Source organism: Diabrotica virgifera, chromosome 3, assembly GCF_917563875.1.
Source record: "Diabrotica virgifera virgifera chromosome 3, PGI_DIABVI_V3a".
NCBI classification, from domain to species: domain Eukaryota; kingdom Metazoa; phylum Arthropoda; class Insecta; order Coleoptera; family Chrysomelidae; genus Diabrotica; species Diabrotica virgifera.
The window spans coordinates 52,682,303-52,826,481 of NC_065445.1; the positions used below are offsets into that span (position 1 = coordinate 52,682,303).

The 144,179-nt window shown below is 32.4% G+C and overlaps 2 protein-coding genes across 6 annotated transcripts; one reads left to right on the plus strand and one right to left on the minus strand.

Moving 5' to 3' along the window:
- Nucleotides 1-4,173: 4,173 nt before the first annotated feature.
- Nucleotides 4,174-35,731, plus strand: LOC114349223 (uncharacterized). 3 transcript variants are annotated; one of them, XM_050646453.1, is made up of 4 exons: nucleotides 4,174-4,420; nucleotides 16,807-16,953; nucleotides 26,924-27,053; nucleotides 33,207-35,731. In XM_050646453.1, exons 1-4 carry the CDS (start codon nucleotides 4,349-4,351, stop codon nucleotides 33,323-33,325), a joined length of 468 nt encoding a protein of 155 aa, XP_050502410.1. In that variant the 5' UTR covers nucleotides 4,174-4,348; the 3' UTR covers nucleotides 33,326-35,731. The 3 variants fall into 3 exon arrangements, with proteins under 3 accessions (XP_050502410.1, XP_028155396.2, XP_050502411.1); XM_028299595.2 differs by lacking the exon at nucleotides 4,174-4,420 and adding an exon at nucleotides 10,479-10,659; XM_050646454.1 differs by lacking the exon at nucleotides 4,174-4,420 and adding an exon at nucleotides 15,495-15,633.
- Nucleotides 35,732-40,077: 4,346 nt separating this feature from the next.
- Nucleotides 40,078-106,128, minus strand: LOC114349200 (uncharacterized). 3 transcript variants are annotated; one of them, XM_050646456.1, is made up of 5 exons: nucleotides 106,006-106,128; nucleotides 55,745-55,966; nucleotides 47,155-47,307; nucleotides 43,097-43,235; nucleotides 40,078-40,215 (listed from the first exon to the last, which is right to left on the minus strand). In XM_050646456.1, exons 2-5 carry the CDS (start codon nucleotides 55,814-55,816, stop codon nucleotides 40,082-40,084), a joined length of 498 nt encoding a protein of 165 aa, XP_050502413.1. In that variant the 5' UTR covers nucleotides 55,817-55,966; nucleotides 106,006-106,128; the 3' UTR covers nucleotides 40,078-40,081. The 3 variants fall into 3 exon arrangements, with proteins under 3 accessions (XP_050502413.1, XP_028155385.2, XP_050502412.1); XM_028299584.2 differs by lacking the exon at nucleotides 106,006-106,128 and adding an exon at nucleotides 72,392-72,642; XM_050646455.1 differs by lacking the exons at nucleotides 55,745-55,966; nucleotides 106,006-106,128 and adding an exon at nucleotides 53,668-53,784.
- Between the last annotated feature and the right edge of the window lie 38,051 nt (nucleotides 106,129-144,179).

Consider the following 144,179-nt stretch of genomic DNA (forward strand, 5'->3'; position numbering starts at 1 on the left):
TAAATGTGACAGTATATGACTTAAACTTTATTTTTATTGCTACTTTATTGACGTTTATTAAATCTACTTTCATGGTGACTTCCTCGTAATATAGGTTTGAATTTATTAAAATTGCTGAGCCACCGCCAACAGTTACTGAAAAGCGGTCGTCTCTGACAATATTGTACCCGTGAAAGTTATAATACTTTTCTGGTTTAAATCTAGTTTCTGACAATAATGCGATATCAACTTTCTGGTCTTCTAATAGGTGGATAAGGTTTTCTCTATTAGAGTTAGCCGATCTACAATTCCATTGACAAATTACCAATCTATTCATTATTATATAAGAGAGAACTTAAAACTGATTGAATTGAATTTACTAGAACTGATTTTTCTGGAATTTCAAAATTTTTGTGATTTATATTAGAGATAATACTTGTAACTATATTTGATATTAATTCTGTTAATTCTTTTGATGGTTCATGTATTTTATATCCTTGTTCTGGATTAAATGTAGATTGATACGAAGAAGAGGTGATAATACCACCAGGTCTGTTGGACATGGGGTTTAACTTTATTATTTTTTGATGTTCCATTGTTACTTGGTCTGGTGAGGAAGAGATAGGTCGTTTGTATTTTGGTGGTTTTATTATTGTATATCTATTTGAAACTGAAGGTAGAGCGAACTGATTGGAAGATGTTTGAGACGTGGACAATTGAGTAAAGGAATATGAAGAGGATGGTGCATTCATATTTGGAGTTTGATGAGAATTTATTGAGGAATTATTGGCTGCTATAGATGCATAAGTTATCTTAGGAAAGAGTTTAATTGTTTCCTTAAAAGATAAGCTGTTTTCAGACATATAATGTTTTATTTTCTTTTGGCGATCAAATTCTGGGCATATCTCCCATTCATTAGTGAAGTGTTCACCTTCACAGGATAGACATTTTTTGTTAAACGATGATAAAGGACAAGAATCGGAAACGTGAGATTCATGACACTTAAAACAGCGAGGATTACTTTTACACTGCTTACTCATGTGCCCATACCTATAGCAGTGGTAACAGATAATTACCTTTTGCTGGTATTTTTCAACAGTGTGTAAGACATGATTAATTACTACATACTTTGGTATATTCTGGCATTTAAAAGACACAATAACTGATTTTGTTGGATTAAATATTACTTTGTCATCTGCTACTATTTTTCTTGTTATTCGTTTCACATACTCAACCGAGAATTTGCAATGGTGATCAAATTCCTTTATTATATTTTTAAGATATTCTTCCGATATATCTGAATCTATATCCCTTACTACACCTAGTTTAAACAATTGAAATTTTGGAATGTATGCGGTCAGATTTTTTTGAATAAGGAATTTGGAAGTAACTAAAGCATTTGCGCTACTATAATTTTTAAATGAGACCCTAACTCGGTTGCGTCCGATTGAGTCAATTTTTTTTATATAATTGTCAATTTCTGGATGTAACGTAAATAGGATCTCGCCTATTTTAACAGCGTTTAATTTTCCTGTAAAATTTAAACTGGAGTTTTCAATGAAAATGTAAAAAGGTCCTAAATCAATTTTTTCGTATAAATAAACAGGCCTGTTTTTTTTCTGGTTGATCTGAGTTTACTAAAGTATTTTGTTTTTCATTAATATTGTTAAGATTAATACTACTACTTATCTTATTTTGAGGCTGGTTGGGTAGAAATCCATTTAAATCTTGTAAATCACAGCTACTATCCATCGAATTCTCAATATCAGGCGGTTCGCCTCCACTAGATGACTCCATAGAGGAGTTTTCAAGTAACGTTTAACTTATGAACACTTTCAAAATGTAAACTAAATAAGGAAAAGTTTAACAAAACTAAACAAACTAAATTAGAACGGTATAAATCAAATAATCCGCCAAAAATTAATATTTTTCGGAGAGATTTCCAAATTTAAATTAACTTTGACAATTATTTTGACGTATCTGAACCCAATAGAATAAATTAAAAAATAGAAATTCACCACTAATTTAAAAAAGTTTGACTTTTTGGTTTTAGGACCTAATCTTCACAACCCAATAGGTCCCCATAACGCTCGAGTAACTGCAATTTTAGCATCTTTGCCTCCCCTACTATTATTGCTGAAATAATTTTAGAAATGTTCTAAAGTGCCCGATAAATATGAAAATAAACAGAAGTGTATTAAAATAATTCGCTAATATGTATAACGTTTATTTTTAATTTTAACTAAATATATTTCTGGACAAACAAGCCCAGGCACTTTTGTATTTGTAACTTTTTGAATGAGAAAGTGCATTAGAAAATATCATATACTTTTTCTCTGAGGCTTCTTTCAGTGCGTCATAGTTTTCGATATCTTTCTGACGCATTAAGTTGAAAGTGACAGAAAAAAAGGGAGTCAACTGGAACTCGTCAACTGTCATCAAAACACGCCTAACTTCATGCGCCACTTTTATACGAGAATTATAAAAAACAAGCTGAAAATGCGAGCATTATCATAACGAAAACTTTGTTTACTTAAAAATCCACAAGGAAAAAGTTTTCCTGTAGTTGGCTGTATACCATGTGATACAAAAAACAATAAATCCTGTATAAAAGGTATATTTAAAATACCCTCAAAAGGGCCACATCAAATTCACATAACTAGTTTTCGACTGGTTTGCCAGTCATCATCAGTGCTTACCTAAAATGAATATAACCTGATAAAAAAAGGCAAAGATGTTGAACCCTAGTCAAAATTTCAACATCTTTGCCTTTTTTATCAGGTTATATTCATTTTAGGTAAGCACTTATGATGACTGGTAAACCAGTCGAAAACTAGTTATGTGAATTTGATGTGGCCCTTTTGAGGGTTTTTTAAATATACCTTTTATACAGGATTTATTGTTTTTTGTTTATTTACTTATTTCAATTCATAATATGGAATATTTGCTATTATGAAAGGTTGTTCAGAATTAAATATTATGTTTTAATGTGCAATTATATCATTCTAATTTAAATGTTGTGAATTATAAAGGTACTTTACTCTTGATCGAAATTCATTTTTTTTATAAACCTCGTATAAAATTAATAAAATTTGATATAATATGATGGTTGCATTGTTGCATAATAAATCTTAGACCATGAAGAGCTTTTTATGAAGAATAACTTTTCTTCGTCAAATTAAAAATAAAAGAGTTATAATTAAAAATGTCGTTGGTATCCATCATTTGAGAAAAATCTTCAAATATTTTTTTCCATTAGAAGGATGTAATTGTACATATAAGACCATAATTTTTTATTCCAAACAACATTTCATATATTCGGTACGCTAAACTCAGACACAACTGTCTGAGTTACTAATTACTAATAATAATTTTTAAAGTTAATAAATTATTGCTTTCAAAATATACTCAAATTGTATTTTTGAACATCTTATTTATTTTATATAATAATTAAATTCACCATCAAATGTCATTGATATTTTATTAATGCTTAATTTAAAATTTAGTTTGACATTCACGAAATGTCAAACTCAAATGTAAAAAACCTATGCTTTGTGTCGGCGGAAAATAAAAGGATTGTGACGTCACATTTTAGACTTTGAGCTCCATTACCTCGAAGACGGTTAGAGATATCGAAATGCCGTTTTCAGATTTGGATTCAGACGACAAAACTACATAAGAATCCATCGATAAATCTACTCTAGGTATTGCAGGAGCGGCGACGCAATAACACACAGACTTTGCGAATTTATAAACGAAAAGTTTTCGTTGAAACTATGCATTGAAATCCAGATCCCGTAATTTTTGGAGCTGTATAAAGTGACTACAAAACATACATTTTTTTTTGTTGAAGTTATACTTCTTTACGATCGAAAGTAAAAATTTTATCACATGCCGGGCGCATGCGCACACAGACAGTATGTATTTCGTTGCTAATCTTTCAAGATATGTATGTATCAGCGCTGGCGCTGTCAGCGCAAATAAGTCATATTATATTATACAGGGTGTCCCGGAAAATAGTGCGTTCCTTAAAGGTATAGGTAGAAGGCACCATGTAGAACAAAAAACTCTTATAACATTTTTTTCTAAATTCAACCGTTTGACCACAAAACTATAAAACATTTTGGAACGCAAATTCAAATCTGGCAACTCTGTGAAGTACAAAAATCTAAACGTAAATAGTCCCATGTTTAGTAAACATATAATTTGGAAGAATCCTGTTTAGTGTCAACGCCGAAAATGTTTTTGAATCGTGTGTTCATGAGTAATATTATGATATTATGTTGTTTATTTATGGCAGATCAATAAATGGAGAGGCATAATACCTACTAAAATTCTTTCAAAATGTTTTGCTGGAATTTCTCGTCGTATGAGTGCATTGAATTCATGTGTTCGCAAAAGTGGTGGTTCATTTAAAACATGTGTTTTCATCTTAAAATATGTAAGTATAATTCGTTTAAAATTATGCCATATTTCAACTACATTTTAAAAAAATTATAGTAAACAAAAATAGTAAGTATTAGGTTGGATTATTTTAAATACTGTAAGACGCAAACGAGTTCTTATTCACCAGTGCGTAACATGTTGCCAGATTATTTAATTTTCTGAAGATTAAAATTCAGGTATATGGAAACCAATGTAAAGTTTATTTTGGAAACGGTTAACTTTAGAAAAAAATGGTATTGGACTTTTTTGTTCTAAATTGTGTATTCTATCCATACCTTAAAGGAACGCACTATTTTCCGGGACACCCTGTACATATTAGTGTTCTTAGTAAATGTATTATTTATTATAATTTTTGTGTCTTTGGATTTGTCTTCCTCGAGAATAAGATATTTTATAATAATAGTAAGTATATTTAAAGAATTTTTTGTATACTTCACTTGGTCAGTATGTATGAGAAATCTTGTAACCTGTCAAAGCAAAAGGGATATAGAGATCAAGAGGTCCCGGGTTCAAATCCCGGACTATTCACATTCTTTTTTTTTTATATTTTTGGTATCGTTTTAATAAAAAATTTTTAAAAGTGGTAGGTAAAGAAAGTTAGTTTAATATTTAAATAAAATACAAATAACCTGTTAAGTATATTAATTTCGTTGAAATCATAATAACAGAAGTATAACTTCTTACGTGCGTACAAAGTACACACACATTATTTTTTTTGTAATTAAACCTTCAATTTACGGTGCACTTCTCGTAGACTCTACCAATAAGGTAAAGTCGTTGATGAGTTGCAGCGCGCCAAATAAAAGGTACGTCCGTGTTTATACCATAGACAGAGCCGGATTTAAGGCAGTGGGGGCCCCTGGGCAGAATTGGTGTGGGGGCCCCTGGGCAGAATTAGTGTGGGGCCCTACCTCCTACCATTAAACAAATTGTTGTTATGACTATGGTGGTTAAAGTCAGGGTACTTTTCGAGATTTTTTAACTGAAAATTCCTTGATTATGTCGGGCATGTCTAGTTGCTTTAACTCATTGTGTTCAATGCTCATTATAAAGAGATGGTTCAAACGCTCTTGGCCTATCATAGACCGAAGTCGATTTTTAATTAACTTTAATTTTTAGAATGATCTCTCTCCACTGCAGTTAGTTATCATCAGAACTATTATTCACATTTTTCTCTTTTAACCGTCGCGTCGGTACATTTGAAGTTTTGATGAGCCGATTTTCTCTTTAAATGAATTCAAAAGTTCTACAAATTGTACTAGTTCGACACCTAGTTTTTTATCTAACTCATTGCTATAATTGTCGGTAAGCTTCAGTGAGTGAGCTTCAATTTCACTGGGAGTTAAATTTTCCAAATAATGCAAAAATCCAAAATTGGAATGAATGGATTCATATGCCGAAAGCCTATGACTTGAAGAGGAAATGAAGTGATCTAGAATAGCTATAACGTTTTGAGTCCTAAATTTCTCTGAAGTTGTCATTTCAGTCTCTGAAATATTCCTTAAAAGAATATAAATTTTTTAATTGATTTAAGTGCCGCCACTCCTGAATTAAGGTCAATATTTGGATCTTGAAAAATAGGACTTGTGCTGTTTGTCCACTCTAAGATTTCATTCCAAAATATTGCAAATATCCCAGTTTTCAGTAAACACACTCGATTATACAAACCATTTGTATCGCTACGAGTTTAAATTTGTTGCCCATCGTCTTTTGAAATTTTGGATAATACTCCTTTAATCTGATTATAACCTTTAAGTAGTTCCTTTGCGGCATCACTTCTAGACGACCATCTAGTAGTATTTACTCTTTTTTAGGAACAATAATATGTCTGCCATGGTCGGCGTTGCTCCCGCTTAAAGACGTTTTTAAACATTCGATTGACAAGTTGTATCTACATGTAGAAGAAGTGAAAAATACATAAATAAATAAATTTAGAAAAATACAATAAATTTAAAGAGTGGGCGACATATGGAATCTACAACGCCAAGATATTGTGTTATCTAAATTTTAACTCAACACCATTGTATTTTGCACTCATAACTGACGCATTGTCGTAGGACTCTCCCCTGCAGCTTTTTAAATCGATATCATCTTCTTGAAAGAATGTCTTAAATATATCTTCTGCTTTATGACCGTAATTTGCCAAAAATACATTTTTAATAGGAGAGAAACCTTCCATATAACGAAATATTACAGTTAATTGATTGACAAAAATTATTCTATGTGAATAATGTGCTGATTTTTTTAAGTTTGGGGCTTTGTGGGGGCCCCCAAAATGTGGGGGCTCCGGGCAGCTGCCCAGCCTGCCCCCCTTAAATCCGGCCCTGACCATAGATATAATATCCTGTAGATTAGGCAAGGTATGGGTCGCTCTGTGGATCAAGGTGTAACGTCAATATTAAGGATTGAGCAGTTTAGCCATCTTTGTCTGTCACATGCTCGGGATCGCTTGGTTAAAAGAGATAGATAGACCACCGATCGACTGTTTCCGCGTTACGCTTTTTTGCTCAGTATGCCTTGTTTACGGTTAATATGTCTATGGTTTATACTCATTTATAACATTTATTCTAGTTGTTGATAGATAGCGCTATAATAAAAAATGATTTACGTATTATCTATAACCTCCGACGCCCCTAAGGGGTATAAGGAGTTTCGAGAAAGAATTATTATCTATATCTACGACTATAAAAAACACGATTGATTTGTTTTTATACCAAATTGCAAATAAAAGGGTTATACTGCAATACTATTTTCATATTTGGCTGATTACAATTCTGACAACTGTCAGATTTAACTAAAATGTCATGCAATGATTTTCTGCATCCTTAAAACCATATATGACGTTAAAATTAATGACAAACACTGAAAGACTAAGAAGAACTATAGATTTTAGTCGTATAGATATGTAATAAGTAAATAATTTTTTCCGATCATAGCGCCATCTATTAACAAGTAAATTAAATGTTATAAATGTATATAATCACGTATAGTCCTTTTCATGATCATTTTTCAGTGCGTAACAAATGATAGGAAAAAGGGCAAGTCCGTGATAATACACATTTATGACATTTATTCTAACATGACATTTTAGTTAAATCTGACAGTTGTCACATTTTATTTGCAATTTGGAGTAAAAACAAATCAAATGTGTTTCTTGCATTTATAAAATGGTATTTTCTTTGATTTGTATAGTCTTATAAATTATACAGATTATATTTGTAATATTATTATCTAATTAAAAAAAATTATTTTTTTATTATGGCGTCATCTATCGACAACTAGAATAACTAGAATAAATGTTATAAAAATGTCACCGACGAAATGTAATCACCGACGTGCCTTTTTTTCTGTCACATACAATTTAATGCGTTAGAAAGAAATCGAAAAACTGTGACGCACTGAAAGATGATCATGAGAAATACTGTACCTTTTTTCTGTTACTTGTGACGCACTGAAAAATGCCTCTGAGAAGCACCATACCAGCACAACGTATACTTTGGGCAGAAACTGAAATCAGATTATAATTACAGTCGAATATGCTTATTGGAATAGCCTTCGTGCCAAGCAAAAATATTCTTATAACCGAGATATTCTACTAACCGATCATTGGTAGCCAGTAGAAACGTTTCGGGACCTCAAAATTTTATTTCTTAAACCGGGATATTCCTATAGCCGGTATTCTAATTAGCGGGTTCGACTGTATTATCCTTCAGTCAAATTTCGTGATTTTCGCTTCCAATGATAAAAACGCTGGAAGAGATGGACAAACCAATAAACATTGAATAACTTGAGCAATGCAAATTTGAGCCAACGTACACAACCAGCTGTAGACTGTTGTTCCCACCACAAAATATTGCAAGCAAAATTCCGCATAAAGCTGCACACTAAGACAATTTAACAAATAACAGACAAAATTGGATCCAAACACCTACCTACCTGCCAGTGACTATTTGAGACTCTGATAAAATATACGAATATACAAACAAGTGGATCACTGAAGGGATTCTTAACCGTGTACAAGAATGACGAAAACTTAGAAGCGGCATGTCAGATAAAATTCAATACAAGAAATAGAGATGCACCATAAATTCAACTTTAAAACACTTGTTCAGAAGGGATAAAATAATTATGTTGAAAAAATATGTGTACAACTAAAAGGACATGCTGACTTGCTGACCGCCAAGAATCTAGAGAACTTTTCTCAAAGGACAAAAAATATCTAGCAAGAAAATTCAAATCGCAAATACAAATCATCAAAGATAATAGTGGAAATACTATACAAATCCAAAAGGTACTGTAGCGGTGTGGAAACAATATTGCGAAATACTATTCTTCAACGACCCAGACAATAATACGGAGAAAATAATTTATGAAAAATAACCAGAAATACCGAAATCAGAAATTGACGTGGCGATATAAAAGCTAAAATTCAGAGAAGCAGAAGGTGAAGATGAAATAACAGCTGGGACATTCAAGGATAAGGGAGAGGTGGGGACTGAAGCAATGCTTAAAATCTGCAATGAAATCCGGAACAACGTGGCAAAATGATTGGGAAAAGCTCACTTTTATTCTCATATGTCATATTATTCAGCCTTACACCTAAAGGTAGAAAAGCTTAGGACGAAGTAAGTAAGTATGTCATATTATAACAAAGCGTATTAGCCCCAGGTATGGGGAACAAGCAAAGCAGTAAGGAGGAGTAACTCTTGGAGGAAGAAAAACCAAATACCTACGATTTGTTGATGTCATAGATATATTGGCATCTTCATTAGAAGAACTGGAACAAATATTAAATAAGTTAGACTCAGTAAGTAGAGAATATGGTGTGAAAATAAATATACAAAAACCAACTTATGTAGGTACTGATCATCGATAGAAACAGAAACAGAAAAAATACAGATAATAAACATGGCAGGGTACGAAGTCATCATAACCAATGGCGTTACAACTCTTCATGAGTCTTTGCAGCGTTTACTATTGCCTTTCATCTTTGTCGGTCCTGTGCCACTAATTCCCTTTGTGTCACTCCCATTTTCTCCAGATCTTCTTTGAATGCATCTTTCCACCTTTTTCATGGCCGTCCTATAGACCTTCTTCCATCTGGCCTTTCCCAGAACACATTGTTTATAAGGCGTTACTGCGTATCACATGCCGTACGAAGGTACGGGGTACAAAGTGGTAAGACAATTCAATTACTTAGACTCCGTCACTAAAAGAGCAGAGTGTGAAAATTAAGTACGTAAAACATAAAAATATGTCTTGTTCCAGCATTAATATTAATTGCTATCGCTACCTACGCTTCAGAAACATGGACCATCACAAAAGCCGATTCGAAGCGTAGATATAATGGCATTTGACATGTGGGTATATCTTAAAATGTTGCGCATTTCATTGACCACCGCCCATCACACAAATAATTAAATACTAGAATTTAATATAAAAACTAGAGTCACCACAATTATCGAACAAAATATATTAAGACATTTTGGACATATAACTAGAAGAAGAGAAAAAATTGAACGAATGATAGTTGAAGGCAACGCAGCAAGAAAAATATGCAGAGGAAGAGATCCAGCACGATGGTCGGGACAAATAAATGATATGACTGGTTATTCATTCTCCGAAGCAAAACAACACGTACAGGAGAGAAATAATTGGGCAGAGATAGTAAAAAGAAGGACATAACGCCACTACACGGAAGGAGAACATATAGAGGAGAAGGAGGAGGAGGAGGAGGAGGAGGACAAATGAAGAAAGATGAGATAGAAAAAAGAATAACAATATAGTATTTCTATATATAATACCTATATATCTTGGATATAGTCAGCATAGTAAGGAAGTTCCTGGAGAATAATTATTGTTTTATTTTTAATCTGTGATTGTCCCTTTTGAAAACACTAGAAATAGATAACTTAAAAAAATATATTTACTATACACAAAAATTGAAAACAAAATACAGTGCAAAAATGCTACATTCGGAATTGCATTCAAAATTAGATAGAAATAATAAGTCCGACTCTGCCTACCCAATCCACCACTTTTCTTTCTGTGGACATCCGTCCCATCTCTACATTTAAAACGATGCGATTTTTTCAGTCTGTTTTGTTGTTTTGTTTACATTATAAAATTGTGGTGCCTTCATTAGGTTTTGAAGTGAATAAAAACAGTTTCATGAAAATCCAAATGAATGTGACTTTACGTCAAGTTTGTGTTATTATTGGTGTTCTTCATCTGGTAAAACTTTTTTTTATTTACTTGTTAAAAATTTAAAAATCATAATAGCATAACCTCAATACCTTCAATTCAGTAGAGGTGGGAATAGCGGAAAGTTAAAGCGGATATTTTTCGAATTTAATAGTTATTCACAATATTTTTCGTAAACATATCAATTATTATAATAAATGCGGACTGTATTAAAGTTATATGATTAAGTTTTTTAATCGCAGAGCAGCCACACTTGCAAATTATGTTATCTAAAATGGCTTTTTTCATAAATTTGAATAATACATAATTAATTCATAATTTCAGTGATAAGTAAACTGTTTGTATAATAAAGGTGCTGCTAAACGAGCTATAGGTAGGGGAGACTGGGTAACAGTGAGAAACTTTTTTTTTCATTTAACCATAAGTCCACTACTGTGACATGTATAAACAAAATTTCTTCAGGATTGTATTCTCACATGTGTTCATTACAAAAGAAAAAGTCAAATTTGAAAATAGTTCGGTTTGTTTAGTTTGTATTCGACACATAAGGTCAAGTTGTCATTTGTCTCAGTGTTACCCATGCATGGGTAACAGTGAGACAGTATAATATTTATAGGAAAGAAAACATAAAAAAACATTTAAATTATAAAATATTTATTTACATGAAAAATAAAACAAATAAAAAAACAAATTCAAGTTACAAAGTACTTATTTATTAAAAAAAATAGGGATTGGAAATAACGCAAATTTATTAAATTGAAATTTGTCTCTAATGAAAAAAAAATTTGCCGTTTAGTATGACGTTAACAAACTGGTCTTGGCAATATCATCTTAATGCCTTTTACTACAAATTTTAGAAGAAAAAAATAAAAAATGTAATTTTTTATAACATCTGCGTAACAGTGAGACATGTCTCAATGTACCCCGTCTCACTGTTACCCATTTGCCATAAAATTTAAAAAATATTATTTTTGGTATTATAAAACTTAGTTTGCATTGCTAAACTGTGGCATCATGTTTACTAATCTACACACAATGTCATAGTAATACTAGAAAAATCTTAATAATTAACATGCTTTTATAAAAAATTCTCAAAATCCCTGTATTATTTTACTTAGTGCCCACCAAACAAACTTTATCACGATAAATCCTAAACTGAAACTGCACGGCCGCCGAACATATTAGTAATCAGTAACCAGTAAATACAGCAGGCATGTATAAGTAATAATATCTCCACGTGGCGAAAAGGAGGGAAAATATTTCAAGTGTCTCACTGTTACCCATGTCTTACTGTTACCCAGTCTCCCCTATCTTTACTGTAGTAGTGTAGTATGGTATATTGTGGTATGTGTCATCATACATCAAAGCTCAAAGAGATTTTGAGAGACATGAGAAATGTAAACTTAAGAGATGATAATATGAGAAACGAAGATTTAAGAAGAAAAACCAAACTAAAAGATATTATTGAAGCTATCGCAAAATCTAAATGGAAATGGCAGGATATTTGGCAACAGAAAGCGAAGAGATGTGGGCAAAGAGAGTAATACAATGGCGACCAAGAGCACATAAACGAGGCATAGGAAGACCGCAAAAAGAATGGATAGACGACATTAAAGAAAAGGCAGGAAGAAACTCGCACCAGATACCACAAGACGGGCCAATATGGAAAACACAAGGGGAGGCCTATGTCCAGGATTGGACCTAAAAGAGAAGTTACATTCTGCAATGAATGACGACCATTTAATTGAGTGTGTGAGGAAGTACCCAGCTATTTATGATATTCATTTTTTCCTTCTATCATCTTCAACCAAAGCTACTAATCCGGTCAACTTAGACATCAAAATAGTTGGCAAATAACAAAAATTGGCGGAAAGCCAAATTTTGGTGGAGAGCTAGGGTTTACCATAACAAATAAAGTTTTAAAAATCCCCATCGATCCCGCAACAAAAGTTATTCGGGGTCAAAGGTCAAAATTTGAGATTTTTTTGGATTCTTCTCGAAAACGGTGTTTTATCAAAAAAAACCTCAAACCAAAGTTGTAGATCTTAACATTCTCTACAAAAATAATCCTATCGATTTTTTCCCAAGAGTTACCATTCCTGAGATATCGGGATTTTAAAAGTTACATTATAGATGATGTGCACATATAAGCCACGTATACAGGGTGGTGAATCGTAAAACGGGCCATAGGAAACTCAATGTAAAATTCTTAACTGTTGAATTCCTACTTCCCTAATTATTTTACATCAAAAGTCATGAGAACTTATTTGTAGAGGATTGAAATATGTATTAAAAACAAAAGTTACAATTGTTCTACGATTTAAACACATTCCAAAATTTTGAAAAATATAATGTATTTACCGCAGTAGGTATGTGTGGGCATGTTAGGCCACACGTTACTATTTAACTGACAGTGTGTGCACACTATTGACTGAAGAAAATATCTTTATTATTAATACATTCTTCTTAACTGAGGGTATCTTATCAACTTTATTGTGTTTTTAACAATAAAGGATAAAAGAAATAAAAAATTGACAGTTCAAATTGTTAATACAATAACTTCATTGTCACCAAATGCAACCTTATACACATTATTGCACTGTGTGTGGCCTAACTTTGGCGTATTACTCTGAAAATTGTATTATATTTTTACAAAATAATAATTATTGTTCGTAGAACAATTTTAACAGTTGTTTTCAATACAGATATCAATCCTCTGCAAATAGTTTCTTATGACTTTTGATGTAAAATAAATAGGGAAGCAGGAATTCAACAGTTTAGAATTTTACATTGAGTTTCCTATGGCCCGTTTTCCAATTCACCACCCGGTATACATATATCAGGCACTTAAGACAAGTATAAATGCCTATTTGTTTCTCTTTTATATAATATATTATATAGTATTCTGAAAATATTTTTTCAAAAGATAATCAGTCCCAAACTGAATTTCCTCTATCCACGTGGCCTTGAAAACATTTGGCTATACCATTGTTTAAAAAAGAACATATTGTCTATTCTAAACAATGGCTACAGTATTGTCCATAGGTCTTTTTCATATACCTGTTTCTTTTAGTGCTAAAGGTTCAGTTCAAGTGAATATAAGTACTTATTACAAGCCTCTACTTTTGAACATCCAGCAAGAGGAAGAGGAAGAAGAATAAATCGAAGAAGACTTGACTGTTGAAGTAGACTTTCAAAAATATGAATCTGATTAAAATATCTAAAGAAATCAAAATAATAGTTAACCCAATAACACTAGTCAACAAATAAACACAAAAAAAAGTTGCGACTGATGTTAAAATAGCTGTATCGGGGAGTTTAAAGCGTCCTGAATGCAAATTCAAACACCAAAATGTTCCACCACGTATATATTTTGAGTTATCTTCTTCTTAAAGTGCCGCGCATTTCTGGTACCGCACAGACCGTACATTGTTTGGTCAGGTGAAATGTTAGATTTGGAGTTATAGAAGGCATCAATATGGCTGTTTGTTATAAAAATTCTTATATACTATATACACATAATGGTAGGGGAGTCCAATCGGGGATTTTGGCAGTTACTTGAGCGCGTCAGATTATCATATGGGGAGAAACCTGGTACCCTGCAGATGTACCTCTACCATATATTGGCTCTTAACACAGGGGAGTTTGTTAAGGGGGGCCCGAAAAAAAAATCCATCCTTAAAAAAACTCGAAATTGTCAGATTAAGATAAGGTAAGTTAAGTACATGCAAAAGAGTGTATATTTCAAAAATCTGACGATTTGAGCCGGGCGTAAGGAAATGGGAAAGTCCCAAAGTCTCACAAGAAAAAAGCGAATATTTCGCGAAATGAATGACAGATCGAAAAACTAAAAAATATGTGCTGAATATTTTTTAAAAATCTATCGAATGATACCAAACACGACTTCCCACGGAGAGGGGTGGGGGTAAATTTAATATTTAAATACGAATCCCGCGATATTTCGCGAAATGAACATCAGATCGAAAAACTGTAAAATGCACTTATTTAATATTTTTGAAAAATATATCGAATGGCACCAAACACGAACCCCCACGGAGGTGGGGTGGGGGGTTACTTTAAAATCTTAAAAAGGAGCCACCATTATTGCATATCTGGATTCCTTACGAAAAAATAAATAACTTTTATTCGAAACATTTTTTCGAATTATGCATAGATGGCGTTATAATCGGAAAAAACGATTGTTGGAAATGGAAAATTAAATTAAAAAATGGCAAGCGCCCACTAAAATGGAAAATTTTACTTAACTTTTTTTGGTTTTAGGACCTACTCTTCACAACCCAATAGGTCCCCATAACGCTCGAGTGACTGTACATTTAGCATACTTTGCTTCCCTACAATAAGTTCAGAACTAGAAACAAAAGCTATATTAAGTCTGCTGTACTCAATTTTGTGCATATCCCAATTTTACCATAACACTATTTGGATTAACACAAATACACATTTTATCCTGCATAGTAAAAAACAACAAGTATAGCTCCTGGTTACGGTTCTTAAATATTATAAGTTGTCCTGGCTAGTAAATTCCATTAAAAAAACCAATTATTGTAATCTGGAACCTACGGGTTAAGCATGTCTTTTGAACAAGTGAAGGTCTCGAACTAAATCATGTAATTCGGCTTGTTGGATGCAATAAGGTGCTTTTTCGTCGCTATCGGGAAAATAATAATCATTCTTTTCTGATAGGTACATCATCAGGTTCACTTTTGTCAACATACATTTCCAAATTTAAATACTAACTTTATATTCATTAAATCGGTTATACTTATTTTTAGATCGAACACTGATGATGATTTTTTATAAAAATCGAAAACGTTTTGTTGTGATGTAGCCCTTTTAAGGGACTTTTAATAAAAAAAATTTTATACCTTTTACAAAGGATTTCCAAATCTTTCTCCCAATTTGTGCGAAGTCCTGGAATTGATGCTTGCTCTTCCTTGAAAACGCAGACACTTTTGTCATGCAGGAGTAACAGTCGTTAAAATGGTAACTATATAAGTTTAAATGGTTAGGTTTACTGATTAAGGACTACCTTTGGTTGATTCTTTACTTAACTGTTAATGTGTTATTCGTGCTAAGTGTTGCCAAATTATGCATAATTTTTAGAAAAAACGTTAATTTGATAAGATCACGCATATGACTGTGTATAAACCTGATATATTACAAATGAGTGTTTTAAAAAAATTAGTAAAATACTTATAACTTAAAAATCATAACTCATTTTTTTGAACAAATCATAACTCAAAAGTCTTACGTGTTAAAAAACTTTTTACCATCATAATCATATTCAGAGAGCAAAACTTAACAAAAAACAGCATTTTGCATTCGAGTCGCAAATTGGTTGTAAACTAGTGTAATCAATAGCAATATCAATAATCAATATCAATTATAAGGTAATATCTAGAACTTGACCGGTATTGTTTCCTTAAATTATCCTAAAATTGTCAAAACAGTTAGTGGAGTAGGCATACAGGAGAAACCACGATAGAAAAAGCACCGAGTACACTTACTACCTCAGAGGTGGTGTGAAAACGTGTGCGTATCATGTATAATGTGACTCTTAGAATCGCGATATCTCAGTAATGGCAACTCTTAGGAAAAAATCGGAAGGACTATTTTTGTAGAGAATTTTAAGATCTACAACTTTGGTTTGAAGTTTTTTTTTTGATAAAACTTACCGTTTTCGAGAAAAATTCAAAAAATCTCAAATTTTGACCTTTGACCCCGAATAACTTTTGTTGCACACATGGGATCGATGGGGACTTTTAAAACTTTATTTGTTTTGGTAAACCCTAGCTCTCCACCAAAATTTGGCATTCCGGCAATGTTTATTATTTCAAATGTCTATATAGACCGGGATACTACAGCTATCGCTAGCAAATCCATGTTTGTAAAATTTATTTTTAACCCACTCAAAACACTCGCAAATAAAACCCGTTCACAAGCCGGCAGCGACCCGTCGTAGCATAAATCAAAACCTCGTGCGGAGGCCGGTTGTTCCACGGTCCGTATCGTACACGTCCCGTCCTATAATAAATCCGCCTTAATACTGACTGTTAGTGCAGGCTCGAAAGTCTTTTACCTACACACGCTGAGTATGAGTGTGAACAGCTGTGTGTAGCTTTTTTAGATCCATCAATAATCCAAAGTTTTTTACAGATTATAATAGGTTTAAGACTATACGAGAGAGTATGGGAATTCATTACATTAGAAGAACCATTGCTTATTGAAGATCATACTGGCATACTGACGTCATATGGAATCCAAATATTTATAGCATGTCTCTTAATTTATGGATCTGTTGTCGTAAGTAGTTACTAGTTCTTATATTTAATTTAATTTTATATTATTTACACTTTATCTAATAAGTGTTAATGCAAGGCGACGAATTATTAGGACTCACAAAAAATTATTAGAACAATCAAAGAACAGTATTATACTCTAAGTGACCAACAACGAGAGTGGAGCAGCAGGCCTACGTCTCTCCGATGAGACTCCAATAAGAGTCGAAAATCGTCGATTCAGAGTGCTGGACTCCGCTCCGTATTCTAAGTGAAAAATAAGATTGTTTTGCCTTCGCATTGCAGCTGAATAAAAATGGAATTTTTATTTTATTTTTATATTGGTCGTTACTTCTTGGAGTAACTAGGTCCATTTTCTGTTTTAATTTACCAGCTGAACAGAAGGGGTCGTGAATTGTAAGTTTTTGAATTTCCTCTTGTCTTCTTCGCTTCAGCATCCATCTGGCTTGCAAATTTTAGAAGCCATGCAGGTGTTACCAAGGAAATGGACCAATAAGTTTTCAATTTAAAAATCTTTTAGTAATATTTTAATATTTTTAAATATTATTAATGTTGTAACGATTAATTCTTTCAATGGACAACAGACTCAGTAAAACACAGGTTAAAAATAAAGTAAATATATTTAAGATTATGTCGATCGGATAGCTCAGTGCGACTAGCGGCTGACCCGCACTTCACTTCGCTGTGAGGTACGAGAGTTCAAGCCCAAGCCAGGCCATCGGAAAAACAAAAAGGCTAACGCGTCAGTATAAAATTCTAAATATGAATCTGGCGCTTAGACTGGAATATGCGGGCATCTGATCGACCTATGAGGGAGCAGTACGGCAAGGGATAAGGGCTTGCGGCTCGGTGATACTCCCCCATAGATCCCTACCGAAGGGCGTTGACGCCTAAGAACGGTGTATATACATATATTTAAGATTATTATATACAGTTTAAAACAAATAAAATAAAATACAATTCCATCTTCTGCAAAGGAAAAACAATATTAAACTTTATTACAGTCATCCGATCATAATAGCAACATTAAAATAATATGAAACAATATATTCAATAACGATCTCGCTACGTTAAATTAACGCGGCCTGGAGACCCCGCATTGCACTGCAATGCAGTGACTCGTTCGTCGCTACTACCGCCTACTGCGATAACGACCATGGCAAGACTCCACGTCACTACTGTGGCGTCCGCCTAGGCATAGTTCCACCTCAATATACGGAGCATCTTTGCCAAGCCAGCTAATGCTAGTTCAATACGCTAGCAGCTGCAGCTGTCGAGCTATGGCTATCAATACGCTAGCCACGACTGATTTTCTCATTCTCCTGGCTCGCCTTAAATATGCTCTCGCTGTCACTACTCCTTCGATTTCCCCCAGCGGTGCTATGCGCCATCACGGATGCTCCTCCGGTCGTCTCTGGTAGATCAGCTCATCGCTTTCCGTTGGCATCATATCGTTACAATGTTGCTATTAGAATTGAAAACTTCAACTTTCATTTGCCAGATGGCGCTAGTCACATAATCCATTCACGTCAGTTGCGGTGTGAAGGATGAACTCTCGTTGTTGGTCACTTAGAGTATGGAGCAGCAGGCCTACGTCTCTCCGATGAGACTCTAATAAGAGTCGAAAATCGTCGATTCAGAGTGCTGGACTGCGCTCCGTATTCTAAGTGAAAAATAAGATTGTTTTGCCTTCTCATTGCAACTGAATAAAAATGTAATTTTTATTTTATTTTTATATTGGTCTTTACTTCTTTGAGTAACTAGGTCCATTTCCTGTTGAATTTACCAGCTGAACAGACGGGGTCGTGAATTGCAAGTTTTTAAATTCCCTCTTGTCTTCTTCGCTTCAGCATACATCTGGCTTGCAAATTTTAGAAGCCATGGAGGTGTTACCAAGGAAATGGACCAATAAGTTTTTAATTTAAAAATCTTTTAGTAACATTTTAATATTTTTAAATATTATTAATGTTGCTATTAGAATTGAGAACTTCAACTTTAAAATATTATTTTATATTCCACCGGATTAAAACCTATTGGGACCATCTTTTTGGTTACACCTCCGAGGCCTTTAAAAATGCAAGCCATAAAGGATGCTGGGACTAGAGATGAGGGATTTTTAAAATTTGCAAATCACGTCCCATTTGTACATCGCGGAAAGTTCCAACGAAAGATAGGTCCCTCCGTACTCAGTAGGAGTAAAACTAATACAAATGAAAATGAATAACCATTTTCATTTCGTTGTAAATCGAAACCTAAAGCCGTATTATACTTTAGTTCAATCAGAGACGCCGCAATCACCCCTACCGATTTCGACTTATTAGTCTCCCGTCAGCGAGTGCATATACAGCGTTCTCTGACTGATCTAAAAATAATCCCCGGGCTCCAGTCTCGGATTACAACAAACGAAATGGCAGGATGCCATAGCGACATCGCTAGATAAAATCTTAGTTTTAATCTAGTAGCACATAAAATAAAATTTAACATATTATTTTATATTCCACCAGATTAAAACATATTGGGACCATCTTTCTGGTTATACGTCCGAGGCTTCTAAAAATGCAAGCCATAACGGATGCTAAGGCTAGAGAAAATGAGGGATTTCTAAAATTTGCAAAATTTGGATCAGTCAGAAAACGCTTCATATGCACTCCCTGACCAGATACTAATAAGTCTCAAAACCGGTAGGGGTGCTTCCGGTCTCTCTGATTGAACTAAAGTATAATACGGCTTTAGGTTTCGTTTTGTAACGAAATGAAAATGGTTATTCATTTTTATTTTTATTTCAAATATTTGTTCAAATGTCTCCTATACTATTTACACTTGATAAAGTTTCGATACAGACACAATCATTCCCAATATTGGTCTAAAATTAGAAATAGTTATCTATTTATAGCCAGTATATATTTTTATTGTAATATTCATTTTTGGCAATATGTTCGCTGAATTATATTAATCACAAAGGTAGGCAATATCCTTAATATTGTTATCACTCCCAAGGTTTTAAGTTATCTGGCTTCACAGATGAACTCAATAATCCATAAAGTAAACGTTTCTGAGAACAGACATGCTTATTGATTAGTTTTCACGTGGGGTGTCAATCAGTAAATATTAAAAACGTTATCTAAATCCCTACAAGGCAACACAATAATGGTTTACATAAATTAGGTACAGTTTCGTATTGAATTATTACGTGAATAGGAAATTGTATAAATGTGAAAATCGGTACTTCACATTGTTTTAAGCAATATAATGCGCAAAAAATATACAAACGAGAAGAGAGAAGAAATGAGAGAAAAATAAGATTGACGATAAAGGAGATTAAAGAACAATGGTTAAGGGATCAATGTATTGGAATATAAAAATGATAAAAAATATGATCTTCTTTACAGACCACACTTCACCGGCGTATACCAACGCAGGCCTTGCCACATTCCTGTATATCTTTTATTTCAGCCCTTCCCTGATTTTTCGATCATACACTACCCCGCTCATTTCAACATCATCATCATCATCATTTGGCTCTACAACTCTGTGTGAGTCTTGGACGCGTTTACTATTTACCTCCATTGTTGTCGGTCCTGAGCAGCTATTTCCCATTGCTGTACTCCAATTTTGCGTAGATCACTGGCCACTGCGTCCTTCCATCTCTTTCTTGGGCGACCAACTGACCTTTTGCCATCGGGCCTTTCCCAGAATGTGGCGTTCAGAAGTCTTTCCTCACTAGATCTTAGCACGTGACCTGCCCATTGTATTCGGTTTGCTTTAATGTAGCGTACTATGTTTTCATCTCCATATATTGTCTGGAGTTCATCCTTGTGTCTTCCCCTCCATTCTCCTGTTGTCTCTTCTCTCCAAGGCCCATAGATAGTCCGCAGTATCTTTCTTTCACATACCAGTAATTTTGTCGTTTCCCGCTGGTTCAGAGTCTTTGTTTCGCTTCCATACGTTATTGTGGGACGAATTATTGTCTTATATACTCTTATTTTTGCTGGTCTTGAGAGTATTTTTGATTTAAGTAGGGCCATTAATGAGTAATATGTGGGTTTCCTGCAATGATCCTGGCTGCCACGTCCTTTTCGTATTTATTTTCAGATGTTATGACCGCTCCCTGGTTTCGCTTCAAAGTTGTATTTATTAATTGTTACGTTTTGTCTAACCCTTCGTCTTAGGTTCTTCGTAACCACCATGTACTTGGTCTTGTCCTCGTTGACCTTAAGACCAACCTCCTTGTCTCCGTTCTCGAATACGGTGAAAACTTTTTTTGCATATCTGGTGGATTGTGCAATTGTGTCCACGTCATCCGCAAAGGCCAATAGTATTTTTGATCCTTGGGCGGCAAATCCGTTTGTTAGTTGTGGCTGAGCTTTCCTTACTGCATGTTCCAGTGCGAAGTTAAACAGCAGGGTAACGAGAGGATCTCCTTGTCTAAGCTCGGTGTCAATGAGGAATTCCTCCGACTTGGTGCTGCCAATTCTGATTCGTGCAGAAGCGTTCTCCGTGCTCACATGTGCTAATCGTACCAGCTTTCCAGGTACTCCCATTTCTACCATAGTCTCCCAAAATGCTTCTCTGCTAACAGACTCGTAAGCTTGTTTAAAGTCCACGAAAATTTGGTTGAATTCCCAGTTTTTTCCAACACCTGGCGTAAGACGAAGATCTGGTCTATGGTTGACCTTCCCGGTCTGAATCCGCTTTGTTGTCGCCTATTATTTCCTCTGCGTATGGAGTTAGACTTCTAATGGTAGGGGAGGAAGGTATGCTAAATGTGCAGCCACTCGAGCGCTTTGGGGACCTATTGGGTTGCGAAGAGTAGGTCCTAAAACCAAAAAAAGTTAAGTAAAGTTTTCCATTTTAGTGGGCGCTTGCCATTTTTTTATTTAATTTTCCATTTCCAACATTCGTTTTTTCCAATTATAACGCCATCTATCCATAATTCAAAAAATGTTTCGAATAAAAGTTACTTATTTTTACGTAAGGAATCCAAATCTGTAATAAAAAATGAGGGCTCCTATTTAAGATTTTAAAGTAACCCCCCACCCCACCTCCGTGGGGGGTCGTGTTTGGTGCCATTCGATAGATTTTTCAAAAATATTAAATAAGTGTATTTTACAGTTTTTCGATCTGATGTTCATTTCGCGAAATATCGCGGGATTCGTATTTAAAATATTTAATTTACCCCCCACCCCTCTCCTTGGGAAGTCGTGTTTGGTATCATTCGATAGATTTTTAAAAAATATTGAGCATATATTTTTTAGTTTTTCGATCTGTCATTCATTTCGCGAAATATTCGCTTTTTTTTTCGTGAAACTTTGGGACTCACCCATTTCCTTACGCCCGGTTCAAATAGTCAGATTTTTGAAATATACACTCTTTTGCATGCACTTAACTTACCTTATCTTAATCTGACAAGTTCGAGTTTTTTTAACGATAGATTTTTTTTTCGGACCCCCCTTAACGAACTCCCCTGTGTTAAGAGCCAATATATGGTAGAGGTACATCTGCAGGGTACCAGGTTTCTCCCCATATGCTAATCTGACGCGCTCGAGTAACTGCAAAAATCCCCGCTTGGGCTCCCCTACCATAAACAGTATTATGGATATAATTTTGTATGTTGTATTGATTAACGATATTCCTCTATAGTTCCGACATATTTGTTTGTCTCCCTTCTTGTGAATAGGTATTATATGGCTTTCATGCCAGTGTTTCGGTATTTCTTCTCTTTCCCAGAGTTCTCTTATAAGATGATAATCTCAAGATGTAGTTTTTTCCCCCTTTTTTAGTAGTTCCGCCTGTATGCCGTCTGGGCCTGGATCTTTATAGTTTTTTAGGGACGAAATTGCGGACTTTACTTCAGCTAGTGTGAGCCGGTGAGGCCTGGTATTTCAGGTTCGGCTAAATGGTACTGTCTTTGTTGCCCTGTCGTTGTGGGGTTTTCTGTATTTAAGAGTTGCTCAAAATACTTTCTCCATTGGCGGCTTATCTCTTCGTCGCCTGTGAGCAATTGTCCTGCATCGTCTTTTATAAATCTTGGACTGTTGGTCGTGTTGCTCGTCATTGTTTTTAGGTCCCTATAAAACTGTCTAGACTGACCGGTTCTATGTTTCTTCTGCTGTATTCGTGCTTCTAGGTACTGTTTCTTTTTTTTTTTTCTTAAAAGTCTTCTCGTTTGAGTCCTTACTCTGTTGTAGTCTTCCCTGTTCTCTTCTGTAGATCGTGTTAGTAACTCCAGCCTCTTGATTGCTTTCTGCTGCAAGCCTTGTTCGCACTCCTGGTCAAACCACTGGTTTTTCTTCTTGTAATTATTTTCTTTCCCTATAGTTTCAGCTGCGGCGCTTTCTATGGCGTTTGCTATATTTTGCCATTTCTGGTCTATGGTCAATTCTGGTGTTGATGTTTCTTCTTCTTTAAGTGTCTGCAATTTATATTGACGTTCATTATCAGGTAGTTCGAGCCTTGAAATGTCCATATATTATGTTTCCTTGTTGGCGTTGCTTTGTATGTCCCGTGTTTAGCCTTGTCTCATTTTTATTCTGACCAGGAAGTGGTCAGAGTCACTTTCTGCTCCCCTCTTATGTTCAAATTCTTTAGACTATTTGAAGAAGATTTTACTTCTTTTGTGACCCATGTTTTTTTGTTTTGGTAAAGTTTGGTTGTTTTCATAGGACAACCGGACGACTAATATTGAAATAGAACTGTAATTTATCATGAAAGGCATTATATTTACTCTCAATATCAGTTGCATGATAACCATCTTGCCATGTCTCTTTACTTAAGAGATTGTTGAATGTAGTTATAGCGCCCTCATGTGTTACTCTGAAAGTATTTTGCACTGATGTCATAGTTAGTTCAATAAATTTTAACCTCAAAAGAAATATATCGTGATCCGATTTAGTATTTACATTTACAGTACCTATACAATCATCACAATTTATATATACCTGATCAAAGATATTTCTGCATGTAGAAGTCGACCTTGTAGGTGTTCCTGTTCCTGGGAGACAATCCATAATATGCTAGGAGACCAGTAAATTTGTGTGAATTGCTAAACCCCGGCGCAAATTGAACCTAAGCGAGTCACAACCTGCGCCGGCGGGACGGGTGACCCGTGCAGTTATTTTTCTAGCGCACCGCATATTGATCACAACAAGGCCCAACCGTTGGCATTCTCTGCAACGAATAGAGGGACGGGCAAAATCAGTGCGGACGTGTAACGGTTACTTTTGATACCGGGCCTCAGTGGTAAAACGGTGGTAGATACTGAGTACAAATACTGATTGCAAAATACTGATGGATCTGTATCTGATGTGTTTCATAGATTATAACAAGGCCTTTGATAAAGTGCGGCATGATCATCTAATCAGACTCCTGGCAGAAAAGAATTTAGATAAACGAGATATCCGACTAATAGCAAATATGTACTATAGTCAGAAAGCAGTAGTGAGAGTAGAGAATAATACCACTGAAGAAATTGAAATAAAGCGAGGTGTGAGACAAGGGTGTATACTGTCACCAACCCTGTTTAATCTCTATTCCGAAGACGTAATAAATAGAACACTCTCTGAGCAATCCATAGGTATTAAAATAAATGGTGTTAGATTAAACAATCTGAGATTTGCCGACGATACCGTTCTGATCGCAGAAACACTTGAAGAGCTACAGACATTGGTGAATAAGATAGCAGACTGCAGCGAAGAATATGGACTATCTTTGAACATAAAAAAACTAAATTTATGGTAATATCGAAATCAACACGAAATATATCCATTGTATATGATACCAGCCACAAGGATTACATGAGGACGAAACTTAAAGACGAAGTATGGGATAAAATCGGAAATGAACTTAATACGAATGGTTAGTACAATTTACTGTGATAAATAAATATTAGTACAATATAATCAAAACCCAACACCGATTTGTCATTAAAATTCTAATAACTTTATTAGGTACCTACTCGTAGACAAAATAAATGGCGATAACAGATATGCCTTTACAATAACACATTATTAGAAAAAAAACGTTACTTAAAACGAATAGGCCCGGATCCCGCGTAACAAAAAAGGTTGATTAATAGCAAGCTGAAAATTTGTTAATAGCGTAACGGTATCTAGTCGGACAAACTTTAATGTATGGGAACACTGGAACAGGGGTAGTTTTAATTGTGGAACAGGTTAAAGATTTTGAATGTCAGACTACAAAAACTTCCCATGTATTTTATCGGACAGAACTTCCAATTGATTTCTTACCCTTTCATTAAACTCTCATGCTAAAATTAGACTGCTATTTATCACCTGTCATAATTCCTGTCATTTGACATGTTCTCTGGTCGGATTTATAAAAAGGCCCAGTTGGTGATAAATACCAGTCTGATTTTTGCATGAGAGTTTAATGAAAGGGTAACAAATCAATTGGAAGTTCTGTCCGACAAAATACATGGGACGTTTTCGTAGTATGACGTTCCAAATTTTTAACCTGTTCCACAATTAAAACTTCTCCTGTTTCAGTGTTCTCGTACATCAAAGTTTGTCTGACGAGACACCGTTAAGCTATTAACAAATTTTCAGCTTGCTATTAATCAACTTTTTGTTGGTACGCGGGATCCAGGCCTACAAATACAATGTCACAAATGATGGCGTAATCCCTTTTCTGTAGGTATAAGAATTTTGTAAATATCATTCATTTCTTAAATCTACACAACATTATCATTAAAAATGATTCATTATTAAAAACCGTTAAGCATATCTGTGAATATCGCATTACCCTCAAATAAAATGTGTCATCATACCGGGCTTGTTCATGCTTAAAAATAAAATATGTAGACGAGATATAAATATATGTAATAGGTAAGCAGTTTTTGCAACGACAATCCAATCACAATCAGTGTTGTTTATAATAATAGTAATTCCGAACGAGTTCTATTAGCTTTTTACGTCCATCTCGAAAACAAAACCACAACTGAGAATTGAGTCACGCGTCCCACGACACCAGAAAATTGTGTTCCGATGACAAACGTTTGCATGCTAGACCTGGCACTGTATTCACTGATATTAGGATGCGCAGAACTCTCTACGCAACTCGCCGGTGCCAGGTTGTGTTCGCTTAGGATCAATTTGCGCCGGGGCTTAGTGTCATGTGTTACATGTCCAGAAGACATTTCGAATAATATTTGTATACTGGGTAGCGAAAACGTAATATTTGTATACACGGTAATTTGTGGAAAACCGTATAAGGGTATATAAAACTGTGTAAGGGTCGTAAAAATCTTTCGTTTTTCTGGGAATCTAATGAATTTTCTTATTTCAAATGGAACGCCATGTACATTTTTTGCGTTTTGAAGTCCTTAAAAAATACTGATTATTTTTCATGTTATATTCCATATACATATCTAAATGCCATAATTTCGGAGTTATTTTTTCTGCCCGGGTAGACATTATTTTAGGTTGTTTGGATCATTGGGAACAAAATAGGTCTCTTGTAATTTTCCTCTATAGTTAATCGTTTCCGAGTTATAAACAATTTAAAACGGAAAAAAATCGAAAAATTACGATTTTTAGATTAAAATAATTTTTGAAATTACGAAGTACCTAAATTCAAGCTAAAACCTTCTATCAGCTCCCTATAGGAATTTTTGGTACGTTTTATTATAAAATATTATTTTTTTTATTGTTAATGTAGCGTATATGAGAGGACGAGAGATAGGGCTACATGCTACATTAACAATTAAAAACAATGTTTCAAAATAATACATTACTTCAAAACGCAAAAAATATAGAGGGTGTTCTATTTGAAATAAGAAAGTTTATTAGATTTCCAGAAAAACGGAATATTTGACAACAGTGTAATTGCCACTATAATATTGGCCGCATTAGAAGACCCTTACACACCAAAATCTATAAAAATCGTTCTAGCGGTTTCCGCAAAATTACCGTGTTTCCATACTTTCTCGCTACCCTGAATAACTGAGTTTTTTTTAGGAAAGCCTCAATTTTACGTTGCCTTGGTTATTACTTACAGCCCCAGCATTTCTTCTAGGAAGTCTATATGCGATAGTTGCTATTTATAAGGAAGAGTCCGTGCAAATATTTTTTAATTTCTTTGCTGTGTGTAAGTATCTAATTTAGAAAGTTTTAAGTTTGTAGATCAATACAGTTCCAATTTAATTAGGAAAATACATATCGTTAAAGTATTAACACCTTCGTAGTCAAAAGGGAAATGTGTAATGTACTTGGGTTTGTTAATCATTTGCGTAAATTGTGAAAAAGAATTTTGAAATTGATGTTAATTAATTCTACTGTTAGGTTTTTCATTACAAAAAGACAACATTTACTTTTAATCACCACGATGCCCATTACTAGAGACCATATCGCCGGTCCGAAATAAGAATGACGTAACTGCAAATGTTGTCAATTCCTGTTTATTACGTAATTAACTTCTAAGATACTATATATACGTAATTAACTTCTAAAATACTTTACATATTTCATTCATAATTTCATACTATTAAATTTACTGTATCCTAACTCCAATCCATTATTTTAACAATTTTCATTTACATTTAAATAAAAATAATTTTCCCTTTTACATATACAACCACCAATACAATATAGATATAAATAATTTTGCCAACCTGTTAATTCCTTTGTATAATAATATTCCAATTTAAAATTTATTCTTTCTCCTCTCTCACCATCATCTGTTTTTATCTTTTTGTTTATCATTATGAATAGCAGCTCATACTTCCTTTTTAATCAATTTGATCAGTTTAATTTTATAGTATACAGTCAAATTAAAATAATTTTATATTCAAAAATTTTGCAAAACACAATTTTCTTTTCAAAAAACAATAGATTTAAATGTTAGACATTTTCAGATATTAAAATCTTCATCCTATTATCAATGTTTTGGATCATGACCTTTTGTTAAAACCTTTGAAAATCGACTATCTTTTTCTCTACTGTCAATGTCACTCCAAACAGTTCCTTACAAACTTTTGACACTTGGTAGTCAACGTTGGCCTAAGATGGTTGTTTAGGTTTCCTGGTAGGGTTTCACCATGTTCCCGGAGGTTATATCTTTTAACATCGGCGTTTAGACTATGACATAATGTAGATTGAATTATAAATTCAACCATTGTTTGGTTCTGGGGCTATTTAGCAAGTATTCGAGTAAGTAATCATAACCACATTTTTTAACTTTCAAAATTTCAACCATCTTTCAATTTTAATAGTGGGATTACTTATTCTATTTTAGATTCACTGATGATGGACTGATAGGTCCGAAAACGTTCTGAATTGGACACATTTTATTCAATCCATTGGGATTTTTAAAATTAAAAAAAAAATTAATAAAAAATATACCAATTACATAGAAGTGGTTTTTACTTCATGTTCGAGTTTTTTAACTATATGGTATACAGCCAACCTAGGGAACTTCCCTTTTTAGTTTCTAAAATACTGTTTACAGATGATACAAAAGCGACAGAACAGTAACCATGTGCTGAGCCACCACAGGGTAGTTGCGTCGTTATTGAAATACCACCAATTTTAGATCTTGTTTCAGATGAAGAATGAAGCAAGTGCAAATACGGTTGAAAATGGGGGACTAAATTAAGATAATGGAGTTGGGACCAATAGGGATGAAAATAAGAACCATCGCTGTAAGAATAAACGGTATAACAAATATTTAAAAACAGTTTTTTTTTGTACAGAAAAATTTTCAGATCAAGAATGACGCAACTGTAGATATGGATGAAAATGGGGGGATTAAATTAAGATAATGAAATTCGAACCAATGGGGTGAAACTAAAAGCCATCATTGTAAGAATAAACGCCATGCCGATGCTCCGGACGGTTACTCTTCACTCTTAATTTAATCACTATTTTAAATATTTAAACATTTTTAGATGAAGAATGATGCAACTGTAAAAAGGCTTGAAATGTAGGGATTAAATTAAGATAATGAAATTCGAACCATTAGGGATAATAATTACACTTTTATAAAAAAGAACCTTTTATAATAAAACGTTTTCATTAGTTATAGGACCCAATATAAAATTATAAACTATTTTGTTGTTTCAATTTCTGCCATGAAAGAATTTTGTAATCGACTATTTTAGAGGCATATTTTAGCGGATTTAAACTCATATAAACCAAAGAAAAAAATATTTAAAATGGTATATATGCAACGTAAAAGTAAATAATTGGTAATTGTATACAATTACCGGTATTTGTATACAATTACCAGAGCCAACGGTAAATGTAGGTAAATGTAGGTAAGTGTATTTCCAATTATCTACTTTTACCGGTAATTGTATACAATTACCAAGGACCAGTGGTAAAAGCAAGTAAAATGATGAATAAAAACAATCAATTCCAAGAGCTATTCAAGAAGTTTGATTTTTATTGAACTTAATTAAAAACCAGAGACATTTTGTTTAACCTGAATTGAGCTATTTTGCCTGAATGAATACTACTACTTTACTTACTTACTATTTATTGTGACATGGCAAACTCTCATGGAACTTGGAATTAAGCAACTTTCCAGTTTTTCTAACACACTCGCGCAATGAAAAATGTTTAGTTTTGAAACTATGTCTAAAGAAATGAATGATTCTTTGCAGATGGTAAATTGATTACTGCTATGCAACTGTAGCAGTCGCCCTTCTTTAGTACCCAATTCATATAATTCATTTTAAATACTCATAAAAACATCCAAAAGTTTTTGATGTTTTAAGCATTTTCTTCTCTTGCTATTCAAGTCCATTTAATTGCAACAGAATCTCGCCTCTCTGAAATTTGATTAGAAAATACTTCTTCTAGAATCGCCTTAGATTCATTCACTGATGGTTGCTCAGGTTTTTCTAGTTCTTGTGCTATTAGAAGCTCATTTGGTTCATCCACTTCTGCTTCTTCACGTTCTTCAAAATCAGGACCTGACTGGGTTTCTTCTACTTGTTCTTCTATTTACAAATTTTCTTCAGTCGAAATATTTTCTAAAGGATCTTCTGGCAGTGATGAAGTTGTGAAACTAATTTTGGCCGGTAACACAAACATAGCTTCATGCCGACTGCACTTGATGCCATAAGGGTAAGCTCGGTTCTTGGTGAATTGTACAGATCGAAGACCCTCTGACAACTTGTTTTTCTTTGAATGCTTTCCAACTCGGAACTTAGTATATTTTCAATATCTTTATTCGCAACAGATCCTTGTGACTGACTGTTTCTTGGCTTACCGTGCACTATCTTTAAATCTTTTCACGTGGAGCACAGTTCTTCTATAATTATGTTGGAGAATTCTCGTCCATTGTTGCTTTGAAGAATGCTAGGAGCTTCAAAGGCACAAAATATTTCAAGAAGAACTAACGCAACTTCTTCTGCACGTTTAGTTTTCAACGGTCGTAATTGTACAAATGTTGTTAAGTGATCTTGGTAGACAAAAATGAACTTGAATTAATTATCTGCTTGTACTTGCATAGATATCTATCAAATCTATTTGACCTCTACTATTCATTTTTTTTGACAGTATAGGTTTCACTACTAAACCTTTTTTGGGGCATTTAGATTTTTTCTGGTAAGTTTCACACGGATCCAAATAGATCTTTATGATTTCTACAGTTATGTATTATGGCATTCAGCTTGCGTGTCAATAGTTATAATTTGAATTTTTTACTTTTACCAAGATTCTCTGGGAAATTTATACAATTACCGGTAAAAGTAGAAAATAAAGGTTTTTAAAGAATATTTCCTACATTTACCGTCGACTCTGGTAATTGTATAAAATTACCGGTAATTGTGTACAATTACCAGGTTATCTACTTTTACCGTAACATATATAATGTTTATATATAATAATTAACTTATAAAATATGTTCAAAACTTTAAGTATAAATATGTATGTATTAACTTTTAATTATTTATTTAAAAATTTAAAAAAGATACGCAACAGCCGGGTTTTGAACTCGGGACCTCTCGATCTGCAGTCTAATGCTCTACCACTAAGCCACCATCAATTTGTAATTATCGATTTGTTGACGTACTTTAAAATGGAATCTAACTGTCATTGCATTAGTCACATTTTTAAAATAGTTTGAAATTAAAAAAATCGATTTATCCATAATGAAAAACTGGAACGAACATGTAAACAGAATGGAACCATATAGATTAGCCTGTTAACATCTGTAAAATCAACAAGCCGTATAGCAGAAGACCCGTTGGAAGGCCGCCGAAAAGGTGGAAAGACAATGTACAATCAACAACTGAAACAGAATAAGAGGTAGACAAACAGGAGTAATCCATATCATAGCAGTTAAATATTGCATTGTTAGCAAGTTCTCAGCTATTTTAGGTACCTAGGTAGCCTAGAACTCGGTTTAAAATGGATTACAAAATTTGATGAGACAGTGACAAAGACGAAGCCAAGTATATAAAAACGTTTTAAAAATAAAAGCCATCATTGTAACAATAAATGCCATACCAATTCTGCTGGACGATTACTCCCCATTTAATCCCTATTTTAAATATTTAAAAATCGTTTTTTTGCTCTCCTGGGAAATTTGGCTTTTTGCAGTTACGTCATTCTTATTACGGACCGGCGATATGAGCAGAAAACATAACAAATATGTGCATATACAGTGATGAGCGCGCTAATAACCGGCAGAATAACGCAAAAGATAATACATGCATTGTGAAGTAAAAGGAGAAAAAACTAGAAGATGTGGAAAGTATCGATATAAACGTATAAATTAACATTACATTACTTAGTTTCCCACCATTAGACGTGTCGGAGGATTATGACAACTGTCACTGTGACAGGAGAATTTTATAAACATACTCCACCTCTACTAGTTTCATTTCGTTTTATGTCACAATGTATTATGCTTTCCATCTTTTGCGTTATTTTTCCGGTTATTAGCGTGATCATCATTGTATAGGTGTGTACAAAATTGGCGCAAATACAGTGATGATCGCGCGAAATAACGCTAAAGATGGTAAACAATATATTGTGAAGTAAAAAGAGATGAAATTAGTAGAGGTGGAAATTATCGATATAAACGTATAAATTAACATTACGTTACAGTTTCCCACTTTTAGACATATCGAAGAAGTATGAAAACTGTCACTGTGACAGAACTTTATAAAATACTCCTGTCACAGACATGTTGGGATGTTTCTTATTATACCCTTGCTTATACTTACATGTGTATATGATTTGATACTTAATATAATATACATATATTTTTCTACGACCCTTTAATAATCTGTTCATTATTCACTATTTTTGAATAGATAATAACATCCAGTACTTTACCTGTGAGTAATAGTTCATTACTCACGGGCTGAAGTTACTCACGGGTCATTACTCACGGGTTGAAGTTAGATTCAAGTGGTGCATGGCACTTTTAATATACTTATTATTAGCAAATAAAATTACTTAAACTTGTTTATTTAATAAAATATTCATTGTAATTTATATTAACAATTAAATACGAAAAATGTTTAAAGGATTGTTAACTGTAACAATGGGTTAGCATATTTAAAATTGACATTTTAAGATTGACGTTATTAAAAGGTAAACATAAAAAAGGTACTAATTCCGTAAAAGGGTTTACGGATATGAAATGTATATCAATGAATTCTGTTTTACTTACTGTTTATTGTACAATAGATTTTTATTGGGAGCAAACGTTCTTTTTCATGTACATAATAGAATTAAAATACATGTCTTATTTTTAACACGTTGAACGCCGCAATGTATATAATATTACGGCTCTCTGGGCCCGCTGGGCCGACTTAGCCGTGATCCATACAGTATAGCGTGGTATAGCAGTCACTGCGAAGCAAGTGCGATTCGCGCGGCCCTGTAAGTAAAATAAGCGTGAATCGTATATGATTCGCGCGGCGTTCAACGTGTTTAAAAGCCACCGCCATTATATACCATAACACTTATGACAGACAACTGTTTCATAACTAGAAGGATAATTCTAACAGTGTTGCCATAGTTATATAAAATATGTTTTCTTATGAAAAATAAAATTTTCGATTTTAAGTAATGTTAGTAGTTGATAATTATATTTTTCTACTAATCCAAATAAAAAAGGTCGTAGAAAAAGTATAGTATTTTACTTGCATGTAATGGCTATTACTCACCTTGATGAAGTTTGCGACACGAGCCGTAGGCGAGTGTCGTAATTAATCATTACATGCTCGTTGAATACTATTATGTAGTTTGTTATTAATAATTAATAATGTATATTTTTTAGGTTCAATATGGCTGATGTGGTTGGCTGTACTCCAATATAACATAAAACATAATGAGTTTGTAAGAAGTATGTTGAAGCTACAGGGATATGTGAGACTGAAAAACGAAATCTTGTCTTGAGTAAATTTGATATTGTAATGCTGTTTTTGTGCAGTAAATAATAATGTGTTTAATGAGTCATCTAGAAGAGCGAATCACTTAACATAAATACGATTTTTATTTGGGAAATTAAAACAAAACACAACCATTATTTCCAAAATAGAACTCAAATTACAAATATCATAATCAATGCTGCTGTAATTTATTATATGGAATGATTACAAAAAGATTTTGGCAATTCTAATTTTTAACTTGTCATTTGAGGCGCTCAGAGCAACACTGACCTAAGCCACAAATTAAGCATTTTTAGATTAATATATCAATAAAGGCAGCAACATTAAATCTTCGGATTAACAAGGATCTACACAATCTATCTCTACATTTGGCTAAAAGGCGCTACATAATTTGTAGCGCCATCATATAAGCATAATGTAAATACGAATGCAAAGATTGCATTTATCTCAAAACCTCGTTTTTGGAGTTAGGCCACTGTTGCTGTGAGCGCCTCATTTTATCTTTCACCTTATTCTATGGTGCAAAAATTTTTTCCTACTATTCGCACCAATCTTTTGATGTTTGAATATTTTCTACAAAACCAAAATTTAAATAAAATTGACAGATTTGGATGCTTTCGCACCTTATGCACTTCCATTGTTATTTCTGTTATCTCTATAAATGTACTTATTTACTATCTTTGAAACATCAAATGTTGAAACATTTGTCTCCGTTCACTCCTCTATTTCTATTAATCTGGAGCCATTTGTATACACCTCTTACCCACGCAGTTATTTAAGTCATGGCTCTATCTTATCATGGTCTCCCTATTTTGTCTAATAATATAAGTTATTTGGTCTTCATTGCCTTTCTTAGGTCTTTTTCATACGAATTCTCCATTTTTTTATTCTTATAGGAATATTTTTGCTACCTTTTTTAAGCATTCATTTATAGATGTGCAATGAAAAAAAATTACATAGTCTGTTCTTAGAATTCTTCTTGATTATAAATTCTGACATGCCATTTTTGACGTTTAGTTTTCACCTGGTCACTGATTGACACCCATGTAGATTGGTATCTTCGTTTGTTCGCGAGTGACACGGATTTGGAGTCTCCTCTTTGCTTGGCGGGACAGTATATTTATGTAAAGAGTTATGAGTTGTTTCTCTAGCAGTTCAGCATGTTATAGCGGGACTATTCTAGTTTCTCTACCACTTCTTTTCGTAGTGATGGCCATGTCGTCGGAATATAGCAAATAATGTTGTGTATACTTGTGTTAGTTGGTCGTTTGTGTACATATTAAAGAGGAAGGGGGCCAAGATACTTTAATGCCAGGCTGTTATTTTGTCTTCATCGCTCATTTTTTCATCCATAGAATCGCCTGTTTTGTAGCAAGGACTGATTTTTTAGGACAATTTTTACTAAGTAATAATCTTTGCGCTATATAGAGTTTTGTTAAAAGACTTTTGTGGTTCATTGTATCGTATGCGAATCTCAAGTCGACCTTTATTGGTTTATTCGGATAATGCTTTTCATGGCATATTTAAATGCTTGGTTACATAAAAATGGATAACAGTGGATTTCCTTGTATCAGTTGAGTTTACGCAGAAAGTTTTTGATACTGTCCCTAGTATTCTAACTTGGGCATAGACACATTCTCTTTACCGTCAGTTTCTTTTTTTTTATTGGCTTTAGGATTAGACCATGCGGCCAGAAACAAAGTAAATAGTACATACATAAATATAATATATCTTATCTAAACTATCTAATTACTAATCTAAGTTAAGGTTATCTAAGTCTGACCGACCTTTTTGTTAAGAATAGATATAATAAACATTATATTTTCAAAGCGAATTTTTGCTAAATTAATCTTAATAAAAATTTTGGGATAAGGACAACGGTCACACTTTTCTCATTCAAGGGTTTTTCTTTTTTCTTAATAAATATTGATACCCCCCACCCCACACGGTAAGGCAGGCATGTAGGTAATCAAAAGGAAAGACATTTAAGGTTACAAGCCTAATCTAGTCATTTTATAACTTAATTTTACAGTCATATAGGAAAAACAAAATAAAATCAAAAATACGTTTATCACTCAGTGCCAAAAGATACATAACATTATAGGGACCGTAAACGTTTAAACTTCTTAAATTTTTTGTAAGAATGTCCGACTGATGTGTGTACTTCTTACAATTAAAAAATATATGATCCAAGTCCGCCGTTTCATTGCAAATATCACAGAGATTGTTATTAGTTATTTTTATTTTGTATAAATGTGGCGGATAGCAACCATGTCCAAATTTCATCCCAGATATGGTTGTTATGGAACTTCTCGGATAATCGTAATTTTTAAACCAGTAATTTTTTCGAATATCGGGTTCTAGCAATGTATATCTTGTGGCTTTTGTCAAAATAAAATGTTTATATTGTTTAGACCATTTTTTATATAAATTATCCTTAGCAATATTTATTCTCTCATCTAATGTTAATATAAGGGTGTAACATCTTCTCCCAACTGTATGCTTTCTTTAGCCGCTTTATCAACTTGTTCATTGAATGTGATACCTGAGTGTGCTTTCACCCACACAAAAATAAATTTTCTAGTTTTTTGCATTTGAGAGAGCAAAGTTTTTATTTTGGCTATGTAAGGATGACTATATGCGGAGTTGATTTGTAAATTTGTTTGTAAACTATTTAAAACCGAAAGTGAATCAGAAAAAATTATGGAGTATGAAATGTTATTTTCCATTATAAATTCTATAGCTTTCAAAATAGCAAACGCTTCTGCTGTAAAAATGCATTTAAATCTGCGTTGTACTTGCAGTGGGACAATAAACGCCGCACCTGTGCCATAAGGATCTTTTGATGCATCTGTGTAAATAGCAGTATATATTTGATATTTGTTTAACAGCTGATTGATTATTTCATTATTAAGATATCTTAATTCAGAATATCTAGGTATAATTATCTGAATGTTCAACAATAAAATATCTAAGTTGACCTTAACTGTTGTAGGGGAGAAGTCTATTGAGTTTCTAAATCCTTCACATAAAGGAGGTGAGTTTCTATTAGACCAGTATGATCCTGTAAGGTCCTGAATATTTAGGGTGGAGATCTTTTGAGTAAGTGATGAATTTTTGACTTTGCACTTGATTATCATTTTTTCTGCCAATAATTGCCTTCTCAGCTCTAATGGAGGTTCCACAGTTTCTACTCTTAACGGTTCAATTGGAGTTGATTTCATTGCACCAATGCAGAGTCGCAAAGCTTTGTTTTGTAAAATATCTAATTTTTTTAATAAGTTATTATTAGCACTGCCATATAAGAAGCTGCCATAATCTATAATGGACCTTATATATGATTTATAAAAAGTCAAGGCTGTTTGGGGCTCCGCCACCCACCATGTCCTCATAATACATTTCAAGAAGTTTAATCCCTTACTACATTTTTGTAAAATTTCTTCAATGTGTGCTCTAAAGGTTAATTTTTTATCTAGAGTGATTCCGAGATATTTTATTTGGTTGGTCAAAGAAAAATTAATATCATTCAGCTGTATGGTCGTACAATTTGGAATATTGTGTCGGGTAAAAATGACCACTTTTGATTTATGCGGAGATAAATCAAAACCTAGATTACTTATATTCTGGATGAAAGGTGTAACTGCTGTATTCAAACTTTGTAAACTTTTATCATAACTTCTTGCATGTGTGTAAAAGACGAAATCATCAGCGTACTGAATTATATTTGCATTAGGTGAAATATTGTGCATAGGTGTATATATTGAAAAGTAATGGTGATAAAACCGATCCTTGAGGTAAACCCTTTGTTACCAAACGATATTCAGAAATGATGCCGTTATCTTTTCTGATCGCTACTGATCTATTTATGTAGAGTTTAAGTATGGTGTCTGCTACTTCTTCTGGAATTTGTAAGTTAATCATTTTATTTCGTAGTATAGTCCAGTCTACACTATCATAAGCTCCTTTTATATCAAGAAATAATGAAGCTTGGTAGTCATTTCGAGAAAGACACAGCCGTATATCTGTAACCAGTTGACCAACAGCATCACCAGTGCCATAATTTATTTTAAAACCGTACTGACTTTGAGGAAAAGCATTTGTGTTCTTGAACCACCATTCCAATATGTTTTTGACAATCCTTTCAAACATTTTTAATATACATGGTAGCAAAGAAATGGGTCTGTATGATTCGCTTTCATCTGGGTTTTTATCGGGTTTCAGAATAGGCACAACAATAACTTTTTTCCACTCTTCGATACATTCACCGCGTATCCAAATGTCGTTCATTATTTGGGTTAAAAATATTTTAGCATTCATTGGTAAATGATAAAGCATAGGATATCGAATTTGATCATATCCAGGAGAGGTATTTTTTCTATTATCTAATGCAAAGTCAATTTCATTTAAACCTATAGGCTCCAAAAATATACGATGATTTTTCTTGTTTTGTTCTCGCTTGGTCATTAAATGGTTTATATTGTTATACACCATTGGCGGAGCTATTATATCGAAAAAATGATCTTGATAGAGTTACCAAATTTCTTAGTGGTTTTAGTATGTCTTTGCATTTTTTTTTGCTTGGGTCCAGAGCTCCGTAACTGGAGTATTTTTGTTTAAATTCGCACACCACATACGCCAGTTATATTTAGCTTTTTCTTTGAGATACTTCTTAACTCTAGCTATATAACTTCTTTGCACATTATGTAATTTTCTAGAGTGCTATTTATTTTATAAAAATGCAGTTTGTGTTTTCTCTCTTTTATAGCTGCCTCACATTCGTTGTCCCACGAAGGTGGTAAAACTTTTGTGAATTTATTTCTAGGAGCCTTGTTTATAGGTATTGCTGTTGAGGCCGCAGCGTTAATTCCTTCTATTAAAAAATCGTATTTAGATTGCGTTGTATTATCTTCAGGATGGTTTTCGGTAAAAAATGTACACGCTGTATCTTCGTATATATCCCAGTTTGCCTTGCGTAGATTCCATTTAGTCAGTTTCTTAGGTACACCCATATCAACCACTGCGTTTCATAGTTAATTAGGTCATAAGCATAATACTACAAAGCTTATTTTGGCTTATTATTATTTACTTGTTTAGGTCTGAAGTGACACTGGTAGTCATTCACTATTTCTTCGGTGTAGGATAGTAATAATTTCGTCAATACCGATGCCAATACATACTTTATACTTAGGATCGATTAGTAAAATTTCTTCTTACTGTTAGTTCTTAAACGAGTAGGTACATCTTTATTTTTTTATTTTTTGTTCTAAGGCGTTTACTATTATTTGATAAATTTGATGTTCATGACATCTTTTTTTTAATTAGTTATGAGTCAACATTGTCCAAACCCGGGAATGTGTCGATTATATTTGCCGATAATTTTTATTGTATTTCTAATTTCTTCTAGGCTTGTTGAAGTTATTTTTATTTTATTATTATAGTAACTTTCGACTATGTACTTAATTTCGGCGGTGAGCAATTCTGCATTTTATTAGTTTATAACTCTATTAAAGTTGGGTCTTCTTAGATACGAGCCTCTCTTTTGTTGTCGTACTTCCCTTTAAAATGTTTTATTTTCATTTTCTCTTTTTTCCTTAGTGTTTGTCTAACAGCGGCTCCCTCCCTGGTTATGTTAAGTGGTCACTATTTTGCGCTAATAATTGGGTTGATATGTGCCAATTGATTCTTCTTTTATTTACAACAATATACCTTTTTACTGCTTTAATTAATTAAACAGCTAAGTCAGCTAACTTTATCTACTACATAAACAGCCCTTATTTATGTTTGGAACGAAATATAATTACCACATTTTCAAAGAAAAAACTTAACGGCCACACTGCTTAAACGTAATGGTAGGGGAGTCCAAGCGGGGATTTTTGCGGTTACTCGAGCGCGTCAGATTATGGCATGGGGAGAAATCTTGTACCCTGTAAATGTACCCCTACCATATATTAGATCTTAGTACAGGGGATTTCGTTAAGCATAAGGGGGGCCCGAAAAAAAATTCTATCATTAGAAATAGTCCAAATCGTCAGATTAAGATAAGGTAAGTTAAATACATGCAAAAAAAGTGTATATTTCAAAAATCTGACGGTTTGAGACGGGTGTAAGGAAATGGGTGAGTCACAAAGTTTCACAAGAAAAAAGCAAATATTTCGAGAAATAAAGTCAGATCGAAAAACTAAAAAATACGTCTTCTATATTTTTTTTAAAATCTATCGAATGGTACTAAACACTAACCCCACGGAGAGGGGTGGGGGTAAATTTAAAATTTTTAATAAGAACCACGCGATATTTCGCGAAATAAACATCAGATGGAAAAACTGCGAAATATACGTATTCAATATTTTTGAAAAATCGATCGAATGATACCAAACACGCCCCCCCCCCCCCCAAAGATGGGGAGGGGGTTACTTTAAAATATTAAGTAGGAGCCCCCATTTTTTATTGCAGATTTGGATTCCTTGCATAAAAATAAGTAACTTTTATTCGAAACATTTTTTCAAATTATGGATAGATAAAGTTATAATCGGAAAAAAACGATTGTTGTAAATCGAAAATTAAATTAAAAAATGGAAAGTTCCCACTTAAGTGGAAAACTTTACTTAACTTTTTTTGGTTTTAGGACCTAATCTTCACAGCCCAATAGGTCCCCATAACGCTCGAATAACTGCACATTTAGCATACTTTCCTCCCCTACTATAATTATATCTGTGATACAAATACCAATTTTGTTTTGTAGGTTTTATCATAATAAATAACTAAATCAACGATCGTCTTTTATTAGTTTATAACGAACATTAGCAAAAATATCGTATATTCTCTCAACTTTCTCCGCCTTTCTAAAATCTCCATTTCTATAAATAAGAAATATTATGCACCAAAACAGCCAGCAAATACCTGAAACAAGAATAACGTCATTATTAATGAACAATTACTTAAAAAAAGATAAACAAATATGTAAAAGGAATAATCCATGCCATCCGACACGACTGAACTCCTCGAACATCCCTGTTGCTACACACGTTCTGACCATTACTACTGTTAGTCTGTCAGGCTGTCGGAATGGCACGGTTGTACAACCAAATCGGTCTGCCCGACCGTCGCGTCGGGTACAAAAAGCACACATACACACACACACCAACCGTCGGGCCCAATGTTCTCGGACACGACAGTTGGTGGTTTAGTTGGGACGTGTATAGGCCTACGTGTAACAGCGCTGCAGACCTTATCGGCCTACGGCTTCTAAATGCTGGATAATATTTCTCCATTCTTTTTGGTCCTCTGCACTCTCTTCAGTTCTTCACTCCGATTTCTTCTAAATCCCTCTCTGCAGCCTCTAACCATCTCTTTCTTGGGCGTCCTCGTCTCCTTTTTCTAAATTATCTGTCATTAAATATTCGTTTGACGTTTCTACTTTCTGGCATTCGAGTAATACGTCCCAGCCATCTAGCTCTTTGGGATTGTATTTTTGATCTCCCATATATCTTCATTACTTCTTCATTTGTTCGTCCCCTCCAGATTTTTTCCGCTATCTGTATACCTCCAAAAATCTTTCTCATGACCTTTTCCCATATCTGTATCTTTTTCTCCTCTTGTTGATTCATTGCCCACGTTTCGCTCGCACACAACACTGTGGGTCGTATTATCCTTTAATATATTCTGATTTTCGCATTTCTTAATACATTTTTTTCTTTTAATGTCGCTTTTAAGGAACCCACCTCTCGACTTCCCTTCAATAATTTTTTATCTATGTTTGTTCTTCTCTACCCGTTTCCCGTACTAGTTACAGTCACTACCAGGAGTCCCAGGTATTCGAATTCTAATACTTCCTTAAATTTATATTCATCGTCTTCTCCTTTCATTTTTATATAGGTATCTTCTTTCTTCATATCTCTTTTCATTACCATGTATTGAGTTTTTCCTTGGTTGATTCTTAATCCATACCTTTTTGCTTCCGCTTCGAACTTTCGGAAGATTTTTTGGAGGTGTTCCTTTGTTCTTGTTAGAGGATGACTAGATGATCAGGATAAGCTATAAAAATGCTGCCTGTTATTAAAGATAGTATCGCTTGTACTAATGTTAATCCTTCTTACTATGTGTTCTAGTACCAAGTCAAACAAATCTGTGGATAGAGGGTCACCCTGTTTCAGTCCTTTATTCACTGTGAATTGTTTTGAAAAATTTCCTTCGATTGTTATCCTGTTTTTTGTATTGTTGAGCGTCATTCTCACTAATTTAATCAGCTTTGTTTAACACTAGAAAGCCGGAGGGGCCAATTTGGCTCCTGTTGCGATTTAAAGTTATTGTAGTTTTTTTATTTGAGGCAATAATATTTTCATATTTTATGACTTTTAATATTTTGATACAAAGCCTTATTTAAAACAAAAAATATTGTTTACTAATAAATTTATTTAACGGTTAATTTAACAAATCTACCGTAGAAGTCTAAAGAGGCCAAATTGGCCCCGTGTAAGTTATTATCGTTTTCTGGTAAGTTCGACGATCCTTTCTTTCAAATTCCTGTCGAATGGGTAAAATTATATTTATGTATGTTTATTGTAAATGGTTACCCTTATACTGGTACTGATCATCTACGTAATAAAGATACAATTGTTGGCGAACACAAGTGAACACAAAGATGCAATTGTTGGTGTAGAGGACAAAATGACGCGTCTTTATAACTTTATACTACAAAAGCAACTTCAAGACGATGGCCTATGTACGTGTTTTATCATACTCTTGACTTGGAAGCAATAAATGCATGGATTATTTATAAAGAAATAACTGGAAGTAGACTCAGTTTCCGTAAGTTTATTCTTCGGCTGTGTGAAGAAATATGGGCCCCATACCTTGTCTCCCGAAATCTGGAACTACGTCTAGCAACACCAGGTACACCAACAACTATCACTGTTACTATCCAAAAACGAAAAAAATATCAGTTGAAAATATTTTGTAAAGGAAGTCATACTTCAAATCATTACCACGGTTGTAACAAGGCAATGTGTGGCAAATATCAAAAACTGCAAATTGTATGGTGTTCCGAATGTTTTTGATGGGCAGCGAATGTGTTAAACAATAAAAGTAAAAAAATAAAATTAGATTCTACCGTCTAGAGTTGATTTAATTTCTGTAAACTGAGTTTTAATTGATTAAAGAACGTGGGGCCAAAATGATCCCTTCCGGCTTTCTAGGTAGGTATGCTAAGCCAGACATTAAGTAGGTATGCTAAGCCAGACATTTGGAACTACACATGTTGTCCATTGATTTTAAAACTAAGGGCCGGTTGTTCGAACGCTAATCATCAATGATTATTATCAAATAATTAATTACTGTCAATGTCAATTGTTAAAACATAATTAATTACAATTCTGAGACTATAATCAATTAATATAACAATAATTATTAACATAATTAATAATAAATCTCATAATTGTAATTAATTATGTTTTCAGCAACCCAAACAAAGTTGACATTGACAGTTTTGGTGACAGTAATTAAATATTTAATAATGATCATTGTTGATTATTAAATATTTAATTTAGTTTTAAAATCAATGGACAACATGTGTAGTTCCAAATTTTGTTAGTAGCTGTTGTTCTGTATTAGTCTTAATAAACATATTTGATCTGTTGTTGATCTTCCTGGTCTAAAACCTCTTTGGTATTCTCCAATGATCTTGTTTACCTCCTTTTGCAATCACGAAAAATGGTCGCCATTAAAATTACGTACATATTATTGCAAGGGGAAAAAGCGGAAAATAAAAATAATTTTTACTCACCAACATAAATAAAATTCAATATGAGATCATCAACTAAATACCATCTCATATGCTTGATTCCTTTTATAACCATAAATGTCATGTAAATGAAGGGTAAAAACGTAATAAATAACCATGGCAACAAAAATATAACTGCGTTCTGAAAAATAAAAAAATTATATTGTTATATTGAAGCTAACTTTATATTGTTCAATATTGTTATGTATACGGAATCCTCATTATGAATCCAGAATGATCCAGAATAACGTTCAAACGTGCTTCCTAGTGGCGGGAAACAGGCAACAATACATTGGTTTATAGGACAGCCCTTACGGTAGAGGTCCTAACCTATACAGAGACTAGGAAGAAAGACTAGAAATAGGTATTACACGGTATTGTACCCTCGGAGATCCGTGGAAAAAATTTACACCCAAAATAACAAAATTCAGTTTGGCAACACTGTGCGAATGTTGATAGTAACATATCCTTTTTAAGATAAGCACAACTGTAATTTAGTCCAAACAAATTAATATATTTTTTTGCCAACAAAAATGAGATTTTTCAACCAAATAATGTTTCAAATATGATGTGCAAAATAATTTTTAACTGGGTTCTGCTAATGGGCTTGCTTTTTTTGTCATTAAAGTAAAAAAAACTAAATTTTATTCATTAAATCAATGTTGTCCGGTTATCGTCTTAATTATTTTAACTGTACTAATATCCGTTGAGTAATTCTGAATGATGAATAGGTCGTTAAAACATTTTATCTATAGCGGCTTCTGGAATATCTTAAAAATATCGAATTTCATTGATAAAATGCGCATATTCCACCGATCTTCGCTTCGACAATACACATATTTCTGTCGTCTCTTTCTATTATGACGGATATAATGCTGATGTCATCGATATAGAGCCATGTTAGATTAGCTCTTCCTATATTCAACTGCCTTATCACATATTCGAGATACATATTGAGTAGTGTCGGTGCCAGCCTGTCTGCTTGCTATAATCAGTTGACTATTCAAAAGTTATCAGTGAGCTCATTTTGTATTCTGAGAGTTGCTGTTGACGAGTCCTTTGGAGAATGTTAAATCTATGCAACATTTGATGGGCCCGGATAGCTCAGGAGTAGTGTTGCCCAAAATCGGTCTTGGTCTTGCAGTCTTGGTCTTGTTCTTGCATTTTCGCAAGACCAAGACCAAGACCGCCTAACTTTACCAAGACCAAGAGCAAAACTGACCCTGCAAGATTTGAGCAAGAACAAGACTAGAAGTATCTACACTGCGAGACTATTGCGTCTTGCAGTTAGTACCGAGTGTCATTTAGGTAGTATAATATTTCGGGTATATGCTTAGATGCATAGAGACTCTATGAGACGCAAAAAAGATCTAACAAAAATTTGTAAAATTGGACTTATGCGCATTACGAACAATACCCTAAGCATGCATAGCGAATCAAAATATCTATTAAAATAACATTTGCCACATTTGATACGTACTCAGAGGTCATAAGTACCTACAATATAAAAATAAAACATTTTGAACATTCATTTTAGCAGACGATTTCTTTGCTCTGAAATTAATTGTCCAGATTTTGATAATAGCCGCCACAATATTTTAAAAATATGTAATCTTGTTTAGCTGATAAAAAATATAATACAATTATATAAAAATTTTAACGGCCTAAGTTATTAGACTAAACCTTGTTTGTGCTGAGTGTGCGATATCAGTTAAACAAACCGAAAATTGCTGAAAATGCGCGGCTATTTTCGACTAACAACTATCAAACAACAGTCTACTTCTATAATATTTGAACATAATGAACAATAAGTTTCTTTCTTTGATATGCCATTCTTTCGGCGTTTATGACACCGACACATGTCGCGTTGTTAATCGCGAGGCAGATTATGTTACCTTTTCAGTTTTCGGTATGCTTATCTTTGATAAAGAAATTTGAACTCATCATTCTTTTTAATCACGTAGCAGACTACAAACAAAAAATTAACAGTTTAAATTTCATTGACACTTGAATGATACAAGATGAAATCTCCATTTTCATGCTTTTTTAAATTACTTTAATAATTATAGTATTAATGTTATTCAAAAGTAACGAGACAAATAATTAACAGATAATTCCGGCTACCCTATAAACAAGATACCGAAATATTTAAAGTAACGAAGTAACGGTAGGGTATTGGACTATTGGACTAGGGAAAGTAACAATATCCTTTAGGTTACGTTCACTACGGAGACCATCGCATGGTATCCTAGGCTAGAGCATAGTATCCTGCTCTTCAAATTCGTGAATTCTGGCATTCAAAATAATGCATTTAATTTACATAGCGATCTATAATATAGTTTCGATCGCCAGGTAAAATAAATGCATTATTTTATATGCGAGAATTCACGAATATGAAGAGTAGGATACTATGCTCTAGGCTAGGATTCCATGCGATGGTCTCCGTAGTGAACGTAACCTTGGGTATTGGAAAATTTGGATAATAACGAGTATAAAGAATAATTGTGTTATGTACTTTGTGTTAATTCTTGGTCAAAAAATTGATATAAAGATAAAGTAACAATAACATCAAAGCCATTGCGTACTGTTCTGTAATTTAATTTGTATTGTATTTGATTTTTTATTTAAATAAATGGTAAATTATACAACTCTCTTATTCCACTTCATATAAGGTGGGGGTCGATCAATCCCTTTCTAGACAGATAATGAATGGTCTTTGAAATACAGTCAACTTTGTCATTAATTTGGTTTTTTGTATTTTAACCATGTTTTATTAGCACATGTACTAAGCTTATTAAATGCAAACGTTTATTAGAACAGACTGACTCCCGTAGGCCATGGATAGCTCAGTTAGTTAAAGCATAGGCACGGATCGCTTAGATCGTGGGTTCACACCTTACCCAATGTCAGTTTAGACATTTATTAATTTTATTGGTCATTACTATCGCTATGTTAATTCAAGATTTAAATGTACAGATTTTAAAGGAGCCGGTGGGGGATGGCGTCTATGCGTAGTGTTATAGTCGGTGTAAAGAGAGGACGTATTCGAAATAATAAAATAACAAATAATATAACATTTGTTATTTCATGATTTCGAATACTTTCTCTGTCTTACACCGACTATAATACTGCGAATAGACTACATCCCCCATCGGCACTTTTAGAATCTGTGAAATGTACGTTATTTTAAGATCTAAAGTAACGCTTAATAAATAAATAGCAAAAGGCTAATGGGTAACTGCGAGACTTGTAAGACTCTTGCTGCAAGACCAAGAGTGCAAGACCAAGACCAAGACCAGGTGTATTGGCGCAAGACCAAGACCAGGTGTATTGGCGCAAGACCAAGACTGTCTAAGTCTCGTCTTGGTCTTGCATTTGGGCAACACTACTCAGGAGGTAGCATGCCCGACTTCAACGCAGGTAGGCCGAGGTTCGAAACCCAGCGCCGGCGAGAACATCTACACATTTTTAAATGTATATAGACCCCAGGTCGACTCCGCCTGAATAAAATGAGTACAATCGGAAAAATGAAAGAATACCCATAAACGAACATATAAAACACGCAGTATTTTCCTGTCACCCTGTCACAAAGAAAATTGTCCAGTGCAAGTACATGTAACAATAATTATTACATGTACACGCGCTGGCCATTTTTTTGTGTGACACGATGACAGGAAAATACAGCGTGTTTTATATGTTCGTTCATGGGTATTCTTTCATTTTTCCGACTGTACCTTGGGTAAAACCAGGAGTAATAATAGGCGGTTGAAGCGTAGCACTAGCCCTGTTACCTTCCTTGTATACCGTAGGCCCTAGATATAGCAGACTACCCTGCTACAATCCCAAAGCCTTGTTAGCGGCATAAAACGGTAGACTATTATTATTAATATTTGATGTAAATTGTGTCTATTGGTCAGTTGTAGGTGTTCCTTGTTGAAGAAGGATTACCGGGTATTAAACAGATTGATTTACTAAAAACATAAACTATTTAACAAACGATTTTTTTTCATTAAAAATGACCATTGACCACACTTCTATTATACTTATAAACTTTTGCTTACCTTACAGATAGAGTAGAATAGAAAAGCTATAATTATTATGTGTAGTCCATATAAAACAAGGCCTTCAATGTTTTCCCTGAATTGTAAATCATCGTTGTTTTCATAATAAAGTGATTCACTCACAATAGTGTTTATACCAAAATAAAGAAGTATCTAAAATATAATTTATCATAATTAATAATCTAATGTCGATATCATACAATCATCAATAATTCTTATGCATATACTGTTCTTATACACAGAGAGATCGTTAGTTGATGTTTTATAAAAATGAATCGTATTTGGTCATATATGTCCATTTGGAGTATTTTTGAGACAAGTCAGCTTTTGTGTGGGTTTTTGACTGTGTTGTCCAGTTATTTATGTTGTCTTTTCAATATTCGTGGAAGTAAGTAGGTATTGATGAGAAACATAGAAGCAGACATTTATTCTTTCTTCTTTTAGTTACGCTTGCTTCCAGTGCCAATCGTTGTCATAGTTGATTTAATAATATAACTATAACGGTGTGTCTGCTTCATGAAATGTATCCACTAGGTATGTCTGAAATTCTAGACTGTTCTCAGATATCGACATACCTTGCGACAAATATGACACTTTTCTTTGTTTAATATAGGTGTAACAAAAATACAGGACATGAATTAAATCACATATTCTGGTACCAAAAATAGTTCGAATGAACCTAACTTACCTTAGTACAAATGTGCACATAAAAAAAGTTACAGCCCTTTGAAGTTACAAACTGAAAATCGATTTTTTCCGATATATCGGAAACGTTTAGAGATTTCTTATTGAAAATGAACATATGGCATTATTATGGCAGCAACATCTTAAAGAAAAATTATAGTGAAATTTGTGCATCCCATAAAAATTTTATTGGGGTTTTGTTCCCTTAAACCCCCCCCCCTAAACTTTTGTGTACGTTCCAAATAAATTATGATTGTGGTACCATTAGTTAAACTCAATGTTTTTAAAACTTTTTTGTCTCCTAGTATTTTTTCGATAAGGCAGTTTTTATCGAGTTGCGGCTTCTTTTTTAATTTGTTTATATAAAAATTGTATAGGGGTTCTGTTCCTTTAAGCCCCCCAAATGTTTGTGTACGTTCCAATTAAACCATTACTGCGGTACCATTAGTTAAACATAGTGTTTTTAAATTTTTCTGGCTCTTAGTATTTTTTCTATAAGGTACCTTTTATCGAGATCTTGCTTCTTTTTTAATATGGTTCAAAATATACCTAAAAAGGTAATTATAAATAAATTTTCATATTATTACTAAGTCTCCATATGTATATAATATATATGGGCTATTCCACGAATATACGACTATCTTGGATTATCGCGACAACGCATATTTTAGTGTGCAACATAAGAAGTACGAAAGTAAATGGCTCTAATAATTGTTCCAATAAACAACAATGTATTTTGCAATTTACTTTCGTTCTTCATAATTTGCACAGTAAAAATATTCGTTGTCGAGATAATCCACAACAGACGTATGTTCGTGGAATAGGGTATAATAATCGTAATACTTAACCATATACAAATACGTGGTGGATTTAACAGTTAATACAAAATATCTCGATAAAAACTGACTTTTCGAAAAAGTATTAAGAGGCAAAAAAGCTTTACAATTGTTGTGTTTAACTAATAATACCACAATAATAATTTAATTGGAACGTACACAAAAGTTTGGGGGGGGGGGGTTTAAAGGAACAAAACACCTATAAAATTTTTATGGGGTGTCCAAATTTCACTATAATTTTTTTTACGATGTTTCTGTCATAAAAATACCGTATGTCCATTTTCAATAAAAAAAACTCGTAATAGTTTTCGATATATTGGAAATAATCGATGTTCATTTTGTAATTTCAAAGGGCTGTAACTTTTTTTATGTGCACATTTGTATTAAGGTAAGTTAGGTTCAATCGAACTGTTTTTGGTTCCAGAATATGTGATTAAATTTGTGACCTGTATTTTTGTTACACCCTGTATTTTGTATATTAGGGTCAATTAGGGCTACAGGACTTGCAGGCCTACGATTTGGATCAAATTTGAGATGGTATGTATTTAAGGGCCATTTCCATTACTTCGTCATTTTTTTTTGTTGTTCTTCTCTATCTTGCGTCGTATTTGATATCTTCACATATTCTGCATAGTATTTTCCTCTAACATATTTGATTTTCGTTGATTTTTGCTTAAGACATCTTTAGATTTTATTGTTGTTTAACGCTCCTGAACTTCTACTTATTTTATTGATTCTGCTCTGGATTTCTCTCTCTTCATCATTTTGCTTAAGCAAAGTGCACTAAAATTCATAAGAGTTCTCGTTAGAAGAGTCACTTTTATTAAAATTTCATTCCTTCTTAGAAGCATATATATATATATATATATATATATTTTCGTTGAATTCTAGACATCTTTGAAAACTTCTTATAGTATATAAATTACGAGCTCAATGCTTTTACCCCATCCTAAAAGAAGTGCTGTACCTATATCATATACGATATACGCGATGCGTATGCCCTGCTATGCTATTTGTATACATACACATAATTTATATATGTACAAAATTTATTTCAGCGAAGTGATGACCATAAAGAAATTTTCACTTCAAATATTTATTTCGTCGAAGCCTTGATAGTTGCTAATTTATTACTTTTTTACATCGAAAAAGTGCACAACGTCCCTAAATAAGTTTCACTTTAAATATTTATTTCGTCGAAGCGATTACGGCCCAAATGCAATACTTTCCCTCCATACAAAAAGTGCACGTCCCTAAAAAAGTTTTTGCTTAAAACATTTATTTCGTCGAAGCGATGACGGTCGCTAATTTAATAATTTTTCCTTATCCAAAAAGTGCACAACGTCCCTCAAAAAGTTTTCATTTCAAAAATTTATTTCGTCGAAGCGATGAAGGTTCGCTAATATAATATTTTCCCCATCCAAAAAGTGCACAACGTCCCTCAAGAACTTTCCACTTCTAAAATTGATTTCATCGAAGCGATGACGGTCGCTAATTTAATACTTTTTTCCATCGAAAAAGTGCACAACGTCCCTAAAAAAGTTTCACTTCAAATATTTATTTCGTCGAAGCGATGGATGACAGTCCCTAATTCAATACTTTTCTCCCATCCAAAATGTGCACAACGTCTCTAAAGAAGTTCCACTTCAAATATTTATTTCGTCGAAGCAATGACGGTCCCTAATTTAGTAATTTATCCCCATCCAAAAAGTGCACAACGTCCCTAAAGAAATTTTTGACTTCAAACATTTATTTTGTCGAAGCGATAAAGGTCGCTAATTTAATATTTTTCCCCATCCAAAAAGTGCACAACGTCCCTCAAGAAGTTTTCACTTCAAAAATTGATTTCATCGAAACGACGACGATCGCTAATTGAATACTTTTTTCCATCGAAAAAGTGCACAACGTCCCTAAAGAAGTTTCACTTCAAATATTTATTTCGTCGAAGCGATGACGGTCTCTAATTCAATACTTTTCCCCCATCCAAAAAGTGCACAACGTCACTCAAGAAGTTTTCACTTTACAAATTTATTTCATCGAAGCGATGACGGTCGATAATTTAATACTTTTTTCCATCCAAAAAGAGCACAACGTCCCTAAAGACGTTTTCACTTCAAATGTTTATTTCGTCGAAGCGATGACGGTCGCTTATTTATTACTTTCTCCCCATTCAAATTTAATAATTTTTCCCCATCCAAAAAGTGCACAACGTCCCTAAAGAAGTTTTCACTTCAAAAATTTATTTCGCCGAAGCGATGACGGTCGCTAATTCAATACTTCTTCCCCATCTAAAAAGTGCACAACGTCCCCAAAAGAAGTTTTTACTTTAAAAATTTATTTTGCCGAAGCGATGACGGTCGCGATGACGTTCGCTAATTCAATACTTTTTCCCTATCTAAAAAGTGCACAACGTCCCTAAAGAAATTTTCACTTCAAAAAGTTATTTCGTCGAAACGATGACGGTCACTAATTTAATACTTTTTCCCCATCCAAAAAGTGCACAACGACCCTTAAGAAGTTTTCACTTCAAAAATTTATTTCTTCGAGGCGATGACGGTCGCAACGGCGGTCGCCAATTTAATACTTTTTCCCATCCAAAAAGTGCACAACGTCCCTAAAGAAGTTTTAACTTCAATACATATACGTACACAATATTTATTTCGCCTAAGAGATGACGGTCGCGGAATAAATCCTTTTTTTCTATCGAAAAATAGGTTTTACATTTATTTTAAATTTAAATACTTCTATACAATTTATGTATAGATACACATAATATAGAAAAGTACAAAATTTATTTCGTCGAAGAGATGACGGTCGCTATGACGGTAGCGAAATAAATCTTTTTTCCCCGTCCTAAAATAGGTTTTACATTTATTTTTATTTAATATTACTATTATTATACGTATATTATGATAATATACGTACAAAATTTATTTCGTCGAAGCGATGTCGCGATGATAATCGCGAAATCAATCTTTCTTCCCCATTCTAAAATAGATTTTATATTTATTTTAAATTTAAATACTTCTACACAATTTACGTATACATACAGATAATAAATACACGTACAAAATTTATTTCGCCGAAGAGATGACGGTCGCTATGACGGTCGCGAAATAAATCCTTTTTCACCATCCAAAAATAGGTTTCACATTTATTTTCAATTTTAATACTTCTACACAATTTATTTATATATATGTCCATACACATAAAATATATATGTACCTACAAAATTTATTTCGCCGGAGAGATGACGGTCGCTATGATGGTCGCGAAATGAATCTTTTTTCCCCATCGTAAAATAGGTTTTATATTTATTTTAAATGTAATACTTCTATACAATTTATACAGGGTGTAACAAAAATACAGGTCATAAATTTAATGGCATATTCTGGGACCAAAAATAGTTCGATTGAACCTAACTTACCTTAGTACAAATGTGCACGAAAAAAAAGTTACAGCCCTTTGAAGTTACAAAATGAAAATCGAATTTTTCCAATGTATCGAAAACGTTTAGAGATTTTTTATTGAAAATGGACATGTGGTATTCTTATGGCAGTAGTATTTTAAGAAAAAATTATAATGAAATTTAAACACCCCATAAAAATTTTATGGGGGTTTGGTTCCTTTAAACCCCTCCAAACTTTTGTGTACGTTCCAATTTAAATATTATTGTAGCGCCATTAGTTAAACACGAGTTTTTAAAAACTTTTTTGTCTCTTAGTACTTTTTCCAAAAGTCAGTTTTTATCGAGATAGTTCAATATTTGTCAAATTCACCACATATTTGTATATGGTAAAGTACGATTATGGAGACTTGGTAATAATATGAAAATTTATTTATGATTTACATTTTTAAGTATATTTTGAACCATATTAAAAAAGAAGCCGCATCTTGATAAAATATGCTTTATCAAAAAAATACAAAGAGGCAAAAAAGTTTTAAAAACACGGTGTTTAACTAATGGAACTGCAGTAATAGTTTAATTGGAACGTACACAAACATTTGGGGGGTTTAAAGGAAAAAAACCCTCATAAAATTTTTATGTAAACATATTAAAAAAGAAGCCGCAACTCGATAAAAGCTGCCTTATCCGAAAAATACTAAGAGGCAAAAAAGTTTTAGAAATATTGAATTTAACTAATGGCACCACAATAATAATATGTTTGGCACGTACACAAAAGTTTGGGGGGGTTTAAAGGAACAAAACCCCCATAAAATTTTTATGGGGTGCACAAATTTCACTATAATTTTTCTTTAAGATGTTCTTTCCATAAGAATGCGACGTGTCCATTTTCAATAAAAAATCTCTAATAGTTTTCGATATAATCAAAAAAATCGATTTTCATTTTGTAACTTCAAAGGGCTGTAACTTCTTTTGTGTGCATATTTGTACTAAGGTAAGTTAGGTTCATTCGAACTACTTTTGGTCCCAGAATATGTGGTTTAATTTATGACCTGTATTTTTGTTACACCCTGTATATACATACACATAATAAATTAATATGTATATATACAAAATTTATTTCGCCGAAGAGATGACGGTCGCTATGATGGTCGCGAAATTAATCTTTTTTCCCCATCGTAAAATAGGTTTTATATTTATTTTAAATTTAATACTTCTAGACAATTTATATATACATACACATAATAAATTAATATATATACAAAATTTATTTCGCCGAAGAGATGATGGTCGCGAAATTAATCTTTTTTCCCCATCGTAAAATAGATTTTACATTTATTATAAATTTAAATACGTCTACACAATGTATATATACATACACATAATATATAGCATGAGCGATGACGGTCGCAATGACGGTCGCGATGAGGGTCGCGGTGACGGTCGCGAATTCAATGCTTTTTCCCCTATCCAAAGAAAGTGCACAACGTCCCTAAAGAAGTTTTCACTTCAAAAATTAATTGAAAGCATAATAATATATAATGGTACACACAAATAGAACAAGATAGTTTAAAATCAAATACTTACTGCATGTATAATTCCTATAAGGCACACAGCAAGTTTGGTAAAATTTATTCCAATAAGTCTTTTTAATACCATAGTACACAAAATATCATTTTCAAATCATAAGAATATACAGTGATGAGCCCGCTAATAACCGGCAAAATAGCACAAAAGATGGAAAACGTATTAAGTTGTGAGATAAAAAGAAAAGAAACTAGTCGAGCTGGGAAATTTAGCGATATTAACTTATAAATTTACTTTATAATGATTGTTTCCCACCTTTACACATATCTGAGGAGTATATCAACTAAAACTGTCACTGTGACTACTGTGACAGTGGTAGTTGCCAAACTCATGCGATATGTCTAAAGGTGGGAAACAATCAATATAATGTAAATATGTATACATACAGTGATGAGCGCGCTAATAACCGGCAAAATAGCTCAAAAGATGGAAAATGTATTAAGTTTTGAGATAAAAAGAAATGAAACTACTGGAGGTGGGATTCTATCGGTATTAACTTATAATTTACATTACCATTATGGATAGTTTCCACCTTTATACTTTTAAACGTCAGCTAGTTAACTTCGGTCATAATTCTAATTCTACGTATTATGTTCCTTCAAACCAGGAATTACGTACACTCGATACGCATCGTATCCGCCATGTTTTCCCATAGCGCCTTACGGGAAAACATGGCGGATACGATGCGTATCGAGTGTACGTAATCCCTATGCAGCTTCAAACTCAGTTTTATCAGGTTATGTATGTCTTCTACTTCTTTGGTTTATTGGCCTCTACCTGCATGGATATTTTGGCCAGCTCATCCTATCAGAATAAAGGAAAAAATCCCTTAATAATCTACAATTTAGAGTTAATAACTCAATAATTTCAAATTTTAATATTTAATTATTGCAAAAAATCACAAATGTGGGATTTGAAACAACCTTCAACAGTTCTGTAGTGACATGAGTGAATGCGAGACGTCTAAAATCATGATAGAAATTAAGTTAATTTTAGAATAAAAGGTTACTAGGTACTAATTAAACTGTTTTTATTTTGCATTATTGTCTTCAATTGATTTTTACTTTATGCGAAATCAAAAAAAATTGTTAATGTCATGTTAACGTCATACGTAGTTATGAGGAAAGAAAAATATTGAAAATGAATGGATAAAATAATAAATAATTTGAACAATATGTAAGAAATTACATACGACTAGATAATTCAAATCTGGGTAAAATACCAATACAATATTTTGTAATAATAACAGTCTGTAATCATCTGGGTTCTTCACTTCAGCTAACCGAGGCCACATTACGCAATCTTGTAATGATCTTCTTTTTCTTCTTCCTTTATTGGGTTATATCCCTTGGGATAATTCGCCCAGCTTACACCAGGGAAATCTTGTAATGATCGGCAGTTGTCCCTGTGTTAGAAAGGCTTTTTGCCTTTGTTGTATTTGTCGCATGACAATTCAAAATTGCCAATTAACTAAAGAACGAGAAGAAGAAGTAGAAGCAGATTGTGTAATGGTCGGCAGTTATCCCTGTACGAGAAAAATTTTTACCTTTGTTGTATTTGTCCGATATCAACTCTAAATTGTAGATGAATAAGGGATTATTCCTTTATTCCAAGACGATGGACTAGCCAAATACCCATGCAGGTAGAGGCCAATAAACAAAAGAAGAAGAAGCCATACATAACTTATTAAAACTATTATAGGTTTGAAAGAACGTCATACGTAAAATTATGACCGAAGTTAACTAACTGACGTTTAAAGGTGGAAACTATCCATAATGGTAATGTAAATTATAAGTTAATACCGATAAAATCCCACCTCCACTAGTCGCATTTCTTTTTATCTCACAATTTAATAGATTTTCCATCTTTTAAGCTATTTTGCCGGTTATTAGCGCGCTCATCACTGTATAAGTTAATATCGCTAAATTTCCCAGCTCGACTAGGTTCGTTTCTTTTTATCTCACAACTTAATACGTTTTCCATCTTTTATGCTATTTTGCCGGTTATTAGCGCGCTCATCACTGTACATAGGTAATACACACAAATAGAACAAGATAGTTTAAAATCAAATACTTACTGCATGTATAATTCCTATAAGGCACACAGCAAGTTTGGTAAAATTTATTCTAATAAGTCTTTTTAATACCATAGTATACAAAATATCATTTTCAATCAACTAGTTTTTATCATCTTTTAATTTTTTTCTTCGATTCTATATTTTCATTGATTAGCTCGAATCACAATTTACCTATAAATCTTAAATAGCTCAACATCTGAACGTCCTGGGAATCCTTACCACCTTAAAAATAGAAAAACTTGATTAGGTACTTATCATAAATTACACAATTTAAACAGGTAGTAAATTACTATATTAGCACAGACAAATTTTACCGGGATTTTCATAAACACAGAATAAGTACATTATAAAAGTGTTTTGGTTGGAAAATTCAAACCTATAAACTACGGTAGGTCTCAACGCCTGATACTAATGATCCAGGTGTAATTATGGTGCGTTTCAGAGGCTTTTTTTAGTGCGTCACAAGTGACAGAAGAAAAGGTACGTCCGTGATTATCCACATTTATAACATTTATTCTAGTTGTTGATAGATGGCGGTATAATCGAAAAAAACATAATACAATTATATACACAACATAATACAATTGAAGCCAAAAGACTAAACTCGTATGGACACCTGCAGAGGATGCCTGAAAATAGATGGTCAAAAAATGGACTCCTCCCACTAGAAGAAAACGAGGTAGACCAAGGTGATCCTCGAGAGAAGATGTCGAAGATGCAACGATCGCCAGAGATTTTAAAAACTGAAGATTCCTTCGACAGAAAACGCTAGAAATTAGGATTCGAAAAACGGAGCCAGCTGTAGAATACTCACACATTATACATACATTTATATAAAGCAATGTTGATTGGAATCTAAAACACCTGAAAAGGGGCAAAGGGCACAAGTTATTAAAAAAAACGCCCCTAAACTTCTTCTTCAGCGTTCAGCCTTAAGTAATCCAACTTTGGACATGGGCCTCCCCAATTCAATCCAGTGTTTTCTATTTTGGGCCACTTGCTTCAAGTTGTGTCCTTCAATCTTCTTAATGTCATCAGCCTTCTGCCTCTGCTTCTACTTCCTAACCATGGTCTCCATTGTTGAATTTCGTGGTTCCATCTTTATCCTTCAGTCGGGCATTGTGTCCTGCGAAGCTTCATTTTAATTTGGCAGTATTTTCTCCTGCATATTTTGCTTTGGTTTTGCTTCTAATCCATTTGTTTGTTTTTTTCTATAAGTCTCACCCCGAGCATTGATCTTGCCATCGCTCTCTGTTCCTTTACTATTTTATCAATATTGTCTTTCGTGAGTGTGCACGTCTGTGAAGCATGCGTGGGTATAAGGAGGATACACTGATCGTAAACTCCGGTTTTCAAATATTATTCTATTTTAGCGTTTTTCAAGATCCAACTTAGTTTTCCAAATCCTGCCCACGCTAACCTTATTCTTCTGGTAATTTCGTCAGTTTGATTTTCTTCGTTAACTTTCATTATCTGTCCCAGGTAGATGTATTCGTTTACTGTTTCTAAATTTATGTCGTTCAACGTTATTTTTCTAATGTTCTGTGTATTAGCCATTAGTTTTGTTTTTCAAAGTTCATCACCTACTTTTTCCGAAACTTGAAATAGTTGCGTGATCATGGTCTGTAATTCTTCGAAACTTATAACGACTATTACAATGTCGTCAGCATATCTCAAATGACACAGTTTTCTTTCATTAATGTCTTTCAACACGTCTTCCAGTCCCAGTATGAACAGCTTTGGTGAGATAACGTCTTTCTGGCGAACTCCTCTGTTGATTGGTGTAGCTTTGGTTTTCTTCTCTATTTGTATTTTCATTGTACCTTTCTTATAAATATTATGTAGGTATGAGCATTCTGCATCGGGAATCTATCCTGCAGTTGTTCGTAGCTCTCTCTATTGCCCAAAGTTCTATGCAGTCGAATGTCTTTTCATAATCAACGCAGCCAATGTATCAATGCAAGTGATATTCATTGGCTATCTCTATTAGCGTTCTGACTGTGAGAAGATGATCCGCTGTACTGTAACCGCTGTTGATAGCTACCAAGCTTCGATATTAACCTATTAGTTATTAGTTTTATAAATATAAACAGTTTGTACATTTGGGACAGCAAGTAGATGACTGTAGTTCTTCAGATCTCCCCTGTCTCCTTTTTTAAAGAGAATTATTGTCAAACTTTCTTTCAACTTATTAGCTTATTTATTGTAATCCAGGTATATATCATATACTAGATAATAGAGATTAATAATATATTAAGAATATGTTACAAACGCCATTGCAGGAGAACAATCTAGTTTTTTTAAAAGCAGATCTAACGACCAACGACGATGCTTTTCGATTTCTATTTCAGAATCGTCCTCAAAATACAAAATACAACAAGTTAGTATCAGCACCATACTACTTGAAACTTTCGTTTTGAATTTTATCTTAAACAAAATTTTCTCTTCTTTTTCTCATTGAAAGTTTGATAACATTAATTAATAAAGAACTCTAATATACCATTTAGACACGTGTATCAATTCAATTGATAAAAGCTCTGAGCCATTAGGGACGAGGCACTGACCTGTCGATAAGTATGGAGTTAATAATTACACTTTTATAAAAAAGAACGTTTTCATAATAAAACGTTTTTATTATTTATAGGAAAGAATGTAATATAATTTGACGATATAAAATGCTTAAAATTCTAAAAATTACACTATAATAAAAAAGTACTTTTTATAATAACACGGTTTTGTTACATACAGAACACAACATGTTTCGAAAGAATAAAATATGAATATTTAGTAGGTGTATTAACTGTTAAAACTATAATTCCAAAAATTACACTAGTATAAAAAAGTACTTTTTATAATACCACGGTTGTTTAAAATGGTATATAGTATATAAATATAATATTTATATATAATAATTAACTTATAAAATATGAATTTTAAGTATATCAACTTTTAATTATTTATTAAAAAAATTTAAAAAATATACCAACAGCCTTGTTCGAACTAGGGAACTCTCGATCTGCAGTCTAATACCACTGACCCACCATCAATTTGTAGATATCGATTTATTAACGTACTTTAAAATATCATTGCATTAGTCACATTTTTAAAATAGTTTGAAATAAAAAAATCGATTTATCCATACAGGGTGATTGATTAGTGGGGTAAAGCTCCGTAGATCCGTTATAGTAATAGATAGCAATAAAAGTTAATAACAAAAATTGTAGCCAACTTTGATTACAGATTGATAATCAGTAATCGTAAATTGTCAGTTTTAGACAATTCAGTCATGGCTTACCTAAAATTTGGATAGATTTAGACCCGTAATTAATAATTTGCTCTGAAAAATGAAAATATCTCGAAAACTAATAGGTAAATTTAGACATAGGGAATGTTATTTAAAAATTAAAGTACGGTAATGGAACTTTTCAATAGTGATATAAAATACAGGGTGTTTTATTTAAAATTACTGAGAAAATAATTTGTGGTGTTCCTTTCTGCATAACTATTATTGTTATTATTGTCATTATGTCATTCCCTCATGTCAATGTCATGTCATTGTCATAGCATTGTATCACAGTTTGTCAATCATAATGTATGTACAATTTTAGTTTATTAAAACCTTTCATTCTCAAGGTTTTCATTATTACAATTTAATAAACTAAGATTTATTCAACAATGGATAAACTACTCAAGCCTGATCGACTAGACATCGATTCCAATTCAACAAATGCAACACAACTCTGGACACACTGGAAGAGGACCTTTCAAAAACTTCTAGAAGCATCTAATGTATCTGAAGACAAAGATAAGCTGAATTTATTGGTGAATTATGTAAATCCTGTAGTATATGAAGCTATAAGTGAATGTACCACCTACACTGATGCAACTGTTACCTTAGAAAAACTATACATAAAACAAAAGAGTGAAATATTTGCCCGGCACACATTATCTACACGAAAGCAACAAGTGGGTGAGTCTATTGATCAATATTTACTAATCTTAAAACACTTAAGTAACGATTGCAATTTTCAAGCAGTGTCTGCTGATAGAAATAAAGACGATTACATCAGGGACTCTTTTATTCGAGGTTTAAGTGCTTCAAATATTAGGCAAAGACTACTTGAAAGCGCCACTTTAACATTAGATCAAGCATATAATTCAGCCAGAGCTTTAGAAATGGCCCAACAACAATCAAATTCATATGTTATATCCAATTCTATTGTAAATTCTATTACTACTGATAACACCCTTCAGAATACTGCACACGAAACTGATCAAAACAACTCGACTAGCGCAGCTACCTTTTCAAAAGGCTGGTTTTGTGGAAAAAGTCGCCATACTAGAGATAGATGTCCTGCTAAAAATCACCAATGCTCTTGTGGTAAATTCGGACATTTTGAGCAAGTCTGTAAAAGTAAGAATCAAAAACAAAAATCACATGTTCATAACAAAACATCTGCTGCTTTAGTTGGAATGCTATCTGCTGCCTCTCCGTCGTGTTTATCAAAAGCTATAATAAAAATTCATGTAAATAATTCTGAGGTTGAAGCTCTAGTAGATACTGGTAGTACAGACAGTTACATTTCAAATAGTATTGCCATTCAAAATCAACTACAAATATTCCCTACAAATTTAAATGTACAAATGGCTTCCTCATCTTTAAACTCTCCAGTTTACGGCTTTTGCATTGTTAACCTAAAAATATCTGAACATACCTATAAAAATTTTAAACTTTATGTTCTAGAAAACCTATGCTCAGATGTCATAATTGGCCATGATATCCTTAATAAGCATTCTGGAGTGCAGTTTAATTTTGATGGTAAGAAACCTCCAATTTCAATCTGTAATCTAACAACAGCAATTGTAAAACCATACCCACTGTTTGCCCATTTAACAGGAAACTGCAAACCTATCGCCATAAAATCAAGACGCTATTCCTTTGAAGATTCCAAATTCATAGACACTGAAATTCAAAAATTATTGAAAGAAAATATTATTGAAGCAATCAATTCTCCATGGAGAGCGCAAGTACTAGTTACTAGTAATACAAATCATAAAAAACGTATGGTTGTCGATTATTCTTTAACTAAAAATAAATTTACTGAACTAGATGCCTACCCTTTACCAAATCTCGAAATTTTAGTAAATAAAATTTCTCAATATGAATACTTTAGTTCAATCGATTTACGAAGTGCTTATCATCAAATTCCCATACTAGAACATGAGAAAATCTATACTGGATTTGAAGCATGTGGCAACCTCTACCAATTTACAAGAATTCCATTTGGTGTCACCAATGGAGTAGCATGTTTTCAAAGAACGATTAACAACATAATAGAGAATGAGAGATTAACAGATACATTTGCATTCCTAGATGATGTCACTATTTGTGGAACAACAAAAGAACAACATGACAAGAATCTACAAAACTTTATGGAAATCGCAAGGAAATATAAATTAATTTTAAACGATGAAAAATCAAAATTCTGCATGACTCAAATTAATATACTTGGATATACTATTGAAAAGAAAACTATAAAACCAGATGCTGAAAGACTGCACCTCCTTATCAATTTACCAGTACCAACAAATATCATTTCATTAAGAAGAATTCAAGGAATGTTCGCCCACTATTCAAAATTCATACATAAATTTTCGGAAAAGATACATCCTATTGTCAACATCAAAGAATTTCCCTTAAATCAATCTCAAATATATGCCTTTGAAAAGCTGAAACAGGACATTGTAGAAGCAGTAGTCACTTCTGTTGATGAAAATGAAATATTTACAGTTGAAACAGATGCCTCCGAATTTGCCATTGGAGCTCAACTTACACAACAAGGAAAACCAGTAGCATTTTATTCAAGAACACTTTCAAAAACAGAACATAATCATTTAAGTGTTGAAAAAGAAGCTTATGCAATTGTGGAATCCATAAGAAAATGGAGACACTATCTTATGGGCCGACACTTTAAAATTATTACAGACCAAAGGTCAGTTGCTTTTATGTTTGACTTAAAATCAACATCTAAAATTAAAAATGAGAAAATAATGCGTTGGCGTATAGAACTGCTGCTATAAATTTGAAATAATTTACAGACCTGGGAATCAAAACATTGTTGCGGATACTCTTTCAAGAATATCTGCTGCTATTCACCCCACTATGTCAGATAACAATTTATTCAATTTACATAACACAATGTGTCATCCTGGAATAACCAGATTCTATCACTGGATACGATGTAAAAATCTACCTTATTCTTTAGAAGATGTCAAACGAACTATCTCTTCTTGTCCAATCTGTGCTGAAATTAAACCAAAATTTTACAAAAACAAAAGCACTTTGATTAAGGCTACAGCACCTTTTGACAGACTGAATATAGACTTTAAAGGACCTTTACCATCTAACAATCAAAATAAATATCTGCTGAATATTGTAGCTGAATATTCAAGGTTTCCGTTTGCATTCCCATGCTCAAATTTATCATCTTCAACAGTCATCAGGTGTTTAACTGAGTTGTTTACTACTTTCGGAACTCCTGCATATATTCACAGCGATAGAGGATCTTCATTCTTGTCTGCTGAGGTAAAATCATTCCTAACAAGTCATGGTGTTGCTTCCAGTCATACAACTCCATACAACCCTCAAGGAAATGGACAATGTGAAAGATTTAATGGTATCATTTGGAAAACAGTTCAACTGGCAATTAAATCTAGAAATCTTCACATAAACCAATGGCAAGATGTACTACCTAAATCTTTACATTCAATTAGATCTTTATTGTGTACCTCTACTAACTGTACTCCACACGAACGTATCTTTAATCATCCCAGAAGATCAACAAATGGTACATCTATTCCAACTTGGCTTAGTACTCCTGGAACTGTTTTCCACAAGAAACATGTTAGAAATTCGAAATATGAACCTCTGGTGGAAGAAGTCCAACTCCTAGAAGCAAATTCAGACAATGCACATGTCAGATTACCAAATGGAAATGAAACCACAGTATCGGCAGGCCCGACCAGAGGGGGGGCAGGGGGGGCAAAATCCCAGGGGCCCGGGGCCCAAGGGGGCCCGGGCCCGGCCGTTAGCAAATTTAAAAAAATTCTGTTGCCTACCAGTATCCGTTGCTCAGGCCGAGAGATCATTTATAGACCAGGGCGCATCTGTAAAAATATTAGTACATTTGGACGTTGAGAGGTGACTCAATTTTTTTTGCAGAAATTGCTTGAAAATAAATCAAATAATAATATTTGAATTATCCTCCCTCTCAAAAAGGTCCGGAACATTGTTTAAATAATCAAAATGTCAAAAAATTAAGAAAAAATTCGATTTTTTTCTTGGTTTTTTGATTATAACTTTAAAAGTATTCATTTCCGAGAAAAGTTGTATTGACATAAAAGTTGTGCAATTAAATGTCCTACAATATAGAATTGGTTAAAAATTTAAAAAATAGTCACCCTTGTTGCAAAATAGCAATAATTGTGAAAAAACCATACAAAAACAAGTATTCGCATTTTACGTTTTTCAACCATTTATGCTACACTTAAGACCTTCATATTTCACCCTTAAAAACTTTATGATACAGTAACACAATACTTTAAATTTCATTACGATCGGTTAAACAGATTTTGCAAAATAAATTTTGCAATCTAGCTTTCGTAAAAAAAATTCATTTTTTCAAAATGTTACAGGACTGAAAATAAAGCACATAGCAAGTTGAAAATTTTTTTGCATATAGAAGTGTACTTTACCTTTCATTTTCAATTTTGCAAAATTAAAATCGATTAACACCACGGCGTCAGGAATTTTTTTAAATAAACATTAATTGTTGGTGCTACGCGCAGGACAGCGGATAGTTTGCTCTGATTTGGCATTCCAATGACCTTTGACAATGATTGATACATTTTAATTTTTATTACATTTCGATATAAATAAATAAATTTGTTTATTGCAAAATACTGTTTTAATTTTCTTCCTTCCTGTGTCAATAGCATGAGTGTTCACTATTACATATCCCAGTTTATGAGTTATCAGATTTTTGGGAATTTTCGTTCAACTGGGTTTGGGGGGGGGCCCGGCCGGGTCTCATCCCCGGGGCCCGGCCTGGCTCTGGGCGGCCCTGAGTATCGGTCCGACACTTAGCTCCGAGAGGAAATACTTCCTTTTGGCATTAGATGAGGCAACTATTGAAGATAATGAAAAACATGTAGAAAACCAGTCCCCCATAATAAATCGAAACATGGAACCATTGAACAGTGTAGAAGAAATTAATACCATAGATAGTCAACTTCAACAACCTTTTTCTGCTCCTGGTGACGGTCCAACTACTTCAACTTCAGTTTCCCCAGAACTGATATTGCAAAAGCGAATAAGAAAGCCTCCTACCCATTTACAAGATTATGTCAGAAACTAGCAGCGTGGATGAATGTGGTGTTCCTTTCTGCATAACTATTATTGTTATTATTGTCATTATGTCATTCCCTCATGTCAATGTCATGTCATTGTCATATCATTGTATCACAGTTTGTCAATCATAATGTATGTACAATTTTAGTTTATTAAAACCTTTAATTCTCAAGGTTTTCATTATTACATAATGTACTTGCGTTTTCACTCACCCTGTATTCAATAGAAAGAAAATTAGCAATATCGATAATTTATGAAAATTTTGACAATAAATAAAAAATAAGGCATCAATAAACCATTGCCGTTGCGCTTATTTTTATTTATACAGGGAGTTAAATTTGTTACGATTTTAATCAGGGGTGAAAAAAAAAAGAAAATTTAGTGTGACTTTTAATTTCAAATATCTTATTCAAAAGAAACTTTTTGGTTATTCTAAGGGACTATCGGCCCTCGGTAATAATGCACTCTTTCATTCTGCTTTTAAAATTTTCAAAAATACATACTTATTAGTTTTCTTAGCATTCGAAAAGAATGAATAGATTTAAAACACATTGAACATTTGATAATTATAATGGTAGGGCAGCCCAAGCGGAGATTTTTGTAGTAACTCGAGCGCGTCAGATTATCATATGGGGAGAATGTACCTACCTGGTACCCTGTAGATGTACCTCTACCATATATTGGCTCTAAACACAGGAAAGTTCGTTAAGGGGGAGGGGGGGCGAAAAAAAAATCTATCCTTAGAAAAACTCGAAATCGTCAGATTAAGATAAGGTAAGTTAAGTACATGCAAAACAGTGTATCTTTCAAAAATCTGACGATTTGGCCGGGGCGTAAGGAAATGGGTGAGTCACAAAGTTTCACAAGAAAAAAGCGAATATTTCGCGAAATACATGATAGACCTAAAGACTAAAAATAGGGCGGAGGTAAATTCCTCACCAACCAGTAAAACCATATAATCCGACAGGTATTTTCCTCACCAAATTTAAGGGTTCCTATTAATCCGGTAGGTATTTTCCTCACCAACTTACTCAGGTAATAAAATAAAAAATATAGATGTAATTTAAGAATGTTTATCCGAAATCCGAATACAAAACATTAAATAATTTCGTTACATTATAATAATAGTTTATAATACAAAGTGGGCCAAAGAGAACCGGAATTTACCTCCGCCCAAGAAAACAGTCCACCTCGATATTTGACGGTATTTATTAGATTTTAAGGAAATAAAAAACATGTCGATTTTTGATTTAAGGGGGACACATTTTTACAGTATATACATCTGTCATTTGTCAACCCCCTCCCTTCCATTTCCCCCACCGCTTATTTTTAAATAGGAAATAGGAATCGTGTGCTACCTCATTTGAAAGGTTATTCATTGCTCTACTCAGTAATATTAAAATTGACATAATTATTTATACAGAGTGTCCAAGAAAAATTATTTTGGATTAAATTAATTGACACCAAAAGAAGAATGTATGCAATTTATTTAACTCAAAATACATTCTACTACTGACAGAAAACAGAGAAAATTGTTTATGTGACAAATAAATATTGTTTTTCGCTTAAATTCAATATTCAACCTACCAATAGGCAGATGGGTGGCAGCTTGAACATTGAAATTAAGCGAAAAACAATATTTATAAAAAAAAACATTTTTTTCTGTTTTGTGACAGCAGTAGAATGTATTTTGATTAAATAAATTACATACATTCTTCTTTTTGTGTCAATTAATTTAATTAAAATATTTTTTTCTTGGACCTCTGTATAAATAATTATATTAATGTTTATATTACTCAATAGAGAATTGAATAACCTTTTAAATGAGCTAGCACGCGACCCCTATTCCCTATTTAAAAATAAGGGGTGGGGGAAGTGAAAGGGAGGGGGTTAACAAATGACAAATGTATGTACCGTAAAAATTTGTCTACCTTAGATCAAAAATCGACGTGTTTCGTCATTTCCTTAAAATCTAATAAATACTGCCAAATATCGAGGTGGACTGTTTTCTTTGGCCGACCCTGTATAGATAATATACAAAACGTATAAACTATTATTTAATATTTACTGTAATTAATATACTGATATATCTGATTATCTAATAAATTTTCTACATTTTTCAATTTCAGTTTAACTTGTTTATCTTTGATAGGTTTTGCAATATCCAAACTTTAAATTTTAACATACCTGAAATTCTTTAATTTTTTCTAAGAAAATAATATGGATGGGTGCGTATTATAAAACGAGGAATTAAAATGCGAATGAAAAGATTAGCAAGCATTCGTAGTGCGAATAACAGAAGAATTTGCCTCTGCCCACAAATATGGGGAGAATATGGCATTTTCGTCTATAAAGTTTCAACTGAATAATTAACATATCTATCTAAAATTTCATTTTCTGGTTTTCATGACATTAAATCAAACACAAAACAATCTGATACCCTTCTAATTTTATATATTATGTAAGGCCCAAAAGTATGTTTGAGCCACTTGCCTACTTCAGCATCATTTGTATATTGTGATGTTAAATCAAGAGACTGAATTGTTCTATACCAAGCTTGGTGTAGGTGAAATCTACAACCGTGTATTTCAGTTTTCGGACACATTTGAATGATTGCATTATTAGGCCTGGATCCCGCGTACCAAAAAAAGTAATTGATAAATAGCAAGCTGAAAATTTGTTAATAGCTTTACGGTGTCTAGTCGGACAAACTTTGATGAACGGGAACACTGGAACAAGGGAAGTTTTAATTGTGGAACAGTTTAAAAATTTGGAACGTCAGATTACGCAAACGTCCCATGTAGTTTGTCGGACAGAACATATAATTGATTTGTTAGCCTTTCATTAAACTCTCATGTAAAAATCAGACTGCTATTACAAACCAACATGATTCCTGTCATTTGACATGTTCTTCGTGTTCCACTCATTAAAATGCCCAGTTGGTAACAAACACCAGTCTGATTTTTGCATGAGCGTTTAATGAAATGGTAAAAAATCAATTGGAAGTTCTGTCCGACAAAATACATGGAACGTTTTCGTAGTCTGACGTTCCAAATTTTTAACCTGTTCCACAATTAAAATTTCCCCTGTTCCAATGTTCCCATACATCAAAGTTTGTCCGACTAGACACCGTTAAGATATTAACAAATTTTCAGCTTGCTATTAATCAACTTTTTTTTGTACGCGGGATCAAGGTCTATGTATGTATAGCCTTTTCAAAATCTACAAAAATGTTACCAGGATCAAACTCAATTTTGAAAGATTTAAAAACTTCTGATTTTAACAAATAAAAAAGATTGTTTTAAATTTTTGTTTTTTTGTTTGGCAGTTAACAGTATAATAAAGAGATATAATAGATAATTAGCCCATGAATAGTAAATACATAATTGCAAATAATAAGTGGTACAGTAAGCAAATGTGCAAAATATATCAAATTCAATGTGGCTAAAAGTCTAATATTTGTTTCACAACTAAATACAAAAATATTACATTTGACACAGTTTATAAAGAGAAAATTTTCCCCCTTGGTTGTTTTTTAGCACACCTCCAGAATACTTCACTTTTTAAAACTTTCACTTTATAAAAAATAAATTTTCAAATACCAGTAAAGGTTTACCTCGATTACTTTCTATTAAACACGCCATTTTTGTAAAATTCCATGTGACTAAAAATAAAATACTTTAATTATCTAATTAAATATTATAGGTACCTACGGTAATTTTATAATAGATAAAAATAATTTCATTGTATGCCTTTTAGTAAAATCTACCTGAAATAACCATCTCGGTTTTGGTGAGGAAAATACCTGTGGGATTATGACATGCCCTTCCAAACGCAGGCAAAAGATTATTTTGGTGAGGAAATTACACCCGCCGAAAAAATACGTGGTCAAAATTTTTCAAAAATCTATCGAATGATATCAAACACGACTCCCACAAAGAAGGGTGGGGGGTAAATTTAAAATTTTAAATACGAATCCCACGATATTTCGCGAAATGGACATCAGCACTGGCGAAGCGTCCATGTAACCATTGTTACCATTGGTAACAGTTAAAATTTGCAAATAAACATTTTATGACTACTATTAAATAATTCCATTTATATTTTTTAAAAATAGAAATATTTGTTAATAGTCTCTACCTAATTCAGTAAAATAGCCAACTAGAAGCACGAAAATATCAGCGAGTTTATGTAAAATCGGTTGCACGTTATTATAATGAAATAGGTCCAGATGCGGTCGTTGCATATGCGGTCAAGGTAATTTTCGTTGCAAAAGCGGTCAATCCAAAATATTTTGGCAGGTAACGTTGCACTTGCGATCAGACATTTTACTTACAAGCTAGAAATGTAAGAAGGTCGTAAATTAGTAACCACCCGAGTATTAGCAGGCCCGGTCGACCCTATTGAAATATTTTAATCCGCTTATCTATATTTCGAACAATAGGTAATGAAAACAGTAATGACTAAACCACAATAATCCCCTCATTACGGATTTTTGGAAAGTTTGTATTTGCCTAATTATATAAGGTTGGGGGAGAATTACCAAAATCTAAATATAAAAACAAATGCATATTATTTGTATATTGTTAGTTTGAGAGATTGTTTAGTGCAGTACGTAACAACTTTTAATAATGGAAACTTTTGAAGTGATTGAAACCACCAAGGGAAAACCTTCTGCTCTTCACGCTGGATATCAGTATCGAAAATATAGGAAGAATAAGGAAGATGTTGTAACTTGGGTATGTGTAAAAGAACGTCACCACAACTGTAAAGGGAGGATGAAGACAAAACTGACGGAATTACTCGAAGTCAACCAACACACTTGTGTCCCCGATGTAGCTCTCTTAGAAGTAAAAAAGGCTACGTACATTTCAAAAAAGAGAGCTCGAGAAGAAGACACTCCAACCCCAGACATTTACAGGGAAGAGTTCGAAAAACTATTTACAAAAGGACTCGATTTTGTAAGTGAAATTCCTTTACATGCCTCACGTAAGTCTACACTTTGTCGTTCAAGACATTTACAAACTGGTGTCGGACCAGAACCAGCGTCGTCTATTGAAATGGATATCCCACTGGAAATGTTGACATTAGAAGATGGTCAGAGTTTTTTGTTTTGACGACATTGAAGAAGGAGAAAGAATTTTATGTTTTTCGACTTCGAAAGCAAAGGAAACGTTAGCAACAAAAACAAATTTTTTTGGTCGACGGTACATTTAAGAGCTCCTCCAAACAGTTTACACAAATATATACCATGCATGTTGATATGGGCAGCACTGACGACGAAACAAGAATTGTTCCTGTGTTGTATGCGCTTCTACCAAACAAAAAAATGAAAACGTATAGAAGGCTGTTTACAATACTGACAAAAAAACTAGGCGGATGGAAACCAACAACAGTGACGCTTGATTTTGAAGATGCTGTTATTCAAGCTCTCAAAACTGTTTTCCCAGATGTTAGACTGCATGGATGCAACTACCATTTTAATCAGTCGCTCTGGAGGAACATTCAGTCGATCGGACTGACAACACAATACATTAACGACGATAACGTTAGACTTCATTTAAGAATGTGTTCTGCATTGGCATACTTACCTTTGGAGCAAATAGAAGACGGGTGGCTAATTATTCAATCTGATTCTCCGGAAGATGAAAATTTGACAAAATTTTATGATTACTTCGTTAACGAATGGCTAGAAAATCCAGTGATTAGCATGAATATGTGGAACTGCCATGGCCTCCGACACCGAACAAATAATGCAGTGGAAGGATGGAACAACCGGTTAAACAGAATGTTAAAGAAACCTCATCCAAACATATATATTCTCATAAAAAATTTAAGAAAAGAAGCAGAATATTTCGATTTCATATTAAATAGAATGGACTTAAACCTAGAAAATAAGAAACGAAAGAAAATGTATATTCAACTGGATAATAGGATAAAGAGTGCAACAGAACTATTGCAGCGCTCTTGTGATATAAAATCATTTTTGGTGTCCGTGGCAAATATTCAAAAATTTCACTAAAAAAAAACATTAAAATAAAAAAAATGACAAAAAAACAAAGATAAAAAAACAGAAAAAATAGATAAAAAAACTAAAAAAAAAGATAAAAAAAACAAAAAAAAAATTAAACATGCCTATGATTCATCATAGCCAGTCCTAAGCCTGGATAAAATGTGAAGGATTTTTTTAAATGTTTGTACTTCTAATACACATTAAATATAAAAGACATGAAAGCATATTAGGGAAGGAACTCCCATTTTTAAATTTATAATACCTACTTTTTAACATTTGTCACAAACAGTAAGGTATCCAATTTATATAGAAATAATTAACAATTCGCTAATATTTTATTTATGTGACACTAAGGTTTATTAAATCAACTATCTTCATTTTTTTTTAATTAGTGCATATAATCTCACTAAACTCTCAAAAGAAGCAAATTTTTTTATATCAAAATACTTTTTGCCGTAATAAAATTATTAGTAAGTATTTTCTCCTCTTATCAACGTCTATGGTAAATATTATTTAAATCTTACAAAAATTTGGTTATAGAATTATTCATGTGATAGTGGTAGAAAAAGGTAAAAATATTATTTGTTTATTAGGCAATGACCGCAGACCGCACATGCAACGATAAAATCAACATATTTTTGTATGACCGCAAATGCAACGATAATAGCCGTGATCGCAAATGCTACGACCGCATCTGCAACGACACCTATTATAATACGCCCTTACCACAGTATATAGAGGTTCCCTCTTTATACTGTGCCCTTACCGTGCGCCGCGCCGTTATTTACCACTTCTGTGAGTGGCAACGATTGTAGGATCTTTGTATCGGTCAGAGGACTAGAGGACTGGATCGTCTCTGAAAATTTTGCGGGAACGATGGCTCTTAAGCCGCTGTGGATTATTATTCGTGTTACCAAATTTTAATTTGGTGACACGGCTAGGTAAGGGCCGGTAGGTACTTTATGTCTCGGTTAGCTAATCGGGACAGAAAATACTGACCGTAAGAATATCAGACTTAATAAATGCAATTTTAATTATTATTATAATTATAGGTAATAATTATAATTCCATTTATGAAGTCTGTTATTCTTAGGGCCGGTATTTTCTCGATTAAACTCCGGTTAGTTAACCGTACCGGCCCTTTGGATTCGATTATTGCATAATATGCATTATTAATTATTAGTTTATAACTTGTAACTGTACTTGCTTACTATACAGATAACATATCTATACCTTTTTATCCTATATAAATCATATTAATCGATTTTAATTACTTGTCGAAATATATTAATTAACAACAACATTATTATATGACATATAATAATATTGATTATACAGTACATTGTAGTGTATAATCAATAAAATAAAAATTAATTAATATTTTTGGCTAAAAATGACAAATAAATGTACTGATTAGTAGGTATATTAATTATACAATTTGGATTTTTTAATAAAGTATAAAGGTGATATAATACATATTTTACCTAAAAACAACAAATATGTTTTTAGTTTGTAGATACTTTATATAGTTCCTTAAATTTTTAAAAGTTGATTAATAGCAAGCTGAAAATTCAGGGTGTCTAGTCGGACAAACTTTGATGTATGGGAACACTGTATATATAAAAATATTTATAAAATCCTTCTGGTTTTGGTAACACTTTAGAAAAAGTCACGCGTCGCCACTGGACATCAGATCGAAAAACTGAAAAATACACTTATTTAATATTTTTGAAAAATCTATTTAAATTATTTTTTTTTAAATCTATTTTCAAATGTTCTAAATGCAACCTTAAAGACTAGGACTAGAAGAACAAATAAAAAAAATTTCCGTAGGACTGAAATTATATCTATTAAAATTATACGTTAGTTTTGGCGCGCAGTGTAGATAAAACTAAGTATTTTCTCGTCACTACTGAACTGATCCGACTGAACCGATTTTTTGATTCACTTCACTCAACAGGTGAATTAACATCAACATCCTATATTGTGCTATAATAAAGGCCTATTTACCACATCTACCTTCACAAAAATATTAACCGTATGAAATACTTAAAAGTTGGTAAACAAACAGTAAAATTTATCATTAATTAGATTAAACGGTGTAGCTATTTACAAAATATTCAACCTTCAAATTTACCACCGCGTGGATTTCGCGTGTTGTGGTATTATTGTAGATATCGGATCGGATATCGCCCCACTCCCCACTATTATTATATGTACTTACATAGGAATCAACCAGGAGGTAAGGTAAATAAAATTCTTGACTATTATGACTTATGACAGATTTTTTAAATCTCTGTCAAGTTAGAAATCTCACAACACTTCACACCAAGAACCAAAAACTACATCTACAATCCTACAATAACAATACATTCTAAAATACAAAACAAATTTTTTAACCATGACACTAGACTAACTTAACTTTAACACTGTCGCCGCCCACTAATCAGTTTATTTAGTCACCGGCTGGCTGTTGGTTTCATGATGCTTGTAAAGTTTTATTCAGGACCGGACGCGCTCGTTTCTTATCGAATTTTATTTTTATCTGAAAATCATGTGGTCTACATTTTCTACAGGGTGATTGATTAGTGTGATAAAGCTCCGTAGATCCGCTGTAGTAATAGATAGCAATAAAAGTTAATAACAAAAATTGTAGTTAACTTTGAGTTTCACGTTACAAAATTAGAATGTTACAGAGTGTTCGATAACATAGTGGCAGACCAAGTTTATGTTTTTTGAAGTTATAGGTACTTCTTTGCGATCGAGAGTGAAATTTTATAATGCCGGGCGCATGCGCACACAGACAGTATGTATTTCGTTGCTAATCTTTGAAGATATGTGTGTATCAGCGCTGTCAGCGCAAATAAGTCATATTATATCATATAAAAGGATATTTTAGTGTTCTTAGTACATGTATTATTTATACTGAATTCGCTCTATCGAGATTCACTTTGACACTGACGTTAGTAATTTCTTTTTAGGGAAATTCAGTTGTCAGAAGTGACTGGAAATTACTACACAACCAACGCACCTGCTCATAGGCAATATTATTAATAGTAAACAGACATAAAAATAACATAAACCTTACGCTAATCAATAATTATTTATTTACACCATTATAATGTATTGATAACAAATGAGAAAATTATTTATTGTACAAAATAAAAATATTTTGTAGAAATAAACTTCACAAAATTTTATGAGATTAGTATACACTCCCACTATTTCTAATAATTCTTCTTTTTTTAATGAAAGATAAGTTGATTTTAGCAGTTAATAGGTGTGAGGTAGGAATTTTTGTGTTGTATGTTTCCTATTCCGAATGTGTCAAATTGAATCTCGGTAGAGCGAATTCACTATATTATAATTTTTGTGTCTTTGGATTTGTCTTCTTCGGGAATAAGATATTTTATAATAATAGTTAATATATTTAAAGTATTTTTGTATACCACTTGGTCTATTAAATTTGTCAGTATGTATGAGAAATCTTGTAACCTGTCAAAGCAAAAGGGATATAGCTCAGTGGTAGAGCGTGTGACCGGAGATCAAGAGGTCCCGGGTTCAAATCCCGGACGATTCATATTCTTTTTTTTATATTTTTGGTATCGTAATAAAAAAAATTTTAAAAGTGGTAGGTAAAGAAAGTTTGTTTAATACAAATAGCCTGTTAAGTATATTAAATTCGTTTAAATCATAATAATAGAAGTATAACTTCTTACGTGCGTACAAAGTACACACACATTCTTTTTTTTTAATAGAACACTCTGTATTTTATTTTATATTCGAAATCGTGTTTTTGACCACGAAAACGATGGAATGACTGAACTTACTGGAGGCACATTGAAAAACAGACAGTCATGTCTACACAAAAAGAAGAAGAAGACATCTTGTTAACTTCTCCATCACAAAAATATACACGTTTGTTATATTATACAGAGTATTTACAAAGTTATAACCAATTTTATATGAAAATCGTAACAAGTTCAACTATCTGTATAAATAAAAATAAAAATATATGAAAAAAAAAATTTTAAGAAACGCTTTTCTTTGGTTACGAGTGACTAAAATTAAAAATATTATAAAAAAAATCAACTAAAAAGCAAAAAATAACAAAAATTGAAAAAATCTAACACATTCGTCAAAGAAAAGCGTGGCGGTCTTCAAACGGTTTTCACCCCACGCTTTTCTTTAACGAAAGTGTTATTTTTTTCAATTTTTTTTATTTTTTGCTTTTTAGCTTATTTTTTTATGATATTTTTAATTTTAGTCACTCGTAACTAAAGAAAAGCGTTTCTTTAAAAATTTTATTTCATATATTTTTATTTTTTACTTTTTAGTCTTACACTTTTCAAACATCAAAATATATCGTCATGTTTATTAAAATATGTATAAAACATATATATGATGTACAAACATGAAAAGTAGTCGGAATCGGCAAAAAATTTGAAACTTTATTGTTTATTTATCAAGCATAACGTGAACAATTAACGTAAAAAGTGAAATTATGTATAGTTCATATAATTAGCTACAATTTGTAAAAGTTTCAAGTTTCCTCATTCTAAAAAACAAGAGAATTTTAGTATTTTCCGTTAAAATCGTTTTTAATTTAAACAATTAATGAACATAAAAAAATTGATTGACTATTCGTGTATTGTTCCCGTGAATGCATATGTCTGCAAATTTTTAGTCATTTGCATTGAAGAAAAGACAGTTAGTGCGGCAGATTCGTGCAAATATTATAAGAATTGCACATTTAATGATACAAGCATATAATTTGGTATACAATACATATAAACGTTCAAATTTGATGAGGCCATCTCAGTTTTTACATATGGCGACGATACATATGTGACTAATAGCACGATAACTTTTGAACTAAAAGTCCGATTTCAACCAAATTTACTATATGGGTTCTTTTTTCGGTGTATAAGATCGACATAAAAATATGTTGTTTTTCCCAATTCTTTCACCCTGTATATATTAATTTTTCAAATAGGTAGGTTTTTTAGGAAATATTTTGAACTTTTTAATTATGTTAATTACCATTAAATAAATGCATAACTTATCTTCACATGTTATGTGCGGCAGATTCGTGCAAATATTATAAGAATTATTGTGCATTTAATGGTAGAAGCATATAATTTGGACCACATTATACTACACATACAAAGGTTCACATTTAGATATTAGGCCATCTCAGATTTTGCCTTTTACAAAAATGGCAAGCATTCAAAATGGCGCCTATACATCTGTGACTAATAGCACGATAACTGTTGAACGAAAAGTCCGATTTCAACCAAATTTGGTTGTCCTTATAGGTCCTTTTTTGATGAGTAAGATCGAGGTTTTGAACCGAAAGAATCGGTTTACCAGAAGTTGTGTTTTCCTGATTTTTTTATGTAAAAATATGTTTTAACTATTTATAATGGGAAATAAGCCACAATATTATTAAAAAATGATTTTTATTAACGTTTCGACGCCCAAATCGGGTGCCGTTGTCAAAATACAAAATACTAATAACATAAACAAAAATGTTGTTGCTTAGTAAAAAAATTCTTCTAATAATTTATTTAATTTGACTCATTTATATCGGCAATTCAGATACATATGATACATTTTAAAGTAGAAGATTTTAAAATGATATTGCCAATATTTATGAGTTGCGTTCCTGGGACGACTTTACTGAAAGATAGTTCATTCGATTACATGAAATCAATCCCAACTCAAGAATATCCGTCACAAAAAAAATCATAGCATGTGATCTGTCTTGAAAAGAAAACCACATGCAACGGTGACATTAAAATTCTCGCGTTAGAGATCTCATAGTAAATATTATTGTGTTTTCAATTTATCAATCAAAGGCAAAATGAAAATTAAATTAAAATTTTTTTTAAATAACGAGGGCACATAAATTTAATACACCCTGTATATTGATCTGTAAATATTTATTAGAATTTAGTTTGGATGTAAGTGGATTTCTTTTTTAATGAGCTTTCCGATGAACCATTAAAGACTTTCGTGAATAATTAAAGTGAAAAGGACGATGTATTTAGATTTAAAATGGAAAAAGATTGTTTATTACGGGAACTATAGAATCCACAGGTAGAGGTAATTATCATTTTCTAGAAAAATGGTTTAAAAGAAAGTTTGGAATTTTAATATCTTTGTTTCAACCCGAGTAAATATTGTAGGGTTCCCCGAAAGTAATTAGGATGGTCGGAATAATTTTGAAAATGACTGTTTGTCGAATGGAAAAAAGAAATGTTTATGATTCTTGGCAAGTTGGAAGGGGAAAAGTGGTTTGAATGTTGACTGAGTTTGAAAAAGAAGTTATTATGTTTTTGGCATCGCTGAGGCGCAGTTCGACGTTTTCGTGGATAAGTAGTTAGCAAGTACCAGTGGTTGTTTAATAGTGGAGAATAGTGCTGAAAAGTGGAACGAGAGACAGATCAAATTGAGACGAAATACCTCTTTGGTTCTGTATGATTGTGAGAAGGAGAGCAGAGAATTTTTGGAGTTTGTGTGAATCGAGTACTGGTCAAAAGAGGCTTTGGCTCGTTGGAGAATTGGTGCTGGTATGCTGGTAGTTTTGAAGCTGGAGAACGGAGAGGGCTTTGATGAGTAGCCTTTAACATAGTCAACGAGGGAGAACTGTTTTGGGTCACGAGAAGACATCAGAGTGAGTGAAGCAAAAGGTCAGTTAACTTATGTGAAAGATATTTTTATGTTCGGAAACTAAAATTTTGAGTAAAAAGCGTAGGAATTAAAATTCCAATATTTCAGAAAGTAAATAGGGAGTATAGCTAATCTTGCGAATACATAATTTGGTTTTGTTTATTTTGTTGTACCAAAGTCATCGGGAACAAACCGATAAATTGTTTTTTTTTAACTAGAATAAATTTAAATGGTAGAAATTTCATTCGGACATCTGTGTCCACAGGTTTTAGATTTGATAGATTTTTAGAGTATCGATTTTGATAAATAAAAGACAATTCTGTATATTTATTTTATATTTTGCTTTATTTCTTTTCCCTATTTTATCCCGATTAGGATCAACTAAGAGATACTGAACCCACGAGAGAAGATAAGTATAACGTAAGACAATTTAGATATTTTCTTGATATTATAAAAAGGCACCCTGAGATTTTTTATTCATTTTTTATGTATGATTTGCGACAATTAAATAATTAATCAAATAAATAATAATTAATATAAAATTAATAAGAAGCAGATCATAACAACATGGCGAGCCAACGTAGGACATTAAAGTATCTCTGGTTGTGAATTTGAGGGGAATAGGAAACGGAAAAACAGGTGAAGGAAAATTTATTTGCCCGTCGGAAAAAGTTAATATATTTAAAATTTTTGAAATATTTGTTTGACTTAATTTTTTTATCTAGGTACAGTTTTTACATATTTATTTTATTTTTGATTGATTTGAATTTTAAAACATTTAAACATTTGTGGGATAAATTGATTATATTTGGGGAGAGAAAAATTTTCGTCTCGACAGCATACAAGGTATTTTCGGATTTCATATTAGGCGGGGATAAATTTTAAATACATGTCGATAACAACCAGAAGCAAAAGCAAAGAAAACAAAAAACAAGAAGAACATTTGGAACAAGAAGAACATATAGAACAAGAAGACATTTTTGAAACAACAATCATGGCATCAGAACAACAGGAATTATCAGGAATAGATAAAGTAATACAACTGATGCAACTCCAGTTACAAAAATGGGACGAAATATTAAATAAAAGGGATAAAAATCAGGAAGAAACATCAAAGAAGATGGATAAAATGGATAAAATGCAAGAAAATCAGGAAGAAACAAAACGAGCGATGAAGGAAACACAACAAAAAATGGATAACAATCAACAGGAAACAAAACAAGCAAAAGAAAAAGAACAGGACATTCTGGAAATGGACAAGGAATATGAGAAACGGAAAAAGGATAATTTTGACAAAAAACAAACGGTGGAAATGAATTTGGCAATGAAGCAAGGACAGAGAAGAAAGAGGAGAAAGCAACAGAAGATAAATAAAAACAATGAAGCCTGGGATTCCTCGAAAAAAGAGATGAGCCCAGAAAAAGAAAAAGAAGAAAAAAGAGTGACAAAGGAAATTGACGATTGGAATTCCTCGAAAAAAGAGATGAGTCCAGAAGAAGAAAAAGAAGAAAGAAGATTGATAAAAGAAAATGAAGATTGGGATTCCTCGAAAAAAGAGATGAGCCCAGAAGAAGAAAAAGAAGAAAGAAGATGGATAAAAGAAAATGAAGATTGGGATTCCTCGAAAAAAGAGATGAGCCCAGAAGAAGAAAAAGAAGAAAGAAGATTGTCAAAAGAAAATGAAGATTGGGATTCCTCGAAAAAAGAGATGATCCCAGAAGAAGAAAAAGAAGAAAGAAAATTGACAAAAGAAAATGAAGCTTGGGATTCCTCAAAAGAAGAGATGAGCCCAGAAAAAGAAAAGGAAGAAAAAAGATTGACACAGGAAAATGAAGCTTGGGATTCCTCAAAAGATGAGATGAGCCAAGAAGAAGAAGAGATCAGAATAGAAAAAGAAGGCGAAAGAGATACCTTTGAAACTGTGTTATTTGAAGAAGAAGTAAACAGGGGAGAAGCCAGAATTGAAAAAAGTGTTATTTGCACAGCAGTCGCGCTGAGATATTATTTTATTTACGAAAATGTAGGCGGAGGAGAACCTGAACTTCGTTTTGTGCAACATCCCTTAATCGAACTAGAAGTTGATATTCCAAAAGAGGACAAAGAGGAAGAACTAACTCCAGAAAACGTGGACTATGAAGACGATGTAGAATATTTGAGATGTTTAGACCCTAAAGAATGGAAGTCACAAGATCATTACAAAGTCCTAGGTATTCCAAATATAAGATACAAAGCAACAGATGACATTATCAAAACTGCCTACAGGAAGAAAGTCTTAAAGCAACATCCTGACAAACGTAAAGCGCTACGGGAAGAAATCAAAACAGATGATGACTATTTTACCTGTATAACAATGGTTTATGAAACTCTAGGAAATATACATAAGTAGGAGAAGAGCGTACGATTCTGTTGATCCACAATTCGACAATGATCTACCTTGTACTAGTGATATAAAAAAAGACTTTTATAAAGCGTTTACGTATTATTTTGACTTAAACTCCCGAGGGTCTGAAAAAACACGGGTGCCCAAATTAGGAACTGAAAATTCGACAAAGGAAGAGGTGGAACACTTTTTTTCGTTTTGGTATGATTTTAAATCATGGAGATATTCCTATGAAGACGAAGAGGATAAAGATAAATGCCAAGATCGTGATGAGAGAAGGTATGTGGATAAGTTAAACAAAGCTGAGAGATTAAGAAAGAAAAAAGAAGAAATAAAATTGATATGTGGAGAAGAAAAGGAGAAGGAACTGCGTGTAATATTGAGGGAATGTGAAAATTTAATAAATGAAGAAAACAGAGTAGCCAAAAAGTATGAAAATTCATTTGAGACTAAAGACTTAGGAAATTTTCGATCGAAAACTTACCATATCCCATATAAGTACAGGCACTGGGAAAAAGAAAGCAATTGTTTTTCAGGTGGGACTCAATATTTTGACACAATAGAAAAGTGTTGTTGTCGAGAGAAAATCATTTTTTTGTTGCACTTATTAATACTGATTTTATCTCAAAACAAGGCGGGGATGTTATTGTGTTTTCAATTTATCAATCAAAGGCAAAATGAAAATTAAATTAAAATTTTTTTTAAATAACGAGGGCACATAAATTTAATACACCCTGTATATTGATCTGTAAATATTTATTAGAATTTAGTTTGGATGTAAGTGGATTTCTCTTTTAATGAGCTTTCCGATGAACCATTAAAGACTTTCGTGAATAATTAAAGTGAAAAGGACGATGTATTTAGATTTAAAATGGAAAAAGATTGTTTATTACGGGAACTATAGAATCCACAGGTAGAGGTAATTATCATTTTCTAGAAAAATGGTTTAAAAGAAAGTTTGGAATTTTAATATCTTTGTTTCAACCCGAGTAAATATTGTAGGGTTCCCCGAAAGTAATTAGGATGGTCGGAATAATTTTGAAAATGACTGTTTGTCGAATGGAAAAGAGAAATGTTTATGATTCTTGGCAAGTTGGAAGGGGAAAAGTGGTTTGAATGTTGAGTGAGTTTGAAAAAGAAGTTATTATGTTTTTGGCATCGCTGAGGCGCAGTTCGACGTTTTCGTGGATAAGTAGTTAGCAAGTACCAGTGGTTGTTTGATAGTGGAGAATAGTGCTGAAAAGTGGAACGAGAGACAGATCAAATTGAGACGAAATACCTCTTTGGTTCTGTATTATTGTGAGAAGGAGAGCAGAGAATTTTTGGAGTTTGTGTGAATCGAGTACTGGTCAAAAGAGGCTTTGGCTCGTTGGAGAATTGGTGCTGGTATGCTGGTAGTTTTGAAGCTGGAGAACGGAGAGGGCTTTGATGAGTAGCCTTTAACATAGTCAACGAGGGAGAACTGTTTTGGGTCACGAGAAGACATCAGAGTGAGTGAAGCAAAAGGTCAGTTAACTTATGTGAAAGATATTTTTATGTTCGGAAACTAAAATTTTGAGTAAAAAGCGTAGGAATTAAAATTCCAATATTTCATAAAGTAAATAGGGAGTATAGCTAATCTTGCGAATACATAATTTGGTTTTGTTTATTTTGTTGTACCAAAGTCATCGGGAACAAACCCATAAATTGTTTTTTTTAACTAGAATAAATTTAAATGGTAGAAATTTCATTCGGACATCTGTGTCCACAGGTTTTAGATTTGATAGATTTTTAGAGTATCGATTTTGATAAATAAAAGACAATTCTGTATATTTATTTTATATTTTGCTTTATTTCTTTTCCCTATTTTATCCCGATTAGGATCAACTAAGAGATACTGAACCCACGAGAGAAGATAAGTATAACGTAAGATAATTTAGACATTTTCTTGATATTATAAAAAGGCACCCTGAGATTTTTTATTCATTTTTTATGTATGATTTGCGACAATTAAATAATTAATCAAATAAATAATAATTAATATAAAATTAATAAGAAGCAGATCATAACAATATGTTGTTTCTTTTTTCAATTTTTTTCACCCTGTATGTATTAATTTTTCAAAGAGGTAATACCGGCGTTGCAAAAAGCGTAAAAATATTTTTTAGGAATATTTTGAACACTTTAGTTGTGTTAGTTACCAATTAATAAATGCATGACCTATCTTCACATGTTACCTATGAACCTATATGCGGCAGATATTGTGCATTTAATGGTAGAAGAATATAATTTGGACCACACACAGTACACATACAAAGATTCAAATTTATATATGAGGCCATCTCAAATTTTGATTTTTACAAAAATGGCGGGCATTCAAAATTAATCTGCCGCATATAGGTACATGTAATCTGATACTATCTATAAGCTGAGCTGGGCTAAGCTGGAGCTTTAGATTTGTTGGTGCAACCAGGCATCAATATTTGACAATAGTGCAGCCGATATGTGCATTTAATGATAGAAGTATATAATTTGGACCACATATACTGCACATGTAAAGGTTCAAATTTAGATATGAGGCCATCTCAGATTTTGAATTTTTTCAAAAATGGCGGGGATTCAAAATGGCGACTATACATATGTGACTAAGAGCACGATAACTTTTGAACGAGACTTCAGATTTCAACCAAATTTGGTATATAGGTTCTTTTTTTGATATATAAGATAGAGGTCTTGAACCGGAAGAATCGGTTTACCAAAAGTTGTGTTTTTCCTGGTTTATATGTAAAAATATGCTGTTTTTTTTTTCAATTTTTTCACCCTGTATGTATTAATTTTTCAAAAAGTTAATACCGCCATTTAAAAGAGCATAAAAATATTTTTTAAGAAATATTTTTAATTTTTTAGTTATGTTAATTACCATTTAATAAATGCAAAACTTATCTTCACATGTACCTATATGCGGCAGATTCGTGCAAATATTATAAGAATTATTGTACATTTAATGGTAAAAGCATATAATTTAGACCACATATACTACACATATACAGGTTCAAATTTAGATACGAGGCCATCTCAGTTTTTGTTCCTTTTACAAAAATGGCGGGCATTCAAAATGGCGACTATACATATGTGACTAATAGCACGATAACTTATGAACGAGATGTCAGATTGCAACCAAATTTGGTATATAGGTTCTTTTTTTGATGAATAATATCGAGGTTTTGAACCGGAAGAGTGGGTTTACCAGAATTTGTGTTTTTACTGTTTTTTTATGTAAAAATATGTTGTTCCTTTTTCAATTCTTTCACCCGATATAAATTTTTCAAAAAGATAATACCGCCATTGAAAAGAGTGTAAATATATTTTTTAGGAAATGTTTTGAACTTTTCAGTTGTGTTAATTACCATTTCATAAATGCATAACGTATGTTCACATGTACCTATGGGCAGCACATTCATTTTGAATGCCAGCCATTCTTGTAAAAAATTGGAAAAGACTGCAAGACTTGTACACACACTTCTGAATAGGTCAAAACGGCAAACAGGTGTATGTTTTTAAAAAACTTTTGATAGTGTGTAAAAAATATATTTTATATCAGCTAAGTACTTTCAACACATAACGTGCCATCATCAGAGCTTCCTAAAAGGACATAATATTTAAGATAAGATTTTTTTTCCTATAAAAAAATGAGTGAAAAACTTACGTCCTCTTAAAATACCTTCATAGAAGAGCAATTGCTTAACAACACAACAAAAAACATGAATACTGGGCAAAAGCCACAGATATAGGGTAATAACCCTTTACAGTGAATAGAATCACATCTAAATTCTTTTATTAATTTATAAAGACAACATGGCTGAGTCAGACCATTTTGAGCCCACGTGAACAGCAGATCAGCTGAGGAAGACTGTCATTTATTAAAATGGTAAAGAAGGAACTACAATTTTATGCGACCTCTATATTCATAAATATTAATTAAAAAATTGAAAATGACTAAAAAGCCATGTATAGGTTAAATGAATTTAAAGTTAAGATACTAAATTTTTAAAGTTAAATTTTCAAAAGATTACTATTATTACTATTGAAGTGAAATGTTAACGTGTATATTATCCGTATATTGCCGTTTTGACCTATTCTTGTAAAAGACTAAATCTGAGATGGCCTCATATCTAAATTTAAATCTTTGTATATGTAGTATGTGTGGTTCAAATTATATGCTTTTTCCATTAAATGCACAATAATTCTTATATTATTATTAGCACGAATCTGCCGCACATAGGTACCTACATGTGAAGATACGTTATGCATTTAATAAATGGTAATTAATATACCTAAAGAGTTCAAAATATTTCCTAAAAAATATTTTTACGCTCTTTTTAACGCCGGTATTACCTTTTTGAAAAATTAATATATACAGGGTGAAAAAATTGAAAAAGAAACAACATATTTTTACATAACAAAAAAAACAGTAAAAACACAAATTCTGGTAAACCGATTCTTCCGGTTTAACACCTCGATATTGTTCATTAAAAAAAGAACCTATATACCAAATTTGGTTGAAATCTGTTATCTCGTTCAAAAGTTATCGTGCTATTAGTCACATATGTATAATCGCCATTTTGAATGCCCGCCATTTTTGTAAAAGGAACAAAAACAGATGGCCTCGTATCTAAATGTGAACCTCTATATGTGTAGTATAAAGGGTTCAAATTATACGCTTCTACCATTAATTGCACAATAATAACGTTTTGCATTTATTAAATGGTAATTAACATAACTAAAAAGATACAAATGTTTCCTAAAAAATATTTTTACGCTCTTTTTAATGGCCGTGTTAACTTTTTCAAAAATTAATACATACAGGGTGAAAGAATTGAGAAAAAACAACATATTTTTACATAAACACCAGGAAAAACACAACTTCTGGTAAACCTATTCTTCCTGTTGAAGACATCGATCTTATACATCAAAAAAAGAACTTATATACCAAATTTGGTTGAAATCTGAAGTCTCGTTCAAAAGTTATCGTGCTATTAGTCACATATGTATAGTCGCCATTTTGAATCAACGCCATTTTTGTAAAAGGCAAAATCTGAGATGGCCTCCTATCTAAATTTGAACCTTTGTGTGTGTAGTATATGTGGTCCAAATTATATGCTTCTATCATTAAATGCACAATTTTTAAAATTATTTGCACGAATCTGCCTCACTACAGCAACTTATGACTTGAAAACAAAAATAACTTATTTTTTAAGAATGCGGTATAATTTTAATAAAAATAAAAACAACAATCATTACTAAACTCTAAAAGAAATTTAAAAATTTATGTAAAACTTACTTTTGAAAAATTTCTGCTTTTGTTGTTGTTGTCGGAGTCGGGGTTGTTTTATTTCTAGTAATATTAAAATACTAGAAGTAGTTCAGACTATCTGAACGTAATCATTAAAATTGTGTGTCTCATTAAATATGTAGCTACATTAAAAATGCATTAATCTTATTGGAAGTGCATGAAAATTATATAGGTAGCAGCCATTTTCACATCGATTAGAGGTGCATAAGTATGTAGGTCATTTTGAAAAATAAATGGTTTGTAGAAATATTTCATAATATAATAAAGTGAAAAAGTGTCCATAATGAATTATACAACTTGTTAAATATTATGGTAGTAAACTGAAAATCGATATAACAAAACAGTTAATATAGAGGTCGATGTAAATTATAAGCAAAGAGAATATTTTGTTAACGTTTCAATGGACGAGTGAGGACTGTTCCTGAACGCAATTATTTTTTCACATATTTTGCATAAATCCACAACTGCACCTCCTGAAAGTGTCTCTTCTTAATAGAAGAAACGGAAATCGGCCAGAATGCACAACATAGTGGCGGTATCAATGTTTAGTATAAACGATTAAGAAATTCGAGTAACTGATTTAAAGATAAGCACATGCCGGCATTTTAACATCCCATTAATCATTGTACATTGGTCATTTTAGAACTTACAGTAAACACTTGCATATTAGTACAGTTAAATAATTGGACGACACATATTAAACAAGAGAAATTAAACTTTTTTCTATTTTTAAGAAATAAGTCCATTAGCAGAGTAGAATTCAAAATTATTTTGCATATAGTATTTGAAACACTATTTGGTTAAAACATCTCAATTGTGTTGGTAAAAAATATATTAATTTTTCTGGACTAAATTACAGTTCTGTTGATATCCGAGAAGACTCTTGGTATTTACACAATGTTGCCAAACTGAATTTTGTTATATTCGGTTTAAATTTTCTAGTAGCGGATTTCCGAGCATACCATACAGAGGGATAACATATAGTCCAAGAACCGAAGCTTTTCACCTCGCAATTTTTACAGAATGGATCGATTTGCTTGAAAATTTGAGAATAAGTAGTGGATAGTCCAAGGATCCAAATCTATATGATGCCGAAAGGCGCTTTTACCATGGGGATGGATGCCACCCCATCTCGGGTGTGGAAATTTTTTATTATAATTTGACTGCAAAAGTTAATAAAAACATTCATTCTAAGCAAAAAATGTTCTATACATTTTTCGCTATCTTTCGATACTTTCGCTATCGAAAGTGTTAGTTTTATATAGAAAAAATCAATGTTTTTCTATATACTCATGTGCCATTCACTCAATTTTTGCCGTAGAAAAATTTTCTCAAACAAAGTTCTTGGGAATTAAATAACCTACAATTTAATATTAAAACATTTTTTCGTATATCTGATGCTAAGCTTTCTATTCTGAAGGAAATGGCATTTTTTACCCAACTACAAAAAGTCGTTATTCGCTTTTAACTTCAGTTTTTTTAAAACTAATCATTTTAAGCCAATTAAACTTTTAGAATCTATTAATAATACATAAATAAAGAAGAATGAATAAGGCCAATGACTAAAAACACCGCTAACTTACATTATTATGCTTCCAATAGGCTTTCTCTTTTTTTTTTCAAACAAATATATTGATTTTTTAACCGTAACCTTTTTAATTTTTATCTTAAAAAGTTTGGTAAAAAAGTTTACCAATAATGCCGAATTTAAAATAATGCCGAATAGATCAGCGCTACACAACTGTCATTAAAAATATCTACGATAATGCTACGGCATGCATCATACTCCATGAAAATACACACAAATTCAACATTCATCGTGGCGTTTGCCAGGGTGACACCATTTCGCCAAAGCTATTCACAACATTATTGGAATCATGTGTAAGCGTGCAAACCTAGACGAAAAGGGCATAAACATAAACGGAGAGCAACTTGATCACCTCAGGTTCGAGGACGATATAGTCCTGTGTTGGGATACACAGCATCTCAGTAAACATCTTCTTAAGACAAACTCTTTAATAATTAAATGCCCGTGGTAAAAACAAATATGTTTGTTTTTAATAAATACGATTAACCTAGATTACCACATCGATACATGCTAGTATTTGATACAAGGTCAAGTTGCAATAATAATCAATGTATGTTTGTTAGCAGTCAGCATTTTTAATCACTCTCACTTTTGCTTACCAAAACATAAAACAAAACAATCGACCTTTAATTATACCTTCACGGGGAACAGATAAATCAATTAGTAGTTGAGATTCCAGCAAGTAACATCAAATTAAGCAAATAATATACCACCAGCTACTTACCGTTAAATACTCCACGTATAAATAAATGTATTAACTGTGAGAGTTATTTACTACATCAACCCTTATGGTCGGGGGTAACCAACCCCTAATTATCTAAGGTGGCTCAGAAGCCAGGAGCCACCATAGTCCCGATAACAGATCGTATTGATTATGTCATCGAAATGTGCGAAAGGCTCTACCATGTCTCTACACAAGTGGGTTTAAAGATCAACCAATCAAAAACACAAGTGATGAAAAACCTCATTCTGAGTGACAACATCAACATAGCTTACTTTTAATGGGAAATTTTATTAAAACAATTTTACCAAAAAAATGATTTTATTAACGTTTCGAAGCCTCAAATATGTCAACATGCATGGGATAATGAACATAGAGTTCAGTGGAGAGATTCAAGTATAGTCCTGAAAGAATCAAATAGTAAAAAGAGAAAAATAAAAGAAGCGGCTCTAATTATGCTAAATGAAACCAATTGTGTCGCAAATTCCTCGGTAGAATGCAGTACGATGTGGTTACCCATACTGAAAGAGGAAGTCAATAGAAAGAAAATACCACGATTAGTAAGTCAATAACATATCGAGTTAGTGCAAACTTTATATTTTAGTATTACTTATTGTATATCTATGTATTATTAATATTATTTATAATTTAAATATATTAAATCAGAATTTGGTATTAGTTTTTTGAAAATAAATTAAATGTAAGACCAAATACTTACGATGTCGGGATAGTATCACGAGGTTTTTTCCTGGTTTTCCCTCGTGATTTACTATGGAATCTCTAACGCGAGAATTTTACTGTCATCGTTGCATTTGGTTGTCTTTTTAAAGACAGATCACATGCTATGATTTTTTTGTGACGGATATTCTTGAGTTGGGATTGATTTCATGTAATCGAATGAACTATCTTTTAGTAAAGTCGTCCCAGGAATGCAACTCATAAATATGTATTGGCGATATCATTTTAAAGTCTTCTACTTTCAAATGTATAATATACGTCTGAATTGCCAATATAAATGAGTCAGATTAAATAAATTATTAGAAGAATTTTTTTACTTAGCAACAACATTTTTGTTTATTTTAGTAGTATTTTGTATTTTGACAAGGAAACTCGATTTGGGCTTCGAAACGTTAATAAAATCATTTTTTTTTTGTAAAATTGTGGCTTATTTCCCATTAAAAGTAATTTATTATAAAAATGCCACAAGAAAATAGTTTCAGAACAACATCAACATAGCTGGAAAAAGTATAGTACAAACACCAGCATCCAAATATCTGGTGCACGAAATTTGCTTAAGTAGAGACAACCAGACCAATGAATTAATACTTAAAATAGGGTTGGCTTGGGCGGCTTGTGGAAAGCTAAGAGACGTTCTCAAATCAGCTCTTCCCATCTGTTGAGAAAGGTCTTTGATCAATGTGTGCTGCCGGTTCTATCCTATGGTGCGGAAACGCTAACGCTCACTAAGACGTCAGCAAACAAAATTCGAACAACACAGAGGGCAATGGAACGATCCATGTTGGGATTAACCCTAAGCGACCGAATAACCAACACATATCGAGCCCTAGGTGACTTGGTATGCAGGTGTATCTCCCAAAAATTTTGGTACACATCTGGCCGTTGCGAGTAGTACAGCTTTCTGCATGGTCTTGTAAAGATGTTCATTTAGACCCAGCCTTTTTATGCTTTCGATGAAATTCTTCGGAATGACTCCAGTAGTAGACATAATAATAGGTATCGTCTGGGTACTTTGCATTCTCCATTGTTTTCGCATTTGAATTTCCAGATCTCTCTACTTGGCGATCTTTCTAGTAAATTTACTACGTAGATGACTGTTGTTAGGTATCGCCACATCAATTAGTGTTGTTCGTCTTGTTAATTTATTAACTAGTACGAGATCTGGTCTATTGTGTGCCACGTGCCACTGTTTGGTCTGTGAGCACAGTGCTGTCCCAGTATAGCTGGTAGTTGCCATCCTCAAGCATACTCTCAGGGACGTATTGATAATATGGGAGATCACATCCATTATTATTGGTTGATTGCTTCCATTATTATTATTATTAATATTATTAAAACACAGATAAAAAGAAATATACAGGAACGAAATCTAACCTTCAAAACAAAATGTTTTTAAAAACAAACAGCTGGGGCTGCTTCTCTTCAGTGTTGTCAGTTCGTTGTTCTCTTCTCCTGGAACGAGCAGCGTGACGTCACATAGCTTTTCGTGTTTAAAATGGATAGCTGGCGATCACAACTTTAAATGTTCATTGTAAATTAAATATTGCGATTTGAGGGTTGATATTTGGTATGCGTTGTTTCTACATGTAGACAAATATAATAAATAAATAAATAAAAAAAATGTCAAGTTCCCTATTAAATCAATAATTTTAGAAAAAAATCGTTGATGATGCTCGTGCTTCATTTATTTATAATTTCGTTGCAACCTTTAATTCTACGCAATTAAAAAGGTGGATCAAATGTCATGGACATCCACAAAAAGAAAAAAGAAGTGAACTGATTGAGGGGTTAATCATTAATACTTGTTTACTATACAAATAATATCTACATTTTTTTATTCTAATTAATAATGTCAATCGATTTTCATTACTTGCCGAAATGAATTAATTAACAAAAATATTATTATCGTGGATTATAGATAAAATAGGTCATTTAATATTTTAAGCATAAAAATTACAAAAATGTGTGTACTGAACAGTATTTATTAAAAATAAAAGATTGTGGGTATAGTACGAGATTGTTTATAAAGAAATAAAGACTGGAAAATTTATCAAATAATATTTATTGTCTTTAAGTGATAATTTATAGCCTGTATCTCTTTCTTACGCTTGGGCAAACTTTTCAATGGTAGTTGGTCTTTCGTTTGGGTTGAATAGATTCTAATCGGTGATACCGATTATATCAGAAAGAATTTGAATCGAACATTAGAGAGATTAAATTAAAACTGTTTTCGAAAGGCAATTTTCAACTGTTTTCTATTATGTGGGCTGGCGTAGCTAAGCGGTAGTGTGCTTGGCTCGTGTGCTGGTAGGAGGGAGTTCAAATCCTACCGCCGCGCGCCGGCAAGAACAACTAGACATTTTTAAAATGTTTATAGGCCCCAGGTCGACCAGGGGTAATAATAGGCGGTTGAAGCGTAGCACTGGCCCTGTTACCTTCCTTGTATACCGTAGGCCCTAGATATAGCAGACTACCCTGCTTTACTCCCAAAGCCACGTGAGCGGTATAAAACGGGAGACTATTATTATATATCAAGGTGGGACGGACTATAGTCGGACAAACTTTAATGTATGGGAACACTATAACAGGGGAAGTTTTAATTGTGGAACGTGTCATCCTGACAAGTTTATAATTGTGAAAACTAGCAGATTGTTTTTAAGTTTATTCGATAGCAAACTTTATATAATATGAAAAAATGTTTGTCGGCAATACCTTAAAAAATATCCTTAAATTATACGCATGAAATTAAACTATACTTTAAATTATACTTTTACTTTTACTTAGTCCTAAGCCTTTCTACCTTTAGGTGTAAGGCTGGTGGAGTTGAGTTTGGCATTGTAGTCTCCATGCTTTCCGATCTTGCGCTAGGTTTCTTGCACTTTCCAATGTCAATCCCTTCTTCTCGACTTCTTTCCTGATTTCATCTACCCACATAACTCTTGGTCTCCCTCTTTTGTTTTTCCCCTGCACTCTCGTTTCGAACACTCGTTTTGTTAGCCTCTCGTTCGACATTCTACACACGTGCCCGAACCATCTAAGTTGTCCTTCTACTATTTTTTCATTGATTGGTTCTAGTTTTAGGTTTTGTCTAATTGTTTCGTTTCGTATTTTGTCTGTCCTCTTTCTGTTTGCTATTTTCCTCAGGAACCTCATTTCCATAGCATTGACTCTGGATTTTTGTCTCCCCGTCAATGTCCATGTCTCGCTGCTATACATGATTGTTGGTCTAACTACTGATTTAACGACTGCCGTTTTTACTTTTTCCGGTATCCCTTTTTTCCCAAAAAATGTTGTTTTCATAGTGTTAAATAAGCTTCCTGTTCGTCCCATTCTCTCGTTTATTTCCATGTCTTGTTTACCATTTGATTCGATTATTACTCCTAGGTATTTAAAATATTCCACTTGCTCTAGTTGTTTCCCGTCTAATTCTATTGCGTGTGTCTTCCTCGTATTTGAAATTATCATTGTTTTTGTTTTCTCTGTATTAATTTTCATATTTATGTTTGATAGTTCTTCTTCTAGGATTTCAAGATTGTTCTGTAAGTCTTCTCTGTTTTCTGCTATCAATACCATGTCGTCTGCAAATAGTAGCTCCGATAGTTGAGTCTGTTTCATTTGCCAGTATCCTAATGTTAGTTTTCTCATTCTTCTCTTGGCTTTCTTTATCGCTTCATCCAGTACCACTGAGAATAGCAGTGGACTCAGCACGCATCCCTGTTTGACGCCTTGACTTGTAGAAAATTCTCTGGATTCCTCGTTATTGGTTCTTACTGTATTTGTATTATTTTTGTACATATCCTTTATTACTTCTATTATGTGTCTGTCGACTCCCCTTTCTGTTAGTGTCTTCCAAACGTCCTTTCTTCGGATTCTGTCAAACGCCTTTTCCAGGTCAATGAAGCACATATGTATCTCTCTATTTTTCTTGATTACCTTCTCACTTACTTGTCTTAATGTGAATATTAGGTCTTGCGTGCTTCTGTCCTTCCTGAATCCACACTGTGTGTCTTCCATAGTTGTTTCTATTTGTGTTTTTATTCTTGTCTCTAGTATTCTTGCTAATACCTTCCCAGGGATACTTGATATGGTGATACCTCGGTAATTATTACAGTTTCTCTTGTCTCCCTTTTTGTGTATTGGTAATATAATGTCTTTCTTCCAGTCCTTTGGTAATTCTGCTCTATTTATGATATCATTCATTAGTTCTTTCATGCTATCCATTCCCTCTGTCCCCATGAATTTTATCATTTCCGGGGTGATATGATCCTTGCCTGGTGCTTTGCCCAGTTTTACTCTTTCTATTGCTTTCTCTAATTCCTCTCTTGTTATGGATTCCACTTGTTGTTCTTCATTCCTTTCTTGTATCTCCCCTATGTTGTCCTTGTCTACATGAGTTAGCTCTTTGAAATGTTCTCTCCATCTTTCCATTATTTGTTTTTCTTCTGTTAGTACGTTTCCATTCTTGTCTTTTATATTCGGCATCGTGTGCTCTTTCTTTTGTCTGAGTTGTTTTAATGCGCCGTAGAAGAGTTTTTGGTTTTCCCTATAATTTTTTGTCATTTTTTGTCCAAATCTCTCCCATGACCTTTCCTTTCCTGCTTTCACCGCTATTTTAACCTCTTTCCTTTTTTCTTTATATGCTTCGTAATCTTCCGGGTGTTTTGTGCTTAGGTATCTTTTCCATTTGTCTTTTTTGTTCTTTATTTTCTCTCGTATTTCTTCCGTCCACCATTCTGTTCTCCTCATGTTAGTGTTTGCTATTTTTGCTTTCCCGCAAGTTTCCTCAGCTGCTTTGATTATGCTGGTTTTTAGATATTCCCATTTTTTTTCTATATTTGTATTTTTTGCCCTACCTTTCAAAGTATTATCTAATTTTTCTTGGAATTTCTTCTTATATATTTCCTCTTTTAATTTGTAACTTTTTATTTTTTCATTTACTACCTTTCTTCTCTTTTCTTCTTTTTCCTCTGTTGTTCTCATTCTCATTATTACTAGATGGTGGTCACTGCCAATCTCCGAGCCTCTTTTCACTTTCGTATCCTGTACTCTTTTCCATTTGTTGCTGCTTACCAAAAAGTAATCTATGATTGATTTTTCGTTTCTGCTGTCTTGTACTCTCGTGTATTTGTGTACTTCTTTATGTTTAAATTTTGTATTTGTTATAACTAGTTTATTCTCCATACATATTTCTATTATTCTTTCACCATTTCTGTTTAGCATTTCTTCTCCTTCTTTTCCCATGCACTCCTCTATTCCGCTGTTGTTGTTTCCGACTCTACCGTTTAGATCTCCCATTACAATTATGTTTTCTTCCCCATTATCAATTTGCATTTGGAGCTCCTCGAAAAATTTATCTTTCTCTTCCTTTCTTGCATCTTCATTTACTCCGTAGGCTGTTATTATTGTCCATATTTCTTCGTCCATCAGTTTAATTTTCACCGATAATATTCTCTGGTTAACATATGTTTCTTCTATAACGTGTTGTAGTCTATTCGGTGCAATTATTATCCCGACTCCTTCTTTTGCTCTCTCTTTTGTATCCGCTCCTACCCAAAGTAACCAATATCCTTTGTGTATTTTCTTAAGACCTTTTCCTTTCATCTTCGTTTCTGTTATTCCTAGTATTTCTATTTTTTGTCTTATCATATCTTCTACCAGTTCTTCCTCTTTTCCATTGATGCTTCTCACGTTCCATGTTCCCATTTTTATCTCTCCTTTTTTCTGCAATCTAGCTTTCCCCTTTTTCCTATTTTCATCCTTGTTTACCTTTGCAGCATCTTTTTCCCTATCGCTTTTCCCATTCATTGCCTTGGTTGTCATTGTTGTGGGTCCGGTCTCATTATTTTCTTTTAGTTTTTTGAAGTCCCTTCCCCGATATTTCTGTGAGTTAGTATAAGTTTCTCTTTATTATGGTCCCATTTCCACTCCTTTCCATTAATCTCCAGTTTCATATATCCTATCTTCGTAGTATTACCTTTGTCTTTTTCTTCTTTTGCCATTTTCCTAATTTTTGCTTGTATTTCCCTTTCCTTTCTTGTTAAATCTGATTCTATATACACCTTTTGTCCCTGTAGATTTTTCAGTTTTCCTTTGTTTTTTAGTACACTCATCTTATCCGTTAGGTTTTCCATTTCTGCTACAAAGATTTGGTCGCCGATCTTCACCGGTCCTCTCAGTCTGACCTCTAATTTCAGATTTCTTCCTATGAAGTGTTCTACTGACTCCTTTACAGGCTTTCCGTCGGTAACATCTAGTGTTAGGCCTTTTAATACTATATTATTTCTCCGTCTATCTTTTTCCAATTGTTCTATTCTATTGTTTGCCATTTTTAAACCTTCTTCCAATTTTTCGTTTTTTTCTTTCAGCTCCTTAATATATTCCATCGTTTCTTTTTGGTCTTTCCGTATGGTTCTTATTTCTGCCATCATTTCATCATTTTTCCACATAACTTCCCGCATCATTTTTATCATCTCTTCATTTGTGTCGTTGCTTTTATTCGGTGTTCGTCTCGTCAGGTTACTCTTTTCAAAATATAATTTATCTTCTTTATATTTTTTCTTCTTAGATTCTTCGTCGCCACTATCAGATAGTTCTTCATTCTTTCTATAGGTTTCCTTTCGGATTGTTCCTGTTCCGCCACTGGCCATTTTAAATTAAATGTTAACCTCAGCACTAATATAAATATTATTATTATACACTTAGAAGTTTATTTTTATTTCGCACAAGAACGCTTTTTAAGTTTAACGATTATCGATAACGATAGGTCTTTTAAAAAACCGGTGTTTTTATTGTGATAGGTTTCGAATTCGAAATTACCTTATCGCCAATACACCTGCCACACAACCTCTCGCCTCGCTTGCCAAACTCGAACCCTTTAAATTATAAATATCCGCAATACCTTAAAACAAAACTCGCCTATTAATGTATCCTACCAGTGATGGCATACGGACGCCAAACAGGGATAAGGACAATGTCGAAGATAGATAAATTAGTGATAACCTGGAAAGCAATGAGAAGGCGAATGTTAAGAATAGGCTTGAAAGATAGAAAATGTAACGAATGGATACGGAATGTTATGAATTGAAAGATATCATAGAAAATGCAATAGATATAAAGTGTAAATTTGCAGCCCATAACATCAGGCAGAAGCAAGGTAGATGGAACAAACAAGTACTGTATTGGAGACCCTGGGAATCAAAACGAACCAAAAGAAGACCACAGATGAGGTGGCCAGATGATTTAAATCGACAATCAGGTCCAAGGTGGACCTGCAATGGACACAAAAAGAAAATTGCATTTCAATGGACAGAGAGAAGGGGAGACCTACATCTGAAATTGGATATAAAAAGAGCTGTAGATAGATATATAACTCGCCTATAATATTTTTGTAGACAATGTTTTCATTTTAGTTTCTGTAGTCTTTTAACAATATTGACTATACCTTAAAATGTTCTAACATTAATTAGATGTTTTTTAAAATTTATTATTCAATATTTGACTATTGTTTATTTACTATTTTTTATTTTATTGCCAAATAAAATAGTAAGTTACATGCCACAAGGAAATAGCTTCAGAACAATATTAAATTTATTACTTGCTATTAAAATTAAAATCTACAATTTGTAGTTTATTTCTCACAGAAAGGTTTAGCTCTTCAAAAGTCTTCTGTAAGTTTACGGAGTTGTAACTCTATATACAATTATGATTTATTTTGGCTTTCTAAATATTGTCTTATCGTTTTTTTCTTCTTCTTCTTCTTATGCAATCCACTAATGGATGTTCGCGATCACGTTTGACCATTTTTCTCTATCCCTTGCAGTATGTATTAGGTCTCCTATGTTTTTTAGTCCTGTCCATTGTTTGACATTACGGAGCCATGACATTTTCTTCCTGCCCACTCCCCTTCTTCCTTCGATCTTTCCTTCAATTAAGGTTTGCAGAAACTGATATCTTTCATTTCTAATTATGTGTCCCAGGTATGCCGTTTTTCTCTGTTTAATTGTGCACATCAGTTGTCGTTCTGTACCAATTCTTCTCAGGATTTCTTCATTTGTTATTCTTGCGGTCCAGGGAACTTTAAGGATTCGTCGATAGATCCACATCTCAAATGCCTCTAGCTTATTCATTGTGTTTATTTTTAAAGTCCATCCTTCCATGCCATATAGGAGCACCGACCATATATAGCATTTTGTGAATCTTAATCTTAGGTTTAGGTCAAATTCAGAGTTCGTAAAGACGTTTCTGAATTTCATGAATGCACTTCTGGCTCTTTCTATCCGACATTTAATTTCCATATCCGACATCCAGTCTTCACATAGCCAGGTTCCCAGGTACTTAAACTTTCTTACGCGCTCTACATCTTGGTTGTTATATGCTAGTCTTGCATTTTGATGTTGACATAATTGACGGCTGATTATAAGGAACTTTGTCTTTTTTATGTTGATGCTAAGTCCCATGTTCTCGCTATGCTCTCCAATTTTATTAAGAAGGTTTTGGAGGTCTTCTATATTGTCTGCTATTAAGACCGAATCATCCGCATATCGTATATTATTGACCCAGGTACCATTCACTTTGATGCCGCTTTCGCATTCCTCAAGAGCTTCCTGGAAGATACTTTCTGAATATAGATTGAACAGTAGTGGGGAGAGAATGCATCCCTGTCTTACACCTCTGAGAATTTTTTGAGCTTGCGTTGTTTCATTGTCCACCTTGACGACAGCTGTTTGATTCCAGTAAAGAGCCTCTATGCAACGAATGTCTTTTTGATCTATGTCGAGTTGTTTCAGTATATGTACGAGTTTATGATGTTGTACTCGATCGAAGGCTTTTTCATAATCTATCGTTTTTTACGTACTACATTTCTATTGGTTTCGCCTGGATCAATCAACAATAAAAATAAATTACTTTATGATATAACAGGAAAACTGCTTTTACGTTGATTAAGGTATTTCAGATTTACATATGATTATCTTCTATATCTGTTATTTGACGTTCTTGAACTTCTTTACATTTACGTTAAACAACCGGTGTCTTTATTATATTTACTCATGCATTTATAAAACCCACTATTGTTTACTTTACTAGCTTTTAACTCCTTATTTACACGCGATTCTCGCCCCACAGGGTGCGTCGACAGCTATAAATGGCACAATATCGATCGAATCATTATAGTTATTAACAATTTTAGGGAGATTGATTAAAAGGAAAGTCTATTATAATAATTTATTTAACATTGATACGACTAATTTTAGCTAATGAGACTTTTACAAAACTGACCAAAGATTTAGTGAGTGCATCACTTAATTTTGGGAATAATGATAAATAGTGCAATGAAAAATTGAAAATGTTAAAACAGTCTCAAGTGTAGTAACCTGCTATATTGTTTTGTTTAAAATAGAACAAGCTATGGAAAACAGTATGGAAAAAATTATGGAAAAGGATATGGAAAAATAACATAGTAGTCGCTGCCATGGAAGTAGTAGGAAAGAGACATGTCAACACAATCAATAGAACGCCCTAGTTCACGCCGGAAGTGAAGGAACTGGACAAACAAAAAAATAATGCATACATTCAATATATACGGAATAAAATACCAGAAAATTTGAACAACTACAGAACAGTACGAAACGAGGTAAACGCAAGGATAAAAGAAATACACTAGAACCTAGATAGCTCAAAACCTCAATAAGTTAAAAAGCTCTATAACTTCAAAAAATTGTATATTCCCTTCCCATCGGAGCCTAAAACCTCTACAACTTAAAATACACAACCTCTATAACTTAAATAAATAATCTCGTATTGGCCCTCAGTAACTTAAAGAAATGTTTTCACAACCTCTATAAGATAAATTTGTTTGGCAATGAGTCATTTGATATATGTATATGTAAATATAATACCAAACTTGAGTAAGTTGATAAAATCGTTTACCTTAGACATCAATTAAATTGTAACGCAAAAAGTCACGGCGAAATTAGATCTAGGATAGAGCAGGCTAGAGCCGCTTTTAGAAGGATGTCCAAGGTGTTATGTAAGAGAGACCTAAAATTGGCGTTGAGGATCCTTGATCCGCCTACTTCGCTGCTACGTGTTCTCGGTTTTACTTTACGGTATCGAGTCCTGGACTGTAAATAAAATCGATCTAAATTGTCTTGAGGCTTTCGAAATATGGTGCTATAGACGAATTTTAAAAGTTTCCTTGGTGGAGAAGATTCGAAATTCCACAATACTAGAACGTCTCAGCAAGACTACTGAGATTATAAAAAGCATCAAGCAGAGACAGCTGGAGTATTTCGGACATGTAATGAGAGGTCCCAAATATAGGTTGCTACAAAATATCATGCAAGGAAAAATAGCAGGCAAACGCAGTCCAGGACGAAGATGAACCTCATGGTTGAAGAACTTGCGAGATTGGTATGGTGTTGATACGAGCATGCTATTTAGGGTGGCAGTGAATAAAATTACGATAGCTATGATGGTAACCAATGTTCTGAAAGGACATGGTACATGAAGAAGAATAATGAGTCATTTCGAAAGAACGTGCTTTCGGTCATATTTATTGCTTGCACGTGTTCACTTAATGTAAACTACATAATGTCCTATTGTTTTCTTCTTGTAATCTCTTAAAAGCTGTATTTGCGGCGGTTAGGATTAGGACAACAGCTTACTGTATCATAAGTTTTTTATCACTGTCCTAGAAACATTGCTTTACGTACTGTGTGATAACTTGCTTAAAATGAGTTCAAAAACATATATAAATATATATAATAAATGCCTATATTTTATTCAACTTCTGACCTATATTTATCCATCCCAACATAGACCCTTGATAACTTAAAACCTCTCTAACTAAAATATTTAGAGTTTCACGATATTGGATAAAAAATATCGATATTGTATTGATATCGTATCGAAAACCAATACAATACCGATACAATACGTACCTTAGCAATATTAATGTCGATACGATACTCATCTGAAATCAATACAATACTCTTGTATTGTCGATACGCTTGCCTCGATATTATTGAAAATATCGATATCGAGAAAAAAAAAATAAAACTCCACAGATGTTTTATTATATTTTGTGGAATAGGTATTTAGATCATAATTATTTATTACATAAAAGTATAAGTGATCTGCAACCCAAGCATTAGCTGTTATAATGTTTTACACTTGAGTGCATGAAATTGAAATTCTTGAGAGTGAGTAAATGTCTGTTATGATTACATTGTTTATATCATGTGGCATTTGTGGCAATATTATGGAAGTAAGTGATGATGACACAAAAATAATTTTTAACAAATACTTAATTGCGATTTATTCCGAATCTCCGGGGATTTCAATATATTTTCAAATTAATTTTTAAACAATACAGAATTAGTAACTATTTGTCGACTTTCAAAGAAGCATTCAGTCATATTCAATCGTAATATTTTTAGAATAATGTCCATTTGCCAAGCATGCAAAAGTGGGCATAAAGGGCCTACACAGCTCAGATGTATAATCCTTTTTATGTTGATATTTTATCGAGTATTGTATCGATATCGTATCGAAATCAATATCAATATGATATTTTTATAAGAAAGTATTGCCGATATCGATACTCGATACGATACTTCATTGACATAACCAAATACAATACTCAATACTTAAAAAGTATCGATAAAAATATTTGGTTTTTCCCTTGGACTTAAACTTATCGAGGTTCTATTGTAAAAGAAAACCATTGGAAGAAATTTACAAAAGAAATGGAAAGATACTTGTATGGGAGTCAAAGGAAAGTATAGAGAATGTTAAGAAGAAATAAGCTTGAAGTCACGGACACCGTACAAACTAATAAAACATACTTTAAAAATCTATATAACGAAAGTGAAGACAAAGAACAGATTCAAAATGGATATGAAGAGGACAATGACATTAAGACAACAAACGATAAGATAGAAAACATCATAAAGTCCCTTAAAAACAGAAAAAGACCTGGACCAGACGATATCACCAACGAGATGCTTAAACACTAAACACAGAGGGAAAAATTGCAGAACGACTTACTAACCTTATTTTTAGAATATTATAGAAGAACAGAGAATACCGAGCGACTGGAAAAACAGCATAACAATTTTCAAAAAGGGAGAGAAAACACTTTCAGAAAACTATAGGGGAATAACACTGTTTAACAGTACTTTCAAAGCATTCACAAAAAAATGTAACTGGAAGAAATCGCCAAAAATATAATCATACGGGAAGAACAAAAATGTTTCCGGAAAAATAATAGATCTACCATTGATGTAATATTTGTTGTTAAACAGATAGCGGAAAAATCCATAGAATTTAATAAACCTGCTGCTTTGACAGAGTGCGATTAAAGGAAGTGCTAGAAATAATGGGAAAAAAGGGCTAAACCACAGGATAAGTAACCTGGTACTCGATATTAACAAACAATGTAAAACAAAAATTAGAGTAGAGCATTTGACAACCGAAGACATAGTTAAAGATACAGAAATCCGTCAAGGCGATTCACTGAGCCGTTTAATATTTAATTTAATAATGGTCAAAATAATGGAAAAGCTTCCCAGAACAGCTAGATTTAAAATAGGTAACATATTCTTTAGGGTAAGAACATAACAAGTGGGTCGAGGTGGAGGTGTAGGTCGCGGTAGATGCTACTAGTTAAGTCGCGGTCGATGTCGACAGCACATAGCAAGGAGGTCACCTGCGCTGTCAGTCGAGCTAGAACCACTATCAAGTGAAGCAGTTTAATGAAATTTGAATGACAAAAAGACTGTGCTTTTGCGATGTTATGTCAGTCAAGTCATGATAGTGATGAAATGTCAACTGTAAATAATCAGATCCTCCTTCATATTTCAAAAATTTACTGAATTTAAGTACTTTAGAAATTCAAAAATAAACTGAATACAAAAAAGGGATTATATAAATAGTATCAACTCAGATAGCGCAGGTAATGACAACTTGGCTTCGAACGGACCAATCACAGGGAAGCATCCTTGTAGGCCGCGCAGTAGACATCCATGTAAAACAAACTCATTTTATTTTCAAAAGCATCGATGTAAACCTCCTGGATGGCATCGCCTAAACCTCCACCGCAACTTACCTGCTCTGTTCTCTTCCATTCACTACAATGTGTTTATTTTACATGGATGTCGACCGCGACCTCCACCTCCACCTTCACCGCCACCCACTTGTTCTGTTCTTACCCTTAGAGTCGTTTTAGTCCATTCTTTCACGGTTTTTGCTCTAAATTTTAAAGAACCGCTTGGATTGACATGAAATTTGGCATAGCTTACATGTCAAAGAAAAAAGTGATATTGTGCCGATGTGTGCTTTTGTCCTGGGGGTAACTTTCACCCCCTCTTGGGGGTGAAAAAATATATGTCCAAAATAAGTCCGGAAATGGGTAAACTGACTAATTTTAAGTAACTTTTGTTCTATAGAGCTTTTTCGCCAAGTCAACACTTTTCGAGTTATTTGCGAGTGAATAAGTTCATTTTTCAACAAAATAACCACATTTTTAGACGGTTTTTCGCAAATAACTCAAAAAGTAAGTATTTTGTCGAAAAAACGTTCTTAGCAAAAATATAGACTATAAAAAAGTAAAAACAATTGTGTACACGTTAGGTCTCTGCATCTCGTGGAACCAGAGTTATAGCCAATGAAAAATAGATTCATATTCACCAAATTTCAAATAGAATATTTCGACGTGAAATATCCAAAAAATTAAACACTTTTTGGGAAAAACTCATTTTAACTTTCTTAAAGTGTTTAAAAAAAGCTTTATTTCTATTTTTACAAAAAGTTTCTAGCATTAAATTTAAGCAAGTTACGCTCAAAATAAAGCTGGTCCCTTTTGTTTTTGCAAAAAAAAAATCGGGAAGACCACCCTCTAATTAGCAACTGAAATGAAATTAATCGTTACCGTTCCAGAAATTATTTTACTTATGTTGTGTTTATATGATCTGTAAGTTTCATCGGTTCAAAGTGCTTATTTTTGAAAAAATTTGGTTTCAAAGTAAAATTTTGAAAAATTTAAATTTTGAAAAATATGATTTTTTTCAAAATAACTTAAAAATTGTTAGAGATACCAAAAATCTCGAAAAACAAAAAAAGTCAGATTTGCTTTTCTGAATATCATGTATTTTCTTGTTTTTCTGTTAGACAATAATTTATTAAGATTTAGTGTTTCTAAATTTGCATACATTCGTGATCAGTGACTCGTTCAACCCTTTTAACAACAGCCCTTTTAATAATAAGGACTTTGAACCGATGAAACTTACAGATTATATAAACAATATATACACGAGTCAAGAAACTTGTGAAGTCATAACGATTAAGTTCATTTAAGATACTAATTAGGGGGTGATTTTCTCGATTTTTTTACCAAAAACAAAAGGGACTAACTTTATTTTGAGCGTAACTTGTTTAATTTTGATGCTAGAAATTTTTTTTATAAAACAAAAATGAAGCTTTTTTTAAACACTTTAAATAAGTTGTAATGAGTTTTCCCCGAAATGTGCTTCATTTTTGGTTATTTCACGTTAAAATATTCCATTTGGAATTTGACGAATATGAACCTATTTTTCATTAGCAATAACTCTGCTTCTGCTAGGTGTAGAGACGTAATATATACACCATTTTTTAAAAATTTTTATAGGCTATATTTTTGCTAAGAATGATTTTTCGACAAAATACTTACTATTTGAGTTATTTGCGAAAAACCGTCTAAAAGCGTGGTTATTTTGTTGAAAAAATGAACATATTCACTGCCAAATAACTCGAAAAGTATTGACTTAGTGAAAAAACTCTATAGAACAAAAGTTACTTAAAATTAGCCAATTTATCCATTTCCTGACTTTCTTTGGACGAATATTTTTTCACCCCCAAGAGGGGGTGAAAACCACCCCCAGGGCAAAAGCACATATCGGCACAATATCACTTTTTTTCTTTGACTTATTAGCTATGCGTATGCCAAATTTCATGTCAATCCAAGCGGTTCTTTAAAATTTAGAGGTTTTGCAATATTTCACCGTTAATGAATGGACTATTTGCTACGCTGACGATGCTGTCCTTATCGCTGATTCTGAAGACAATCTCCAAAGGCTATTGCATGCATTTAACACTAAAGCTAAAGAATTAAATATGCTAATCAACACCGAAAAGACTAAGTGCCTAGTAATTTCCAGAGAACCGATAAAATGCAAATTAGAAATTGGCTCCAAAACTGTGGAACAGGTGAATCACTGCAAATATCTTGGAGCGGAAATAACAAGCTATGGAAATCTCTCAAAAGAGGTAAGAGAACAAACAACGAGAGCAGCTAGAATCTCGGGATGCCTGAAAGAAATCGTATGAAACAACATATATCTAAATACTGAAACTAAAGTCAAAACATATAAAACAACTATTATAGTAATCCACAAGGAAGAACTTCCTGTAGTTGGCTGTATACCATTAATTACAAGTGAAATTTAATAAAACATTTTCTGCCACCACAAAAAATTTGAGTTGCCTGCCACCTCTTATAACAGAATGACCTAGTTACCTTTTGACCCACTTACAACGTGTGGGAGTCATATGTTGCCCTAGGGCCGTATCCCTAGGAATGTTATCCATACTTTGGATTTTTCGATGTTTTCATTTATATAAGACTTTTGTCTGTTTTTTGAAAGGCTTTGACCTTTGTATTTTTTGGTTGGCTCACCATGTTCTTGTAACACTGATAATTCTCTTGTTACAGAGCGAACACGTTTTGTTCATATGTTTGTAGCCCTTTAGGGCTTTTTAAACTAATGTACCTTTTATCAAGAAGAAATTTTTTTATTAAATTTCACTTGTAACTATTATAGTCTTATAATAAGACCTGTTATAACTTATATGCGGCAGAAACTAGACCAGATACAAATAAAACGTTACAAATGATGAGAACACTAAGAAGTACTTATACAAGACAAAACAATACGTTTCAGAATAAGAAGTGAAGACATCAGACAACACTGTGGAATACAGGACATAGGACGGTGAGTCAGAAAGAGACGAAGATATTGGAACAAACATATACAGAGAATGGAGGACAGCAGACTCGTTAAAAGCGCAAAAACGAATAACCCAGTAGGTAAAAGACCAAAATCAGTTTTCAGGAAGTAGAGATAGCCATAAATTCACTCAAAAACAGAAAGTCACCAGGACCAGACGGAATACTCAACAAGCTTCTAAAATACGGAGCAGAAAGTATAACCCTAGAGATGACAAAACTTATACAAAAACTAATATTGCACTGCAAGATACCAGACACATGGAGAAACAGCATAATGATACCAATGTTCAAGAAAGGAGACAAAGAAGACCCCAACAATTATAGAGTTGTAAATCTACTGAACACCGCACTTAAGCTAACCACAAAAGTCCTAACTAACAAAATCAATAAACTAACAACTTTATCAGATGAACAACAAGGATTCAGATCCGGAAGATCCTGCGCAGACGCCGTATTTGTACTGAGACAAATTACAGAAAAGGCCATTGAGTACAATAAACCAGCATATCTATGTTTTATATACCTGACAAAGGCTTTCGATCGCATCCAAGTCGAAGACGTCTTACATTTACTGTATAGAAGAAACATACCAATCAATATTATACAAACCATCGAAAACATCTATTTTCATAATCGAATACAGGCAACGATAAATGGAAAACTAACGCAGTTTATACCAGTACAAAGCGGAGTCAGACAAGGTGACTCATTAAGCCCACTGCTCTTTAATATAATAATTGACGAAATAATAGAAGCAGTACGTAAAGGTCATGGTTACAGAATGGGGAACAAAGAAATCCAAATATTATGTTATGCAGACGACGACGCCGCAATAATCGCCGAGACAGAAGACGATCTCCAAAGATTAACACACATCTTCAGTACAACAGCCAAGAAATACAATATGATAATATCAGCAGACAAAAACCAAATGTATGACAACATCTAAACACCCACTACGATGTAAAATCGTGGTAAGAGCGCCTGCCTTTGGATCGAAAAAATCCGAAAAGTTGTGGGTTCGAATCTCACCAGGGTCAGAAATTTTTCATTTATTATAAATTAATAAATGAATATAGTTTCTGTCCTTGTGGGATCGGTACTCACCGGAGGGACCGCAGACGTTCGGATACAATTAGCGTCTCTTTGCAAAGACAATGACGTCGACTTTGCAAAGTAACAAGACACTTACTCAACATACACACTACACATGACACTAATACTAATGTTGTGACTGGCCGAATGACATAAAGTCCATGCCATTAAAAAAAATGTAAAATCGAAATTGATGGGAAAATAATAAAGCAGAAAGCAAGTTTTAGATATCTGGGAATAGATATAACCAGTTACGGAGATGTTGAAGAGGAAGTACGAAAACAAAGCTTAAAAGCAATTAAAGCGGCGGGATCCCATAATGACACAACCTGGAAGAACAAACACCTAAGACAAGACACAAAAGCAAAAATCTATAAAGCAGCAATTAAACCTATATTGACATACACGGCGGAGACAAGACCTGACACATCTAAAACGAGACGACTAGTAGAAACAACAGAGATGAAAATACTCCGACAAATATCAGGGAAAAGTCTGTTGGATAAGGAGAGAAGCGAAAACATAAGAAGATCGTGCAATGTAGAAGACATAAATGGATGGGTGACAAAACGGAAGCAGGAGTGGAACGAACACATTAGTAGAATGGCAGAGGATAGGATAGTACGATTAGCACGAGATAAGTCACCAAATGGACAAAGAATTGGCAGACCAAGAAAAAGATGGTGCGATAATTTAAATAATTTAGGAGGCTAATGTTGAAGAAGAAACAGGCTTTAAAGCCTATATACTAGAAGGAAGAAGAAGAAGAAGTGAAAGACCACAGGGCAGACCACCAAAGCGATGGCGAGAATGCTGGACCTCATCGTCCGGGGAAGACTTGATGGTAAGGAACAGGCAGTAGCCTACTAGCATCATCGATCATGCTAGAAAGAAGAAGAAGAAAGAAAATAGAAAAAGTTTGTTTATCATGGCATTCGAAAGCTTTCGACATTCGACATAGATTTTTTTAATCGCATATAGCAATTATGGTCCATTCCACGAACATACGCCTGTTTTGGATTACTTCGACAACGAATATTTTACTCTGTAACATAAGAGGTACGAAAGTAAATGGCGCTAATAATTATTCCAATAAACAACAATGTAATTTGTAATTTACTTTCGTACTTCTTATGTTGCAGAGTAAAATATTCGTTGTCGAAGTAATCCAAAACAGGCGTATGTTCGTGGAATAGGGTATAGTTATAAAGATTAATGGCTGATATTTTGACAGTTTCTGAATAAAATAATAAATTAACCTTACCTTTCTGTGTATTTAAATACTTTCTCCTTGATGGTTTTTAAATATCACCTATATCACAAATAACGGTAATGCCACCCTTGCTACATGACTTAGCTGACCTTTTATGTGTTATTCTGCACCCTCTACGAACTCCTGCTAACTCATAAGTTTAATAAAAAAAACTCCCAGACTCCAGAACGACAGGCGCCTGCTAGTCGCCCATCCCCGTATCAACCCTACGACGCAGTTTCAATCTGATTCGAATAAACATTTTTTTTCTATTACGTACCTATTTTAAAACTACTGTTCATATAAATTTTTAATTCATTTTTATTTAAAGTCAATAATTGGCCTTGCTGGATTTAATTTTTATTGTATACAAGGAAAAATGGAAAAGTAAAACAAAAATTAAATCAATAAAACACTGAAAACTTGTTTTCGACTTTTCATTACTTCCATAACATTTATTATAAATTAATGTCACTACAGTTAATTCTGCAGAGCGACTTTCTCGAGTGATGTGCATTGTGCATTTACTCTGACTTACTCCTTGGCGTTACAACCCTTCGTGGGTTTTAGACGACTTAGTCCAAAGTAATAAGGATTTTCTCGGGACACGCAAAGATCCAAGTAGCTGACTACTTTTTTAGTTATTGTAGCTCTATAGGAAGAAAACCTACCTGTTTCCTGCCTAGAGTTCGCGTCCGTTTTTTAATTACATATTGACAATTTAGTGCAAAATCGTGATTTTTTCGATTCTTTGCACTCCATTCAAAAGCTAAATAGTTGACATAAAACTACAAAATGCCGATTTTTGAAAGTTAAAAAGTTAATTTGTTGTTACGCAAACTGCAAAATAAGTAAAATATCATTATTTGTTAATAACTTTTACTAAAACTACCTTAGAACTTTTGTGTTCCACCAAAAGTTGGTTTTGAAGCTATTTTCTTGTGGCATTTTTATAATTAAGTATATTCAAATGGGAAATAAGCCACAATTTTACCTAAAAATGATTTTATTAACGTTTCGACGTCTAAGTCGGGTGTCGTTGCCAAAAAAAAAACAAAATAATACTAAATAAACAAAAATGTTGTTGCTTAGTAAAAAATTCTTCTAATAATTTATTTAATCTGACTCATTTATATCGGCAATTCAGACACGTATTATACATTTCAAAACAACAAACACATTGAGATCTATTCTATCTAAAACTAAACCTAACAGTGAACAAGAAAGAACAAAGAATTGTATTTATAAAATACCTTGTGAATGCGAACAATTTTATATAGGTGAAACGTCAAGACCATTAGACGTTAGAGTAAATGAACATCAGTCTTATATAAAAAATAGAGAATTTGATAGATCTCAAATATGTCAACACGCATGGGATAATGAACATAGAGTTCAGTGGAGAGATTCAAGTATAGTCCTAAAAAAAGCAGATAGTAAAAAGAGAAAAATCAAAGAAGCGGCTCTAATTATGCTAAATGAAACCAATTGTGTCGCAAATTCCTCGGTAGAATGCAGTAGGATGTGGTTACCCATATTAAAGGAGGAAGTCAATAGAAAGAAAATACCACAATTAGTAAATCAGTAACATATTGAGTTAGTACGTATTTAGTATTTTAGTATTATATAAAATTTAAAATATCAAGTCAGAATTTGGTATTAGTTTTGAGAGTAAACTAAATGTAAACCCAAATACTTACGATGTCGGGATAGTATCACGAGGTTTTTCCTGGTTTTCCCTCGTGATTTACTATGGAATCTCTAACGCGAGAATTTCAGTGCCACCGTTGCATTTGGTTGTCTTTTTAAAGACAGATCACATGCTATGATTTTTTGTGGCGGATATTCTTGAGTTGGGATTGATTTCATGTAATCGAATGAACTATCTTTTAGTAAAGTCGTCCCAGGAACGCAACTCATCAATATTGGCAATATCATTTTAAAGTCGTCTACTTTAAAATGTATAATAGGTACGTGTCTGAATTGCCGATATAAATGAGTCAGATTAAATAAATTATTAGAAGAATTTTTTACTAAGCAACAACATTTTTGTTTATTTAGTATTATTTTGTATTTTGACAACGACACCCGACTTGGGCGTCGAAACGTTAATAAAATCATTTTTAGGTAAAATTTTGGCTTATTTCCCATTTGAATATACTTGATTACCAAAAGTTGGGTATTGGCGTACTTAACAAACCTTCAAAATTTGAGACCGATCCATTAATTAGTTATTCTATTTGTTTATCCCAGAGACCTTTATTTTTCAATAAGATAAGACAGAAACTAATGAAGATATGGCAATTCTGAATATGCCAAATGAAAGTAGAAGATTGATAGTATCAAAATATATTAAAAAAGATAAAAAATAATTAATATAGTCAAAAATACTAATGCCAAATTTTTGAAATTTTGTAGTTTAAAAACATTTAGAATAACTTTAAAAATGTTGTCCGTAGAAACAATCTTTTTATATATTCGAAAAGATAGTATTTTAACACGAATTTTCAAATAAAAAAAATTAGCCTAGATTATTCTAAGGGACAAAGTTAGCCATATGTTTTTTTTTAATTCATAGCTAATTTGTTTATAGATAATAATTAAGGAATCATTAATGCCATTTTAAAGAATGCGATTTGTATTTTTTCTTAAAAAATTTGCACAAAACATTGTACCTTCACAGCACCCTCTACGATTTTTTAAAAATGTAGTTCAAACGATTACTAGGGGAACCTACAAATCCACCGAATTAAAATACCGAAAAAGCAATTTCAGACGAATATAATTTTCAGTATCTTCGGATCAACTCAATGGATTTTGATCTTTCTTTTTTTCATTTGTATGTAATTTCTACGTTCATTACAAATATGCAATTTGTTTATAAATTTTTTAATTAATAAACAGTCTGATTTGTTTAAACAATTCTTGAAAAAGTATTTTTTTACATACATCTATTTTTTTAATCATTAATGATCATACAAAAAGTTAAAGTACACTTTAATAAATAAGTGATTTTTATTAGATAATTTATTGAAGATAATTTATTTATTAAAGTATACCTTAACTTTTTCTATGATTAATAACGAAAGTATGATTAAAATCATGGATTCTTGGGAAAACATTATTTTTTCAAAAATTGTTTAAACAAATTAGACTGTTTATTAATTAATAAATGTCTAGACAAATTGCATATTTGTAATGTAGAGAAAAATAACTTACAAATTAAAAAAATAACGATACAAATATATTCAGTAGATTCCGAGATATAGAAAATTATATTAGTTTTAAGTTGCCTTTTTTAGTCCAGAAAGCCACTGCGCATCCGCTAGGAAAAATATTCTAATTCGGATTTTTTGCACAATCTTACTCAAAAAGGACTCCTTTTAACAAATTTGCATGTTGCCAGGACCAAAAGGTGGTCAAAAATTTTTTAAACGTTTTTTTTTTGTTTTTTTCCTAAAATTATTATTTTTGCATGAAAAAAAGTTTTTTTTAATTTTTTGGATCATTCCAAACAGAAAAGGTCTTTAGTGACTTTTCTCTAAAAATGATAGTTTTTGACATATAAGCGATTAAAAATTTAAAAATTGCCAAATCGGCCAGTTTTAACCCTCAAAAACTATGTGAAAAACTGAAAATTTCAATGTTGTTAAGGTAGGTCGATATTCTTTAAACATCGGTTGATGAAATCCCGAAGAGTTTTTTGCAATACAATATTCAAAACTCCTTTGTTTTTAATTGGTAATCGAGCGTGCGCGACACTAATTTCCACCGACATGCGACAGTATGGTGCAAATGAAAGGAATAAATTCGTTATTTCGTAAACCGGCGACTTTAAGGAAAAATCCCGAATAGGTCGATTTTTATTTTTAAGTTATGATATTGTGGCATATATGGTATACTAGTGAAGTCATCCGTCTGGGCGTGATGACGTAATCTATGATTTTTTTAAATGAGAATAGGGGTCGTGTGATAGCTCATTTGAAAGGTTCTTCAATTCTCTATTCAGTAATGTAAACATTTACATAATTATTTATACAGTCACTGAATACGAATTTCCATTACTAAGTCCAAAATTACCATTTTGTTGCCAGGCAGAAGTCACTAAATGTTCGTTTTCTCAGATCTGTTATTTTGGACTTAGTGACTTTTGCGGCGACGATATGCAGTTTTTAATTAAATTATTTCTTTGGCTTTCTATGACACCAGCGGATCGCCAGAATATTTCAACCTATAAAGGGGTCGCGAAATCAAAAATATTGAAAACACTGCAATAGAGATTCTGAATAGCTCTTATATCTTTTTTAACAATATTACCATTGCGTAGCATGTTTATCATTGCATTAAAGTGATTCAGTTAAATTAAATTATTTGATGCAGCTGGTCTAGTAATAGGTTTAATAGACCTTTTACCGATATATATAATAATCTGACTGCACTAAATATCTGGTGAAAAAAATATTTATATATACTTATTGAATCATAATTCTAGGAGTAATTACACTACTCTAAGAATAAATTAAGGCCAATAATAGAATTGGTCGTCTAGCCTCTAGTTCGTTTGTGCCAATCTAACATTAGCGTATCAATCTGGACGGAAAATATTACCATAATTTATCTCATATTTGGAGAAACATTGACGCAAGAAGTGCAGATTTGGTAAATGTTAAGAAAACGCGTTTGAAGTTTTAAAAGTTAGTATTCTCTAAAATGAATGAAACTAAGTCTAGGTTTTCAACAACTATTGTTTACTATAATATTTAAATCATTTTTATTGTTTTGCCCAAACATCCACTTAAACCACCCAAAGGATAGAAATTTGCAAATATGTCATAGGTCTGGATCCGGCGTACCAAAAAAATGTTGATTAATAGCAAGCTGAAAATTTGTTAATAGCTTAAGGGTGTCTAGTCGGACAAACTTTGATATATTGGAACACTGGAACAGGGGAAGTTTTAATTGTGGAACAGGTTAAAAATTTGGAACGTCAGACTACGAAAACGTTAGATGTATTTTGTCCGACAGAACTTCCAATTGATTTGTTACCCTTTCATTAAACTCTCATGCAAAAATCAGACTGCTATTACTAACCAACATGATTTCTGTCATTCGACATGTTCTTCGTGTTCCACTCATTAAAATGCCCAGTTGGTGATACACACTAGTCTGATTTTTGCATGAGAGTTTAATAAAAGGGCAACAAATCAATTGGAAGTTCTGTCCGACAAAATACATCTAACGTTTTCGTAGTCTGACGTCCCAAATTTTTACCTGTTCCACCATTAAAACTTGCCCGGTTCCAGTGTTCCCATATATTAAAGTTTGTCCGACTAGACACCGTTAAGCTATTAACAAATTTTCAGCTTGCTATTAATCAACTATTTTTTCTTATGCGGGATCCAGACCTATCATATTTCATAATTTATAATACATACTTCATTATACACTTCTCCGAGAAATTAACGCACTACCTTAGAAATTTTGGTCATTTTTAATATCTCGAATTTCCTAAACCTGCTGTCCGATTTAACTTATTTTTTTAATATACAGGGTGTCCCGAAAAGATTGGTCATAAATTATACCACAGATTCTGGGGTCAAAAATAGGTTGATTGAACCTCACTTACCTATATACAATAGTGCACACAAACAGCCCTTTGAAGTTACAAAATGAAAATCGATTTTTTTTCATATATCGAAAACTCTCAGAGATTTTTTATTGAAAATATACATGTGGCATTTTTATGGCAGCGACATCTTAAAAAAAATTTAAGTGAAATTTGTGCACCCCATAAAAATTTTATGGGGGTTTTGTTCCCTTAAACCCCCCAAACTTTTGTGTACGTTCCAATTAAATTATTATTGTGACACCATTAGTTAAACACAATGTTTTTAAAACTTTTTTGCCTCTAATTACTTTTTCGATAAGCCAGTGTTTATCGAGATATTTTGAATATTTTTCGAATCCACCACATATTTGTATATGGTATAAGTACGATTATAGAGACCTGTTAATAATCTGAAAATTTATTTATAATCTACATTTTCAGGTATATTTTGAAAAAGAAGCTACATCTCGATAAAAGGTGACTTATGAAAAAAAGACTAAAAGGCAAAAGTTTTAAAAACACTGTGTTTAACTAATGGTACCACAATAATAGTTTAATTGGAACGTACACAACCATTTGGGGGGTTTAAAGGAACAATACCTCCATTAAATTTTTACGTAAATATATTGAAAAAGAAGCCGCATCTCGATAAAAAATGGCTTATCGTAAAAATACTAGGAGGCAAAAAAGTTTTAAAAACGTTGTGTTTAACTAATGGTACCACATTGGATTATATACCAATGAATTAATTGGAACGTACACAAAAGTTTGGGGGGGTTTAAGGGAACAAAATCCCCATAAATTTTTTATGGGGTAGACAAATTTCACTATAATTTTGTTTTAAGATGTTCCTACCATAAGGACGATACATGTCCATTTTTAATAAAAAATCTCTAATAGTTTTCGATATATTGAAAAAAATCGATTTTCATTTTGTAACTTCAAAGGGCTGTAACTTTTTTTATGAGCACATTTGTACTAAGGTAAGTTAGGTTCAATCGAACTATTTTTGACCCCAGAATGTGTGGTATAATTTATGACCAATCTTTTCGGGACACCCTGTATTATACCCTTATTCTTTAACAATAGCGCTGTAATAATATTATTGCTAGATAGGTGAACACCCGGTATACAATGTATACCAATAAACTGTGATTTTTTTCTCAAAGTTCGCGTAACCCTACGCAGAATGAAATATTGCGATATTACCGAGAGCCGAAAGTCACTGAAAACTTTTATAAAGTTTTATTTTAATAAGTTGCAGGGGTAAAAAAAGAAAAAGAGAAAAGCTAGTGTGATTTTTAATTTCAAATATCTCATTCAAAAGAAACTTTTTGTTTATTCTAAGGAACTTTTGGCCCTGGGTAATATAGGGCAGTCAATGAGAGCAAGAACAGGTTATTACCCCCGAATTCTATCCTACTGCATGGATTCAAATGAAATTTTAGGAATAGCCTGAAAATATCTCCTTATTTAAAGTCTACCCTATGCCGATGTGTGCTTTTGTCTTCGGGGCGGTTCCCACCCCTTCTCGTGGGTGGAAAATTTTTTGGTTAAACAACTACGGAAGTTGCTAGAGAACCTAATTCTAAGCAAAAACTGTTCTATAATTTTTTTTTTCAAAAACTCAATACTTTTTGAGATATTCTTGGTTGAAAATTTGCCATTTTCATTGAAATATAACACCTTTTTAAACGGTTTTTTGCGAATACCTTAAAAACAATGCATCTACTAAAAAAAATATATAAAACATTTTTGTAGCTCATAAAAAACAAAGAGATTCGTTTCTTCTTCAATATTTTAGTTATAGCACAAAAAGAGATATGGTAGGTAAAAAGAGTTTGTTTTTTTGGTGCATGCTCAAATCAGTGTATTCAACTTGAAATAACAGAGAAACGGTCGATTTTAGGTGTATAATGCTACCAATACCTTTTATTGTGCTTGAAAAGTCCTTTTAAATAAGCATTATAAAATGTCGATTACATTCAAACTAGGCGAGATATGCTGCAAAAAATTGATGGCTAACGAATTTTAAGAAAAAAATTGAGAAGTATATTTAACCCCTCATCCACAAGAATTTAAATGCATCGTTTTCCTTCTACAATACGTTTTACTACAGTGTTACTTATATGTTCAAAAAGTTGAGCGGGTTTAAAATGAATGATTTTTGAAAAAAAATAGGATCAAATTATAGAGCGTATATTTAAATTTTCTTAAAAATCTTCCTTTTTCTCCATGTAACTTGAAAATGATAAGAGATACTGTTATAAAAAATAAAATCAAAATGTTTATCTAGAAGAAACCTACATTTTTGTATGGCATCTTTTTTTTGGCATCTCTTATCATTTTCGAGTTACATGGAGAAATAGGAAGATTTTTAAGAAAATTTAAAAATGCGCTCAATAATTTGATCTTATGTTTATAATAAACAAGGCAATAATGAAAAGTCACATTCTAATGTTTTGACAGTACTCTTACGTCAAAAATTTTGGCCTACGTAATATCGCTTTTGTAGTAAAAATACTATACACGGATTATACGACTTATGACAGAAGCTCGAAACAAATAATGACTATCATGCCCCGCGCACTCTAATAAAAAATATGTAATCGTATTTATTTTCCTTCCATTTTGTCAGAGGCGCTGATGTCGGCATTCTGATTGGTGGAACATGACTTTTGACAAATCCTGCGCTATCTGTGAATCTGTGTTCAGTGTTCGTGTTCGTTCGTTCGTTGTCGTTCAGTTATTTTATATGGTCGGTTATGTGATGGGGTTGTGTCATGTTTGTGTCACCATAAAAAGCTGATATTCAGTCGTGTTTTTTGATATTTTGTAATCGAGTACCTTTTTAAAGGTAAGTTTTTCTGATTGTAAGGTAGATATTTTCTGATTGTAGGTACTGTTTATCCTACAGTTTTAAAATACACACTTTATTTCGCGTTTTGTTGTTAGGTCTAATGGCTCCGTTCAGCTGTTGTGTGCAGACGATGGAAAAGTTCAACAAGTAAACATTCATTTAATCCAAATTAAATACTCATATTTCTATGTAAAATGTCACATTATTTTATAAATAAATAAGTAAGAAACAAAAGTTGTTTGTGTTTTACCTTTATTGTCCACTTGAATAAAATATTATACAGTACGTAAATCGTTCAGCTGGACATAGGGAACATACATTGTACATATTTAGATACATAAATACATACATTGTATTATATTGAGACAATTGTGGCAACTAAGCTCTCTCGACGACATGATGGTTGTTAGCATTAAGGGGCATTAACCTCAAAATTGACAACTCTGACACAAATAAACGTCAAAATATTACAATGTAGTAGCTAAATATTTTTGGAATAAGGGAATGGGAAAACTGTTTAGTTTTGAAATTAGTTTTTAAAAATAAATATTTTAAAAATTAAAGTAAACTTATTAACCATAAACTCATTAATCATTACCTTTGTTTTCGATTTAATTATGGACAGCCTTGCTTCAAAATTCACTCATTCTATTCGTTCTAACAGCTCTATTACACCAAAAACTCGTACTCGAACAGAAGCTTCAACTAACACAGGTTACCGCAGTTGCCACAATTCTCTCAATGTATAATCCCTATGTCCAGCCGAACGATTTACTTACTGTATATTGGAAGTACCGTATGGAGGCTATGTATGGAGGCATGGAGGCTAGATTATGGCACCCTTCCTATCCAATCAACAACAAGAACGTTTAAAATTTCACACCTATCATGTCGAAGCTACAGACCACTTATGTGGAGGCCAGATTTGTAGTATCCTTCCATTTAACCAGGAGCTGAGATGGCGCTGAAATACGTGTCATGTTTTTTAAAGAGTAAGATCGCATTCTACCAAATCACACACTTTTTTCTATGATGACTATGAATGGAAATCCCTATAAGGTAATTATTGATTCTTATTTGGTAATTATTGATTCTAAGAAGTGAAAAATAAGCGAATTCGAATTGATCAGTGTTTCTTGATCAAAGACCGTTGCATGTCCGGTATTAACTTTCGATCCATCAGTAAAATCTGATAATAAATCTTTGATTACAATGTTCATAATTATGAATAGATGGACTTCTCTGAAGTTAAGCAATAAATAACAAGTACAGAAAGAGGCAATTTCTAAACTAGAACCCCAGTTTCAGAAGTTATGCTCAGAAAAGCAAGCACATCCTTCTTATTAACCAGCCAGCTATACTAAATTTATAATCAAGATGCAGTAGAAATAAACAAACCAATACACGTTACATGCTACTAGAAGCACTCTCGAATCATAATTTACAATTTATATACATTGTAAATCCCAAATAATGATTTCCAAAGTTTATACATTGTAAATTATGATTCGGGTGTGCTCCTAGTAGCATTTAACGTGTCTTGGTTTGTTTATTTCTAGTGCATCTTGATTGTAAATTTAGTATAGATATCTCTTTTTATTTTGATGCCTGTGTTTTGATTTTGCTCTTATTTTCTAATAAATAAATGCCCAGATAGTGTTTTTCTGATAACTTGCTACTATGCTAGTAGTAACACTGGTGAGGAATTTTGGAAGATGGGTTGAGGGGTGTCATAAAAATGGCAAACTTCCAAGAACGTTACAATACAAATAAGTCGGCGGGTGTAATTTCCTCACCAAAATAATCTTTTACCTGCGTTTATAAGGGTATGTCATAATCACACAGGTATTTTCCTCACCAAGACCAAAATGGTTATTTCAGGTAGATTTTACTAAAAGGCATTCAATTGAATTATTTATCTACTATTAAATTACAGTAGGTACCTATAATTATCATAATTAATTATTTAATTATAGTATTGTATTTTTAGTAACAATCACAATTGGAATTTTGACAAAAATGGAATGTTTAATAGAAAGTGATCGCGGTAAACCTTACGCGGTATTGGTATTTGAAAATTTTATTTTTTATAAAGTGAACATTTTAAGAAGTGAAGAAGTGTTCTGGAGGATAAAACCACTTGTAGTGCGAAATGTTTTACTATTGGTGCAACTTTTACAATATCTAGAAATAGCCGACAACATAATCATGAACCAGATTGTCAAAAGTTAGATCGAAAAATTGTTTCTAACTATTGTAAACGTAAAGCCGAAGAGAATTGAAAAACAAGCAAAAATCATACGCCAAGCACTTGCAGCTAATTTGTATGAAACAATTACTATAGGTCTGGATCCCGCGTGTGAAAAAAAAGTTGATTAATAGCAAGCTGAAAATTTGTTAATAGCTTAAGGGTGTCTAGTCGGATAAACTTTGATATATGGGAACACTGGAACAGGGGCTGTTTTAATTGTGGAACAGGTTAAAAATTTGGAACGGTCAGACCACGAAAACGGCACATTTATTTTGTCCGACAGAATAGACTTAAACTCTCCGAACAGAGATTAAACTCTCATGCAAAAATCAGACTGCTATTTATCACCTGTCATAATTCCTGTCATTTGACATATTCTACATGTTCCACTCATTAAAACGCCCATTTGGTTATAAATAGCAGTCTGATTTTTGCATGAGAGTTTAATCTCTGTTCGGAGAGTTTAAGTTTGTTCTGTCGGACAAAATAAATGTGACGTTTTCGTGGTCTGACCGTTCCAAATTTTTAACCTGTTCCGCAATTAAAACTTCCCCTGTTCCAGTGTTCCCATATATCAAAGTTTGTCCGAATAGACACCCTTAAGCTATTAACACATTTTCAGCTTTCTATTAATCAACTTTTTTTTCATACGCGGGATCCAGACCTACTACGACTGTTGTCAGTTACATAAGAAAAAATATATAATTATCGACGAAAAATGATGACTGGTCGACTTCCTTCCAATATTGATGAGGTTCAAGAATTTGTGACGGGGTGTGCTCAAAAAAACAACCAAGAGGGAAAATTTTTTTTTATAAACTGTGTCAAAAGTAGGATAATTGTATTTAGTTGTGAAACAAATATAAGACTTTTAGCCACATTGAATTTTTTTATATGGATGGCACATTGCAATTATTTATTATTCATGGGCTAATTAATGTGCATTATATTTCTTTATTATACTGTTTACTGCCAAACAAAAAAACAGAAATTTACAACAATATTTTTTATTTGTTAAAATCAGAAATTTTTAAAGCTCTCAAAATTGAGTTTAATGTTAGTAAAATTTTTGAAGATTTTGAAAAGGAATGCAATCATTGAAATGTGTCCGAACACTGAAAGACATGGTTGTAAATTTCACCTACACTAAGCTTGGTATAGAAATGTCTTGGTCTCTTGATTTAATATCAGAATATAAAAATGATTCTGAAAGAGGCAAGTGGATCAAACATAATTTTGGCCTTACATATAAAACCAGAAGACCTATCAGATTGTTTTGTGTTTGATTTAATGTCATGCAAACCAGGAAATGAAATTTAAGATAGATATGTTGATTATTTAGTTGAAACTTATATAGACGAAAATGCCATATTCTCCATATATTTGTGAACAGAGGCAAATTCTTCTGTTATTCGTATTACGAATGCTTGCGAATCTTTTCATTCGCATTTTAATTTATCGTTTTGTAATACGCATCCATCCATATATATTTTCTTTGAAAAAATTAAAGAATTTCGGGTAGATACGTATGTTAAAATTTAAAGTTTGCATATTACAATACCTATCAAAGATAAACAAGTTAAACTGAAATTGAAAAATGTAGTAAATTTATTAATAAGATATCAGTCTAATCAAATGACTAGAATGGATTTTGTAAAGTGTCTGTATTATTATAGTAAATATTAAATAATAATCTATACGTCTTGCATATTATCTATATTATAAACTATTATTATAATGTAAGGAAATTAATGTCTTGTATTCGGATTTCGGATGCTTTCATAATAGACATTCTTAAATTAGACCTATATTTTTATTTTATTACCTGAGTGAGTTGGTGAGGAAGATACCTACCGGATTAATAGGAACCTTTAAATTTGGTGAGGAAAATACCTATCGGATTATATGTTTTTACTGGTTGGTGAGGAATTTACCTCCGCCCAAATAAGTTTGGGAAGTCCTGATGTAGCATATATGTAATTAAATCTCGAAGTACATACATCTCTTGTTTCTGACTTACCTTTGTAAATATACATTGGGTACTACTGAGAGGGTAATACTGAGAGGTAATACCGTGCCACGATATCAAAATTCTCAATTTATCCTGCACAGTTTAAAACAATGTAACCGCCACTGAATGGTTAATAGAATTGAACCTAGTCTGATAGGTATCTAGATTTCCTTATTCAGTGTCTGGCAGGGTGAAGGACTATTAAGATGTAGTTTCATAAATACACCTTCCTTGAAAAAAATTAAGGTGAGTAAACTTCCTTGAGTTACATTTACATTATAATTAATTGAATTATCATTTTTATTAAAAATAATGTTATGATTATCTATATTCAAGACAGAATTTTTTTTGAACCCTTGCAAGTAAGAGTCTTGATGATTCTCTTGTTAGATCCAATTGTGAATGCAAAAATATTTGCATGAAAGTAAACAGTTTTTAAAATTAAAAAGGATTATACACCATTCGCTAAATAATAATAATAGTCCAAGTAATGAAGCTTAAAATAGGACAAAACCTCGCAATTTTTACAGAATAGATAGATTTGCTTGAAAATTTGAGAATAAGTAGTAGATAGTCCAAGCATCAAAATCTTTATGATACCGAAAGTCGCTTTTACCATGGGGGTGGTTGCCGCCCCATCTCGGGGGGTGGAATTTTTTTATTATATTTTGACCGCAAAAGTTTGTAAAAACATTCATTCTAAGCAAAAAACGTTCTATATATTTTTTTGATAAAATTAACAGTTTTCGATTTATTCGATATCGAAAGTGTTAGTTTTATACCGAAAAAATCATGTTTTTAATAAGTTTTCTGCTAATAATTCCAAAAGTTTTCGTTTTATCAAAACAACTTAACTTAACAAAAATGTACCCTTAGAAAAAATAAACAAAACCGTGTTTTTAAATTTTCTATATGACAAAGAGTAATTGAGCTATACTTTATTATATGCTAGCTCTTCTTCATCGAATGTTAAATATTGTAGTTTCAAAGCCAAAACACGGGAAACCATGCATTTTTCGAGAATAACTTGTTTAAGCTAATATAAAGTATTTAAAAATATCTATCTCCAGAAATAAAAAAGTCTCTAGCTCAAAAATTAAGTGACTTATAATGAAAAGAATGTCAGTCCCTATTTTTTTTAGCGAACAAGTGATCACAAGCAACCCCCTAATCACCACTCTAATTAAATTTAGTCATTGACCTTGTTTTTTCTTCTTTATTTATGTATTGTTAATAGGTTCTAGAAGTTTGACTGGCTTATAATGATTAGTTTAAAAAAAAAAATGAAGATAAAAGCGAATAACGAATTTTTGTGGTTTGTAAAAAAAATGGCCTTTTCTTCAGAATAGGAAGATTATCATCAGAGATATGAAAAATATTTAAATACATGATTGTAGCTTAGTTAATTCCCAAGAACCTGATTTGCAAAAAAATTTTCTACAGTCAAAATTGAGTGAGATATTGACAATTAAAACTTGTAATGACATGCTAAAACCACCTTTACCAACCCTTTCAATGTCACCTCTTTTTGTGACTGAGGATTTTAAAAGAATTTAATATTAACAGCCTTATAGAACTTGTAAAAACCTACAAAATTTTTTTTACGGAACTTCCTAAGATTAAAAATAAAAAGTCACGGTTAAAAAATCAATATATTTTTTTTGAAAAAAAAAAAGGAGAAATCCAATTGGAAGCATAATAATGCAAGTTGGCGGTGTTTTTAGTCATTGGCCTTATTCATTCTTCTTTATTTATGTATTATTAATAGATTTTAGAAGCTTGACTGGCTTAGAATGATTAGTTTTCAAAAAAATGTAGTTTAAAGCGAATAACGATTTTTTGTAATTTGGTAAAAAATGCCATTCTCTGCAGAATTGAAAGATTAGCATCAGAGATACGAAAAAATGTTTAAATATGAAATTGTGGGCTATTTAATTCCCAAGAACTTCGTGTGCAAAAATGTTCTCTACTGCAAAAATTGAGTGAATCGTAAATGAGTATACCATCGAAAAAAATTGATTTTTTAGATATAAAACTAACACTTTCGATAGCGAATAAATCGAAAACTATTAATTTTATCAAAAAAAAAATGTATGGCACCTTTTTTGCTTAGAATGAATGTTTTTACCAAATTTTTGCCGTCAAAATATAACAAAAAATTTCCACCCCCGAGATGAGGCGGCAACCACCCCCATGGTAAAAGCGCCTTTCGGCATCATATAGATTTTGATACTTGAACTATCCACTACTTATTCTTAAATTCTGAAGTAAATCGATCCATTCTGTAAAAATTGCGAGGTGAAAAGCTTCGGTTCCTGGACTATAATTATTATTGGTAACGGTGTCTGGTCTCTTTTTTTTCTCTTTTTTTTAATCTTTTTTTTTTTCTTTTTTTCTTTTTTTTTATTTTTTTTTTCTTGTTCTTTTTTTTCAATTTTAATATACAATAATTACTTAAATCTACAGGGTTAAAAAAATAACAACAAAACAAACATGTTTGTTTTGTTTTAACAAACATGCATGTTTTGTTTTAACAAAATTACTTAAATACAGGGTTAATTATATTGCTACAATTTATATTTACAGTTTTTGATATGTTCGTAAATTGTTTTTAATGTATTAATATCTTCAGAAAAAATCAAATTGTTTAGGTAGACGGGAAGCGGAATTTTTAAAATATTAAGATTATCATAAAATTTGTTTATATTTACTGATTGATGGGAACATTCGAGGAGAATATGTAGTAGATCACCTTCTTTTCCACACTCACAGTTAGGTGACTCTGTGAGACCCAAACTGAACATATGAAGGGGAGTAAGAGCGTGATTACATCTCAATCTATTGATAACTCTTATGAAATGGCGATTTGATACAGAATGAAACCATCTTTTTATGGGAATTTCAGGCTGCATTTGTTTGTAATTACTTCCAGTTCTCGTGTTTCGATAATACGTTTGCCAGTTTTCTTTTTGATGTCGCTTACTAATAATAGAGAGATATCGCAAATGCAAACGATAATATCGTGTCAAGACGTAAATAACGTATAACGTTCTATTTCAGCACAGGCAACAAGAGAGTTATCGCAAATGTTCTGGGCGGGGCTTAACGTTATTATGACAACCGACGTTTGGTATTACAATGTAACCTAGAAATTAATTTTGAGGAATACTGTAATTGTTTTTTATTGAAAAATGAATTTGGATATTGAGCTGGTTGACATGCATTTTAATTTTAATGATTTAACCAACAATAAATATAAATAGTTAGTATAAAAATAGTATAAAATATCTGAATAAATAATATCCTAACCACAAAAAGTAGTCTATTGTAGACAAAATAAAAATGCACGTGTTTCTCAACATAAGATGATTCACAGTATTTAGTTTATAAAATTTGTATTCTATACATTATTTTTATGTTTCATCCCAAATGTCAAATTAGCGTTAACGTTATTACCGTCCCTTATTTCAACCTAAATAGCGGGACACGCTATCCGGTATTAGCGTAAAATTCATTCTGCGCTTGCGTACATGTCAAAATAGCGTATTCCGCTATTAGCGTGCGATAAAAATGCATTTGCGATATCTCTCTACAATATCTGAAATGGATAATAAGTTCAGGGAAGGTTCTTCGCCTATTTTTAGGGCGGATTTGGCTAGCCTGTCTACTATTTCGTTACCCCTAATGCCCGCGTGTCCCTTTATCCATGATATAATTTTAAGAGATCAAATCTATAAGTACTGGACTATATTCAAAACTCTCCGAACAATTTTCACGTTGACGTATAATGATAACAATTTAGTTTTTCAGGTCTACGTAGTCATTTTCTATTAAGCAACAATTTAGCTTAGTTCCAAGTTCTCCAATATCTTATATTAGCAATTGAAGTTCAAGGTCCACAATATTATATAATTATCAACCATATGATTAATGATCATCACCGAAGGTTGTTGCGTTTCTTGTTTCTTGACATTTTTCATGCGTAGGTTAGATTAGGTTGACGTAAACCTACGTACTATTAGTTATAAAGACCTGAACGTCAATAACCGTTTTATTAACATTACTCAATTTTTTATACTTCCTCACTACATTAAATATTGTTGTTGAGTTTTCGGACGTTAAAAGGTTGTTGTCGTCGTCTTCTTCACGGATTAGGTCTGATGACTTGTTCTGGCTCAACTGCCTATGCCGGTACCCCGTCAAAATAGCCCCGTCGAAAAGGCTCCGACAAAATAGCCCCGACATAATATCCCGCACACAAAACAGCTCCGACAAAATAGGCTGTAGACAAAATAGCCGCGGAACAATAGCTCGCCCACAAAATAGCCCCGACAAAATAGTCCTGACAAAAAAGCTCCCTTCAGAATTCATCATGAAATAATCTCTTAAAAATACATTTTTTCAGAAATGGTAATTATCCTCTATTCAGATGTTTATCTTAACCGCATTAAATAAAACTGGTTTTTTTAGAGAACTCGAAACCTGTGTCTTCTGTTTCCAGGAAAACCCAGGAAAAAAAATTCGTCGTTTTTCCTGGTGATTCACCAACACGAGAATTTGACTGTCACCATTGTGTGTGGTTGTCTTTTTAAAAACGGATCACATGCTATGATTTTTTTGTGACAGATATTCTTAAGTTAAAGTTCATTTCATGTAACCGAATGAACTATCTTTTAATAAAGTTGTCCCAGGAACGCAACTCATAAATATTGGCAATATCATTTTAAAGTATTCTACTTAAAAATGTATAATATATGTCTAAATTGCCGATAATAAAAAAAAAAAATATGGCGTTCGCTGAATATGTCTATTCTTATTTGTTGCTTAGAAAATTTCAAAATAAGTCATAAATTTTGAGATTTTATAAGTGTTCATAACTTATGTAAAAATTAAGTTAGAACCTTCTTATTACACGGAATGCTGAGACTTATTGTGTTTAAATTATATTTTAAATTTTAAAGCCATTCGTCAAATAGTTTAAAAGTTATTTAATTTGTTTATCCCAAATTCATTTTTTTTTTGCAATACTATAAGTCAGAAAATTATGAGGTTACAATAATACTTCGGACAGTTTATGAAAGAAGAACATTCGTACTATTAACTTAATTAAAAAAAAATACAAAAAGTAATTTTAAACAGTGTAATAGCTATTTGTATAACAAGGGAGGAAAGTGCTAATTTTCCTCCCGAGAATGAAGTTTACTGTCCGACGCGTAGCGGAGGGCAGTAATCATTCAAGGGAGGAAAAGGCACTTTACTCCCATGTTATACATATGGTTTTTCCACCTTCCTCAAATAACAAGTCATTTTTTCATTTTTACTTAATTTACGAGGGTCGTTTTTTTTTTCAACCTCCGTTTGTCCATAAAAATTCCCGTGAAGCGTTTCGCCATTGTGGTGCGCAGTGGGCGACAGCGCATCTCCCCCGCTACACTCTACATTAATCCCGACTTCCAGGCATCAGTCTGTACTGTGCTACACACGAAACAACATGGCCGCGACAATTAGTTCTCCCGCCAAGTGTGAATTACGCGCTGTCATTCGCTTTTTGCAGGCAGAAGGCAATAGTGCAGCTGCAATTCATCGAAGGATGTGTCAAGTGTACGGAGAAGGGTTTACGAGTGATGGAAGTTGTGCGTGAATGGTGGCGAAAATTCAAAGAAGGACGAAATGATGCGCATGACGAAGGGGGTCAAGGTCGCAATTCTGTCGTTACAGTTGAGCTTGTTCAACGTGTTGATGAAGCGGTGAGAAACAACCGTCGCTTCACTTTAACATCGTTGGCAATGGAATTTCCACAAGTTTCATTTGACACATCCTTGATGTGAGTAATTGACAGCGAGTAATTCACACTTGGCGGGAGAACTAATTGTCGCGACCATGTTGTTTCGTGTGTAGCACAGTACAGACTGGTGCCTGGAAGTCGGGATTAATGTAGAGTGTAGCGGGGGAGATGCGCTGTCGCCCACTGCGCACCGCAATGGCGAAAGGCTTCACGGGAATATTTTATGGACAAACTTCACTTTTTAGTAAAAGATGAAAAAAGCAAAAATTAACCGTTTTTTTATTTTTATTTGTTTATAACTATGTATATCATCAAAATCGGCTGCAGGAAACATACGACTGTATATGTTATTAATATAGATGTCCATACTACTCAAAAAATTTGGTTTCGGCCTGGAGGAGGATGTATCACGAGAAAAATCTTATTTCTCTGGACTATATAACTGAAAAGAATAATGCAAGGAAAACTTTCAGGAACACGACCATTCATCCAAAAAGCAGCAAATTAATTCATCTGGTACATTAAACATCTTAGGCTTATACCTAATTAAACTTACAGAGAACTAAAAAAACTTCGACGGTATGATGGTATAATTTATTAAAAAAAAATAAATTTATCGAAATAGTTTAAAATTCTTCATTCTGGACGTTTTCGGTCCAGTCAGACCATTATCTTCAGATCTGATTAGACCGAAAACATACTGAATGAAGAATTGTATTCCGTTTGGATGAATTTAAATCTTTTTAAAATAAATTATACCATCATACATTTAAAGTTAATTATAATCCGTTCTTTAACGGTAAAATATTGTAAAACCTCTAAATTTTGAAGAACCGCTTGGATTAACATGAAATTTGGCATACACATAGCTAACAAGTCAAAGAAAAAAAGTGATATTGTGCCGATGTGTGCTTTTGCCCTGGGGGTGGTTTTCACCCCTTCTTGGGGGTGAAAAAATATTCGTTCAAAGAAAGTCAGGAAATGGATAAACTGGCTAATTTTAAGTAACTTTTGTTCTATAGAGTTTTTTCACTGTCAATACTTTTCGAGTTATTTGGCAGTGAACATGTTTTTCGCAAATAACTCAAATAGTAAGTATTTTGTCGAAAAAACATTCTAGCAAAAATATAGCCTATAAAAAATTTAAAAAAATTGTGTTTATATCACGTCTTTACACCTAGTAGAAGCAGAGTTATAGCTAATGAAAAATAGATTCATATTCGTCAAATTCCAAATGGAATACTTTAACGTGAAATAACCAAAAATGAAGCACATTTCAGGGAAAACTCATTTTAACTTATTTAAAGTGTTTAAAAAAAGCTTCATTTTTGTTTTATAAAAAAAAATTCTAACATCAAAATTAAACAAGTTACGCTCAAAATAAAGTTAGTCCCTTTTGGTTTTTTTTTTTAAATCGAGAAAATCACCCCCTAATTAGTATCTTAAATGAACTTAATCGTTACGACTTCACAAGTTTCTTGACTCGTGTATATATTGTTTATATGAGCTGTAAGTTTTATCGGTTCAAAGTCCTTATTATTGAAAGAGCTGCAGTTAAAAGGGGTTGAACGAGTCACTGATCACGAATGTATGCAAATTTAGAAACACCAAATCTCAATCAATTTTTGTCTAACAGAAAAACAAAAAAGTACATGATATTCAGAAAAGCAAATCTGACTTTTTTTTTGTTTTTCGAGATTTTTGGTATCTCAAACAATTTTTAAGTTATTTTGAAAAAAAGCATATTTTTCAAAATTTTAATTTTTAAAAATTTTACTTTGAAACCAACTTTTTTCAAAAATAAGCAGTTTAAATCGATAAAACTTACAGATCATATAAACACAACATAAGTAAAATAATTTGTGGAGCGGTAACGATCAATTTCATTTAAGTTGCTAATTAGGGGGTGGTCTTCCCGATTTTTTTTTTGCAAAAACAAAAGGGACCAACTTTATTTTGAGCGTAACTTGCTTAAATTTAATGCTAGAAACTTTTTGTAAAAACAGAAATAAAGCTTTTTTTTAACATTTTAAAAAAGTTTTAATGGGTTTTTCCCAAAAAGTGCTTAATTTTTTGGATATTTCACGTCGAAATATTCTATTTGAAATTTGGTGAATATGAATCTAATTTTCATTGACTATAACGCTGGTTCTACGAGATCAAGAGACCTAACGTGTACACCATTTTTTTTACTTTTTTATAGGCTATATTTTTGCTAAGAACGTTTTTTTCGACGAAATACTTACTTTTTGAGTTATTTGCGAAAAACCGTCTAAAATGTGGTTATTTTGTTGAAAAATGAACATATTCACTCGCAAATAACTCGAAAAGTGTTGACTTGGCGAAAAAGCTCTATAGAACAAAAGTTACTTAAAATTAGTCAGTTTACCCATTTCCGGACTTATTTTGGACATATATTTTTTCACTCACAAGAGGGGGTGAAAGTCACCCCCAGGGCAAAAGCACACATCGGCACAATATCATTTTTTTTTCTTTGACATGTAAGCTATACGTATGCCAAATTTCATTTTAATCCAAGCGGTTTTTTAAAATTTAGAGCAAAAACCGTGAAAGAATGGACTATTACTTCTTTGTAGGTTTGTAAACTATGGTATATAGCCAACTACAGGGATTTTACCTTTTATTTTTTTTTTCTACAGCCGTGTTGAAATAGTTATTTATGAAACAATTCGTGAAGTAAGCTTTTTACGAACGCACGAGATTTTTAGAGCACGAGCGACAACGGAGCGAATGCTATACATCGCGTAAGTTCGCAAAAAGTTCTTCACGCACAGTTTCATACAATATTTTATCTACGATAAGCAAATAAAAAAACTGTAACTCTTCGTCACTGGAATTCATTTATATTCTACAATTTTTAGAACTTTTACATTTAAAAATCCTAACAACTTTCAAACCACAAAACGATCAAAAATTTTGTTGTAAGTCATTGGTCATATTGTCATCACCATCACCATGACAACGCGAAAGTTAAGGATATTTGATTATATGAAAGTGTGCCAAAAACCCATTGAAAGTGTGCGAAAAAGTAAATCCGATTTAAAATACATTGTTACTTCACGCACACTTTAAACCCTTCACGCACTGCTATATATAATGACAGTTTTCACAAACTAAAAACTTATACATAATATGACATAGAGTAGATAAATACAATTTTTAGCACCCCATAGGATCGTTAAAAATGCTACTTTAAGGCACTAGTGCTTTAAAAAATTTTAAGGCACTGCAGGTAAAAGTGAATTGTCAAATTGTGAAACGTCAAAATATTTATATTTCATTTATTAACATTAATATTAATAGTACAACTTGCGCAATGTGAAAAAGGTGGTTTAAAAGGTTTTTTAAAATTTAATTTAAACTGTATTATTTTTACCACGTTTGTAGAAAAAAACTATTAAAATTTGTTAGAATATACAACAATAAAAGTAAGATGTTATTCTATAGTTGTTATTATTTACGTATTGACAGTATATGCAGTTTTGATGTAATGTCAAGAAAAATATAAAAATGGAATGTCAGTCCAAGTTCAAGTAAAAGTTTTTGCAGATATTGTCCTGTAATTGAGAATGAATAAATTATAATTGTTGATATATAAGAAGTTTGTAGAAAAAATATTGTATGATATACGTGTTAAAAAGTACATTTTTAAGGCACTCATGTGAATTGCGGTCAAAACTTTCACATGCGTGCCCTAAACGTGTACTTTTAACACTTATATCATAAATAACTATTAAGGTAATTCTTAAAATAATATTTATAGCCCAATAAATGACCGTTTTGGAGTGTAATTTCCAGGGGCAACTCGGAATTGCATGAAAATTTGGATTTTGGTTCTACTTACCCTCCACTTCAAAGTTGAATTTGTGCCGTTGGTTGCTTTTACCTGGGGGGTGACATTTACCCCTTCTCGTGGGGTGAAACACGCGTGTTTAAAATAAGGTCGGAAATGGATAAACTGGCTTATTTTAAGTACCTTTTGTTCTATAAAGTTTTTTACGTAAGTCAATACTTTTCGAGTTATTTGCGATTTAAAATGTTGATTTTTCGACAAAAAAACTACGTTTTCAGACGGTTTTTCCCAAATAACTCAAAAAGTAAATATTTTATCGAAAATAATATTTTTAACAAAAGTATACGCTCTGAGCTTCGCTGGTGGCGCTCCTAGCGGATTACTAATTCAACTTCCACGGGTAATTTTTAAATTTATTATTTAAATGTTATCGCTTAATATTTACAACGCAAAAAAGTAATTAAATTGTAATCGATTTTTTTAAGATTTTGCTAATCATTTTGACGTTCTATTAATAAAATATGAATTTCTTACTTCGGATACTTTCACAGTTATCGTGTAGATGGCGCTAAGATTAATAGAATAATTTATAATTAAATATTACGGAACAGTAAAAAAACTTAAATTCGGTATTTAAAACGTAAGTAGGTATATTTAAGATAAAAATATATACCACAGCTTTGACCAACTAATATTTTTTATAATTAATGTTTTTAATTTTAATTTTAAATTAATCACTTTGACATTTATGTCAAATTTCCGGTAAAGGTTTACAGACTTGTCACTACTGGCGCTCGCGAATTTGTAAATATCTACTCTACGTACGAGCTCACAGCGTATAGCCTACAAAAATCCGAAAAAAAAAAATGGTTTACCAGTAAAGTCTACAAATTGAGTAGAAGCAAAGTTGTAGCTCATGAAAAATACATTCTTATTCGTCTAATTCCAAATCGAATAATTCAACGCGAAATCACCGAAGAAAGAAGCTTTTTTCGGAAAAACCTTATTAACATTTTTAAAGTAACTATCCAAAAGACCATATTATTCAATAGAAGAATTTGTTAATGAATAACTAAGAAAATTGGGTTCCATGCGCAGTAGCATAAACTTGTCAGTTCCTTATGTTGTACCTATTTTATTTTATTTGTTGTATGTTCAATTTGCAATTTATACATATTTTGCAATAAATTGTTTTTGTCTTGGCTTTTATATCTTATACTGGACATTATTGACGATTTATCTAATTTTAGTAAATTGTAGTTGTTATTTGTTATTTATATTATGTTTTTCTTTTGACTGTATGTAAGCTTTGTCCATAAAATTGTAAAAATTTTCAGTGACATTAAAGCGTATTTATATTCTATTCTATCGAAAAAGGCTTATTATTTGTTTTTTACAAAAGTTTACAGCATCAAAAATAAAGGAGTTACACTGAAAAAATAGTTGGCCTCTTTTTTTTGGTAAAAAAAATCGTGAAAACCTCCCTCTATTTAGCACCCTAAATGAAATTATTGGTTTGGCTTTACCATTTATTTTAACTGTATATGTATTGTTTATATGATATGGAAGTTTGATTGGTTTGAAGGGCTTATTTTTGAAAACATTTGGTTTTATAGTAAAATAAAATTTTCTAAAAATTTTTGAAAAATTTCATTTTTTCAAATAACTTAAAAAGTATTAGTGATAAGAAAAATCTTAATGAGTAAAAAAATGTAGATTTTGCTATTATAAATATGCTAGTTTTATTTTGGTTTTCCGTAAGACAAAAATTGGTTAAGATATGGCTGTTCAAAATTTGCATACGCTCGTGATTAGTGACCCATTCAAGCTTTCTCAATTATAACCCTTTCAAAAATAAACACTTTAAACCGGTGAGACTGACAGATCATATAAAAAATAGATAGGTAAGTAAATTGTTTGTAAAGCGGTAGCGATTAATTTCATTTGGGGAGCAAAACACGGCGAGATTTTCATGATGTTTTACAAAAAAAAAGAGGGCCAACTTTATTTTGAGCGTAACTCGCTTATTTTTAATGCTAAAACTTTTGTTTAAAAATTAAAACAAAGCTTTTTATAAACACTTTAAAAAAGTTTAAATGGGTTTTTCCCGAAAAGTGCTTAATTTTTCGGCGATTTCACCTTGAAATATTCAATTTGGAATTAGACGAATAAGAACGTATTTTTCATGAGCTACAACTTTGTTTTTACTTGATTGATAGACTTTACTGATACACCATTTTTTGGGGTTTTTTATAAGCTACACTTTTTCTAAGGATATTTTTTTCGATAAAATATGTACTTTTTGAGTTATTTGCGAAAAACCGTCTGAAAACGTAGTTTTTTTGAAAAATCAACATTTTCAATGGCAAATAACTCGAAAAGTATTGACTTAAGTAAAAAACTCTATAGAACAAAAGTTGCTTAAAATCAGTCAATTTATCCATTTCCGGTCTTATCTTGAACGTATGTTTTTTCACCCCCGAGAAGGGGTGACTGTCACCCCCCAAGTAAAATCAACCAACGGCACAATTTCAACTTTGAAGTGGAGGGTAAGTAGAACCTAAATCCAAATTTTCATGCAATTCGGAGTTGCCCCTGAAAATTACACGGTATCGCCGAATTTCCCGTTCATTTACTGGGCTATTACTCATATTTTGTATATTTGTCCATTTAATAATTTAAATAAATGTAATACTTTATGGACTACATAAATCTATATATCCCGAAACAAAAAATCGAATTATCGTCAACTTATTTGTAGTCTCGAATCAACAAAGTTTGATCCATAATAGCCTTGATTTAAATCTCGATCACAACAAATAAGCGTGTAAACAACACGTGTTATAAAATCCAAATTCTAGAACAAACACAATTAATCCCCCGCGATTAATCATAATATTGAAATAGTCTAATTATTTGTATTCTGTAATTTGTATCGAGCGCATTCATCAAAATTTCAATTTTAGGATAACCTTGAAGCAGCTTGCTCACAGTGTAATCGCCAAATATTTAAATAATAAATTGATTTCAAAAACTAATATTGGCCCCTTAACCTTAAATTCCCCTTAATTGCATTATAAATTAGATAAAGTGCAGTATTGGATAAAACAAAGAAAAATTAAAATAATTTAATTATATTGTTCTAAAGCTATTTCTTTGTGGCATTTATGTAATTTATTATTCTAAATGGGAAATAAGCCACAATTTAACTAAAAAAAAAAAAATGATTTTATTGACGTCTCGACTTCCAACTCGGACGTCGTTATCAAAATACAAAATATTGCTAAATTAAACAAAAACTTTAACTCAAGAATACCCGTCACAAAAAAATCATAGCAATTAGACTAACTTTAAAAATGTTGTCCGTAGAAACAATCTTTTAATATATTCGAAAAGCTAGTACATATTTTAACACGAGTTTTCAAATAAAAAAATTTAGCCTGGGTTCATTTGGGACAAAGTTAGCAATGTGTTTTCTTTAATTCACAGCTAATTTGTTTATAATAATTAAGGAATCTTATTAATGCCATTTTAAAGAATGGGATTTGTCTTTTTTCCTTAAAAATTTGCACAAACACGGTACCTTCACAGCACCCTCTACGATTTTTCAAAAACATAGTTCCAATCCACCGAGTTAAAATACCGAAAAAGCAATTTCAAACTAACACAATTTTCTGTATCTACGGATCAACTCAATGGATTTTGATCTTTCCTTTTTTAATTTGTATGTAATTTTTACATACATTACAAATATGCAATTTGTTTATAAATTTACTAATTAATAAACAGTCTAATTTGTTTAAACAATTCTTGAAAAAATATTTTTTTACAAAAATCTATTTTTTAGTCATAGTATCATTAATGATCATAGAAAAAGTTAAAGTACACTTTAGTAAATAAATTAATTGTATTAGATAATTATTTATTGAGGATAATTTATTTATTAAAGTATACCTTAACTTTTTCTATGAATAATAATTATAATATGATTAAAATCATGAATTTTTGGGAAAAAAATATTTTTTCAAAAATTGTTTAAAAAAATTAGACTGTTTATTAATTAATAATTGTCTAGACAAATTTCATATTTGTAATGTACAGAAAAGTTACACACAAATTAAAAAAAGAACGATCAAAATATATTCAGTAGATCCCGATATATAGAAAATGATAGTAGTTTTAAGTTGCTTTTTTAGTTTTTGAACTTGTGCATTTGCCGGCTCCCAGCCCCCTCCACTTACCACGACTAGTCATCAATTGAACTACATTTTTAAAAATGTGTAAAATACCAGCTTTTCTAATATGTAAAAGGATTTTTTCTACGGACAATGAATAACATTGACTATCTACAGGACAGCCTGTTTGAATATCTTCTTAAATATCCCCTTTTAGCTGCACGCCCGTTAAAAAATTGCTAATAATAGCAATCATATTTCTTAGATCGATATTACAATAGTTATTTATGAAACAGTTCGTGAAGTATGCTTTTTGCAAACGCAAGCGATTTTTAGAGCACGAGCGACAACGGAGCGAGTGCTATAAATCGCGTAAGTTCGCAAAAAGTACTTCAGGCACAGTTTCATACAATATTTTATCTACGATAAACAACTAAAAAACCTGTAACTCTTCGTCACTGAAATTCATTTCTATTCTACAATTTTTAGAACTTTGACATTTAAAAATTCTAACTACTTTCAAACCACAAAACTGTCAAAACTTTTGTTGTAATTCATTGCTCATAAGGTGCGTTCGCGGGTACAGTTGACAAATTGTCGCCGACAATTTCTAACCTCACTTAATATAAATAATACCGTTAATAGATAAATATACAAGGTATATTTACTTTTAATTAATATTAATAACTAATTATTAAAAATTATAATAGGTAAATATACCTTGTATATTTATCTATTAACGATATTACTTATATCATTTTAAAGTGCGCATGCGTTTTGCTGCTAATTTGTCGCCGACTAGTCGCCGACAGGCTCCCGCGAACGCACTTATTTGTCATCACCATGACAACGCGAAAGTTAAGGATTGTCACCATGACAACGGGAAGGTTAAAACAGTGCGAAAAAGTAAATCCCATTTAAAATACATTTTTACTTCACGCACACTTTAAATCCTTCACGCACTGCAATCTATAATGACAGTTTTCACAAACTAAAAACTTATACACAATATGACATAGAATAGATAAAAATTATTATGCCTTGGTATATTCTGCTTTTTTTTTAATAAAACAAAGCAAACTAGATATTATAAAAGTCAGTGACTAACCGAAACAAGACTTATATTCAGTTAGTCAAAAGCATTCGTGACAGCAGCCTACTATGTTAATTAAATAAGATCGGAGTTGTCTAATGATTACATCAAAACTGACTTTAAACAAAAAATTTAGCAGACAACAGCATTTAGCAAAGAATAATTATTATGCAGCTGATTTGTAAAATTCGATGATTTAGCAAACTGTTGAGTTTAAAAGTTCTTAACAGTAACAGGTATGTCTTTTTTTGTTGAGATAATGTATCTTTAATATTTTTTGACACAAATAGTGCTAAGAGCGAAAAAGTTAAGCGCAAATTTTTGTTACACATACAGTGGCGTGCTGGAACTTCTCAAGCGGCCCGGTTATTTTATAGAAAAGCGGCCTCCCATCCTCATTTACCTTCTATTATCAGGATGTTTTATTCTTTATTTATGAATTAAAAAAAAAACAAAAAAGTTATTTTTAAATCAAACATAAAACTTTGAATTCAATTATTTTTTTAAATTTGCTATATTTTTTTATTTAAGAATAAGCAATCTTACAAATAATAAATGACATGTATGACAAGATTGTAGGTATGCAGTAAGTCAGAAACCATAATTTCCTAAATAAATATATGTAACATGAATTTTATGTACCTAATTAAGATAAAAGTAAAATAAAATTTTGAGTATTTTTTTAATTATATACAAGTACAGTGCAAATACTTTAATTTAACAATATTTTTCTACAACCGTGTTAAAAATGCAATTTTTAGCACTCCATACGAGCGTTAAAAGTGCTACTTTAAGGCACTAGTGCTTTAAAATTTGGCACTGCAGTTCGTATTGACTGTATAGGCAATTTTGATGTAATGTCAAAAAAATATAAAAATGGAATGTCAGTCAAGTTCAAGTAAAAGTTTTTGGTAGATATTGTCCTGTAGTTACGTTTGTAGAAGAAATATTGTATGATATGCGTGTTGAAAAGTACATTTTTAGGGCACTCATGTGAATTGCAGAACTTGCTTCGCTCATTCTGCAAACTTTCACATGAGTTCCTTAAACGTGTACTTTAAACAATTATATCATAAATAACTATTAAAATGTTAAACAACGCAATAATCTAAACATTCTTTTGCAATTATTTTACAAAATAATTACTTAACTTTCGGTCAATAATTTCTGCAATAAAGTAGATTTTGAGCAAATTCGTCGAATATTTCATTATTTTTAAGCTCATAAAAAGCTTCTTTTTCTATAGCCATTATCATATTAGCATAAATGTTTCCAAGTGATCTTGTGTTAAAGTACTTCTTAACCTATTGTTTATGTATTTCAACTCTGAAAAGCTTCTCTCGCAAGATACTTGGTCACTGAAAGAGTTAATGAATGCTTATACACTATTGAAATTTGGATAAGCACACTGATATAAGTTGAACTTATGCAAAACAGCGTAAGCTATACGATCTTTACACTTTTTAGTGCCACACGGCGGTGAACAACAACATTGTCATTTGTTACTGCATGTTCATTATCAGTTAGATTATTAATATCATACATCATATTTTCTGTAGACTGAACATATTCATCATTAACTCGATCTTCTATAATTTCAGTATTTTGCAAAATCCTATTTTTTAATACAATCCATTTATCAGCAAAATCCACGAGTTCTTCTCTAATAATTGCAATCGCAGATATGGTAGAATAAACATTTCTTAATTTTTCAGTAGATGATTTAAATGCCGTTAAAGGTATATTTTATATTGTATCAAAATTAATAGGATGTAGAGTGCTTATATTATCATAAAACGATTCTTGATCCAATAATTCGGTCAAAAATGTGCAAGATGTGTTTCCTTTTTGTATTCTGTACATACATGTTTGAAGGGAATTGGAAAACCATAAATATAATTGTATGTATGAAAATAAATAATATTACAGGGTGTAACAAAAATATAGGTCATAAATTTAATCACATATTCTGGGACCAAAAATAGTTCGATTCAACCTAACTTACCTTAGTGTAAATGTATACATAAAAAGAGTTACATCCCTTTGAAGTTACAAAATTAAAATCGATTTTTTTAAATATATCAAAAACTATTACAAATTGTTTATTGAAAATAAACATGTGGCATTCTTATGGCAGTAGCATCTAAAGAAAAAATTATAGTGAAATTTGGACACCCCATAAAAACTTTATGGGGGTTTAGTTCTTTTAAACCCCCCAAACTTTTGTGTACGTTCCAATTAAATTATGATTGTAGTACCATTAGTTAAACACAATGTTTTTAAATTTTTTTTGCCTCTTAGTACTTTTTCGAAAAGTCAGTTTATATCGAGATATTTTGAATATTTGTCAAATCCACCACAATTTGTATATGGTTAAGTACGTTTATGGAGATTTGGTAATACATAATTTATGATTTATTTATGATTTACATTTTTAGGTATTTTTGAACCATATTAAAAAAGAAGCCACACCTCGATAAAAGGTGCCTTCTCGAAAAAATACAAAGAGGCAAAAAAGTTTTAAAAACACTGTGTTTAAGTAATGGTACTGCAGTAATAGTTTAATTGGAAAGTACACAAACATTTGGGGGGTTTAAAGGGACAAAACCCTGATAAAATTTTTATGCAAACATATTAAAAAAGAAGCCCCAACTCGATAAAAACTAACTTATCGAAAAAATACTAAGACGCAAAAAAGTTTTAAAAATATTGAGTTTAACTAATGGTACCACAATAGTAATTTAATTGGGACGTACACACAAGTTTGGAGGGGGTTTAAGGGAACAAAACCCCCATAAAATTTTTATGGGGTGTCCAAATTTCACTATAATTTTTTCTTAAGATGTTTCTACCATAAGAATGCAACATGTTCATTTTCAATAAAAAATCTCTAATAGTTTTCGATATATTCGAAAAAATCGATTTTCATTTTGTAACTTCAAAGGACTATAACTTTTTTTATGTGCATATTTGTAATAAGGTAAGTTAGGTTCATTGGAACTATTTTTGTTCCTAGAATATGTGATTTAATTTATGACCTGTATTTTTGTTACACCCTGTATATGTAGCAATCTATTTATGTATCTATATAGTCTTATTCATTTACTTAAACTGTATTTTACAATTAAATTTCTTTTAAATGTTTTATTATTAGCAAAATTAACATTCGATTAAAAATTAAAAAAATATTTTTTTTGTTACATCTAAAGTTTTTTGTGAAAAAAACCTATTTGACCGGCCTCAAGAGGCCGCGGCCTCTCGGTGATTGCACCGATTCATTTATATTGCCAGCACGCCACTGTACACATATGGCAAATGTGGCGTCCTCTATAATTTACATCAAATCACGCATACGCATCAAATTATAATTCCTCATACCCACAATCGTTTGAAATCATAAATATCCACAAACATGAAAGTTATATCGAAAAATTAAATTTTAAATTTCAACTTTAACACACTGTATCTTTCTCAATATGAACATTTTATTAAAGAAGGTTAGCTGAAATGGTCATACTTTAATTACACTGTTTCTTTTTATACAATTACTTAAGGACCACCTTGTATATCGAACATATGATATAGAAAAATATACTTTTAATATGAATTTGATGATGGATTGAATTGAATTGGATTATCAATGTAATGAAAGCTTTCATTGAAATTGAACTCCCTGTAAGCTTTAGAAATCAATATCTAAAAACATGTACAAAACAGGTAATCTCCATAACGACCTAACAAATATCAATAATTCACTATTCAATACTTTTTATTTAAATTAAAAATGCAGGGGTTTAGTAGTTTGCTAAACGTGTTTGATAATATCATTTACTTTATAGGTCTTTCTTAGAAGTGAACATTCACAGTGGAGCGTAGAAAGAATGCGAGCAAAGAGCAAAGAGCAAAACGGTGCAGAGTTAGACGAATTGCTCAATCTTCGGATGACGCCCCAGTCTGTGTACCTCCGTTTCCCAATACTGTAGTTTGATTTCGCCGCTTTGCTCTTTGCTCTTTGCTATTTGCTCTCACTCTTTCTGTGCTCCACTCTGAACGTACACTAAGAGTAGGATTTGTAAAATAATAAATTTATTTTCGGGTCTGCTCTCCAATCGTATCTATTAGCGACTTTAAGGTGATACAGTAGCGATCAACAGGTAGCCAAAACGCGTTCCAAGATTGCGGCTGTAATTTTGAATATTTTTTCGAGATATTTGGCACAAGTATTCGTAATATAATAAAGAATGGCGGTACAGAGCCCAATTTGAAAAATATATTAATATGTGGAAATTACTCTGTAATTAAATACAATATTAAAAAAACGAGCCTGTACCGCCATTAAGAAGAATAAAAAAATACACTTTCTTCAATTAAACTTTTTTATCCGATGCCTAGATTTTGTGTCATTTTGGAACTACTAATGAAATAAAAAAATTTAGTAGTTCCAAAATGACACAAAATCTAGGCATCGGATAAAAAAGTTTATTTGAAGAAAGTGTATTTTTTTGCTCTTCTTAATGGCGGTACATGCTCGTTTTTTTAATATTGTATTTAGTTACAGAGTAATTTCCACATATTAATATATTTTTCAAATTGGGCTCTGTGCCGCCATTCTTTATTATATTACGAATACGTGTGCCAAATATCTCGAAAAAATATTCAAAATTACAGCCGCAATCTTGGAACGCGTTTTCGCTACCTGTTGATCGCTATATTAAGCTTTTTTTCACATTTGTTAATGCAATTATTAATATACTCATCCCAGGTTAATGTAGAATCTAAGGTAACAGCTAGATATGTAAAAATGTTATATACAGGGATTTCCAGCTATGGAAAATACTACACCTGAGTTCTTAGGTTAGATATCACACATTGCTGATACGATTTTTCGATATAAAAACACAAGTCACCTGTATATTGTAAAATATTACACTACATTCCCATAGTATGGAAAATTAATGAATACAAGTTAAATAGCAAGGGAGTAAGGACTGCGCCTTGAGGTAAACCGTTGTTAACTATCCGTGAGCCGATCAATGAATTATATTGATGTACATAAATATGCACCAGAAATATCTACAAATAAGGCAGCTATACAGGGTGCTTCATTAAGAATCTCCAATCTCTGAATTTTAGATTCTAGACGTCAAAATATTAAGATAGAGGCCAAATCAATTTTATTAAATGTGCCTCGTTACCTACTGAATTACAGGATGTTTTATGTAAAAATTTAATAAAGTGTAGTTACCGTACACCCTACTAAATTATGATAAAGAAACGTTTCTGGCTAGTACCAGAGGCGTAGGACAGGGGACAGTGAATGGTTTACTCTTCCCAAATTCGACGCCACTAATGGAATTGCTAGTTTAACACAATATTTCGATTCTCCAATACTTTCTAGGAAATAATATAATCTTTATTCGTAACGATAAAGTCACTAGTTTTTGAGATATTTAAAGTTGAAAATAAAACGGCACAGCTATTTTGAATAATGTATTGCGTTTTTTCATTTTTAACTTCAAATATCTTGAAAAGTAATGATTTTATCGTTACGAATGAACAGTATATTATTTACATAGAAAGTATTGGAGAATCTAAAAATTATGCTAAGATAGCAATTCCAACAGTGGCGTAGAATTTGGGAAGGGTCAACTATTCATTTTCCCCTGTATGTCTCTGGTAGTAGCCAGAAACGTTTATTTAACATAAATTAGTAGGGTGTACGTACAGTACCTACACTTTTTGGCTAGTATGATAAGGATATTTTAAATACTTTTTTGCACGATTGATCATTTTTGACTGTTTACCGTGACAGATTTTACGTCAGTAGGTGACATTTACTAGCAACTCGACGGTAAGTAATCCAACTCGACGGTAAGTACTCCAACTCGACGGTAAGTAATTCACTTACCGTCGAGTTAAAAAATCTCTTAATTTTAATTTATTTTTTGAAAGAATAAAGAAAACTAACGAATTATTTATTAATATTGAAACTTATGGTACAATTTGTTAAATTATTTAATGAAATCCCACTTGTTTGGGCTGGGGTTTCACTTCTAACAGAAACTCCTGCAGAATCGCATACATTAGTAGTATTACTAGTATTGCACAATATTTTTTCGGAAAAATCTATTTTATTTTGAAGAGAATCTTCCACATAGCTTTCTGCCACTGTCGATGAACGCCAACCTCCATGACGCTTTAATCCGAGGACATCAACACCTTTATTAGCCAAAAGCGTTGCTGATGTCCTCCTGAACGAATGGCCAGTATAGTTCTCGGGATTAGGCAAATTTAAGAATTTGGCAATTTGAGAAGGCCAGCCCCCGATTGTCCCTTTCCCTATTACTTGAGCACAACATTTTTCTTTGGCGTATCTTAAGAACAAATGATTTGATTTTACTTGTAATGGACGAAGTTTTATATACTTTTGCAGAATTTCTAAATATGGAATTTTATCGTCTGGTTTATTAACGACTGTAAAAGTACGCTGGATGTTCGTTTTTGTATTGGGTACTTTTACAATCATTAAACCATCGGTTTGTTGGATGTCATTCATAGTAATATTATATAATTCTTCTCTTCTACAGGAACCAGATATTTCCAATATCATTGCGACCTACAAATTATGAAAAAAATCCTCATTGGAGTATTTCTTTTACCTAAACTAGCTTATATTACCTTGTGAACTAGAAATTCTTCATCCGGTGCTTCCATCAAAAAATTTTCAAATTGCTCCCGTGTAAAAATGCTCGCTTTCTTAGGTCTATAGCCAACATTTTTTCTCTTCAAATACGCGATCAAAGTTGAACACTTGGAAATATCAATGCCATCATGAAGAAAAACGGTGGATTTAATCATTGAATATTCTGCCCAGAGGCTTCCAGGAGCTTTCAACTGTATATGTCTTTGAACGAAATATGCCAATAGAGTCTTTTCTTCGATTCTTAAATTCTTGCCTTCGCACCATTTTTTAAAACTTTGGTAGGTATTTTGATAACGGATTTTGGATTTTTCTCGGGAATAATTGCGGAACACCCTTCTTCCCAAGCCCGTTCAATTTCTTCAAATTCACTTTCGCTCATATTTTAATTTATAATAATCAAAATTGTACTTAAAATTATTGACAACTAAATAAAAACTCAATTCTCCATTGTTGTTATGCACCCTAGTTACTACCTAACAACCAAAGTATCTATCTAGATAAAATGAATGAAACTAGTCAATATGACGAAAATGTTTAATTTTATAATTTATAATGGTATCAATCGTGCAAAAAACGTTATAGCATGTCGAACGTTAAGGGTAACCGATCTCAGACAATAATTGGAGTCGTCGTTCCGCTCCTCCTCCAAACAATTGTCTTCGATCGGTATAAAACCCTTACCGTTCTCCATACTTAATATACTATTAAAGTACTGGGCACAAATAATTTTTAAATTTTTAAATCAGACATCCCTATTACATAAATATTAACTATTTGTATCCAGTACTTTAAAAGTATTTGACATATATTATCCTTATCATACTTGGCAGAAAGTTTAGGTTCTGTACATTCTACTAGAATATGTTAAATAATCCTTTCTGGCTACTACTAGAGGAGTACGATAGGGGAAAGTGAATGGTTGGCCCTTCCCACATTCTACGCCATTGGCGTAATTAGTATTTTAGCGCAATTTTCCGATTCTCCAATATGTTTTATGTAAATAATATATGCTTTATTCGTGCCGATAAAATCATTAGTTTTCGAGATATTTGGATGTAAAAAAGAAGGCGCACAATACATTAATCCAAATAGTTGTGCCGTTTCATTTTCAACTTCAAATATTTCGAAAACTAATGATTTTAACATTACGAATGAATAATGTATTATTTACATAGAAAGTATTGGAAAATCGAAATATTGCGCTAAAATAGCAATTCCGCCAGTGGCGTAGAATTTGGAAAGAGTAAATTATTCACTATCCTCTGTCGTACGCCTCTGGTAGTAGACAGAAACTATTATTTATCATTATTTAGTAGAACGTACAGTCCTACATTTTCTGCTAAGTATGACAAGGATGTGCCAAATGGTTTTAAAGTACTGGGTAAAAATAGTTCTTAAATTTTTAAATAAAACTCAGTAACGAGCCACACATTTTACTTAAGTGATTTGGCTTAAATCTGAATATTTTGATGTCTAGATTCTACAACTCGGAGATTGGATATTCTTAATGAACCGCCCTGTATATTGGGTTTTAGAATAAGTTAACTGAATATCGGTTGCTAAGTGTGAAATGCAAAATGCAATCCATAGTGCTTTTCCCTATACGAAACCCAAGTTGTCCGTCTGAGTAGAGGTTGTTACTTTACACCCTAGGTGAAGGGTTCAAATGGTAGGGGAGCAAAGTATGCTAAATGTGCAGTCACTCGAGCGCTATGGGGACCTATTGAGTTGTGATTATTAGGTCCTAAAACCAAAAAAAGTTCAGTAACATTTTCCATTTTAGTGGGGACTTTCAATTTTTTAATTTAATTTTCCATTTCCAACAATCGTTTTTTCCGATTATAGCGCCATCTATCTATAATTCTAAAAAATGTTTCGAATAAAAGTTGCATATTTTTACGTAAAGAATCCAAATCTGCAATAAAAATTTGGGGCTCCTATTTAAGATTTTAAAGTAATCCCTTACCCCACCTCCATGGGGTGTCGTGTTTGGTACCATTCGATAGAATTTTCAAAAATATTGAATAAGTGTATTTTGCAGTTTTTCGATCTGATGTTTATTTTGCGAAATATCGCGGGATTTGTATTTAAAATTTTAAATTTACCCCCCACCCCTCTTCGGGGGGGTCTGGTTTGGTACCTTTCGATAGATTTTTGAAACATATTGAACGCATGTTTGTAGTTTTTTGATCTGACGTTCATTTCGCGAAATATTCGGTTTTTTTGGTGAAAATTTTTGACTCGCCCATTTCCTTACGCACCACTCAAATCGTCAGATTTTTGAAATATACACTCTTTTGCATGTACATAATTAACTTACCTTATCTTAATCTGACAATTTCGAGTATTTTTAAGGATAGATTTTTTTTTCGGGCCCCCCTTAACGAACTCACCTGTGTTAAGAGCCAATATATGGTAGAGGTACATCAGCAGTGTACCAGGTTTCTCCCCATATGATAATCTGACCCGCTCGAGTAACTGCAAAAATCCCTGCTTGGGCTCCCCAAAATTACCCGAATTAAATTAATATCGATTCAAATTTCATTAACTATTTTCTATTACCAATCATGTTAGAACGTTGACACCTTAGGGTCGACCCGCCAAATCTTTTCCACCAAAAATTTAAAGAGGTCAATAAAACTCAAAATAAATCATCTACAATGTAACAAATCAATTTAACTCTGAGATAGGATAAACGCTAGTAATGTTGTGAAGTTATTATTACGAGTAGTGGCTAATCAACCGTCTAGCCGCCCAAATATATTGACAAATTATTAATTGAATCATATTGAAAAAATAGTCTGATGTTTATTGACCTTTTTTTTTATTTTTTTTATTAATGGCTTTGACATAGCCAATTAGCCAGACTATTTGTTTTTTTTTGTATGGTAAGCCTACTTATTATCTAAATTTACAGGGTGTTAAAATATATTAATGGATACATTTGTGTGATATTTTTACAATTTTTAATTTTATTATCTAAGCCTATTTAAAATTTAAATTTACAGGACGTTACATATTCGTAAAGACATTGTAACGTCTGCTTATTTTTTGGGAAAAGAATTTCGTTTAAATTGACAAGTAAAGGACAATTTAGATCAATTAACTTTTCATACATTACTTTATAGTCCAAGCTGTGGGTGAAAAATAGGTCGATTTCAGGATATAATTCAGGAATTTTTGAAACCTATCAGGTGTTGTAAAGGACGATGCCAGGAATAACTTATACTATAATGTAACCAAAAATTTTGTGCGGTTTTTTATTTATGACGATTTTCATTTGTTAAATTTGCAATTTTTAAAGATTTTTAATTTTGCAGCTTAGGATCTTCATTTTAGAGAAAAACTTTTAAATAGAAAATTGTAGTAAATTAAAAAACCTACAATTCAAGCTATGAAAAGTTTAATTTCGTTAATACGTTATTGCAAAACAGCCTGCGGAAGGTCCAAAATGGCCGTTTTTTGCAATTGTCTTATTTATTGTAAAAATAACTTTTATATATTTTTTATGGCTTTAAAATGAAGATCTTTCAATACTAAACATAAAAAAAATTTGTAGTGCCCGATTGGTGAACTTGTCGCTTAGATATTATAATTTGTTTATCCCAAGAGGTCAAATGTTCAAGGCTATAACTTTTTGAAAAAAATCGTACAGAGTTAATCCAAGATCCACGCTCCTTCTAAAGACTTATACTTTCATATTCTGATGTAAACAAATGCGTATAACATTTTTCAACCTCTTATTTCGGGTTTGAAAATAAGGGGCCAAATTTAGTTATAAACATTTAGAAAGGAAACCGCCCCTGTACATCCTATGAGTTTCTAACTTGCAGGTTTTTGTTGCTGAAGACAAAATAAAGATTCAAAACCAAATAAAAATTTTCTT

Bases quoted from the DNA above. Each gene is read 5' to 3' on its own strand.
- LOC114349200 (XM_050646456.1), bottom strand. From the start codon at position 55,816: ATGGTATTAAAAAGACTTATTAGAATAAATTTTACCAAACTTGCTGTG. The intron at 47,308-55,744 runs GTAAGTATTTGA...ATTATATTTTAG, and splicing joins TTATAGGAATTATACATGCA to ATACTTCTTTATTTTGGTAT. The intron at 40,216-43,096 runs GTGAGTAAAAAT...TTCTTGTTTCAG, and splicing joins ATTGAATTTTATTTATGTTG to GTATTTGCTGGCTGTTTTGG.
- LOC114349223 (XM_028299595.2), top strand. From the start codon at position 10,507: ATGCGATTTTTTCAGTCTGTTTTGTTGTTTTGTTTACATTATAAAATT. The intron at 16,954-26,923 runs GTAAGTAGTTAC...AGTTTTTTTTAG, and splicing joins TAATTTATGGATCTGTTGTC to GAAAGCCTCAATTTTACGTT. The intron at 27,054-33,206 runs GTAAGTATCTAA...TATATTTTTTAG, and splicing joins TTTTAATTTCTTTGCTGTGT to GTTCAATATGGCTGATGTGG.